A 110,607-nucleotide genomic window follows, 5' to 3' on the forward strand; every position below is an offset into this window, starting at 1 on the left:
TCATTTACTCGTGATTCATCCCTATTATATATAAATTATTTCCTTTACTTATGATACATCCCTTTATATATATATATATATATATATATATATATATATATGAAACATTTAACATGACGAAAGTGTCTTATTTTAAAACATTTGACTTTTAATTTTTTTTCGATCACCGAAAAAAATGAGAATAAAGTATCGTGTTCTAGCATTAAGAAACCCTTATCTCGAAGCACAAAGTAAACACAAAACCCTATACAAATAAATTATTTATCATAATAAAAAATAAAAATATTGATTTATTATCGAACACATTATCGACCTACTTTTTTACGAGAATGAATTAAAATAAGATACAAATTTGCTGGATATTAGGTGCATCAATGCTATATTTACCTCACATAAAACTCTAAAACTTGATGAAGTATTTATTTTTGATGATGAGCTATCATATCTAGTCCAACTCAAAATTTCAATGCAATCGATCAACATCTAAAGGAAATACTTGAAAGCACATAAAATGGTGGACGAATTGCCATCTTAAACCCAATCAGGAAGAGCTCCTAATTTCCTCTTAATCAACATATTAGATTAATCTAAACAAAGCTACATTTCAGTTTAGTAGCCTAATTTGACATGATTTCATTTGAGGGACAGTTTGGTCATTTCATTTAGTCTTGTCGTTGGAGGCGCCGCCAACACTCCGCACGCTTGCGTTCGCAAAGGGGCCTCATCGTGAAACGTGCCATAAATTTTCATTTATTTACCAAAGGTGCCATCTATGATGGACAGCCATTTCAGTTAGGCTTGCCTTTGGAGGCGCTGCTGACGCTCCTCCGCACCCAACGTTCGCAAAAGCGTCGGGTTGTGAAACATGCCATAATGTGTCGTTTATTTACAGAAGGTGCCATCTATGATAGGAAGCCAGCGGTGCACGCAGGGGTTTATTTGTTATTTTTCTGAAGGACAAGGGTTTTTAGTTTTCGATGCTCTTTTGAAAGGTTGGAGGTCAGAGCGTGCGTTGACTGGGTCCGGAAATTTGAATGTTTGGCGGAGCAAACCCTAATTCTTTGCTTGGAAGGGAGCGATTCGGACCCCCTGACGCTCCTCCATGGACGTTAAAAGGGAGGTTGGATCTTGGATTTTTGGATCGCAGCCACTTCTTTCCTCTTGTCATCGTTCTTGAAGAGGATTCAGCATCAGGTTCTGATCGGGTACTATGCCCCTGAACTGCTGAAGTGCTGTGTTTTTTCTGCTTCATCCTGATCTTTATGGACAAAGGTCTTTTTTTGACTTCAGAATTGTAGGATAGAACTCTGTTTCTTACGGTTTTAGATCGGGGGAGTTTAGCTTCTGGTGTTGTATATCCGTAGATCAGGGGTGGGGGGGGTGGGGGTTTCGATCATGTTTTCAGCTAGCGTAATGGTCAATCGGAGCTCGCTGGAGATATTTCTGGATGAGATCAGGCAGAGGGATGAGCGGCCTAAGGATCTGCCACCCGCTTTGCCTCTCCGGCCAACCTCCAGGGGACGCCTGCCCAGTTGGAGAAGGCCATTGCCCGTGCACCTTAATCTCGAAAGAGGTGCACCCAGAAGCTTGTTGAGCAACTCCGTGGAAGGCGAAGACGAGGAAGACGAACAGACACGAAAGAATGAGAGGGATGTGGAGCAACTGGCAGAATCGCCATGCCTCAAAACCCCAGACCTGGTGAGGTATGAAAAGAGAGTGCAGATCGATGATGGGTCAGATTCACCTGCTTTCTCCTTGCCGCCAGCAGTTGGTGGTGTCATCAAGTATTCCATGAATGAGGTAATAATCAATTTACTAATAGTTCTTAACTTGCATACTTGATTACAGTATTCTGTGCAAATTTTGCCTGGTGAGCCAACTTATAGTCAATTTACATCCTCGCAGGCAAATTTTCAAGCTCTTAAAATGATTTGAAAAGATTCAACTTGTGTTTTTTGTTTTTAAGATGCAGTTTGACTTATCCCTGCAATTCCAATCACATTGACCGAAAACTTTATATTGTTACATAAACTCTTCGGCTGCTATATAATTAAATATATAATGTGGTTTGTACTGAAGAAATTTTTGTTCCCTGAGGTTCTCACTGTGAAAGAAAAACTTATTTAGACATAGCTCCATGTAATTTGGAACATATGACCAAATATTTTATGTGTTTCGGAACTTTCCTTTCTTCATATTTATCGTCAGTGAACGTTTGTTTATCGCATTCTATCGAGCCAAATAGATTGTAGATTATTAGCGAGTGAACTTGGATGTAATGCACAGACAGGATGTATGCATACTTAATAAAACTTGACACAAATCACATAATCGAACATGGTATGTACTCCTATTAAATTAGTTTTAATTTTGTGCAGGAAATCTTGTCTGCAATTAGTCATTCTCTGAAAATTGACATTGAATTTTAAGACATCTTGTTCTTCTGATTAATTCTGGGTTCCTTTATCAGAGATCGAATTTTAAGACATCTTGTTCTTCTGATTAATTCTGGGTTCCTTTATCGGAGATCCTTTTTTCTTCTGGCATCTTTAGCTTTCGGCTTTACCTTTTACATTATTTTCACAGGTTTCCGGAATGGAAGACGATAGAAATCAGACTTCGCAGGGAATTATCTGGGTTCAAAAAAGCTTTCGTGGTTTCCGAGCTTGTTCTTACTATCAACAGCTGAAGAAAGGAGCAACCGTGTTGCAATCATGTACGTGCATAGTGACAGAAGAACTTCTGGGTTTTGTTTTCGAGGAGTCTTATGTATTTTTAAGCAGTCTCGTGTCACATTAGATAATCGAGTAATATGAAAATACTATATCTACACTTATCTCCTCTAAGATATTCAAATTAAAGTATTTGGTGTTTTTTTTTATAGTTAAATTGGATCTTAGAGCAATGTTCCTTTCTTTTGTGTTGAAAACAGACACCATTTTTGTGTCTTGAAAAAAGCTCCACTGACCTTAAATGTTTTATTGGATGCTTGTGTCGTCGACAGTCGTACGAGGTGAAAGCACAAGGCATAATTTTGAGGTCTTGAAGAAGAGATGGAGGGCAGCTATACTTATCCAACAGCATTTGAGGCGGTGTTTTGCTAGGACTGTTTTTAATAACCAGCGGAAGGACATTATATTTTTGCAGTCTGGTAATTTATTCATAGATTTCAAGTGCATTATTTGTTCGTTGGCATTTGCTCTGACGTTGTATTTTGACTCATCCGCAGTTATCCGTGGTCGGCTGGCGAGGAACCATTTTACTGCTTTAAAGAAAATTGAGGTGTTAAAGTCTGGTCATACTTATTTGAAGAAAAGGGAGGTGTCAATGGTCAGTCATGTTCAACTAATCAAAGGAGGGTCAGCAAGGGATTCTCCAGAACTTGTGAAGGTATTTGTTCCATTTTTATAGCTTGTCACTGATTTCTAACAATGAAACTGTGTGTTCAAATAACAACTTGGCTGGATGTTCATTGTTGTTTCAAAAATTTCATCCCATAAATATCAACCTGGGTGACTTGGTTTCGACATGGGAATCGGCCCTGGTTTCCTTTTCTATTAATATTTCTCTTTAGTAAGTATCTAGAAGTGTAACTAGTAATAATGCCTCATGTTTTATCGAGATCGATTAAGCGGTATATTTTGATAAAGATCCAGAAATAGTAACTCATATTGTGCTCCCTGTTAAAAACTTTCAAGGTGCTTTATATTTAAGGGTTTAATTGGATGGATTTGACTTGCAGGACACTGAGAGTGAGCATCCTCAGTTGGACCCCTCTGTTTTAGCTCAATTTCAGAGTCAGGTGTGTAAGGCAGAAGCAGCACTGAGAGACAAAGAAGAGGAGAATGCTGTTCTGAAACAGCAGCTTCGAGAGTATGAGATGAGGTGGTCAGAATACGAGTCGAAAATGAAATCTATGGAAAGGACTTGGCAGAAACAATTGATCTCTTTGCAGGTCACTTTCTTTCTTACTATATTATGAACTGTGATGAAGGAAGTAGATGTTGTGAAGGTTCTAATTCGAAACTTTCCTGGATATGTTTCATGTTTAGTTTAAGCTTCCTTGTTAGACATAGTTGCAGATCATGATAAGTGTTTCTTCTAGACATAGTTGAAGCCTTGCAATGGAAGTATAAAGTCAGTTACATACATCATAGCCTCTCAAACCTTGTGAGAAGATGTGATCTACGAATTTCTCATGTGAATAACCATCTTTAATTGTCAATAGAAACCATGTAAACATTTGTCTATATTGTTTAACACATCAAATGAAAAAGATCATGAGCAGTAATAATGATTGCTGTACTCTTTATGCAGATGAACTTTGCTGGTGCAAGAAAAAGCTTTATTCTTGAAGAAATGACAAACCGGCCTCGACAGCAGATAGCAGCACGAATTAATCACCACTATGAAGCTGAAGATAAGACGCCAGCAGTCACAGTAGCCAAACCCGTCAATGCTTCTACTGTCATGCCTGTGAGAGACAATGATAGCACTCGTAATGGGGCGATCCAACTCACGATAGAGTTTGGTCAGCACAGGCAAGTCTTCCACGATGATGCTGGGGCACTGGTTGAAGGGAAATCAGAGCAATTGGGTGCCAGCATGAACCGTCGTAAACTTAAAGCTCGTTTTGCTTCATGGAGAAAATGGTTGTGCATAGCCAGTGCAAGATGATGCAAATGAAGTATACCAAGCAACTCTTCTTGGCATAGCAAGTGCCAGGATGGTGGTTTGAGGAGAAACCTGAATGCTGCTTATCTTCGAGGAAACCTCTTCCTTATTTGTTTGTCTCGTCTCTAGAACATCATCATCATCATATGTGTATGTTGCATGTATATATGCCTTGCTTTTCTTGATGTTCTTAGTGTGAAGAGATTGCTCCTGTACCCAAAATGGTGAGGTCAAATTATCAGAGGGTTAGGTAAGTGGACTAGAGAGAGAGAGAGAGAGAGAGAGAGAGATGTATATATTGCGACATAAAATTTTATACCAGATAAAATTGTGTTGTTGTTTATCCAATATTGACGGGAGCCCAATGCATTGGCTTTGATTTGCTGGTCGATGCTGCGACTCGACTTATGAGACTTGTAATCTATATGATCAAGATTCCAGACACGAAAATTAACTGCACTGGTAATAATCTCATGAGAAATATCATGATGCAATTCCCTTCTCATCTTCAAGTTTTGGTGGCTGGTTTCCGCAATCCGCCTGCAAATGATCCCCATGTCAGGCAAATCCAGCACCTCCTTTCTCCATGCAAACTAGGTTCCTGTCCTAGCATTCCTTGTTGCAGACCAAACAAACTTTGTGGACAGCTAAGAACTAATGGCAAACCTTCAAGCATAATAAAAAAAATTCTTGAAAAGATACTGAAACGGAAAAAAAAAGGGCAAATCTTCTTCTGCAACATTAATTCAAACATACAAACTGAATGATAGAGTAAATAAAAAGAATAAACTCCTCTCTAGAGATCAAGCTTGACTAGATATCTAAAGATTACTAACACCAAAAAATTCACTATTAGTGAAAATTCCAACCAAAGTGATGGTACTTATATAGCATTCATTCAGTAGAAAAGAAAATCACACTTCTCAATGAAAAAAATCCATCATTATCTTTGAAATTTTCTCTTCTTTTTTTCCAATAATTCTAAAGAGACAAAGTGATATATTGCAAATAACAGCTGCTCCAATTTTGCACTTTAGCATGAAATTTCATCATGTGTAATCCCCTAGCTTATAAATCATTATATGATTTAGGAACTCTGCATTTTGTTTGAGTTAGGAGTCCATTGATAAAGAGTCTTGGAAAGCTTTAAGTCCAATCACAGAATCACACACTAAAATTTATCACATCAGAAAGAATGTGTAATGCATATGAAATGAAAAATAAGATTAATTTTGATTTTTTTATAACAAGCTCAGAAACCCAAGGGGCATATTAATGGATGAATATGAAACGAAAGGGATCTTAAAAATAGTATCGAGAAAGTTGATAGGGCCAACTTAATCCCACATCGGTTGAGGAGTGGGGGAGTAAAGGGCTCATAAGACAGCCGTGCCTCCCTTACCCTCAGAGTTGCCTTTCGGAAGGCTCCAATATCTCCGAAGGGACAAAACCGTGAGGGTTTCGATCACCCAAAGCAGACAATACCTGTCTACCACTGGGCTAGACGGGCAAACTCCTCCCGTTTAGAGGCGCCTTTTGGAGCTCTGTGGCTCCGAAAGGGCAAAACCGTGTGAGTTCGATCACACTCACCCAAAGCGGACAATCCCTCGCACCCCTATCAAAATTGACTTATATTTAAAAAAACAAGAAAAATATTCAGAAACATTGCTACTCAATCTCTAACCAAAGAGCCAATATATGTTGTCTTCTGGCCGAAAAAAAACCTGAATTCTAATATTTATGCATTTCCAAATTCAAGTTACCAATCCCTAGCAATAAAAAAATAAATTTCCTTCATCGATATGTATTCTTTGAGATCTTTTACCATCAGAGCCAACACCTGACTACCGAATTAAGCTCTTAGAGGGAATCATTGCTGAGTCCAACAACAAAAATTTAAGCTGAAATCAGACAATATACAAACACTTAACCCAAAATATGCCACCAACTTGCATATTCTGGATGTATATTCTTCAAGATCAGCTACCAAGTTATCAAACTAGCAAGGGATCTTAAATAACTACCATTGACGGTATTCAATTGACAAATCCAGGTCAAGTCGACTAAATCACTCCGCATCAAAACGTTCAAAGAGTCATCTTTATATAGGCATCTTCAATCACATAACGAAACGGGGATTTGGAAGAGACGAACACACCTCTCGATGTCCTTCTTCTGGGTAAGGAGGCACTCAAGGATACACTCATTGCACAAGAGGTGCCCCTTCTGGCAGAAAAGAGGGTGGATGAGGTGCTTGATGCAGAGGCAACAAGGGTCAAAGGGCCCGATGGAGTCCCTGCCGAGCCGCTCCCGCTGCGTGCCGTATCCGAGCTTGAGCTTCTCCTCGTGGGTGAAGAATGCAAGGTAATTGTTGTTCTTCGAGTGCCGCTGCGGCATCTCTGTTCCGTCCCCGCCTTGATCGAACAAAAATACGCAAAACCAAAACCTAATCCAAACCCTAGATCACGGTGGAGAAGTACCGACGCACTCCCGTAGCTTTCGAACTCAAGAAGAAATGGGAAGGGACGAGACAATAACGGCAACATATATATATATATAACGGAGTTCGTGTCGGTGTCGCATATATATAACGGTGTTGCTGCAAGGAGGTTGCCGCCTGTTGTCCCTCAAGTGGGTCCCAGGTGGGACCCGTTTCAGCCCTGCAGTGAGACCTCACAGGTAAAGTCGGTGGCAAATCGAAATGAGTGGGAAAGCATTGTTCATAGACACAGTTACGATTCTCGTTTCCCCTCTGGTTTGTCCCCCCCCAATTAATCAAGACGCGCGTTTCCCTTTCCGATAAGGATCGCTCGCCTCGAACGGACCGGTTCGATTCGAGAGGGTCGTCGCAAAACCCTAGCGCTATCGAGTCCCTTCTCTCGACAGGGTACATGGGGGTGCTATCCTGGTGGAAGGGGAAGGGTGCGTCTCCGTCGTCGGTGACGAAGGGCGACACTGGCAAGAAGCCAGAGGTTGCATCCGAGGAGGTACCGGGAATGAACGGGGCGGTGGACGTGCGGCGACCGGGAGACGTGACGGTGTTCGAGTTCGGCTCGGTGGCGGCGTCCGGCGACAGGATGACTCTCGCTGGCTACTGCCCCGTCTCCGACGAGCTCGAGCCGTGCCGGTGGGAGATCATCCCCGCTGTTGGGACGGACGCCCCTCAGTTCCGCATCGTCTTCTAGCTGAGCGATACTTCCAAGAAGCAATCTTCTCGAGTATTTATGGCTTTACTTGTGTAAGAAAGCTTCGAACTTTCAGTGATGCAGCCCTTTGCCATACCAGTAAGATGTTCCGATTCTCTTGGGCAGTTGGACATTGTAAATTTGTGGTTTTCTGCGCTTTAATTTTTCGTTTGGCTATGTTGGTACAGATTTCGTTTGTTTGTGTTCTTGATGCATCTCATGGTGTTAATACTCTTATTTGAATTTGCTGTAGCTTCTGTCTTTTGTGTCAGTGAAATTGAAATGTAGGTCCTATACCTTATCGGAATATTACTTCTTTGGTATTAGCCTAACCTCCTATGACATGAGCGTTGAACCTGATGGGACCAAAACCCAACCTCATCGAATAAATTAGATCAAGAGATTATAGTTCTGCAATTTTCCTACTTCTTTTTATTTAGCTATGGATCTTTCTTTTTTCCAAATCAAATGGATAACTTAGTTATCACTATTGGTTTATTCATGAACATATCTGCCAACAGTGACTTTGCCTAGTAAAAAAACAATCCCATCCTTAAGAGTTCCCATGTTTGATTTTTAGATATGGTTCACCAATAATCAGGCATAGCTGATTCCCATCAGGAGGTACTTCCAAAGAAGAAACTTTTCAATAGACAACATTGTTGTCCTAATAGGATGTTATGGTAAATCATGCAAAGTTACATTGGCTTGATGGCATTTGATAATTAGTTAAGTGAGTGTTGTTGGACATTAGAGTGAACATATCAAACTTTGTTAGTTTAATAAACTTGGTGAGTCTGTCAAGGTTTATCGGTTTGACAATTACTTTTGTAAACATAAATTTGGTATATCATCATAATGTTATCATTTTTCTAGAGAAGCAAGTAGTAGGTTGTCATTGGAGAACTAGCATTAAGATAGAGCAACTGGGTCCTGCGGTTCTGTTTGATTGAACATGATCTGTTGGTAAAATTACATTTTTGCTAAGTGTTTAGTAGGTGGATACTGCCATTTCCTTGTCTTCATCATGAATGTTAGGAAAAAACTATTGGTTCGCAAATTTTTCATCATGTAAAATTGGTGATTACCTTTGGAAGTTCTCTTTGGGTCACCAGAGACTTGAAGTGCTGCTGTAGCATGTGGGTGTTATAGTGGGTTTTGAAACGGATTCATAACTTGAAGTGCTGCTGCTGTAGCAAACTTCATAATTTCTTTTAGAATACATTAGTTTTCAGGACTGAACTTTGTCGTTCGCTTGCAGTTCAAATATTCTTTTTACAGGCTTGCTTCGGGTGCTTAAGTGCTATGTATAGTTAAAGAGTTGGTGCGAAAAGAAAATTGTGTCTTATAGTTCAATGGGAGAAATATTCTTCGAGGCTGTTCTGTAATACCCTCAAAAGTACGTTTTTTATCCTCATGTGTAGTAATGGTCCTCAAGTTGGAATCTTTAGAGTACAGGATAATCTTGTGGGCATTTTAATGAGTTTTGAAATGGACTCATACCTCGAAGTGCTGCTGCTGTAGCAAACCTTATAATATTTATTTTAGTAATCATGTACTGGTGAATATGAAAATATCATTTTTCAGGACTTATTTTTCTCTGCTTGCAGTACAAATATTTTTTTTTTGCAGGCTTTGTAGAAGAAACTTGTTTTTGTCTTATAGTCAGTCCAATGGGAGAAATATTCTTCAAGTTGTTTGTGTCCTCAAGTTGCAAATGCATCAGTCAGACTCTTTGAGGCCTTATATCCATATTAGACAGCAGAATGCACATGACATTAAGCAACACTGGATTACACTTCAGTCTGAGAGCTTATGATATGATTAAAATCTATGTTATAACACATGCAATGGACTAAATTGTGGCCTCAAATGGTTTTACTTTCTGTACTGCAAGATGGCATGGAAGTTCCTAGAAGCAAATATTGATCTACTTTACCATGGCATTTTGTAATGCACAAGATGTTTCAATCTATACAATCCTTGTTTCCTGTTGTTTAAGTTCTGTTTTCTTGTTTGCATGGTATATCCTTGTTTTCTCTTCATTTTGCTTTAGCTTATCCTTAAATGTGTTGATAATCTATATATCCCCTCCTATCACTCCAGAAAGTATCACATGTAGTCATAAGTGTCAACTTATCTCCTTCACAGCTTCAACATTGACTACCATTATCTCCAAAGCATCCTCAACTTTTCCTTCATACCTTTGCCATGGTATCCTATTATTTTTCTTTTATTTTTTGGCAACCCTCCTTATTGTGTGCAATCTTAGATTAACAACAAAAAATTGGATTCACTTGAAGGATAATACATATTTTTTTTCCAGTAGGTGTTTGTGTGTTTATCTGTGTATTTCTCATATCATGTAACCTTTACACAAGACATTTTTATGTTATGATATTAACTTGAAATTAATGTTGTTATTAGAATTCAAGATAAAACCAAATCAAAGGAAAGAACTCTTTTAGCAGAGTACCTCAAAGAGGAATTGAAGCCATTCTCTCAACCCAAATTACACCTCCCCTTCACTTCAATCAATGGCATTTGGGCCAAAACAACTCTTCTTCACAGGATTCCACACCCACTGCACGAGAAACCTCCTCCCCTTCACGCCATTCAAATTGTAGCTCTCCCCTTCCGAGCTCTTGAACACGCTCCCCACGTACCCTCCTCCTCCTCCTGATCCATAAACCCCGATGCAGAGGTCGGCGATCTCCGTTGGAGCCGCCGGGTCACTGCCCGCATACCATGCATTGATCAGCGGGTTGCTCGACATCTCCGCCAGCTCGTGCGCTATCACACTCACCATGCCATCGGCCCCGACGTCCCCGTTGGGCGCTCCCAACACCTGGATGCCACCGCCGCTGCCGTTGGCGTTGCTGGCCCCTCCCATGTAGTCCGGCAGCGCGAAGGGGTACGCGCACATCCCCGGGCACTGCGAGCCGCTGTGCCCGACCCATGCGTACGGCACCGTCACGCCGACGATCTCCGGGAAGGTGAAGTAGTGGAAGCCGCACACCTCCCTGCAGAAGTCCTCCACCCGGACGTCGGGCGAGGTCAGAACCAGGTAGAGCCCGCCGTGCGGGTCCAGCGGCAGCCGCTGCGGGTGCGCGGCGACGGCGGACCGGATAATGGACTGGATAGCCAGGCGGGACAGGGTGGCCCCGTGCGAGTAGGCCGAGTCGTGCACCTCGCCGGCCAGCACGAAGCTGCCGGTGACGTTGGAGCCGGTCTGGTCGGCGTAGAGGCGGACGGTGCGCCACCACTCGGCGATGGAAGGGGAAGGAGAAGGGGAGGAGAGGGAAAGCAGGAAGTCCCTGATGATGCCTTGCGGAGCCGCCTCCCAGTGGCCATACCATATGGTGTAGATGTTGGCGGGGGAGGCGAGGACAGGACCCATGTGGTATGCGACGTCCACCAGCTCCGAGGAGGCCGCCAAACGGTCAGGTCGGTGTGGGTGATGGCGCTGCCATGAGAAGGCCGCCGCAGCTACGACGCAAGAGAATGCGAGGAGGAGAAGACACAGCCTGCTCATCTTTTCCACCACCATATGGTCTGTGCAGGAGGCCATGTCTTTAACCGGTTTGAATCACCTTTGCCTCTACATTTTGAATCATGCTGCGAGGAACCCAATGATGACTACTCTCACTTTTGCCATCATCTCTCTAATATAAACACCATTTAAGGGTGTTAAGAACGAGGCTTTTGGATGTTTACGCCACCAATAAAGAAGAGGGCATTCTCTGCAGCAGTAATGCTATTATATCAGCAGCAATGGATGGTGTCTGCAAAAGCTTCGAAATCACTGCATCCTCTTTTGGGCTCTAAGGAAAGGTATTGTTATGGAGGAAAAAGAAGGTGGTCAAAGATACAGAGTCGAAGAGTCGAGGTCTGACCCTGCTGCTTAGTGCTTTGTGTGAGATCCAAAGTATGGTAAGTACTGCCCACTTGTTCTTCTTATGGTGCAGAAATCATGGAACACAGTGTCGGAGAGTTATGAGGAGGCAAAGAATTCAGGAGCAGGAATGCAAAGAGAACTGAGAATGATTAGCATTCATGGTGTGATTGTAAGCATGCAGTAGATACAGACTGGGCATAAAGATGAGTCCCAGTTGTATATGAGGCAATGGCTGCAAGATAAATGAAGTGAGAGTTCATATGTAGCATCCATCTTTCCCAGATGTCATTATCTTAGAGAGAGAGAGAGAGAGAGAGAGAGAGAGAGAGAGAGGAAAGATAAAAAATAATTAAAATCAATTTTATTTTGATTATAAGCAAATGAGTAAAGGTTTTGATTAGTAAATACAATTCAATAATAGATAGATAGAAAGTTTAGGGGGCATAATAGTAAATAAACTATGAAGACGAAATTAACGAAAACGAAACGAAACGAAACGAAAACAAGATGAAGAAAAGAAAACCAACTCGAATGAAAAATCTCCACGGCCATTGCGCAGCTTAAAAGTAAAAGAAGCGTTTCCTTCACCACCGCCGCCTCCATCGCCGTCGCCGCGCTTGGACCGGCCGTGGCGGGTGACGCGCCTCGCCTGGCCGCCCCACCGCTGGTCCGCCCCCACTGGCCGTGGCTTCCGGTGCAGCTTCGGCGCCTCCACCGACGGTGGCGGCGATTACGCCCGATTAAGAACGCGCCCTACGGGTCCCAGTATTTCTCGCCTGCCTTCCATGAAGACGGTCCGATCTCCTCCCCCGTTTATTCCCCCTCTCTGTTCCCTTGATTTTGAATCTTTGCCTTGGTCTGATCCGACGGCTTCCCCTTTCGTGATTTATCGTGCTATCTTACATGTGCTTCTTCTGCCGTGGTACGCTTGATCTCTTGGTTAGTTGTTCTTGAATGCGGATGATCGGGATGGGACACGAGGAAACTAAATGGGATATTATACTTTGTCGTGGGTTTTGCTAAATGGGTTTCAGTTAAATGGTTAAGTATGCATACTCAAATACTTTTTTAGGTATTATTTTATCGCATAGTTGGAATTTGATGTTGATCGGTTCGGTTTGTGTTTGGTAGTGTTCAAAAACCAATGGCCTTTGGCAATTTTTTTAGAGTCGCACAGTTTCAGATATATGAGTGTTAGATTGTGGCTAGAATAATGCGTTTAAATTTTGATGTTTCTTTGATGAACACAAACATTTAGCATGTAAAGATGAAGGGTGGTATTGTTTGTAATACTATTTCTTTATGCAACTCCAAGTGAAATAAATGGTGATGTTTATAATATTTGTAATAGGTATTGTTTGGTAGCTATTGTAGATAATTAGAAGTTGCTTACTAAGGAGTAGCAATAAGATATCTTATGACATTAAATGAAAAATCTTTAATCTTCCTTATTTTAGGCATTTTCCAGATCGGATTAGTCAAATAAAGCTTTGTTTAGGTAAGAATTTATGGTAGAATAATCCATGCATCTTTTATCTTTAGAACAAGACGCCTACTTGTAAAGCCGCTTGCCTATTAAAGGACATATCAACTCATTGTAAGCATGTTTCATGGTTCATCTTCAACAAAAGTTTCTATTCATGGGCAAGAGGGATGTGAGTTGGATTTTGTCCTCTTCTTTTTTTCAAAGACTAAATGGTGAAGACGAAATTCAAGCTTTAGGATCTTACGATGATTGTCAAAGTCTTCACTAGCTAAGTTAGCTAGCATCTTTTAAGTTGGATTATTAGTCTTGAGAAATAAAACTTTAAAAATAAAAAAAACCGGACTTACCAAGTAGTAAAGCCCTGTACAGCATTTGGGCCACCTGAAATTGCGCTGTCCATGTGCCAATTCATGCCGGGACCAATAAATACCAGTTCGATGCCATAGAAATAGAGATGAGTATTGTGGATATGATAGATGAGTATGTCAAAACCATCCTGTCCTCTTCATTCCTTTTCCATATTGAAAGCAACTATTGTTCTCGTTTAAATTCTTCATGTCCTCTTCCTACATATCATCTAGATACCCTACAATTATAGGTTTTTCAATCGTTGATATTTATTGAATAATTTCCTTAATTTTTTTCAAAATTCTCTTTTGTTTAATCAACCAGTCAAATTTGAGGTGCATAAGCACTAATAGCATTTAAAATCTCTTCTCCTAATTTAATTTTATAATTTTAATTATATTCTCAGCTCTACAATATTGTCCTTAAGATCCTTATGTACAACAACCTCACACCATTCTATGTAAAACTTTTTTTAGTATAATAAACTTAAAATATAGTATTATCAATTTCTTTACTTTTTTCCCTTCTGACTTAATTTTCTATAACAAATTGTGTTAATTTTTCTTCTAATCTTTTTCTCTATCACTTTTAACACTTTCCTTAGTAGTGTTGTGATTTTCCAAGTTGCTAAGCTAATTTTTAGAATTTGTACTAACTCATTGGTCCGGAACAATGTGAAAATCCTTTTCCTATTATTCACCACATCCAAACATGTGATGAGCCATTTACAGATAACCTCCTGATCCACCTTTTGCACTTTGAGACACTTGGGTGGTGGAGATGTTTCACATCACTTTAATGTGATGATCTAGTCCTATAATGAAAGTGGTTATGATCTATGTTCATGAGATCTTATGTAGTTTTGCACTTCTAACAGTGCATAAAGTAATCCTTCACCTTTTTTATCTAGGTTTGGATCAGCATCGGTGATGTTTCCTTTTACCACCATTAGTTAAATTTATCCTTACCTGAGTTATAGTGATGAAAATAATCTTTTAAGGCTGCATATGTTGACTCTCGCCAGATCTTGTATTGACTGGAGTCGTGCACTGGGTACAACTTTTTAATATATGTATTTATTTTGTACAGTAGTTAGACTGCAAGATCTAGTAAACTCAGTTCTTATAGTAATGCATTGCTGGTACTAGGAAATTTTGCCACTAAACTAGGTGAAGTTATGCAGTTGTTAAAATAAAAATGTTGGGACTGTTGACCTTTGATTTGTGTGGTATATTTTGCTGATATTTCCCCTGCACAACTACTTGCACATCATTGTTGCGTTTTGAGAAATTTGATTTTATTTAAGTCCTTTTGGTGCAAAATTCTAAGATATAAATCTCTATGCATTGTATTGCTACTTATCTTTGCTAGACAAGGTAATTTACATGAAGCAACTAGGTTCATAAGGACAAACCCAGTGTGAGGTTCTCACCAATGTGAGGGTCTACAAGTTTCAATGATTTATATCATGACTTGCTTCTCATTTGACTATGCAGATTTTTCACTTTTAGGTATCTTGAATGGGTCCCGTGGTAGGGAGTGTTCTTCCATCTCTTGGTCGTGTAAGGCTCGCTGATCTTGTAGCCTCTGAAGGTCTTCCTCCAGACTCTTACAAGATCTCTGTATCAACACTAACACAATCCTTTGCTCAGTATTCTGCTGCTATCATTGAGTTATCTCCTGGAGACAGTGCTCTTTTAAGATCTGGTCTGGAATCTGCGCGTTTGTTTTTTCATCAGCGTGCGTACCCTCCTGCTGATATGGTTCATACAAATGAAACCCGTGAGTGGTGCAAGACATCTGGATATTATGCGGACCCTCAACTGTGGCAAGAAACATATGATTACAGGCCTGGTCTTACTGCAGCAGAGCCTCATGGTTCAATGGAATTTCCTCCAGCTGGCTTGCCTGACATATTTGCAGTTCTTGGCAAGGCTGCCCGAGATGTATTGGATGCTATCAGCTTTTCTTTAAATTTGCGCAGCTTTTCATTTGCTGAAATACTTGATAACATGCCTTTGAGAAGTAGGGAGATATCCTCCTCAGTTCTTTCAGTATGCTGTCATTCAAGACCATCATTCCAAGGAGCACAAAACCACAATTTGACAGCACAGGAAGATGGACAGCTGGTCATGTTCCCAGATCATGAGCATCAAGTTGATAAGGCCTTAATTACTCTTGTCAAGTCAGATATGGCAGGATTGCATATAAAAGACTTCCATGGACGTTGGATCCTTGTTGATGGAGATCTTGGCCCTCAAGATGCAATTATTTATCCTGGACTTGCACTTTACCAGGCAACTGCGGGTTATGTGAGCCCTGCCATGCTTAGGGTAGAGATGGGCAATTTGCAAAGTAACATGTATGGAAGATGCTCTTTGGCTTTCAAGCTCATGCCTAGATCCATGGCAAGTCTTAGCTGTTCAGAGATGAGAGCAGCTGGTCATGGAGTTGAAGCACAATTCCAGATTCCTATACCGGTGGATGACTTTATGCAGAGGTCACACTCTACTGATCAATTCGCTAAACTTAATTATCCCAGCTACACGTTTCAACCTGGCCAAGATGGTAACTCATCATTCTAGTACTACTCTTTAACATTTTTTTGAAGAATATCTTTACTATGATTTATATTGTTGTGGCTTATACATAGCTTCATATATACATGTATTATCCGTACATTTCAGACACATAGGAAGATGCTCTAGAAAATGTTTGTGTTTAGCATGCACATCTGAATATCCGTTCGTGTGCCTGTGCATCTGTTCACACTGTCTTTTCTTTATATTCTGGCTTTTACAGATCTTTTTAACTTGTTGAATCTTATGATAGTGGTTGGCTGTGTGTTCTTCTAAATCTCACTTTGCCTGTTATGAGTATGTTTCCCTTTACTTGCTCTATCCGCTAGAATGATGTGGCAGTTCCATTTTCTTTTGTTGTCTGTTTCTGGAACTCATCAAAATGGAAAAGCACATTTTCACCTGAAGTATATAGTTGATTTTTTTTCCCTTTGATGATCTCTGAATGTTAGGGTGAATGTCATCTAAAGTTTGCTAAACCTGCATCGGGTTATCTATGGGTCACAACTATGGTCTACGGGTTATAGCAATCCACCATTTTAGATAATTATTGGTTACAATCTGTCAGCAATTGTTATTCAGCTATTAATCATGTATCAGTTGCCTGTTCTCACCGCTTAACTGTATGCCGACCACTGGCAATTGTTAACTTCTCATTATTTGATGGCCAGCAACAGCCGGTCGACAATGTGACTGTTTGCTGATAGCCTGTGAAACACTTGTAGACCCATATACAATTTTCCAACGACCTCTCTCTTGACAAAGAAAACACTGTAATTTGAATTTTCTTAACTTGTTGACTTTCAAAAGGTTCTAGTTGACCTGTAATGAAAAAAATGAATCAGGGAATGTATTATGAAGGGAAACCTCATATAAAGACAATTTGTTATTTGTTCTTTTCACTTTTCTAGACATCCTATCTACCAATGGGCTCTAATAGAGCCACCCTACCGTTTTTGGATGGACTACATGAACTTTTGTTATGATCTTTCTTGTTGCTTATGACTGAAATAAAAAATGTGGGAACCTTTATGAGATCAGGAAACTTGACCACACAAAGTGATGGGTCCTGAATCTTCTTTCATATATTCATATACATACATACATATTATGCTATATGGAACTCTGGAGCAGATGCAAGTGCTGCTCTGTATTTCAAGTAAATAGCTTGTAAGGTTGGGTAGGCTGCAACTTCAGGTTGGCTGAGGTTGAACACTAAACCGAATACTGAACCCCAACTTCTGATCCAACCCAAAAAGATCTCTAGTTATCCTGCTCTATGGCTCCCATTGCTTTCCAAGGTAGTGTGTAAGGGAGCTGATTCTAATGAGGTCCACAGTTAAAGCTTGGTTTTTTGAGTTCTTGGACTCTCTTGATTAGGAAAAAAGAAGTTCATTACACAAAGTGATAAGGAAGGAAATAAAATGCGTCGTTTGAGAAGGTGAACAGCCTGACAAAAAATAAGAAGAAAAGTTCAGGCTCTCCTTGGACTCTATGACGCAGAACTTCCTTCTAAGTCATTGCTATTTAGAAAATTTTTGAGTTTTGTGTAGTTTAAATTGATCAGAGTTCCTACTTTGAATAAAGCAATGTATAATGAAGGCTTTCATATTAAAGGTAAGATGGACGCCCTTTTGTGGCTGTCATAATTTAGGTGAGTTGTTTAGTGATATAAACTGAAGGTCATGTATGAAGTGTAGAATATGTATGTTTCTTCTGAACCCCTAGAGATTTAGGGTGCTATAATGATGCTTTAGGTAGTGTGAAGATAGATCTTTGGAACCTCTCGTAGTTATGGTTATTTCCGGCTTATTTTGTGGATTAAAACAATGCCAAATCTTCAACAAATGAAGCCTTAAAGATCATTGTTTTATATTCATCAGAGCAACAAATGGACCTCAAGATCTTGCAGAACTTCATAATAAAATTTAAAGGCTAAAGGCAAACTAAGGTACTGAGATCTTTTATAGCCTAAGTACGATGCACACGATATGAAGTGCCAAATCCCATATGTTTGTTATTTTTCTTTTTAATGAAAGAAAACTTCTCTTTTATTGGTCTTCCTTCTTTTTAGAATGAGTAGATCAGGATATAATCTATGCAGCAGCTAGCTGAAACATAGTGAGTATTTCTTGTGCTAACATTATTTTTTTACTTTTTTTAATCATTAAATTCATCCTATGTTGCCAATTTGTTATCTCACACACTTCGTTCTTTCTAATGGTGTTATATAATAATGCCTATGGGTAAACCGTAAAACTGAATGTAGCTGCCTGTTCTGCTTTTCTTTATTCGGTTGTCTTTTATGTTACGCTGTTATAACTTGGTTAAATTAGTTTCTATGCCGTAATTCACTTGCCTGGTCATTAAAATTAGATTTTTATGTAGCATCCATGAAACCTCATATAAAGAGTAAGAAGGACAAGACGAGGTGCAAGCCTTTGCCTCCTTCTAAGAAACTACGTCTGGAGGCTCAGAGGGTCCTCAAGGAGCGTGTTCAAGATATTGCTGAAAAGAAGGGCATAAAACTCAGGTTTTGTAATCTTAAGGAGTGTGAGGGCCACATGCTATCAATGGACAGCCCATGTGGGAATATAAGAATGGAGATTGGATGGCCTCCTGGTGTTCCATTTGTTCATCCACATGACCTTCCTAACAAGGCGAAGCTTGGCTTCCTCGAAGCTTATGAGCCTGGTTGGGCAGCTTCTCAGCAAGATATGGAGTTAAGTTTATTGAACCTGGACATGCCAGATATTGGTTAAATAACCTTGCACTCACAATTCTTTTTTTTAATCTCTACATGCACATTGATAGATTCCTAAATACATGCATATCAAGTTCCTTGAAAAGAGAATATCAAAGGCGATCTTACATTTGTTCTCTTAATTAGATTTTCTTGATAAGAAACTTTTTTTTTTGGCTAGTTTTTATGCTATCTACTATCTTGCTTAAGCAATGTAAATGATTGAATAACACAAACTAAAAGTTCCCGAGTTGGATCACATTTAGCTGGTCTTTGTTTAGAATTAGTACATGTTGTTGTAATTGAATAATTTATAATTTACTTGGTTCAAATGTCTGTTTCTCTAATTTAGCTGGTATTCTGAGCTGTTGTTTTTTGCAGGAGTCAGTCTTCATAACTTCTGATATTTAGGCATCCTTTATTGGCCTTGTGACTTCACAAACTCTGCCAAGAGTTCAACTCCTGCAGTCATTGGCCCAAATGTGCAATGACCTATCAGCATGTATGTCTCTCCAAATCCCTGAGATTAAAGTGTAGAGCTGATTTAATTTACCAACAACGACCTCGAATACAATGCATCAGTTGCGAAGAATATAAAGCTGGCATTCTTCTCTTTACATGATCGGTATTGTTGTATATTCCAACCTCTGGCTAACCCTGCCTGCATGAAACCATAGATCAGCTTTCCAGTCAAAGTCTATGCTCAGTTTAGAAGATGTGAAAGAGCAGACACAAAAGAGGTGAAAGAGCAGATCATGTCTTACTTTTGCAGATCTTTTATAGTGCAGTGCCGTGAAAAAAATAAGGTAAATGAGATTGAGCAGATACAGAAGGTGAAATTACCATACTTAGTACATTGTGGTGATGAAAATAAATCAGAGTGACAGGCTGCAAAATATCGCCTCCCAAATCATGGCAGCCCAATTCAGGCTTTTTAAAACAAAGCTCTGCTCCATTTGATCTATGCTTGCCATATCAAATTTGTAAGGCCTGATAATGATCTCCAGATGCTGGTGTCCTTCACTAATATCTACTATGATTATAATTGTATTTGAGTGTGATATTATGATTGTATCTTTGCACCTAGTTGATCAGGAGATTCAGGACTGTGAGTCACAAAAGTCTGTTGCAGTGATCCTCTTAAGACCCTGCACATGCAATGGGTTCTCCATTGATGTTGTGTACAAGGTCTTGCTTCAAAATGGATATTCTTGTTCCAAGCCTAAATCATTCAACACACAACTCCAAAATGTATATTTGTCTTTGAAATATTATTGGCATGCCTGAAGATGGTATTTGTGCTTTTCACAATATAAATTGTAAACAGAACAGAAATACCAAGTAGTTAGTTGTCATAATTATTCGAAAATGCAATATTTATGCTTTTGTGATGGCCCAAAAATATTGCATTAAGAAGTAAGATTTTTCTTAACGAAATAATAGAGTAAGACAACATTTAGTTGTAATCTAAACTCAATATATGTGTAAGTTTGATTTTTTTTTAATTCCCAGTAACATATGACTATTATTAGCCCTTATTTTAATTGTTATCTCACATAAATTTTCTAATATTTATTTTTTTATATGTGTTTTGTTATATTAGAGAAACTCCATTCTAAGACCTATCAAAACTTTTATGAGATTATATAAACTCACATTTTATGAGATTAGACCTATCAATTATAGACTTATTTTAATTGTTATCTCGCATAAATTTTTTAATATTTATTTCTTTATACGTGTTCTATTATATTAGATAAACTCGAATCTAAGACCTATTTATTTGAATCTCATAAATTTTTTTTTTTATTTTTGTAAGGAATAATTATTTTTCAAATAATAATCGGATAAAGTTTTAAATCTTAGTTTTCTTATAAATAAATCTCATAGACAATTCATCAAAGTAATATTTTGGCTATAAACTAAAGAGATTACTAATTGTCACCGCGGGGACCACATGTGAGAGGAGGGCTTCCTCACCATCTCCAATAAGAAGGCAGGTAAACGAAAGGGGTTAATTCCCAAAGGACCGGAAAATGATTATTTTGGTACGAAAGCACTGCCGTCACATGCCGTTGGATCATAACAAGTCCTCATCTTGGGCGACGTAGCTCGACGCGAACCCTCGTCTTCCTCTTCGTCCCTCTCGGGTGGCCGCACAACTCGACACCTTCGTCCCTTCTTTCCCTTCCTGCCGCCGTTCCGTTCCTCCCTCATCCTACCCATCCCCAATTCGTACCCGTAAGCAGTCGCCACGGATCAGAAACGACGAATTCGCTGATCTCTCACCCAGAACTCCACTCTGTCGCCAAAACGTAACGCGATCCCTCGTGGATCACACCCCGTGGACGATGCTCGATCTATTTCTTCTTGAATTTGTGATTTGATGCGTTTCCTTTTCTGTCGGTTGTTGTTTCTTCGTCTTATGATCGACTAGGGTTGATGTATTCATCAGTTTTGCTTGTGTTTTTTGTGATGATCGGTCACCAGAGACTGCGATCGTGCGCTTATCGAAGTAGCCCGAAGCAGTAAGGTTCTTTGGATTTGTGGGAATAGAGAAGGGAGATATGTCTAGTGGAGAAGTCAGGAAGGTCTCCCGACAGGACATACAGCTAGTAAGGAAGCTTTTATTCAATATCTTAGCCATTTGCATCTTTGGTCCTGGTTTATACGTGGCTTTTGGTCATGTAATTTTAGATACATCTATTTGTTTGCATATATCTGTTGACGGGTTGATATTATTCTTTTAAGAATTACTTAACTCGAAGAATAGATTTAGGTTTGTACTCCAATAATTGTTTAATTATGATGTTTCTTTAATTAAAAGATATCTGATTGTAGTTGATATAGTGCTTGACATAACGTGCTTTGAATTTTTATTTTTTTTTCTGATTTATGAACTTTTATGAAATCTAGGACAAAATCAGTTTATGTGCTTCAGTTCCATTAGGGTATCGTCAAATTTATAGATAACATTTTGGTTTTAATATCTTTATGCGTCTGATATATTTTGGTTTCAGTGGAATAAAGGAGCTTTTAATTACTTAGGTTTATCATATCGTAGCAGCAAGCTAAAATTAATACCACTTGACATTTGGAGCAAAACTACGTAGCTCTTGTTTCTTTAGTAGTAGCATAGGCTGTCTAAGAAACACGTTTTTGCTGTTATCAGATATGTTGTTTCTTTAGTAGTAGCATAGGCTGTCTAAGAAACACGCATTTGTTGTTATCAGATAGTGATTTGATTCCTTTAAGAATTTGTAAAATGTTGGATATGAGGCGTTAGGACTATCGCGGGCAGTACTTTTGTTTTGATGGTTCAACATTGTCATGTCTTCTAAAGGCATACAACTATGAAGATTGTAAAAAGCAAATGAGTGGACCATGAGTCTTGATTTGTATGTTGTAGCTTCGCTGGCATAGGTGTGTGTTGGTATTGCAACAGATAGAGCACTCCCTTGTTCTATGCTACACATTCTTTTGTCACACTACTTATTAAGGTGTTTTCACCTAAAGCTTTGTTTTTTGTGCATTAAAACTTTGTACTTGTTGATGTATGAAAGAATTGAATATTTACAAGAGTTAAGGAGTCATTTGGTTGGATAATAAGTGGCAGAAAGGATTTATCCTGCAATAACTTCCCAAACAACCTTTTTTTTTATAGTATTTATTCTGACTAGTTTTATAGACATTCTTGTTTGGTATAATAAATGTGTATAATAAAATAGCCTGCTCTACCAAACCAATAGAATTAGCTTTTCCCATCATTTGGACTGTTGCTTATCCTGTTAGAGATAATAAGGTAACTGTTCTTTTTTTAAAATATATTTTGAATCCAATCAAGAATAGGATAAATATAATTGCCCTGTTTGGAATATCTTTTTCTTTATATATATTCTTGAGCCACATGGGCCCTAAGAAGAACCTCAGTGTTTCATGTGCTATGTTATGCTACATGTGTCATGAGGCTTTCTTAACTGTTTTCATGCTTCACGCGCTGTGATTGTCCGCATGAAACAACATTTCGTACCATTTTGACAGAACGTCCAATGTCATGCTCCGTCTCTCCTAATGCCACGTGAATTAATGCACTTCTTCGTATTGGTATATTTGAAAATCTTGTAGGAAACTAAAAGTACATTCAAGCTGCCACCAATGTGAGATTCTGAATGAACTTTTATGCTTCAATGCTATATGTGACTTCTATTGATTTTTTCTGGATTCTAAGATTTGAAACTTTATTGACAAGTGCATGACTGTTTACTGTCTTGTAATTCTGTTTACCTTATTGGTTGTTTAAGTTTAAGTTTAAGTCTGCATTTCTGTTTGTAAGGTAACTTTATACAACTACTTATTATCAGAAGCACCAAAATTAATTATAAGATGATATAGAAACATATCTCTTGCTTATTTTTGCTGATTTTATTTAGCTTAGAATTATTTTCTGATATTGGACGATAATGATCTGTCCAATGATTTTCTTTAATTTCAGGTTCAGAATCTTATTGAACGGTGTCTGCAGTTGTATATGAACCAGAGAGAAGTTATCGACACTTTGTCATTCCAGGCAAAGATAGAGCCTAGTTTCACTCAACTTGGTAATTTCATAGTAAATCATCTTAGTCAAATGAGATTTATCATCTCCATGATTTTGCACTAAATCATTGAGATGTTTTCATGTGGCTTTTGGAGCAATGTACTTTGCAGTTTGTACTAAGTCATTATTTTCTGATTTAGATGTTTTTCATGTGGCTTTTAGAGAAATATACTTAGTCATGATAGCACTAGTTCTCCCCATGTTGAATATGCAAGTATACCATCAAAATTATTTGAGTGATTTACAAGATGCTGAACGTTTACCACTGTTTGGTGTGTTTTGGTCATTTTGTAAGTATTTTAATATCAGCTGTCACATATTTCAATTTAACTTAACCTAATTACACATCTGGTGATAAGGGCAAAATAAGGGATCTTTGAACTAAATGTATATATAGGGTGTTTGTGTTTGTAAGAGAGAATATGTGAAGTCAGTGATATTTTTAAGGTACATAAAATTGAGATAATAGGAGACATTGACCCTTCTCAAATCCTGCATTGGTGGGAGCCTCATGCACAAGATTTTTTTAAAATAAAGTTAAATAGGATGCGTGGTGCTTTTGGAGGCTACATACAATTAAAAGGGATAGCTTGGTTTATGAGGTTCCCACCAATGAGGACTCTGTGGAGAATCAGCCCTACCACTATTTCTGTGAGACAGTTTTGTCACTGAAACTAAACTGCCAGAATAAGATAGATTACAACTCAATTGTATCGATATAATATACCATTTGATTACCCTAAGATAGATTACAACTCAATTGTATCGATATAATATACCATTTAATTACCCTAATATTAACCTAAACTTCAGGTCAAAATTGGGCTGTGTTATGAAGACTCTTTCCTCAATTCAAGTATCTTTGGAGTTCAAAATACTAAGAATTGAGAAAACTATTTTGTTTAAGCAAGCTGCATTCTATATATTTTGACAATTTTGAGTTATTTCTAGATTCTTCCATTCTCTTAGAGTATTTGTTTTTGCTAGTCATAAACTAGGCCTCGTCACCTAGGTGATCAGAAGGTCCAGAACATCATAAGACAAGGTTCTTTTGTTGTTATGTATTTTGGCCTTTGATGATGTGGATGTGTGTAAATATATAACCAGTGATTGCAAAAGGCGCTCGGGCGCTCGCCTAGGCGCTCGGGCGAGGCGAGGCGAGGCCCGAGCGCCTCGCTAATGTCCCAGGCGGCGCGCTTCAAACAGGCGCCGCCTGGGCGCTCGCCCGAGCCCAGGCGCTGGGCGCTTCGGGCAAGCGCCTGGTTAAACCAAGGCGATCGAACCAGAATTTTAGGTCTGGTTCGGTCCTGGTTCGGTTATTAGTTGGTTCAATCGAACCAACTAAACCGATATAACCCCAACCCTAACCCTAACCCTAACCCAACACTAACCTGCTGCCGCTGCCGCTCTCGATCTCGATCCCGATTGCGATCTCGTCGCTCGCTGCCGCTGCTCCCGCTGCTCCCGCTGCTCCCGCTGCTCGCCGGTGTCGCTGCTCGCGCCTCCCGCGAGCCTTCCCGCTGCTCGTGCCTCCCGCGAGCCCTCTCGCTGCTCGCGCCTCCTGCGAGCCCTTCCGCTGCTCGCGCCTCCCGCGAGCCCTCTCGCCTCCTGTGAGCCCTCCCGCGAGCCTTCCCGCTGCTCGCGCCTTCCTCTCCCTTTCCCTTTCCCGCTGCCGCTGCCGCCGCTCGCCACTGCTGCTGCTGCTGCCGCTCGCCGCTGCTGCTGCCGCCGCTCGCCGCTGCTGCCGCCGCTGCTGTTGCCGCCGCTGCTGCCGCCGCTCGCCACTACTGCCGCCGCCGCTGCTGCTGCCGCTCGCCGCTGCTTCCTCCTTTCTTCATCAGGCTTAGTATACTCTTAATATTAAGTTTATTTGAATTTTAAAATGATTAATTTTCTGTTAATAGATTAATAATATATTATTTTAATTTTAATGTTATTAATTTTTATTTATTTGAAATTATTGTTCGGTTTCAACATAAATGGCAAGTGCAGAAAGCAACTCAATAGAGTCTCCAATGGTATCAAAAAAAGATCCTGCGTGGAAGTATAATTATTTGAAGGATCCGAAAGATCCTAATGCAGTGACTTGCATATTCTGCGATAAGACTACCATAGGTGGTATTTTTCGTGCAAAACAACATCTAGTAGGAAATTTCAAGAATGCAGCAGCTTGCAAAAAATGTCCACCTGAGGTAAAAGAAGAGTTGCTGAATTATATGAATGAAAAGAAGACACAAAAGAATGAATCTTATGGGAATTTACCAGAAGACAATGTTGAACATATCAGAGATGAAGAAGAAGATTATTCTACGAGTATTAACCCAAGTGAAAAAAGAGTATACGACAAAAAGGGAAAAGAAGTTATGAGTACTAAAAAAGGTAGAAAAGGACCGATGGATCTATATATGCTTCAAGGATCCCAGAAACAACAAGGGCAAGCAGGAGGCTCAAAATTGAGACAAACAAATATAAGTGATGCTTGTGATAAAGAAATAAGAGGAAGAACAATTCAGCATATTGCTCGCTTCTTCTATCAGGCTGGTCTTCCCCTTAGTACAACTCGTTTAGACAGTTTTAAGGATATGATTGAAGCTATTGGAAGATATGGTGCAGGATTAAAACCTCCAAGTTATTATGAGATGCGAGTTCCATTGCTGCAAAAAGAGTTGAATTATACAAATGACTTACTAAAAGGTCATAAAGAATCATGGGCAACACATGGTTGCTCTATTATGTCAGATGTTTGGACTGACAGGAGGCGCAGGAGTATAATTAATTTTATGGTTAATTGTTCTTTAGGGACTATGTTTGTGAAGTCAATAGATGCTTCATCTTTTGTAAAATCTGGAGACAAGATATATGATTTACTTGACAACTTCGTGGAAGAAATTGGAGAACAAAATATCGTTCAAACCATAACCGACAATGGAAGCAACTATGTTTTAGCTGGTAATATTCATCTTTTGATTTTGTTAATTATTTTATCTTCAATTAAGTGTGTTAAACTCTTAAGTCTTATCATTTTTGTTATCCTTTGTCTCAGGTAAATTGCTTGAATAAAAAAGACAACACTTGTATTGGACTCCATGTGCAGCACATTGTATTGATTTAATATTGGAAGATATTGGAAAGATCTTAGAAATCAAGAAAACCTTAGAAAGGGCAATTTTTGTTGTTGGATTTCTTTATAATCACATTGGGGCTTTGAATATGATGAGAGAATTTACAGGGAATAAAGAATTAGTGAGACATGGTGTTACCCGATTTGCTACTTCATTCTTGACATTACAGAGCGTGCATCGTCAAAAACATACTCTGAGAAATATGTTTACCTCTGAGAAATGGGTGACAAGCAAATGGGCAAAAGAAGCAAAAGGCAAGAGGGCTGCTGATATCATATTAATGCCATCCTTTTGGAATCATGTAGTTTATATATTAAAGGTAATGGGCCCTCTTGTTCGAGTCCTTCGATTGGTGGATAATGAAAATAAGCCTGCAATGGGATATATTTATGAGGCTATGGATAGAGCAAAGGAGACGATTAAAAGATCTTTTAATGAAAATGAAGAAAAATATGAGAAAATTTTTACAATCATTGACGAAAGATGGAATTGTCAACTTCATCGTCCCTTACATGCAGCAGGATATTATTTGAACCCTGAATTCTTTTATAAGATTAAATCTATTGGATTTGATGCAGAAGTTTTGGGTGGGTTATATCAGTGTGTTGCAAGATTAGTTCCCAGCATTGAGGTTCAAGATAAGATTATTCATGAATTATCTTTATATAAAAATGCTGAAGGTCTTTTTGGAATTCCAATTGCCGTTCGATCCAGGACAACTACCTCTCCAGGTATTAATAATTTGATATAATTAATTTCATATATATTATGTTACTATGTTATTGTTAATAATAACATAAATTTTGCAGCTGAATGGTGGAGTCTATTTGGAAATTCCACCCCGAACTTACAGAAATTTGCTGTCAAAGTACTTAGTTTGACATGTAGTGCTTCGGGTTGTGAGCGAAATTGGAGTGTCTTTGAGCATGTAAGTATTACTAAATATTTTTATTTTAATTAATTAATTTATTTAGATATATGTATTAATATATTTTTAAATTATATGACATGACATATTCACTCGAAGAGAAGAAATCGGTTAGAACATCAACGATTGCACGATCTTGTTTACATAAAGTATAATCAAGCTTTGAAGACTCGTCATGATTTGAAAAATAGATTTGATTCAATCTCATTGCAAGATATTGATGATTCAAATGAGTGGTTAGTAGGAGAAATGGGTGCTAACTTGCAAGATGCTGAAGACGAGCTTGTATTTGAAGATGATAGATTGACGTGGGGAGATGTGGCAAGAGCTTCAGGTGCTGGAGAATTACAAACATATACAAGACAGATGTCAAAGAGAAAAATGAGTGCAAAAGCATCAAGCTCGGCTCCTGCTATTGTTGAAGACATAGAGAATGAAACATATCTTGATGAAGAGGAAGGAATCGAAGAACAAGAGGAAGAAGACGAATTCAATGAAGATGATTTGTGTGAAAATGACGATAATATTGATTATGATGAATGACTTTGATGTAAAATGTTAATGTTTTGAATTTTGAAACTTTTTGTTAATGTGACATTGTGATTTTGTATCTTAGATTTTCTTAATTTAATAGCATATTTTTATTTAAAATTTTAAATAATTATATTATATATTTTTATATTTTAGCGCCTCGCTTCGCTCGGGCGAGCGCCTGGGCGAGCGCCTAGCGCCTCGGGCGTTTTTGGACCTTGGCGCCTTTTGGCGCCTAGCGCTTTTTAAATCACTGGATATAACAAAGGTGAGCCTCTGTGCCTTGATAAAGGTTATCCTTTGCAACTTGCATGACGAGTGACATAATAACTCTAATTACTTGTAGGATGAGAATATTTATATTAACCTTGTAATGGATTCAAATTTGCCCAAACCAGTACATGTTAAGCAGTATTTGCTGGTGTGGGCTTGAACTAGGGCTTACTGTTTGATCCAGTCTGGTAGGTTAGTTACAACTTGGTACTGGTTAGAAACCAGGCTTACTGTCCTATTTCTTACTGTTACAGGCCTGAATTGGGCAGTAAGCCACCACCCAGTTCAATGATTCAAAAGAGACTTATCAATGGGCATTCAACCCTCTTTCCCTTCCTTTCTCACTATCTCACATTCCCTCTCTCAATCCTTCTCAATTGTCACCTATAAAATCTCACCCAATTTATCTTCCAAACTTGCTCAAATTCTCAAGGGGAGGCTCAGGTTCTCAAAGGGAGTCTCAATTTCAATAAGAAGATGGCTCAATCATGATATTTTTGAAACCTTATCAAATTCTTTCTTACCTGCTTTCTTGTCTCTAACTTCTGGTGTTTCAGAATCAGTTGGCATTCTCTGGGCCAACCAATCTGGCTGATATTTTGTTAGGATGCTTCTTGTCTCTAACTTCTGGTGTTTCAGAATCAGTTCGCATTCTCTGGGCCAACCATTCTGGCTGATATTTTGTTAGGATAAACTAACTAATCTTTCAAACAAGTTTGAATTTCAGATGCTGAACGGGAAATCATGACTATGTGTGGGGATTAAATGTGGTTGTCTGGAAAAGAAATATGCTTAGTTAGATTGATATGGTAGTTTCTCTGAGTTCTAGTCCTATAGATTTCTTTTTTACTTAATACAAGCTGATTCTTAAGTGGTGAACATGGTAAAATGTTGCACTATAGTAGTACATCTCTATTCTTTCTATCCATGAGCTGATGGAATAAATTCTCATGACCTTGGAACTGGTACTTTTGTTTGATCTTTTTTTTTTTTACACTGCTAGATGTTAGCACATTTGATGTTTTTTCATACTCATAGATGCTAATGTCCTAATATATTTATGATTTAACATATATTCTTATAATTGAAACGAACTAGTTTATGAAGTGACCCTTACCATGTTTGAAAGTTATGCTAATGAATGACACTGCAAATACTCCTGAAATTTTCATACCTGTAATGCTATTGACAAGATTTTCAAAACTATCTCCAGGAAGCCTGTTGATTTGTTTCTAAGAGTCTTATCTATAATTAAATGTAACTAGTTTTCCACTGTTCTAATGATTGTCATCTTTTGTTGATTCGCAGTTTGGCAAAAACTTGAGGAGGAGAATCGAGAATTTTTTGAAGCATATCATGTTAGACTGATACTCAAGAACCAAATATTGATTTTCAACAAGCTCCTTGAGAAACAGGTTGAGCTGATGCAGAGAGCATGTCCTTCTGTAGTTGCTGCTGTACCCCATCCCAATGGCTCTAATTCTTCTTGTATGTCTATTTAAATTTTTTTTCTTGATTATTATTTGTTGCTTTTGTAAACTGTTGCCTGAAGCTTGCCTTTATATCACATGGCTTTCTATATGGTACATTGCTTTGTGTTTTAGTGCTTCCATTAAATTTCTCTACAATCACATCATGATATCTTTAAGCTGTTATCTTCCACACCAAGGTTCGCTGTTTTGGGTACCGGACCCATCTCGGCGATCTATCAGACTAGAGTATGTACCGGTCGGTACCAGTATGCCAACATATGGTATGCTGGTGCGTATCGGTATTTTGGGGAGGAAGAAAAATAGGGAGAAGAGGAAGGAGTGGTGGAGGAATAGAGGAGGAAGAAGGAAGAAGAGGAAGCGGTGGAGGGGGAAGAAGAAAGAAGAGGACGAGAAGTAGCGGCGGTAGTTCACCTGGGAAGCAGTGGCGAGGCAGCAACAGGGGAAGTGGCATTGTACGCGTAAAGAGCGCAAGCCCTATTTTTTCTAATGCTGAGTTGGATAGGGCTCCACCACTTTTCTGTTTTTTTTTATTATTTTAACTGGATCGCCTGAAATGCGGGTGGTCCATGTATCGGCCCATGCTCGGACCGGTATGTACTGTCCATACCATTTTGGATGGTACAACAGTCCTTGTTTCATATAATGGGAAAGCTCTATGCTGCTATTGAATATCATTGATCTATCATCTGGAGATTACATTTCTGAATACTTAATGTTAGATCATTGATGTTGCTAGATACAAAAGAAAACAAATATCAAATGTTAGTTAAAAGTTCATTAGTTTTTATCTTAACTGAGGTGCGCCTTCTTTCAGTTTCTGGAAATTCGTGAACATGTTGATGGAAAAATATGGAGACTTTTTTCTTTCACAAATTATCTGATATGGAATGAATCTTCTTCAATTCATCTTGGATTTATTGGGCTTTATGGTTTTTGTTTTAGTCTCTAAGTGGGAACTCGTCAATGTGTTCTATCTGTTAGTGCATTACACAGTTTGAGACATTGTTGACTACACCATTGATGGTTTTATGCCGGGGATACTACGAAGCCTTTGAATAACTTGCTTAGAAGACCACTGTTAGTTACATGGTGTCATTTTAGGCCTTAGTTGATATTACATTGGTTTGATCCAGTGTGCATCATTATGAGTTTATTTTCAAAAGCCTCATCTATTGAGGACCACATAATTGCTAAATCTTTGTGCAGTGAACAAGTTGTTTCTAACTGACTCGGATAATAGAACCGAAGTTGATGACTGTTAAGAAGAAACCAGGAACTAGAACTTTGTAGATGTTTTGCTTCCTCCTATTTGATTGACACTGTCTTTTCTTGTTATCTGAAATTATTTAAATTTTAATTATATCTAACAATTAGCAATTTGGAGTTGGTAGTAGCTGTCTGTAATGGATAGACAAAAGCAAGAAATTTGTATGAAATGAAACTTGCTTAGGAGAAGAAATGAAACCTAACAACATAGTTATGTTCCCCTCTAAACTGTACTCATACGGTGATCTCACACTAAGGCTAAAATTTTTTGTTTGAACTGTGAAGCTATTATTGTCACTTAGTTAACATTGAAGTTATGTGCATTTCATGCATATCTACTTTAATGCAAGTTAGATCCATGTGGATCCAACCTAGATCCACCTAAATAGGAATATATTCATGTAGATCTCTCCTAGATCCACCTCAGTCAGGCCTACAATGCATGGACCTGACCTGGTATACACCCATATGATCCAGTTTAGATCCATGCAGATTTATTAACATCTAAATTGTATTTTACACTACTCAAGTGATAGTTTATAATTGTGTCTAAATCAGTTTTGATAATGGTTGTGAGATAACGATGCTGAAGCAGCAATCAATGGAGTCGACATGGCTGCCCTATTGCTTATACAATTGCCATCTTTAGCTGTGTATCCCACATTAATCACAGTGGAGAACTAACTCAATTAGAGCAACACTTGGGCGGTGGATGTTTTGATGTAACCAGATGCATGAAGGTCCCTCGAGGATCCATGTGTTTTGTGGCAATGTCAGTGTTAATGTCGTTATTTCAGTTCATTCTTCCATTACATGATATCCTTGTGATAGTGGTGCTCATGGTCTAGGCAGACGTGCTAATATGAGGCAACATAGTAGCAGTGTTGCTCATGAGCTCGTTGGAAGTGCCTGTATGAGCTAGCAACCCTAAGCTGGGGCATTAGGAATTTCTTTAGCCATCATGGTAGGAGGCCAACACATAATGTTGTTGATTTTGAACTATGACATTTACTTATGTGAGCAAAATAAACCAGGATTGACAACACCAAAGAGAAGAGATAAAAGGAAGATAACTGCAAAAGTGGTTCATCCTCGACTGCTTCCCTCCAAATGGAACTTGGAATATTATCCATTCATGGTGTCCATTAGAAATATTTTCTTGGGATATGACTTTGAATTCCATATGAGATTAGTAAAAAAATATCTTAATGAGGAAACCTGTAGTTGGATCAAGTTATTTAAGTAGTAGGACTATACTATGACATCGTCGTGTGACAACCGGTCCCTACTAATGTGAGCACCATAAATTTGCATATTGATTATAATAGAAGAATATCTTCCACAAATTTGTTGATGTATTAGATCACTCTTACAATGTATGCTGATGAAGACCGTGATGGATAAGATTGGAGTCGCCTATATAGTCCAAATGGTGACTGACAACATTGTGAATTTCAAGAAGGTTAATGATACATAAGCTCATCTTTTTATTTTGGACTCGTGTGGTCCACACTATATACTGTTAATGTACAGTGGCGACATCCCATTGGTGGGGAGTACACTAACAAAGATACAAAACAATGTCCATTTCGTTTATAATGGATCTTAATGGTGCACCATTCAGTATTATTGAGTTTGACCAAGGATTAATAAGGGGCCATTTGATGCAGTGCTGGTTGGTACTACCTTTTAATATTATTTTTGGGTGATACCTGGTGGTAAGTTTTGACATACTGCCCAATATGCTAGTACCCAACCGGTCCAATAGATCACTGAAACTGATATTGGACCGAGATTTAATCATTGTATATAAATATTACTGAGTGCATGCATTGATGAAGGGATCACAAAGGTGGAACTCATAATTCAAGAAGATAAAACTGACTGCAATACTATTGGGCCAATATGTGAAATACTATACCACACTTTTTGAAATCCAACCCTATACCCTTTGTTGGGTTTAGTCTGCATAATTGTTAATACTTTTGAATGTGTCCTAGAATTGATTTGTCCAGTGATTCTTCTGTTTTAATCAGGACTTATCTTTTGGTTATTTATTGATTACCATTAAAGGTGAATTTGACATGATTTTAAATACTGGTCAGTGAGGTACATGTGACCTGAATCTTGTTGGTATTATTTATTATTATATTTCGGTCTGGTATACTAGTACTGATTATTGTAATTGATACTGGATCGAGATTTAAATCCTTCAAATTTGAACTAGTTGTGTTATGACATGTTCCTCTAAGAATATCTTGCTGGTTATAATTCTCTCAGTGCATCAAGCTCCATCCTGCTATATGCCTCAACATGCATCCACATCATCAAGGCTAGATAATATGCTTGGCAATGGAGGTTTTTCCTGTGCTTTTTTAAATGGTAGGCCATCAGGACAAGGAGGAAACTACCTTGGCGATGATTCCTCAATTCTTGCTGGGAGCATGAATGCCTCGACAAGCATGTTATCTGCACCTAGCTCCAACATGGGAAGAATTCCTGGGATCAGTCGGACAATAATCAAGTCAGAACATGATTATTCAAACAACTCTGAGTTTCCATTCAGTAATGATAGCAGTATCTTGGAAGCACACCAACCAACCGGAGATGCTTCAGCTGGATCCTTCAGTAGCTCGGAGTTGACTGGACAACCACTAAATGATGCTCTACTGGATATCGATACATCTTCACTTGGATTTAGTCAGATTACTCGAAATTTCAGTTTTTCAGATTTAACAGATGACTTCACTCACTGTGCTGGTATGTATTTTAAATGACTTGTAAGTAAAAGTTTTTTCCCCTTTATATGGTCTATTTAATCCATTCAATATCTTACCTTTGTTTTCTTTTGTTTAAAGATATATTGGAGAATTATGATAGGTCTCCATATCTTCCACCAGATTCAAATAACTTCTCAGACTCTCCGGCGAGGGAATTCAAAGGTAACTTCGCTGTATCTCTCTTGCCCGTTTCTTTTATTTTGTGCATCTTTCCACCTTGAGTTTCTTCTGTTTTTTCACCCCCATTCAGAGGAAGACATTAGGAAACTAGAATCCATATCCGAAGGAGTCAGTTATGAGGACTTTGGAAGCGACTCACTTGACATCTAAGGTCTGTTGCCGAGGTAACTTCCTACCTCGTGTAGAAACACCACCACAAAGAAGAAAACAAAGAAATTAACAATCACAACAACTAGCATCATCATCTTGTAGAAAATTTCCACTAACCTGTTATGTATAATCTTCCACAATGCTTAGTCAAACTTATTGTTATTTTCCTGTTTCCTGGTTTCCTGAGGTAGAAATTTCTTTAGGAAATTATTTATATATATCAAACTCATGCACAAGCTTAAGAAGACCAAATCCGTTTTGTAGAGTCAGATGCCATTTCTATTAGAGAAAACAGTAGAATAACTAGAAAACATTATTCTTGTTCTTATACGTTCTGCAAATTATGCTGTAGGTTGACCGCAGGAATCTGTACATATGGGATTGACGGGGTCTTTATTCTTCACATTTCAGTGGAGCATTCGATGTCTACTTAACGAGTGCTTCACAGTTGCTAATGCTTGCTGGCTATTCTAACGTTCTGTAATAATGTTTCTACGTAAACAGAAAAAACTGCTGTGTTCTCGTGTGTTGATCCTGATTTGTTTCATTTTGATTCGTAAGTCTGCTGCCACCGCAAGAACCACAAGAAATAAGAATCACGAGGGCTGTTTTGTTATCGAGCTTCAGATGCTGGGCTTCGCCCGCTGTTGATACGACCATATTTTGGCTCCTTATTCCATTATTTTCATAATCTGAAGCAAAAGAAGCTTTGCTTTGGCTTAGTGTGGACAATTCATAATTTAGGAGAATTGAGGGGTTTAGTTTGGTCAAGCCGGAATATTAGGGGATCGCTGGAGGAGAATTATTGAGGGATCACTTGTGAAAAGCTTGTTATAGATGTTAACGTGGCCAAAGTCTCGGACTGTGTGTCAGGAGATATAATAATAAGGTAGTTGGGCGGGTCACAGTTGTGGGTGCCAAATGAGAAGCGAAGCCTTTAGCGTAAAATATAATAATAATAATAATAATAATAATAATAATAATAATAATAATAATAATAATAATAATAATAATAACTTGATTTATTTTGTAAATTATTTAGAAGGGTTCCTAAAATTTTAAAAATTCAAAAGAAAAAATAAAACGTGAGTTAGAATAATTATATTATTTTTATATAGGATCCGAAAAATAATATTAAGCTTATGTCTTCAAGATTTATTTATTTATTTGTTTCCTTAAGACATTAAAAAAATCTTCTACAATAATATTCAAGTTGTGATAAATTCACCTTAAATGTGTAAAATAAAAAAAAATGATAATTTTTATTATATATAAGTTTTAAAAATTTAAAAAATATTTAATGGATTAAAAGTAGAAAAATAGTCATTTAGGTGTTTCTATAGGTTATTTTCAAGAAATCACATAAATTTAATTATTTTTTTAAGAAAAGGGAAATGGAAGTTACATTATTTTTTAATGGGGTTACACTATTTTTATATAGGACCCAAAAATAATATAACCTAATTAAAAAACAATGTAGCTTAGATTTAAAAAAAAACTTTGTTGTGTCCTTAAAATCTCAAAAAATGGTCTATAGTAATAGTCAAGTGTCTTTGCCCCAAAGTTATGGTAAATTCATCTTAAATCAGATAGAATAAAACATTATAATTTACACTTTAAATTACAAAAATATTTTAATAGCTTATAAATCGAAAAAAAATATTTAGACACTTGCTTGTTTTTTGTATGTCTTTTAAAAAAATTAAGAATTTTTAAAAGAGATGACATGTTTTTTGGATAAGATTATGTTGTTTTTGTATAGGATCCCAAGAATAATGTAACCTAATTCAAGTCTTCAAATTTTTTTTATATCTTAAAAACCTCAGAAAACTTTCCATAGCAATATTTGAGTAGTTTTCATCTCAAATTTATGGTAAATTTAATAAAATATAAAAATAATTTCACTCTTTTAAATGATTGAAATAAATAAAATATATCTATTTTGATGTCTTAGAAATACAAAAAATAATCATTTAGATATTTTTAAGTTATTTTCAAAGAAAATTTAAGAATTTCTACAAAAAAAGATCGATGTGAGTTATACTATTTTGGGTTTTGTATAAAAATAGTGTAACATATGTCTATTATTATCCAAAAAAAAAATACTAAAATGTGTATAAAATTAAAAATATATAATGAAATGCTAATTGACCATTTTTCTGTTTTCAGTAATTAAAAGACTTATTTGTGATTAATTCAACTCCTAAAATTTTATTTTTTAAAAAAATTAAGTTAAAGAGTACAAAGGTTATTATCGTATCATTATTTTTGTCCTAATTTGATTGTTTTTATAATATTTATATTTATAATTACGAAACCGTGAATAGGAGGGAAAAAAATAAAATTAAGGCTTTTCTAATTAAGCTGCGAAACGAATGGCAAATGTGGGGCCCATATGGACGGCTCATATATCGTCCGCCACGTCAATATCGAAGTAATGTACCCAGAGAACCTGCCACGTAAGTTGGAAATCCTCTTACGTCAGGCAGGCGTAAGTTACGCGAGCCGCACCATTGACAGACTGCCACCCGACCCGAACTCCGAAAGGGTTAGTGATGGCGTGGGTCCCGCAATTGCAGGCAGGGTCCACGAAAATGGACGGGTATGACTCCGTATTTGAATATTTGAATTTAAACGTAGTCTTGGAGAGGATCCACAACACGGTCGGCTGGTCTCAAATAACGCATCCGAGCCGCTCCTCTCTCTCTCTCTCTCTCTCTCTCTCTCTCCCCCGTCGACTAAACCAGGGCAAGATTCCATTTCTCCTTCAGCATCGCCGGGCCGGTGATAGATAGGAATCGGTAGGCGGGATCGCCTGAATCGCTCCTGTCGGCGGTTCGCCTGAATGGCCTTCCTTGCCTCCACCATACCCACCGAGGTCCGTGGACTCCCAACCCTAGCCTCGCCTTTTTTTCTTCTGTTTGTTGGAAGGCATTTGATTACGTAAAGATGCTGCTGGAGGTTGTTTGAACTCCGATGATAATGTTTCTTGGTGTCTTTATATCATGATTTATCGTATATTAATCGATCTAAATAAAAATAGCATGTTTTTGTTACGGTTGATTGGTATTTGAAATCTTTGCCCATGGTATTGATATCTGAAGATTCAGTCAAGAAGCACGGGTTTCATCCATCTAGAAGTTGTAAAAGTGATTCTATTAGCTAGAAGATGCATTAATTTGTACTTATAATCCAGAAAAGGATGTCCAATGTTCAATTAGTTGACTACAGTGGTAGTTTGATGATGATCATTGGTTATTGGAGATGGAAAGGACATGGTTCACATTTTGGTCTGAAAAAAAATAACACATGTGGTGCAGAGGTTATTAGCATACGGCTATTACTTGTTTCTTACCTAGTTATAACTTCATGGATTCGAAATGAATTTGGTGATTACTGCATATGAGTGAAGGCACTAACGGAAATCAACTTTGAAATACATTTCACTTATTTGTTCACCTATTTATTTCATTTGCTTGTCAAAATGGTTTTATTGAAATTTAATGCCTACATTAGTGAACTCTTTCATTGAAATAATTTTTAAATATAACCTTATATGATCCTGCTTAAGATTAAGGATAGGATGCTATTTTGCTGCATTTTATTCAACATTTTGAATATTATTTATTATTTAATTCCAAAAACACTAGATTTCTGTAATATGGTGATGCAATCCCGTGCCTAGAACTTTTTCTATTATTTCTCACTCTAAGATCAACCTCTCCATGATGAATGATTCTACTACTGTAAATGGTTCAGTGTTTATAGTTTGTTTAGAACAATCAAAAATTGCAATTTCTGTATATGGGTCTGGTACAAACTGCATACTAACTCATGGTGCAATGGCACGTGACACGGTCCAGTAAATTCCCATGCCTGATTTATACTATTAATTGTCATTCACATGGATTCTAATAAAATAGGATTTGGAAAAAAGAATTTACAAGTTATTTGAATACTAACTATGAGAATCAAATAAACGCTATTAAAACTAGCTAAATTGCCAATGAGTTTGTATACATTGAAACCGTTTGTTGTAAAAGCTTGTCTTTAATCTAAACTAATATGATTCAGTCTATGCTTAAGAAAACAATAGATTGCAATAAATGCAACTTAAATATTTAATTTACTTGTGCAATTGATATTGTCTTTGTGCCTACAGATGCTTGAAACATTACTCTACTCAAGCTCTTTACCAGCTTTTGTAGTTGAATATATAGTTATGTTGTTACTAATTCTTTTTTCTGAAACTCTTGTGACATATCAGATTAATTATTCTACTTTTGAGTAATATTTATCGAGTCACTAATTGTCTATTGTCTTGTCTTGAGCTCATAAATCAGATATATTCTGCAGGTTGGATTGCGGTTGCTGTTATGTCCGCTTACTTCTAACATTGTTACTAGAACAGCTTGGTGAGCTTTAATACTTCTTACTTCATTAAATGGAAAAAAGTAGGAACATTTTCTCTAAAAACTCCAGAATTCCTAAATAAAAAACTTCTTAGTATCAGTGTGACGACAACTATGCGTATCACAAACCTATAAACCATTGTGTTAAATTGACAACCACCACTGCATGGGCTATGAGGAAGTTTGATATCTTGGCCCTGTGCAATTTATTGTTGGACTGGTTTGAACATTGATGAATTTTGCTTTTCAAGCATCAATTTATCTTCATATATAATTTTCATCTTCTTTTGGTTTCTATGTAGGATATGTTCTGATTTTTTGTGATCTATTTTACTGTTTTTACATCTAGATGTTGGTGCTGATGTTAGCTATCTGTATGCTGCATTAGCATAGGAGTGGTTTTATGATAGGAAAGATTACTTTTTAGTGCTTAAATATTGAACATAGTTTGGTTACATGTTTTCCCTTTCGCCTCAGTGAATGAGCTCTGTATAATATTTCCTTTTTCTTTGGTTGTGCAGCTGCACAATAGGGATTGGTTTGCCTGTCTACTCTACTTTCAAGGCCATAGAGAATAAAAATAGGAATGAACAAGAAAAGTGGCTTCTCTATTGGGCAGGTTGGTAAATAGTTATATTATGTTTTGTTACTCTTGACACTTAATGTGTACATGTGTCCTCTTTTCTCTTAGTCCCTTTCTCATATAAGTTGTACATGTGTTTTTTTTGTTTTTTGTTTTTTGTTTTCACCTCCTTGTTGTTATTGTAAATAGATGATTCAGAGGCACAAAATTGAGGATTTTATCCAAGACTTGTTGTTCCAGCTTCAGATGGACACTATCTTGTCATGTTAATAGTTACATTATGTACTCGATCATGACTTGTTTTAAGGTGTGTTTATCAAACCCAAGGAACTGTCAGAAGCTGACACATATCCAATCTTCACTTATTCTTAACACGCCATCAAGAATTTTGATTATGGCCTGCCTAATCTTTTAAATGAAATAACTGTGAAGAAATATTTTTTTGGCAACACTTTTTTGTTGCCTACTTTAACTTTACCACAGATCGATAAGCAAATTATATGCTAAAAGGTCCTGTAGATGATTTTCTACAACAGTCTTTCAAAATTATTTCCTTGTCTGAATATTTGTTAGAACTTAGAAGTCAATTATAATTGCTCTATGAATTTTGACCCTGATGTCTGTCAAGTTGGATCAATATTTTATTGCTTTATTACTTTAAGCAATAAATGTACTGTCTGTCAAGTCAGATACTCTATTTGCTTTAGTGTCATTCTCATACAAAATATAGATCTTTGTGGACCTTAGTCGAATCCACATTATTTTAAGTTGGATCTAGCAGTTGCAAATTAGATCTAGACAGATCTAGTCTAGATTTACCTGGATCTTGGTTGGGTTGGCACAGAATTCGGCTGAATTCATGTGGATCTGCCTTAGATCCATCCAGATTTACGGAGGTTCCATGTAGATCCAAGAAACTCTAGTACACACAAATCCAACCTAAACTACAGATATCTGACCTACATTTTAGTTTATCCATGCTAGAAATGCATAAATCCAATTAGCCTAGATTCAAGTAGATCCATGGTAGAAATGTTTAAAACTAGCTTCAACTGAATAGGGAATGCAAGATTGGAGCATAAGAAATTGATAATCAATCATGTAGGTTCAATTTGAACCACAAGCGGCAAAATAGCTTCAAATGAACCAAATAAGCAAAATAACTAGTTCAAAAAAGCTTTGGAATTACTTTAATTTGAAGACAATTTCAAGAATCGTTGATATCTAATTTTGATTTGACCAAAAACCTTGAGGTTTAGCTGAGAACAAGAAAATTAGAGGAAACATGTGAGAAAATAAGAAAAGAGAGCTTCTGAAGGGTTGAAATTGGGTTCTGAAGATAAGATGAATTTGGGAACCGGGTAAGAATGGTCACCACCTAGGACATTGGGCTTACAGGTACACTTATTTGATGGTAAGACAGCTATGGTCGATGTACAGAGCATACCAAAGTTCTGACTTGTTTCATTTGATAGATATATATTTGGGTGTCGGACCAGTCTTCAAATCCTTTATCCCACTCTTCCATTTTTATGACCATCAATTCTATTTTAAAATAAATTGTCATTTGCTTTACTAGTTATGTAGATTGGTGGTAGCATAAGTAACAACAACAACAGAGAAACAGGAAGTAATGTTCCAACTTCCAAGTATTTGGGGTTGGCTATATGGATCTTTAGTCATCATTGAGCTTTATACAAGTTAAAATCCTTAGTTAAATTAAGAGTATTTAAATTTTTATTTATAGTTTTGGTAAAGTTCTTTATTATTTAGAGTAGTTCCAAGATAACTAGCATATTTGTTTTTAAACATGCAGTATACGGATCTTTTAGTCTGGTGGAAGTGCTCTCTGACAAATTTCTTTACTGGTATATTTCTTTTTATGAAATTTTTGTTTGAATATATTAATCCTTTTGAATGAAGGTTCCTTTTTTACATTCTCTAACTTAGGGTTTTGGTTTGTGGTTGATGCTTACAAGATGTTCAACATATTATTCCGTTCCAAGTTTGTTTTACTCCTTTCTATTTGATAGTTGGTGCAAATTTGAACACATTATTTTTCTTTGAAGACATGATAAAATTGAATGATACTAAGAAAATTGGTGTGCCACCTGCGAAAGGATAATACACAAACCGAGAAATGGTTTAAAGTTTTAACTTGTAGGAGTAAGGCTACATAAGTTGACCTTTCCTAGGCTCTGTATTGGCTAGAACCTGTGTGTACTAGGGTTACTCTTTTAGTTGGTGCAAATTTTACAGAACAAATGGATTCAATATCGAATCTATTTATGCCTTACTTAGCTTGTGAATCATCAGCATTTAAATTCTTTATTTCAGGTCTATATTTGACAAAAATCTTAGTAAGCAAGACTTATCAGATGAAATGTGTATTTAGGTCTACATTTGCTTTCTTTCTGCATACTCGTGCTATCTCACCTTAGCTCTCTTAGTAGCATCATCTTCCTCCCTACCTTTGAGCACTCTATTTGTTGCTTCAACTGCTATTGACCCGGTCTCTTGTTTCTTCAAATATTGGCCCACAAGATTTTCATTTTTCCAATACAGTTCCATCCATAGTTATCAGAATTGTTAGATACCAACCTATCTGACTGGTAAAACCGGGAACTCAGAATAAACTGCAGGCCTGGTTGGTTCTTGTGCAAACTGTTTGAAATGGTTACGTTGAGAAAAACTGGGGACGTTCATTAAAGACTAAATGTCCTGATCTCCATTCCCTACTCCCAATAGTATTGCCATGCCTTTTTTCTGATCATGCCATCATCCTTGAAAGGTCAGATTTCTTTGATGCCCCCACTACATCCCACTGGTTGACGAGGAATAGGAGAGGGTTGATGGTGCAGGAGAAGAGGTGGAAGATGGAAATAAAAAGGAAGAAAGAAAGATAAGGAAAGGAAAAAAAAAAGATAAGGAGAAGTATAAACAAAAAAAGATTGCAACAAGGTTAGATAAAATCAGAAAATATTATGTTTACTATTTGTTGTGTATCCATGTTATTTTTTATAATTTTACTAAACCATGCATTGAACAAATTGATCAAACAGTAATATACTGGACCAATTGGGTTTGATAAGCTACCGAACCCAGTATTGAACCAATATTTAAAACCTTGGTTATGATAACTATTTTCTCATCCATTAGGCAAGTTGGGCTGGGTTTACCAGTTGAGTTGCTGCTGTAAGTTTTGGTCGATGATTCTTGACCCTTCAATAGGTCATTTCTGGTCTGGTTGGTCGTGTGACCAAAGCCTAACCCAACTCATAATGTTGACAGCTGTTAGAGAAACTACTCAATAACCGTATATAAAATCGACCTTATAACACACCCCCTAATACTGGAAACAAGTGCGTAAATTGCAGGGATTGTTTATACCAAATAACCAAAGAAGTGTGTGTGGTCCAGTTAGTTTTCTTCATGTGAGCCTGTGAGGTAACTCAATGGCTGTATTAGAGGCCTTTATAATGTTCTTAGTTCTTAAACTATTATGTTTCATCTGCTTAGCTCTTTTCAGATTGGGAACCGGGTAATGTTTTTAGTCAGCTGCACTTAAAGGTTGATAATTAGCTGAAAATGTTGTTCTCTTTTGATGATATAACAGTTCTTTTAATGCAGCATAAAATTATGGCTGAATTCGAAATCATGTAAATTCTGTACATGATCAAATTTGGCTGAAGTTATGTGAAATGATTTATTCTTGCTGCTCTTATCTTGTATAAAATATCAAAAACAATCTAACTTATATTATCTATTGACTATGTGCTCTGTTTTTTCTTTTTTACTTTTTGCCATTAGTTCTGCTTTTAGGAATCTTACACTGAATTTGCTTGAAAGATGTTCAATATGTCAATCTGGTCATTTCATTTTCTGCAGGTGTCCGTTCTACTACCACATTAAGTTTGCCTTCCTTGTTTGGCTACAACTTCCGTCTGGTTATGTAAGCAAATCTGCACTAGTACATCTACAATATCCAAATTTTCTTGTCTACTGAAATAACCTCATTACATTCATGGCCTTGAAATAGAATTATTTTTTGAAACATGTTGTTGCTTTTAGTCGTTTAGAAAAATAACCATGCAGCATAAGAAATGGACATGACTTCTACATAGTAAAAGTCTGGGAACTGTGATATAGACTTGGGCGATGATTCCTTTTGGATGTAGAGCAATTTTGGTGTAATTAAGATCCTTGATCCCTAAGTCCCCTTCCAATTTTTTATGTAGAGAATTTTAAATGTATGATTTCCTTAATGGTTTATTGCTGGCTACCAAATTCAGCAACCATATGCCATCTGCATGTTTTGCCACTTTATTGAAAATAATCAATTTGATTTTCAAATTTTAGGACAGAAGGATGAATAACTATAAATTCTTGAGCATTAATTATTACTCCATGCATCAATGCCGCTTGACTTATTTAGTGCCTACAGTTATCTTTCTACATTTATCTAGTTGGAGTCTGACAACCATCGTTTCCTTTATTCTTACAGGGATCAAAATATTTATATGCAAAACACCTGCGACCATTCCTACTGAAACATCAAGCTAAAGTTGATCAACTTCTTAACTTCTTGTCCCATGAAATTGTATGTTTCTTTCCATGCAAAACACCTGCGACCATTCTTTTTCTTGACGCAAGTATTTTTGGAACTCTTTACCGAGTCATTCCTTTTGCTACATGGTTTGACGAGGGATCTGTTATTTTTAAGTAATGATGTGACCTATTTTTTACATGGGAATTGTTGATAAACAACCATGCAGAGTATCACAACAGTCATCTTTGTTGATATATGCTCAAAATCTTTTTCATAATTATAAGTGTACTAGGAACAGATATTTATTTAGAGCAGTTGATCTTGGATGCTTAAGGCTATCCTTTAAGGACAATGATGGGTTTGCTATATATTAAACTAGTCAGGAGATCGAATTCAGTGCCATTAATATGCTGCTCCTAAAGTATGCTTCTTGAATACTTTAAAGATGGTAATAAATCTATACTTTTCCTAAATTTCAGGAGAAGTTCGTTAGCAATCACCAAGGAGAAATCCAGTTAGTGAAGGCTGTGGTTCTGAGATGTGCAATGACAGGTAAAAACACCTTTCATCTTACAAAAGCAACATAAAATTAGTAGGTTCTGCACTTTGTTATTCTTTTGCACATGATATTGAACTATATGGAACATTTAAGTTGAGGGAAGCTCCTCCAAGGGTCTTTTCTGTCCAGGTTATTTAGCCTGTAACAGTTGGATGAAGAACAAGCTAACATAAAGAAACTCTCTTTAGACCTCTTCCATGTCTTTTGTTTTTTATCGATAAACATTCTTCCATAATCATTCCTAATGTGTCAAAGAGTTACAATTATTTATTTGAGAACAATGGCATTGTTTCTTATCTGACATGTCAAAGGAAATTTGGAAGCAGTGGGAATTATGTACTCTTCATGATTGACATTCTACCATTCATACCTTATGTTACTTCATGTTGGCAATTTTCTGCCGATTGGACCTATCATATGATGTAGTTGTCTTGAAATATCATTTATATGGTTGAAACGTTAATCTGTTTTCTCTCTATGCCAGCAAATCAGATGGTGAAGGAGATCACCAATCCAGGGCAACCGCATGGCCAAAGCACTATTGGAGGTCCAAACACGCAAATGAGTGTGCAATCCCAGGATTCAGGTTCTGACACTGATTCTGACACTGCAAACTGACTGCATTCCGATCAAATATTTTTCCGTGGATATCATCATCTAGTTAAGCCCAGAATCAATGCTATAGTTTCAACCTGTTCATACTTTCAGTTACGCAGAATGTAAATCTGTAGGTTTATTAGTGACAAGTATGTGCTCAATTTATAGCATGGACCTTTCTATGTGATAGGTTTGGACAACCATGCCTCTGAGTGCCCTTTTTTTCTGTTCCAACTTCAGGTGTCTGAAGGTCCAATAATTAATAGCTTAGTTTTTGATATAAGAAAATGGTATTTGGTTATTCTCAACTGGAAATACTTGTATGTAGTTTTTTTTTCTTATTTCAAGTGTTGGCATATTAGATCTAATTCGAGTCCATGCGCATGTGCTACAGCAATTTTACCGGAACTTAATGCTTGCAAGTGATCTACTTGGCGCAACCCAAAAATTAAAAATAAATTACAGTGTTCTCTTCAGGAAGGATTCTTCCTAAGGTTGCAGAGTTCCTAGAAGAAAACAAAAAATAAACACTGAACAAGTACTTAAAAGGTGTTCTATCGGAATTCCTTGACATGATAGCCTATAAAAAATGTGCTTGTGTTCCCCGAGCTTTCTATTAGAAAGAATAAATTTTAGTGCCTCAATCACATATTTCACTGTGTGTTTTGTGGTTCATTTGCAATATTGATCTGCTTGATCTTTGAATGACTAGATTCTCCAGTTCTTTTTTTTCAAGGAAAATATCAACTTTCAATTACATAACTGGGACCGAAAATTACTAGATTCTCCTCATGAGATTGGAAAGAACAAAAAAAAAAAACTTGCTTGATTGGTAAGGTTGCGACGGACAATGCTCAAAAGGTAAAACAACCACAGATTTAGCCAGTTTAAATATATCTTTACAGATATTTTGCAGGTGCTAAAGAGTAGGCCTTGATCTATATATTACAAATCAACACAGCCTAGAGAATCAGATTTGACTATGATGAGAGGCTTTGGTAAGTGCATCCAAATAGCCCACCACTCTAACTAGATTATTCAGTTATTGCATGGTTTATGTGCTAGAAATTTAACTTATTCAGTTATTTGATTGTTTATGTGCTAGAAATTTAGATTATTCAGTTATTGGATAGCTTATGTGCTTGAAATTTTAGAAGACTAGCCTCAGTCAGTACATTGTTCCTTTACAATTTGAAGACTATATGCATATATTGACCATCCTGCAATCAATCTCTAAACCTATATGTTTTCCCATGCGGATCAAGTCATCAAACCCAGATACAAATCAACAATTATGTTCTCCTGCTACCCATATTTATCCCTGCAGAGTTTTAATGAAGCTGGGTAAAGTTTTCTGGAACTTCAACTGTGTCTAAAAATTCGCCATTAATCCCTTGAGATTTTACATTGAAAACTAGGAAATAATACCTGGTAGGTAACTATTGTTGATGCATGCATTAAACCTCATGGTTGATTCAATCTCGATAGATATGAACATTAGCGTGGATTTTTGGTAGCAAATTAGAGGAGCACAAGTGCCAATATCACAAATCCTTAATCTGCCCTGCCCCAAGTAGCAACATCAGATGTTTGCCAACGCCATTATTAAGTTGATATATGGAATCCTCTTTGGCCTTCCCATTATCGAACAATTTTTAGTCTCCAGGAAAACAAATATCCGTACATGATTTCAAGAATCCATATAGTATTGAAACGCAGATCTTGGGTGCTATATTATTGGATATAAGCTAAGATTTTGATCAGTCCATTATTATAGGAGGAGAAGGAGAAGCTTTAAAAGAAATAACAGTGTTGTTGATGCTAATCAACTATTTATTGTTCCTTTTGGGGATTAGAATTCGTTTTTTCCTATTATTTCTTGTAACCGAAAGAAAATAATTGGTTCCACATACGTTTTGAAGAAACCGATGGAAGTCTTCATATATCACTCCCAATAAATGTCAGCTTATCCTTTGAATCACATCATTTTGAAGTTCAAAATCATCTCAGATCATCCGTTTCTCTTTTTGGGCTTTTCTCGTGGGTGTAGTAGTGATGATCCAAGTCAACTCAACTCGACTTGGGTGCTTACACCGATCGAGTCAACTCGAATGACCCAAAACCCATCACTCACGTTTGGTCAAACCAAGGAGAGTGTGGGCCCCCTCCCCCCAGCTAGCTCATTCCTCATCGCCAGTACGGTTGACTTCATCCTCGGAGTCAAACCGTACATCCATACAACGAGCGGCTTCCATTCCGCGCTTCGAACCTTCCTTGTCTGTATGTCATTGATTGGATTTTGAGGAATCGTTCGGTGTGAACGTCTTTAAACTTCCAAATTTTACAGTGGATCAGATCTCCTCATAACGTCGCCACGTCACCGTCTTCTTCCTCTCCGACCCCCGCAATCTCCATTCCGAATCGCGACAGAATCACATCTCACTCATAGATTTGTTCATATCCATTTATTTCTTTCTCGTTACTATAAATCCACGGCCTCCTCCTCCTATAAGACCGTGACTGCAATCGCAGGTACTGTCGAAGGCCTTCCCTGAGCGCAGACATGTGCGGCGGAGGTAGCTGTCGTTCTCGCTCGCGACAGAAGACATCTCCTCCCCCTACCCCGATCGAACCCTTCGGCATCATCCGACGAGCTCTGGGCAATGCTATCGTCTCCGGAGACGACGGCGAGCTTGGCTTTGCGTCGACCTTGAAGGTGACGGAGAAGAAGAAGAGGGAGTACCCCGTCGACCCCTTCCTTCCCGACCTCCGAATCGACGACGGCATCTACAGTACCGACGAGTTCCGCATGTTCTGCTTCAAGGTGTTGCCGTGCACGCGGGCGTACGTCCACGACTGGACGGCGTGCCCCTTCGTTCATCCCGGCGAGACTGCGAGGCGTCGGGATCCGATCAAGTACCGGTACGCTGCCTGGTTCCCCTGCCCCGCCTTCCGCCGAGGCGGGTGCACCAGGGGCGACTTGTGCCGGTTCGCCCACGGCGTCTTCGAGCGCTGGCTTCACCCCACGCAGTACCGCACGGTGATGTGCAGGGACGGCGGCCGCTGCGCTCGCCGCGTCTGCTTCTTCGCCCACACATCCGAACAGCTTCGCGCAGCGCCGGTGCTGCTGCGTCTCCCTGGACTCCATGATTTCTATGCCACCGGAATTCACATCCCTTTTGGTGAATCTTCCGCGCAACTGATAGACCAAACCCACCTTGTCCCCCCCTTCGCCGCGGACATATCTTCGCCCACAAGGTACGACTCCGATCGACTCAGTCCGCGGCCGCCGCAGCAGCAGCAACATCACAGCTTGTACCCGAGCATCGACGCCAACGTATCCAAGTTCCCTTCTTCCCTACAGGGCTCGGCACTCCCGATCACGCCACCAGATGTGAGCTTCCGCCTCGGTGCTCGAGACCACCAATCGCCTTCGCCAATCTTTTCCTGGTCCAGCAAGTGGGCAGCTCCATGCGAGGTGGACGAAGACGAAGTGCTCGGAGGGTTGTTGGGTCGGTCGCCGTGGGCCGAGGAGCCCGATGTTTCCTGGGTGCAGTCACTGGTCGGCCCGCCGGAGGTGTAGGTGAGAAATGAGACGAGGAGTAGCTCGGCCGTCATGGATACGGATGAGTGCATGACTTCATGCATCTGCGAGGCGTGGCTGCAGGAATGCATGCAGATTGAGCCTCCGCCTCCCCCGAAGCATTAGTAATCCGCACATCCTCTGGTAGACTTTACGGAAGAATGATTGGCCGTAACACTTTCGTTAATACATTTCAGAGTATTTTTGCTAAGCCCTCCATGTATTCTTTCCCCATAATGTAGCAAGATAATGCCTTTCATGAAATATATATTTTTTTGTGGCTTGAGAAATTAACACCAAATATTATATATATATATATATATATATATATATTTTTTTTTTTACGTGACTTATTTTTAAGATTACTTTTAAGAAAAAAAAATTAAAATGCGGATATTTTCCCCAAAAAACATGCATAATAGAATCATCGCTATCCGCGTTATGGTAGTGAGCGGCCCTCGTTGTGAATGAGCGGGTAAGGCAAACGACCGCATTAGCCATGCGGCCATTCCTCGCGCGCCCCACCGCGCCCCCCGACATCGCCGACTCCACCCTCGCCCTCCTCCCCCGATGCCGCACCCACGGCGATGCCCGTCAGCTCCACGCCCGCCTCGTCACCACCGGCCTTCTCCTCTGCCACCCATCCCTCCTCCTTCGCCGCCTCTTCGCCTCCCCCCACCCTCCCCTCCGCAGCCTCGCCCGCCGCATCTTCTTCTCTCTCCCCGCCGCCGACGACCGGCCTTTCCTCTGGAACGCCTTCATCGGCGCTTCCCGCGACGGAGGCGGTGGACCCCGGGACGCCGTCCTGGCCTTCGCGCTCATGCTCTTCGACGGCGTCGCCGCAGACAAGTTCGCCTTGTCGCTGGCACTCAACGCCTGCTCCCGCATACCGGCCCTCCGAGAGGGCTCGCAGATCCACGCCCTCCTCCTCAAAAGCGACCTCGCCTCCAACCTCTACCTCCAGAACGGCTTGATCGCGCTCTACTCCAAATGCGGGTTGCCTGAGATTGCGCGACGATTGTTCGACAGGATTACCGAAAGGGACGCGATCTCTTGGAATTCGATGATAGATGGGTACCTCAAGGATGGGAACGTGGTAGCAGCCCAAAAGCTCTTCGATGAAATGGATAATGGCAAAAAGAATACGGTGACTTGGAATACGATGCTTGGTGGCTACGCAGCATCCATCGACATGATTGATGTTGCTCGTGAATTATTCGATTCAATGCCCGAAAGAGACTTGGTTTCTTGGAATCTGATGATCGACGGCTACATCAAGTGCGGGAGGTTGGTCGACGCAGAGGACTTGTTCGAGCGAATGCCTGTGAGGGATGTCATATCTTGGGCTACTATGATTGATGGTTATACAGGAATCGGGCGCATCGACTTGGCCAAACAATTCTTCGAGCTGATGCCAGAGAAGGATGTAATCACTTGGAACATCATGATGGATGGCTATGTCAAGAACGGACGTCACCTCGAAGCCTTGAATCTCTTCACTGAGATGCAAGCGAAAGGCAACCCTGCTCCCGATATAACCACTCTAGCAACAGCTCTCACGGCGATTGCGGAATTGGGCCGTGTTGATGATGGGATAAGCATTCATGATTATATTGAGAGGACCAAATTGGCTTTAGATGGTCAGCTGGGCGTGGCGCTGGTCGACATGTACTCAAAATGTGGTCGATTGGAGGATGCCTTGAAGGTGTTCGAGACTTCAGGAACAAGTGTGGATCACTGGAATGCCATGATCGGTGGTTTGGCCATTCATGGGCGTGGCAATTTGGCTCTTCAACTCTTCTGGGAGATGAAAAGATGCTCATTGAAGCCGGACGACATTACGTTCATCGGAGTTCTGAACGCTTGTAGCCACGCAGGTTTGGTGAAGGAGGGCTTGATGTGCTTTGAGATCATGAGAAGAGACTATGCCTTGGAGCCAAAGGTGCAGCACTACGCATGCATGATCGACATCCTTGGCCGAGCAGGGCAGTTGGAAGAGGCTTTGAATCTGATTCGAAGTATGCCGATCGAGCCAAACGATGTGGTTTGGAGATCATTGCTTAGTGCTTGTAGGAACCACAGGAATGTTGGCATGGGCCAAAAGCTACTGAAAGGTTTAACCCAAGGGGGGGCTTGGGATTCTAGTACATGTGTTCTGCTCTCTAATCTCTATGCTGGTGTAGGGATGTGGGGAGATGTGAGGAAGGTGAGGACGATGATGAGGGAGAAGGACCTTAAAAAGGTTCCTGGATGCAGCTGGATCGAACTCGATGGTATCGTCCACGAGTTCGTCGTAGGGGATTACTCGTGCCCTCAAGCCAAAGAAGCAAGTTCTTCATCGGACTTGTTTTGTGCATCCAACTTGTATAGTTCAACAACTTCACTGGAATATACACGTTCATGAAGTTTATTTGTGTTAGTTCTATCCTCAATGTTGGTCAACAGGATTCTGAAGTATCTCTTAGCCTAGTGCTGGAGATTGTGGTGACTGCTGCTGTTCATCAAAGGCTCCCGATCGGGTACAGCCTAAGCATAGATCATCAAACCTTGAAATCCAGTTCGACCGACATCTGACCCGAATCCGTAAATTTCGGACTTGAACCCACAAACATTAATTGTCGGATTCGTACAAGATGGATCCGACCCGATAATCCCACAGCCTTTGTTGAGGCTTCGATTAGACTACTCCTTGCAACCGAATCGACTCGGCTCTGCCCTGCTTTAGGGTTTTGAGATCGGTCCGACGCCCATGGAGACGCCGCAGAAAAGGAGACCCCGAGATGGGGTGGACGAAGAAGATGCAGAGGCGATCAAGAAGCGGCGGCTCTCAGACGGAGAAGGCGAAGAAGACGACGGAAGCGGCTCTCTCCCAGGCCTCGCTGTCTATAAGGACGAGGATGACGAAGATGAGGAGGCGATGATCCGGAGAGAGCGGGGGAGTGACGGTTCTAATGGTATTGGTGAGGTCGGGAGTGGCCGCGGCGAGGCGGTAGAGAATGGCGGTCATAGAGTTGGAGGAGTAGGAGATGAGGAAGTGCAGGAGGTAGAGGATGAGGCCGCCGATCGACCTCCTGCTCCCGTGAGGCAGCAGCGGCAAGTGGAGCGCCGGAGGGACTGTCCCTATCTTGATACCGTTAATCGTCAGGTGATGTTTCTGTTTGCCTTTTCCATTTTTATTCGGTGCATAGAATTATACAGGTGTTAGATTAATTCCATGTTATACAGTATATCTTTTTTGGCGCTCTATCAATAAGGTTATATGCACGAAAAAAAATGGGAAAAAAATGTAATTTCCAATTACAGTATCTTGTGGCATTCTCTTTGTCCGCCCATTGCTTCCTTCCCGCTAGATAACTTATCTTGGCTTGGCCAGTGTGAGGGATAGAGGTGAGAAATGAGATCCTTGTTTCCATGAGGAATGTTGTTAGATTTTGAGAAAAGGAGGTCATCTTGTTTATGTCTGAATGGCTAATGCGACATAGCTGAGACAGATCAAGTTTAAGAAAGAGACAAGACAATATCTACATACAAAAAACAATGTAGTAAGGCACTCACAGTTTATCCTTGACATCTGAAGCAACTGGTAAGAGGGGTAGACTGTAGACACATATAAGAATGTAAACAAGAACATGAAATTGTTGAGAAAAAAAAAAATCAAGGGAGAGAATGATAAAATAACAAGGACCACAGCGAATAACATCCGTGGGTTTATGTCTTTGGCCTCTTTGTGATATGAAAATTACAGTAGTGACGCGGTCCTAGCCTCGATACTTCCATCTCTTCAACAACTTTGTTGGACCAGGAGGATGAAACCCACTTTACTGAATGTAATACTCCGACACCATGGTCGAATATTGAACCCATGAATCAAGGGAAAGGGTAATTTTTGAATTTGATGGCAATTTGATTAATTACTTTTTTCCTCTCTTAGGATCAAGGATATTTGCATCATATCATTTATATTAAGTGCACTTAAATCTTAATAATATTTATTTTACACTTAATGCAGGTTTTGGACTTTGACTTTGAGAGGTTCTGTTCTATATCTCTCTCAAACTTAAACGTTTATGCATGCTTGGTTTGTGGAAAGTACTACCAAGGAAGAGGTCTGAATTCTCATGCATATACACATAGCCTTGAAGCAGGTCACCATGTATACATCAATCTTCAAACTGAAAAAGTTTATTGCCTTCCTGATGGATATGAAATAGATGATCCATCATTGGATGACATCCGACATGTTCTAAACCCAAGGTGCGTGTGGTATTATCTACAGTTCTTTCTTTTTTCTTCTGGATGTTGCAATATTATGTATGATCAAACCATTCTTGTTGCTCAGCAGTTTACCTGACTAAGAGTAAGATGCACCTATTGCAAGGTAGAAGCATAGAGGAATATGATGGATCTAGATTTGATTTGATTCTTAAAAACACAGTTACCAACATTAACATTTTTTTCCTTTTTCTTTATATTCCACAAGGTCTTGGATCTCTTTTCCTTTTTTGTAATTTTTTTTCTTTGAGGTTTGTTATAATTGGGCTGTAGATTACAGATAATTAATTTGCACGAATTTTATTAACAGATGGAGAGTTGTGGAATTAGAGGGAGCTTTTGCTTGTAAAATAGAGTTGCATATCTTCATACCATTTAGCATAATGATTCTCTGCATCTTCATATCGTATAAAATGTAGTTGCATATCATCTTTTACTGATTTTTCCTCTGGGGTCTTAAGTTCATATATAAAATTGTGATCCACTAAAGAACAATTTGTATTGAAGATATATATATATATATATATATATATATATATATATATATATACACACACACACACACAAAGTCATAAGTCCCAACTATTTGGGGTCGGATACATGGATTTTTTGTCGCCATTGAGATCGATAAAAAGTCATATCTTTAGTTAGATTCATTGTACTTAATCTTTGTTTATAATTTCTATTAAAGTTTTTTTAGGTCTTTCTCTATCTCTCCTCGTATTACTAATATTAATTATTTCATCTCTTCATACTATCGCATTTGAAAGTCTCCTTAGCACATGCTCATACCATCTTAAATGATTTGTTCTCATTTTATCATTTATCGAATCGATACAAAGTTGTACATAAATAAAAATATTTCTTTTGTCATCTTTCCTAGTGACTCCAAACATCTATCTCAACATTCTTATCTCGGCAACATAAATTTTTTGTATATGTTTTTTCTTAATCTATAACACTCAAATTCATAAAACATTATTAGTCTCACAATTGTCTTATAAAATTTTTCTTTTAATCTTTAAGGTATCCGATGTTCACATAGGACTTTTGACGCTCCTTACCATTTTAACCATCCTGTGTTTACTCTATGAATAATATCTTCATCGATCTATTCATCTTGTTGAATATTTGATCCAAGATACCTAAGGCTTTTGCTTAATGGCATTTCTTGTCCTCCAATTTAACTATATTCTCTTGTCTATTTCTAGAATACTAAAATTATATTTTATATATTCAGTTTTAGTCCTACTTAATCTAAAACCTTTAGTTTCCAAGGCTTGCCTTCATATCTCATGTTTATTATTAATTTCACTTAGTTTCTCATTAACTAAAATGATATCATCAATAAATAACATACACCGGAAAGGTCTATCATGTAAGTGATTGGTAAGTTCATCCATTGTCAATGTGAAAAGGTAGGTATTTAATGTGGATCCTTGATGTAATCCTATGCTAATAGGAAACTCACTAGACACACTTCCTATTGTTCTAACACTCAGTGATTGCAAAAGGCGCTCGGGCGCTCGCCTAGGCGCTCGGGCGAGGCGAGGCGAGGCCCGAGCGCCTCGCTAATGTCCCAGGCGGCGCGCTTCAAACAGGCGCCGCCTGGGCGCTCGCCCGAGCCCAGGCGCTAGGCGCTTCGGGCGAGCGCCTGGGTAAACCAAGGCGACCGAACCAGAATTTTAGGTCTGGTTCGGTCCTGGTTCGGTTATTAGTTGGTTCAATCGAACCAACTAAACCGATATAACCCCAACCCTAACCCTAACCCTAACCCAACACTAACCTGCTGCCGCTGCCGCTCTCGATCCCGATCCCGATCCCGATCGCGATCTCGTCGCTCGCTGCCGCTGCTCGCCAGTGTCACTGCTCGCGCCTCCCGCGAGCCTTCCCGCAGTTCGCGCCTCCCGCGAGCCCTCTCGCTGCTCGCGCCTCCTGTGAGCCCTCTCGCTGCTCGCGCCTCCCGCGAGCCCTCTCGCCTCCTGCGAGCCGTCCCGCGAGCCTTCCCGCTGCTCGCGCCTCCCTCGAGGCCTCCCACTGCTCGCGCCTTCCTCTCCCTTTCCCTTTCCCGCTGCCGCTGCCGCCGCTCGCCGCTGCTGTTGTTGCTGCCGCTCGCCGCCGCTGCTGCCGTCGCCGCTCCCACTCGCTGCTGCTTCCTCGTTTCTCCATCAGGCTCAGTAAAATAATTAAGTTTATTTGAATTTTAAAATAATTAATTTTCTGTTAATAGATTAATAATATATTATTTTGATTTTAATGTTATTAATTTTTATTTATTTGAAATTATTGTTAGGTTTCAACATAAATGGCAAGTGCAGAAAGCAACTCAATAGAGTCTCCAGTGGTATCAAAAAAAGATCCTGCATGGAAGTATAATTATTTGAAGGATCCGAAAGATCCTAATGCAGTGACTTGCATATTCTGTGATAAGACTACCAGAGGTGGTATTTTTCGTGCAAAACAACATCTAGTAGGAAATTTCAAGAATGCAGCAGCTTGCAAAAAATGTCCACATGAGGTAAAAGAAGAGTTGCTGAATTATATGAATGAAAAGAAGACACAAAAGAATGAATCTTATGGGAATTTACCAGAAGACAATGTTGAACATATCAGAGATGAAGAAGAAGATTATTCTGCGAGTATTAACCCAAGTGAAAAAAGAGTATACGACAAAAAGGGAAAAGAAGTTATGAGTACTAAGAAAGGTAGAAAAGGACCGATGGATCTATATATGCTTCAAGGATCCCAGAAACAACAAGGGCAAGCAGGAGGCTCAAAATTGAGACAAACAAATATAAGTGATGCTTGTGATAAAGAAATAAGAGGAAGAACAATTCAGCACATTGCTCGCTTCTTTTATCAGGCTGGTCTTCCCCTTAGTACAACTCGTTTAGACAGTTTTAAGGATATGATTGAAGCTATTGGAAGATATGGTGCAGGATTAAAACCTCCAAGTTATTATGAGATGCGAGTTTCATTGCTGCAAAAAGAGTTGAATTATACAAATGACTTACTAAAGGGTCATAAAGAATCATGGGCAACACATGGTTGCTCTATTATGTCAGATGTTTGGACTGACAGGAGGCGCAGGAGTATAATTAATTTTATGGTTAATTGTTCTTTAGGGACTATGTTTGTGAAGTCAATAGATGCTTCATCTTTTGTAAAATCTGGAGACAAGATATATGATTTACTTGACAACTTCGTGGAAGAAATTGGAGAACAAAATATCGTTCAAATCATAACCGACAATGGAAGCAACTATGTTTTAGCTGGTAATATTCATCTTTTGATTTTGTTAATTATTTTATCTTTAATTAAGTGTGTTAAACTCTTAAGTCTTATCATTTTTGTTATCCTTTGTCTCAGGTAAATTGCTTGAATCAAAAAGACAACACTTGTATTGGACTCCATGTGCAGCACATTGTATTGATTTAATGTTGGAAGATATTGGAAAGATCTTAGAAATCAAGAAAACCTTAGAAAGGGCAATTTTTGTTGTTGGGTTTCTTTATAATCACATTGGGGCTTTGAATATGATGAGAGAATTTACAGGGAATAAAGAATTAGTGAGACATGGTGTTACCCGATTTGCTACTTCATTCTTGACATTACAGAGCGTGCATCGTCAAAAACATACTCTGAGAAATATGTTTACCTCTGAGAAATGGGTGACAAGCAAATGGGCAAAAGAAGCAAAAGGCAAGAGGGCAAGAGGGCTGCTGATATCATCTTAATGTCATCCTTTTGGAATCATGTAGTTTATATATTAAAGGTAATGGGCCCTCTTGTTCGAGTCCTTCGGTTGGTGGATAATGAAAATAAGCCTGCAATGGGATATATTTATGAGGCTATGGATAGAGCAAAGGAGACGATTAAAAGATCTTTTAATGAAAATGAAGAAAAATATGAGAAAATTTTTACAATCATTGACGAAAGATGGAATTGTCAACTTCATCGTCCCTTACATGCAGCAGGATATTATTTGAACCCTGAATTCTTTTATAAGATTAAATCTGTTAGATTTGATGCAGAAGTTTTGAGTGGGTTATATCAGTGTGTTGCAAGATTAGTTCCCAGCATTGAGGTTCAAGATAAGATTATTCATGAATTATCTTTATATAAAAATGCTGAAGGTCTTTTTGGAATTCCAATTGCCGTTCGATCCAGGACAACTACCTCTCCAGGTATTAATAATTTGATATAATTAATTTCATATATATTATGGTACTATGTTATTGCTAATAATAACATAAATTTTGCAGCTGAATGGTGGAGTCTATTTGGAAATTCCATCCCGAACTTACAGAAATTTGCTGTCAAAGTACTTAGTTTGACATGTAGTGCTTCGGGTTGTGAGCGAAACTGGAGTGTCTTTGAGCATGTAAGTATTACTAAATATTTTTATTTTAATTAATTTATTTATTTAGATATATGTATTAATATATTTTTAAATTATATGACATGACAGATTCACTCGAAGAGAAGAAATCGGTTAGAACATCAACGATTGCACGATCTTGTTTACATAAAGTATAATCAAGCTTTGAAGACTCGTCATGATTTGAAAAATAGATTTGATTCAATCTCATTGCAAGATATTGATGATTCAAATGAGTGGTTAGTAGGAGAAATGAGTGCTAACTTGCAAGATGCTGAAGACGAGCTTGTATTTGAAGATGATAGATTGACGTGGGGAGATGTGGCAAGAGCTTCAGGTGCTGGAGAATTACAAACATATACAAGACAGATGTCAAAGAGAAAAATGAGTGCAAAAGCATCAAGCTCGGCTCCTGCTATTGTTGAAGACATAGAGAATGAAACATATCTTGATGAAGAGGAAGGAATCGAAGAACAAGAGGAAGAAGACGAATTCAATGAAGATGATTTGTGTGAAAATGACGATAATATTGATTATGATGAATGACTTTGATGTAAAATTTTAATGTTTTGAATTTTGAAACTTTTTGTTAATGTGACATTGTGATTTTGTATGATGTATCTTAGATTTTCTTAATTTAATAGCATATTTTTATTTAAAATTTTAAATAATTATATTTATTAATTATATTATATATTTTAGCGCCTCGCTTCGCTCGGGCGAGCGCCTGGGCGAGCGCCTAGCGCCTCGGGCGTTTTTGGACCTTGGCGCCTTTTGGCGCTTAGCGCTTTTTAAATCACTGCTAACACTACTAGTTACATTATCATACATATCTTTAATAACATCAATATAATTAGTTGAAACATCTTTCTTTTCTAAAACCCATCATAATAAATCTTTAGGAACCCTATCATAGGTTTTCTCTAAGTCAATAAAAATCATGTGTAAACCTTTCTTTTTCATTAATTGTTTTAATAAATAAATAGCTACTATGGTTGATCTTCTAGGCATAAAACTAAATTGAATTTCAGAGATATTTTTTTCAAGTCTTATCCTACTTTTGATAACTCTTTCCTAAGGTCTTATATTAAGGTTCATGATTTTAATTCATATATATATATATATATATATATATATATATATATATATACATATATATATACATATATATACATATATATATACATATATATACATATACGTATATATATATACATATATAAGCATGATTTGCCATTAAAGGGGTTGAGACACATACTATACCACAGTGTTGATCCTACCTGTAATGTAGGTAATCTAATAAAGAATTAGCACAAGCCCAGTTTTTAACAGATTTTGAAGCATGAGGTTTCAGAAGAATTAACAAACTTTATGTGTATGAAGGGGATGAAGAATGGAAGAGTATGCATTGTAGTCTAAATATGAGAAATAAAATAACCTAATTTTGAGGTACAAATCGTGGAATAAAAAAGTGCAATAAGAGATATATAGTAAAGAAACAGATCCTTTTGGTCTTTGTACATAAAAGAAACTGGTTAATTGTTTCTATTTGGATGATGGGAAAAACTTCAGTCTGATGAATTTCAGTGGAATATATGTCACGAGAATAAATTTCCTTGTTTCTGATTTGGTAGAACCTGTGACCAATATTTCTTTTTTATTTGATGATAACAAATTGACTAAATTGTACAAAACATATCTCCATAGAATATAGCTTTTGGTATATTGAGGATATACAGTTATAACTTGCTGTCACCATGTCATGGTTTCCGTCTTATTTCACAATATTATATATTGGGAACTTTAAATCATTATTTCTCTTCTGTTCTTTTTCACATTTTGTTATGTCTCTTCCACTCGTCTGTTTAATTACTTTTATGCAAGTTTTCCACTCAAGTCAATCCTTGTTTATGTTTGATGTATTTTTCTTCAAGTGTACATGTTCATTATAAGGTTAGTTTCTCCTTTCACGTGGTAATTTGCTTCCTTGTTTTTTTGTGTTCTCCTAACCTACAACTGGAACATTCTTATTGGTAAAAATATTAACCTATTTGTCTTCTCAAAATTATGATGTTCACATTTATAAGTACTGTAGTTATAACACAAACATTAATTGATTCCATTGATTTTCTTTTAGTGCTTTATTTTCTTCTTATCATGATCTTTTTTGGCGTTGATTTTGTTAACTGATTTGATTTATGTTGTTACCTCTAAATACTGGGCAGTCTTTTTGCTGTTCCAAGAGCCATGGGAATTTATTTTACTTAGACCAACTTTGTGCAGTTTTTTCATTCAGGTTTTCGAAAGGACAAGTTCTGCACCTTGATGAAAACAGGCAATGGTCAAGAGCTCTGGATGGGTCGAACTATCTGCCTGGAATGGTATGTTCTACTTCCATACACTTACAGCATCTACAATACCATGCTGTGTTGATAAAATGTTTATCCAAAGTTTGTTCCTGTACTAGCTACCTTCCAGTTGAATTGGATAAACAAAATCTATGGGAGAGTCTGTTGGTAGGTATATTTCTTGTCTGTAATTCTGTACAAGGGCTGCAAATTTTTGAGGATCCCAGGCGTACTGATCGATCATCACTGTGTATAAACAATAGACATTGTTGAACCCATGTTTACATTGAAAACTAGAGTAGCTCTGTGGAAATGTCTGACTACTGACCTATTTTTTTGCTGCACATGGTGCAAATGTAACCAAAGCTTTACATACTGTAATTAAGGCTTATTTCCATTAAGATGAGTGTCATTATATCAGTTCGTGTGCTGTTACAATTATATCAAGCTATTGAAGCATTTTCAGAATTAGTATAATTAGCTATAAGCATAAAAATTAGGCACTCATCAATTTGTGTCATGTTCTTAGGTGGGTCTCAACAATATTAAGGAGACCGATTTTGTGAATGTCACAATTCAGTCCTTAATGAGAGTGACTCCTCTGAGGAACTTTTTTTTAATCCCTGAGAACTATCAACATAGTAAATCTCCACTTGTTCATCGATTTGGAGAACTTACACGAAAAATTTGGCATGCAAGGAACTTCAAGGGACAGGTTAGCTCCTTAAGAAGACATCTTTTTCTTTATGTTGCTATTTGATTGGAGGTAGTGCTTCTCATTGGTTTTTATTTTTCAGGTTAGCCCCCATGAGTTTTTACAAGCAGTTATGAAAGTCAGTAATAAGCGTTTCCAAATAGGTGTTCAATCAGATCCTGTTGAATTTATGTCCTGGTTGTTGAACACGTTGCATGCACAACTAAGAATTTCAAAGAAAAAGGATCGAAGCATTATTTATGACTGCTTTCAGGTTCCTTCCCGGTTGCACCCCCAAATTGTTTATCTTTCTTTACCCTTTTTCATCATGTTGATTACTTTACATTGCAGGGTGAATTGGAGGTTGTAAAAGAGATACAGACGAAACTTCTTATCGAGAAGAAAGATAATGATGAGGAGCAGTACAATGTAACTGTTGCAGAGGGTGGATCATCAATTGATAATGTTGTGAGGGAAGCATCTAGAGTACCATTCCTAATGCTTGGTCTTGATTTGCCACCACCACCTCTTTTTAAGGATGCAATGGAGAAAAACATTATACCTCAGGTGCGTATTATAGATGTCTCAGCTTAATTTTAATTGAATCTTATATGAAAATGTTCATGTTTTAATTGCAACTATCTAGTGAAACACAAAATTTTCTAAACTTTACAGAGTTTCGTTCATTCTTGTGAGTGTCAAAGTGCATACATTGTAAACTCTTGTGTATCTTATCTTAGGTGAGAATAATATCATTTAATCATCAGGTGAGCAGCACCTTAGTTCTCTCTTTCTTCTTCCAACTGTACATCTTGATGGTTGGTGGCCTTAGGCTTTGGCCACATGTTGGGTGCTGCCAGAGATTGAGTTTAGTAAATAGTTCATTTCGAAGTAGTCTCCAGCATTTTCTGAAATGATATTGTAGGTGGAACTAAAATTGGTAGGAACTCTACCAAAGGATATGAAGTATGTGCACTTCAATACTTGTCATAGACTTCTTAAAATGTGTTGAGTAGTTCAGAACGTATTGATACTCTTTTATTATCTACCAATAAGTGTTATTATGTGTATCTATGTTACATGTTGGCAATATATATGTGATTTAGTCTTTTGACTTGCTCCTTTATGTTAGATGTTGACATTTGAACAAAGGTTTAAAACACAGTTCGGTATTGATTTTGGTGATCTATTGGACCAGTATGGTACCAGTGTATCGGGTGGTATAACTACCCGTACTGCCCGGTGTCATGTGGTCCCATATTGGCTTTTGTTCGGACCGTTAAGTATCGATTGGTGTGCACCGTGCAGATCTGTGTGTATAACCTTGATTTGAACTACATTTGTGAAAGTTTACTATTTATTTGAATGTTTGTTATACTTTGTATATGTACATGATTATTATGGATAGTCTATATTGTACAAAATATATATTTTCAGTAAAACCCGTAATATAGAAAAGAATGTATAAATTGCCATTGTTCATGCTGTGTTATATCCTACTTGCAAGAATTGCATTGTCTATATTCTACAGAGCATATATTTACAATAACATGTAGTAATGAAGAAAACCATAACATGTATAAATTGCCTTTGTTCATGCCATGTCTTATCCTACTTTTAAAAGATATTTCATGTCAGCGTATCTATAGTATGTATGTTGCACGATTCTGTCCCATGCTTTATAAACTTAAATTGATAGATAATGCATAAGTGTGCATTTTCTTGGAGTCATACTCTAAAACTTTTGCTTATGTATGATTGGCGAGTCCCCTTATCTTCGACTTACTAGAATAGTTTATGCCGGTTCTAATTCATTTTAAAGAACGTTGTAGTGTATAAATTATAAAAGAAAGTTAAAGAGAGATGCAAAGAAAGATGTAGAGCTCAAATCTTCTGAATTATATGGAGGCATTAGCTGTGTATAGCTGGATTATATGGAGCCAAAAAATGATTAAGGATTGCAAAAGAGTGTTAAGCTGAATTTCAGTTGTGCTTCTGGATTTTCTGTTCATTGGCAAAAGAACAATGGGCTCTAAAGGATGCTTTTGTATAGTTGACTTGATTTTGATTTCATGTTTTAAATTACATTTTGTGGCATTTCAATTGAGTAGCATATTGAGATTATTGTTTCCTTTTAATATTAAATTAAGAATATCATACAAGAAATTCTTGCTCTTTCTGACGAAAAACCTTGAACCTGGTCACCTGGGACCATGGCATGGCCTGGAGATATTTTAGAGTGGCGATTACCCTTAATTTCTGGTGTATGTTTTAAAGCTTAGGTTTACCCTTTCACGATCTGCAAGTTTACACTGCATATTTTTTGTTATAGGGTTAAGATTTGCCTTAATCATATGGGGATTTTATAGTGCTTTCTCATACTTGTTCTATATTTGATAACAGGACATGTGGAAAACAGCCAATGAATCTTTCTGGCATTAAAGTTTCTACAATTTTATGATGCCTATAGTTAACCATGAACTTGGTGCTGAAGTTCCTACACTGATGGAAACACTAATCTGATATATTTTTTTGTAGGTTCCCCTCTTCAACATATTGAAGAAGTTTGATGGTGAGACTATCACAGAGGTTGTGAGGCCTTGTATAGCAAGGATGAGATATCGTGTCATCAGACTGCCCAAGTATCTAATTCTTCATATGCGTCGATTTACAAAAAATAATTTCTTCATCGAAAAGAACCCGACACTAGGTATATTATAAATTCTTTTTCAATATATGAGGTGTTTTTAGTTCTTACCACCAATGTTGTTATTGACCGTGGAGAATTTTCTTCTTTCAGTCAACTTTCCTGTGAAGAATCTTGAATTGAAGGATTACATTCCATTGCCCCCACCAAAGGAGAACAAGAAGTTGCGGTCAAAATACGATATCATAGGGAACATAGTTCATGATGGCAAGCCCGGAGAGGGAAGTTATAGAGTTTTCGTGCAGCGAAAATCAGAAGAGCTCTGGTATTGTGCGATCAAAGTAAATTTCATCGGTGCTATTGTTTGGTATTTCTGAAGGCCTTGCTGAGCATCATTTTTCCCTTCAGGTATGAAATGCAGGACCTCCACGTCACCGAAACTCTTCCTCAAATGGTTGCTCTCTCTGAAGCCTACATGCAAATATATGAGCAGCAAGAGTGACTTTCGGATGGCTTCTTTCTTGCTCACAAGGTTACTAATGTATATGACAAGCGCCAAAAACTGCGCGACCATTGCAGAGGGTAACCGGGCTGCCCATTTTTTCGCAGCACAATTCTGGCTGAAACTTATTTCGAGTCTTCTTTGGTTGGGACTTCATGTTAACAGGCTTATGTTGATCATGTATGGCTCCTGAGACTCGAGTACGGCTGTTGCCCGGTCTTGGCACTTTTTCCAGGTGTGTTCACCGTGTCGTGTCATACCCGTTCGGCCATGTTCCATCCACTTGGGCTCTGACGTCCTTGCCTCTGGTTTTTCTATGTGAGAGTTTATAGTGGGTGATGAGGGTAATAATAATGATGGGACGCAAATTGACGTTGTTTGCTCCTAGGTGACGTCTCTTGTATCATGTGAATCGAGGAGACATGGGTCATTTGTCTCGGTCTGACCTGACAACGTTGGGCCGAGGTAGATCAGAACGTCGATTAAGGCACGTTGTCATCCTACAAGAGTTCGGTCCTTTACTCAACCCCAATGTCCAACTGATTTTTGGTGGAGGGGTCAGGTCGAGCTCTCCTGACCCGACCTGTATGCAAGGACGAAGACGAAGCGTCACTCCATCGCGCACCCAGGCGAGGAGTTTCCTCCTGGAGGAAACGCCTGTCCCATCGAGATCGGATCAACGTACTCGGTTACCTTAGCACTCTCATGGGTAATCCCGAGAGCTCCGAGGTCGTGCCTTAAAGTTGATGGAGTCCACCGTGACAGCAATGGGTAGGGAGATTATTGCATATTTTATCTTTAGTCTCTCCTAAGTTTCCCCCCTCTTTAGTCTTTTTCTATGTAACAGTCGAATACCTCACCAAAGAGGAAGAAGGTGGAGAAACGAAACTGGTTGGTTGGGCATTGCAATCATGGCCGCCATTGAGAGGACGAGCGGCGTCGATCTGGTGGCGACCGGGAGCCCCTCCACTGGCGGCGGCCGTGGCCGAGCACAGGAGCCCTGTAGCCCCAAGGATCTGGCCTCCGCCTACGACGCCGCCGGGCTCCCCGTACTCTGCTAGTACCCCGACGGCTCGGTCGATTTCCACTTGGAGCCTCTGCTGGATCGGGGGCTAGCCAGGGACAGGGCTACGGCCGTGTCGGCATTGGCGGCGCAGAGGCCCAACGGCGTCGTCTCTGGAAGCGAAAGGTTTAAGCGAGAGATGATGGATTTAGAGGAGTTGCTCTCGAGGCTGAACCCGATGGCGGAGGAGTTCGTACTCCCGTCTCTCTCGGGACAAGGGAATTGGTGCGGCGCGGCCGGCGGCGGTGACGGAGGGTTTTATGCCAATGGTTTTGGGTGAGCAACCAAGTGCGGAATGGTGGGATGCGTGTAAGGTGTTTGGATGGGATCTTTTTGTTACGTTTCCGTGTCTTTTCTCTGTGCTAATTCGTAACATATTTCCGATCTTCATGTTTTGGTGCTTTTCTTCAGAAGAAGAATGGATATGGTGATGGAAAGCTGCGTCGGATAAATAGCCGGACTAGCTTGGCACAGCGAGACGAAGTGATTAGACGAACTGTGTACGTCTCAGACATCGATCATCAATCAGGTAGTTAGGCTAATCCAGAATTTATCAGTGCTATATGTCCTTTAATTTGATGATTTGAACATATCTCGGGAGCATATTTACATATGGCTTTGGATTGAGCTTTGGTCAATGATCATATCATGTCTTTTTCCTTTTGTTAATTCCTTTTTCTCCCTTATGTGTTGATGGCCTTTGGACATCCTCGCTCCGGAAACAGCATGTAGACTCAGGATAAATGCTCATTGACCATCTCTTGTGGTATTCTTTAAATGATTGATTCCTTACACATCTCAATCTACATCACTCTTATGCTATTTTTGGGTTAAACTAGACTTTTATCTTGATCTTATTGGCAGACAAGGTTTTGAAACTTTATGATGTAGGATGGGTTTTAATTATTTATTTGTGAATAGAAGAAAAGCGGGAAAAGTAAGATTATAACGTAAAGGTAATAAGAAGAAATGGATAATAGGATGGGTTTTAATTATTTATTTGGGAATAGAGCTAAAGAGGGGAAAGGAAAATAATAACGAAAAGATAATAAGAAGAAATGGATAATTCCTCGACTCAAGGACATAGTTTTGCACATCCACATGTCTCACCCTAGTTTACGAGACGATCCTGAATTATGTTCGCAAAATTTCTAGCCTAGTCTGTGAGACAGTACCAGATCAAATTTTGCCAAGTTTTGACAATTACATTTTTCAAACATTTCTATTCCATATTGAACTTGTTTTGGGAAGGACCTATTCTCATTTAAGTTGCCAAATTCTCAGTGTTGAACTTAGACCTGCATCTAATATATATGATTTGTATCTCACTCAGTCCTGTATGTCCTTGATCATCCGAGAGAACAAGTAAAATTATGGCATCACCAGTTCATTGATCTGAGGCAATAACTGGTTTTGAAAAGGTGACAGATGTTCCATGTTTTCTTTTGCCATTTGCCAGCCTTGTGTAATCATGCTTTCATAAAATTTATGTTTGCAGTGTACTGAGAAACTCTGAAACATGTCTCATATTCGATATTATTTTTAATGCTATGGGAAGAGAACTTTAAATGATTTGTTGCAATACAACACAATTTAACGTTTCTAAACTTTCAGAACGGAGTCTGTGATGTATGTTTCTGCTTTTTATTTAGGTCACTGAAGAACAGCTTGCAACACATTTCATCAACTGCGGGCAGGTGAGATACTTGTATACTCTTCATGTCTCATCAAAGAGCATAACACTTCTAAATAAAGTATTGATGCAGGTCGTTGACTGTCGCATGTGTGATGTGTTCAAGGACTGTCTACTGTACAAATATTGACAAGAAGGTTGATGATAGTATTCATTGTTCAATTTAATCATTTTTACGTCAGAACAAATTGCTTATTTCTTCATACTTGGGTCATCACATCTTTTGTTTGATACAGGTTTCTCAAGCAGATCTTAAACTCTTCTTCGAATCTATTTGTGGAGAGGTTGGTTCCACTTGCATTGTTATGTGATTCCATAACTTTTGCATGAACTAAGTTATATATATTTCGTATGTTGATTTAAAAATATAAAATAAAAGATAATGGGGTCTTTCTTGTGGATTGATATATGATATCATATGCTGATTTAAGAATGTAAACTAAAATAAATTAATGGTGTGCGGTGAATGTTGCAGGTTTACCGCTTAAGAGTGCTTGGCGATTGTCAACATTCCACGAGGATTGCTTTTGTGGAGTTTGTGATGGTTAGCATCTATGGCTTGATAAACTCATGCTGAATTATATAATGTTTTCTTAAAATTTACTTTCACTTAGATACTTGTTTCGAGTTATCTGACCATGAGTTTGATATCAAATGGAATGTAAGGCTCTGATTTGTGTTATTCATTTTCCTTAAGTTTTGTTTATGTATATGATAAATCATTATTTTGTCAATTTAACTTCCGAGTCTGATACCAAAATTCATTTGAGCTTGTAATTTCAGGCTGAGAGTGCAATCGCTGCTCTGAACTGTAGCGGTGTGGTCTTAGGATCCATGCCGTTAAGGTATACTTCATTAGATGTATTTGTTCATTCATTTTCTAGACAGTCTATGTCGTTTAATTTTTTTGAAGACAGCCTTTTATCTAGCCCGTTCTAATCTTAGGATAAAGCCCTTAAAAGACTCCCCGTGCGCCCGGGTTCACCTCAGTGTCCCATGTGGTTTAATCTTCGAGAGCTCCAGGAGGTGGCTGACAGCAGTGTATATCCACGCATACAGATATTTAAGGTTCCTCTTTTGGCTTTTAACTTAATTCTCTCTAGCATTTATCCCTTGCATTTCGAGAAAAAAATTAGGCTAATCCATCTTTGTCTTTTGAATATATAGGTTTCTGGAACATTGGGGCTTTGATATTTATCCACGATCAGGCACCAAGACCTTCAGAGTGTTTCTACGAAACAAAATATTCGGCCTGCCGAGGTCTTTCTTAGTTTCAGATTGTATCTTATCAGAAGGGTGAGAGGTGTTTTTGTTATTTAGTAGATTTCCATTACACTAAACTATTAGCTACTGCATCCAGGACTCTCACGAGCAGTTATTTGAACTACGCCACTTTTCTGGAATCCCATGTGTGATTGAACTTGGTATGTGTTTCGATCATTGGCTTCACAGGTTTGATAGATCGTTCATGTATCAATACTTTGTGATGAATTAATTGCATGTTGACATAATTAGGGAATCAAGAGAATAATGTTAGGATCTATTTCTTTTCATCTATCTATGAAATATTATTCTAGCTTTTGATAAACCCTAGAAGATTGATCACCTCGAAGTGATCAAGGTGATCGATCCCCTCAAAATGATTATTCTGATTTTTTTCTCTTCTTGTATGATAAAACCCTAGGGTCTTATCATATGGTATTAGAGTAGCGATCCTTGGTGTTCTCGTTGCAATTTCTCACAACACTTTTGTCGCAGCTATCATCATCATCATAAAAAAAACAAAAGAGAGAGAAGAAGTCTAACAGTCGCCCCATCTCGCTCGAGCGAGAAAGGGCTATCGTCGCCGCTCCTAATCCTCGATGTCTCGTTGTTCCTCATCCCCTTCCGGCAACGTGCCTCTCAGCCCTCAACATTCGCCTCATCCCACTTGAGCGAGAAAGGGCTACCGTTGTTGCTCCTAATCCTCGACATCTCACCCACGCAACGACAGAAATAGGGCAAACCCCCTCTTGCCTCCTCACACCTTTTGTTGCAATCGTCAATCGCCATTGTTTTCTCCTCTCTTGTTAACCAGTCGTGCGATCGTCGTGACTTCCCAATCGATCCCTTCCTCACTTGGCGTCCATTGCTAACCAACCGCATAATCGCAACAACTACCTAATCAACCCCTTCTTCTTCCCTCCCTTCGTTGTCGTTGTTGCGCTTTCTCTACAACTCATCTTCGTCTCCTCTGCTCTTGCTACAAACATCATTGCACATAGGCTATGATTTTCGCACGGATCCTCAGCGCTCTCACAACCTTCTTCTTTCCCGCCAGCCAACGCTCGTCCCAATCGCATGGTCGCCAGCGTCTCGTCCCACCGCAACCGCGCGATCACCTCCCAACGACCACAGCAAGCCCTCGACGACGTTGCTCCTAGTTGCACTACCATCGTTGCCTCCTAGCCTCTCGATGCACAAGGCTTCATCGACATCCTTGCAACAATCCTTCACTCCCACATCACTGCCACCGACTGGCATCATAGTAGTAGCACCAAATAGGACAGTGCTGATGCCCTTGACCCGACACTAGAAACAAGAGTTGGGGATTACAGATCTGGAATCCTACACAATGGATATTGACAACTCAGTAAAAGCCCAACTAGAAGCCTTGGAAACTAGGATTGAAAACTAGTTGCAGGAAACCCTTAATGAATTCAAAAGGAGCCTATTGGAGAGCTTCAACAAATTTCAGCAAAATGAAAATTCAAGTCTTACGCTGAACCGATCTGGAGACACAAGAAAAAGGAACCCTCGTGGGCAGAATAGTATGATTGATGGGAAAAATGAACATAATATGGGGATCCGACCAGTTGGATCTCTAGGGCAGAAATAATTTTTTATTTTCACAAAACTCTAGAAGAATCCAAGGTGGAAATAACTTCAATCCAACTAGATGGAGATGCAATACAATAGTACGAAACCTTCACAGGGTCCCCTCGTGAGAGCAATTTAAGAGAGGGCTTCTCGTCCGCGTTGGACCATCTGAATATGAGAATGTTGATGGACAGCTCGCTAAAATTCGTTAGATTTCTACAGTGCTAGAACATCAGAACAGATTTGAACGATTGTCAAATCAAGCTAAAGACTAGTCCGAATGATAACTTATGGGAACATTTATGGAAGGACTTAATCCAAATATCCAATGTGAAGCCAAAGCTCGCCAACCCCGCACTATGACAACTGTAATCTTATTTGCACATTTGTATGAGGAAAAATTCAGCAGGGAGAATCGTCGAAATAGAATTGACGACAAACAGATGATCAACAAGCCACCCGGCCCATCTATTCCTAATCGAAACACTAACACCCGAAGACTAACCCGAGAAGAACTCGAGGAAAGATCAGCGAAAAGTTTGTGTTGGCACTATTGTGAAAAATGGAGTATGGAGCACCGATGTAAACAAGGGTAACTTTTGATGATTGAACCAATTGGAATGGAACCAGAAGGTGACAATGTGGACTCCGATCATGAAGATATGGATTCTGATGAAGATGTTGAACCTATCATGCATATAGTGTATGTATTAGTCGGCTACTCTAACCCGTAAACTATGAAAGTTTGAGGATCTTTGAAACATCAACATGTTACAATTTTAATTAATATTGGTAGCACTAATAATTTTTGGACAATAAGATTGCTAACCGATTGGTCTACCACATTGAAGACTGACAAATTCAAAGTAAAGGTCGCTGATGGACGGATTTTAACTTATGATAGCAAGTGTTTGAAGATAAAATTGATTATATAAGACCAAGAGTTGCTTGTGGATTTCTTTTTGCTACTCTTGAAAGACTTCGAAGTGGTGCTTAGAATTGAATGGCTATCAACCCTGGGTAATGTTTATTGAATTTTTTTTAAACTAATCATGATTTTTTTTATTAATGGAAAACAATTGATACTAAAAGGAAGACATGAAAGTAGGGTCACGACTACCTCTAGCCATCGAATGGATAGGGTTTTTCAGAAGACTGACTTATTGCTTACACTATCAAGAAGTGGAGACCGTACTTACTTGATCAACGAGTTATGATGCGTCGTAAATATCCTATGACTGAAGTACTGAAAGAGAAGCTCCAAAACTGATTTGGAGGAGGAATTGTTAGGATCCTAGCTTTGAATAATATTTTATTGTGTTTGTCTAATTAGTCGGATAAGAATTTATTTGAGATTTATTTATTTATTTATTAGGAGTGAAACTCTATAAATATGGATGTATTTGTTTCTTTTCATCTATCTATAAAATATTAGTCTAGCTTTTGACAAACCCCATGAGGCCGATTCCTCCAAAGTAAACATCCCTTTTCTTTTTCTGCTTCTATGATAAAACCCTATAACCATAAGATTGATCAATCGAATGACTTAGCTATGTGATGAGGTAACTCCCACTACGATGATAGCAAATATAAAACATTAATTGAATGATTGCGAAGAATGATTGCGAAGAAACAAGCATTTCAAACCAACTAGCCCTTTCACCTAATACCACCTAATTGGAGAAGCCATGCTTGGTTATTACGAAAACAATTATGTTCATCATGAACATGAAACCCAAATGGCATCCTTGTCAATCTGTCTACACTAGTAATTCGGTTCTTCTGAAGTAAAGTGTTATGTGGAGTCGTGAATAAAATAATGAATTCGGATTGACATGCACATGTTACCTGGAAAGGCCGTGTCCTCTTTCATCAAAGTAGGCGAACAAACTGTAGAAATATGAGAGCAGCAGTATTCCTTCCTGCTGTACGTAGCAGAAACAGTTCCTGTATTCTGTAAATCACCAGACCATAACAACAACAATAACAAACGAAATCACGAGCACTTTGAGCTTACAAAGAAGATAATATTAGTTTCTTTTTATTACCTTTCTCTACTTCCTGGTAGAGAGACAATGGTTCGTTATAAACCATCTTTATATGTACACAGTTTTTTTTTTTTTGTTGGGGGGTAAGAGGGGGGTGGGTACCTACTGCAAACATAGACATTAAACCAATTCTGAAGTCCCACCAGATGGAGTATGACCAAGTCTCCACATAAAAACATGCATTCACCCAAATACTTATAATGACAATCTCCAAATGGTCTGCAAATGCCACCATCGTGTCCGATTTTTCATGTGATGTGTTAACCTATAGTTCAAGTACTTGCAAGCATGTCATCCAACTAGCAGTATTTAAATCAACTCTATAAACAAAACCTCTTGCTTGCTAGTCAGGCCCAGTTCACTCAGAGATAGTTCACTTTCTCCTTCAGTAAAGGCACGGCGAGGATATGGCCTCACCTGTCAAATTTAAAGTAGTGTAGTGAGAGGCAATAATGCTGATACTGAACTCAAGGCGAATAAAGAAAGATCCATGTATACATGAAATCACATGATGCATACATAATAACCAGATAAAAATAGCTTCTGATAGATAACAAAACATATACATTTTTCAGCATTATGGATTCATTGCAATGGAATAAAATTTTCAAGGCTACATAGAGCAGACATTGTTGTCATTAAAAATCGGATCAATATGTTACTGTAAGTGCAATAGTTGAATATTGAAAATCAAGCATCATATATCAGAGCTGTAAAGGCCAAAGTAGTACTACAACTGTAAGACGAGAAACAGCCATCTAGGAAAAAAAATATCAAGATTTTAGGGCTCGATAACCCCAGCCTCACTTCCAAAAAAATCAAGTTTGATTGTGCAGGTACAGGTTATCATATCAGAAACAATGGAGAGGAAATAGTGGCGTGCTATTCATCTATTCAGACAAGTAAATAGTCTGCCGCTTTCTAATTTCCAAATCTCGCTTCTCCAAGTCCACTTTTACCGACAAATCAGAATAAAGGCTCGGGTTGGCGTCTAATTTTGGATTTACTATTCATACAAGTAAATAGTCTGCCACACCTGATTTCCATATCCAACCCCACCCCCAACCCTGCTTCTTCTTTTTAGTTTCCATATCTTGGTACTTACTATTCATACAAGTAAATAGTCTGCTCCCTTAGGAAACTTGAACCTTCTTGTGTCATGTTAATGTCTTCACTCGTACTTTGAGAATCCTCACCATCCAATCTCATCTTTCAAATTCCTCACTTCAAAATCCACCACCTTTTCAATCAAAGAACATTCAAAGTTTCTTTCTAAATTTAGTTATTGTTCAAGATGTTTCTAATATTTCACAATCTACAGTTCCAATGAGTAAAGGACAGTATGCTATTCCGTCAACTCATCTGGACAATTATTATGAATATGCCTTGGAGTTTGTATGCAGACAAATAGATGCAAAATTAGATAAAATGTAAAGTTCTAACTTCTAACTACAGTTCAACAACCAACAACCATCCTTCTCTATGATGCTTTTGTCATGCAGCATTAAAGCATCAACTTCTATTTAATAGAGATCAAAGTCAAAAATCAACATTCAGATGGTAGAGAACTAATTGTATTCTTCGCAGCCAAATGGTCAGGAGATAAACATCAACTACTCAAACACTATCTTATCCAGAATACACCATGAAAAACAAACACGTATACAAAAAAATGCCCCAAAATTATTCCATTAGGCCTGAGAAGAACATGAGTACAGCCGATTGTCAAAAAGTAAATCACCTCCAGAACTATGAACCTGGAGGTATGAACCCAGGTATGCATCTTGGTTAACTCACCTGTCCAAGGAAAGTGCTGGCTCTAGCACAAGTTACAACACACATGAAACAGAATTAATGAACAAGATCCTTAGAGGCTTCATTTGAATGAAGCAAAAAAACCAGTCGATTCTTCAGTGTGCTCTTTGTATCTGCCTTATGATTAACTTACATCATCAAAGACGTATGAAGTACCAGCATAGACCTAACTTTAACAGACATACAAGAATATTCTCCAAAATCATATCTTATGTCCTCTTCCTTAAGTTTCTACTTCTGTTTTTCATTAGTCAGTCTTTCAAACAAAAACCAAAAAATATCATGACACACTTAAGTGTTGATAATTAAACACTAAACTATCATAAGTGTCAACTTAGAAAAACACTTCAGTCCCATTTCATTCTTGACCTAGATATAACAATAGAATTCCTAGAATAACTAGACCGAACCATAAAAAGCAAGGGATCATTTTGGTGACAAGAAATTTGGCAGTTTTGATCAAGGTTCTCAATTTCAGTTCGTACCGATGTATCGAGCCCTGCTTGGTACAATACGTACCGAGGCATACCGACGATATGCCAAGGCATACCGACAGTACGCTCAAAAATTCTGAAAAACCTCCAAAAACACCTGGAGGTAACGGTACAAACATACCGAGGCGTACCAACCGGTATGCCTTGGTAACGATCGAAATCTGAAACCAAACTGATCGATACACCTCGGTACTGGTCGATACGCCTCGATAATGGTCGAATTTCGGTATAGACCCCGTATTGCCCAGTACGAGGTCAAAACACTGGTACCGCCTGATAGAGGGTAGTCCGTGTACCGATATCCTCTCGAACCGATATGTGCCGCCCGTACCGGGTGGTAGACATTGAAATTGAGACCCCTGGTTTTGATCAACGAATACAATCTTGGATACCATAGCCGTACTGGTTCAGCTTGTGGTTTTGACCAAGGAATGCAATTTTGGGAATCACAAACATGGTTGTCCATGGTCCCCATATGGGTTGGTCCATGACGGTGTACCGACATAGTATGTCTGCATACATCGTGACGCCATTTTGCTAGAAGAAGACGAGGTGACAATGGGTTTGGAGTCACTCATAAGCCTCTAAAAGGCCCCGTTATTGGCTTTCAAATACAAAACAAAAGAATCATCTGTCGCTTAAAGGAAAAACTGACTAGACAAGTCTTGTAAGTGATGAGACAAAGAGAGAGAGAGAAGCAAGGAAGGAAAAAACAGGGAAAATAAAAATAAATAAATAATTGCCAGCTGAAAAAAAATAGAAATATGATAATAGTACCAGGCGGTATACAGAGAAAAAAAGCGAGGGGAGTAACAAAAGAAAAAGGAGGGGGAAAGAGAGGAGAGACCATTGAAAAAAGGAAACAAATGAAAAAAGAAGCTGTCAACTACCAAGCAGTATTATCCATTAAATCCAGACCTACAACACATTGGTTTTGACTCTGTTGACATAGGTTTTCATCACATGAAATCGTTTGATTATACATCCACATTATTTTCTTGTTCCGTGTAATAAACCACTTGCTTCCAGTTACATGGGCCAAGCAGATATAGATTCACATAGTCCTAAAATGTTCTTTAATTAGAAAACTTCACATTTATACATGCCTTTCAGCATTAATGCCCATGACAGCAGTTATAAAATTTTCATTTTAATTGAATATTCCACCCACTTTATACTAATACATACATTGTGCTAAACATGCAGAATTTCATCTGTTAAGAAACTTCTAGCATTTAAGTCCAATTCATTTTGAGAAAGTAGAAGGATCCTATATCCATATACATATGACAGCACATCAGTCACATGTAAATAAGAGTTGCATAATACCATGGCACCTAAGATTCTACATTGCACTTATGCGAGTTCCAAATAGATTGATTTACCCAAAACAAGACCAAACATGCCAATCAAAGATTGAGAACATATAGAGTACTTAAAACCTGAAAGGCACTGCATTTATAAATAGACCAACAAATCAAAAGATCAAAAGGAAGTATTACCAATCTGTAGGAGGCAGGCTTAACCACCTTTCCAATGTCAATGTAATAAAAAAGAAACTGCAACAAATGGCAGCAGTGTGACTAACAAAGTAACAAAAAAAACATATAAATAAACAAATGTTGCTAGAAAATTGCCAAATGCATGATCAATCCAAATGGTCAACCTGAAGCTTGTCAGATTTCAAAAAGCGACGTCCACGCCGACTACCATTAGGCATTCGCACAAGAAGGGTCACAGCATTTTCATCATCTGAAGAAGGCTCTTGTGGCAAGGATGCTTGTTTTGCAGCAAGCATCCTCTCAAGTTCCTGCAAGAACCATGTCAAGCCAACCAGTAAACAAAAAAGTATTGTCCTAAGAAGGGTATGTTCTATGTTAGTTATAACTATACATTCAGGATTCAGCACACCAAAAGGACAGACTACTAGACTACTCATAGGTTAATACAGCAAGAGGATAAATGCCAAATTGTCAATCAACTTTCAATCTGAAAAAAAAAAAAATAGACACCAGATTCCAGAAAACAAAAGACACCCAGATAAATATTGAAATTTTGCAACTCATTGGCTATGAATCACAGTATCTGCTTCCAGATACATAAACATATGCACCACTCTCAACTAATCTTACAAGTTATTATTAATAATGGCTTTCTAGTGTTCCTGATCATATAACTCCTCCCTCATACATATGGCTTGGAAAAGTTGTGTACAAAGCAAGGATTGCAATAACGTACTGTACTTACTGTTCGGTACGGGTGGTACATATCGGTCCACCAATAGATTGGCACGCGGTCTGCCCGCTACCGGGCGGTATCAAGCATTTGGACCCGTATTGGGCGATACAGGGTTGTACTGAGCGGTAACTGTCGAAATTAACCATTACCAAATGGTAACAGTGTTCCAACGATCAATTTGAACGTTGGAGGCCTCCTCAAGGGTTTTTAAATCCTTTTCTTCTCCCTATTTCAATCTATTTCACTTTCAAACTCTCTCAAACTCATTTTTCTCGTATTCTCTCTCTTATTCTCACATATTCACTCTCCTAAACTCAAATTTAGGAGATTAATTTAGGAGGATTAAAAAGAAAAACTTTTTAACAAGAGGTATGTATTCTCTTTCTAGATTTTATTGATTCATGATATGATTAAGCCTATTATGATAATCGATCATACTTCTCCGAGCAATAGTATGATAGGAGCAGCAGATCAGTTGCGAAAGTCAAAATTCTGACATTCACCAATATATACCTCAGGAGCCACCTCAGACACATGTGATTTATGACGATCAACCTATAATTGTCACCACATTGATGCACCAATGACATACGGTATATCAATACACTATATCATGCGATTAATTTCAGGATTGGGTCCGACAAACATATCATATTAATATACAGATACATAGGATCGAAGACCCCGATCCACCACTTGTGAATGCCCGTCGTTCGTTTTGGTGATAGAATCAGGTATATCTACACATGTTTTTACTTAATTCATTTAAATCTTAAAGTTTAAGTTGTATACAAAATAATCTAATAATTCAAATAAGTTTTTTGTAGATAATTCAACATTAACATAAGGACAATTCGAAACAGATCGAAATTGCGAACCTTGCATAAGGCTACTCCTCAAAGCCCGAAAAAGATATGTGATACTATTATTACCTAATTTACATTAGTTTTGTTAAAACTATACTAAATGTATATTTATGTCTAACTTAAAAATCCTATTCTAACTTTTTTTTCTATTTTTCAAGTATTTTCGGAGGGTTTTATGCCTATTTTAGGCGTACCGCTCAATATGTCGTACCGTACCGTACCGAGCAAATCTCGATACACCGGTACAGTATGAGATTAAGAACATTGATACAAAGATGTTATAAATAGGATCATGTAACTACCACTCTATAGTTTAATTGAATAGCCTAAAATAATACAACAAAAGGGGAGCAAATTAAGCATATATAAATAATTTAATCAATATATAAATAAATGGAAATCACATTGTGAAGCACATGGAATATTGACATTTATTATTAATCCAATAAAAATGCAAGACCCTTTATACATATATGGGTAAATTAAAAAAACCTAGGACTATGAGGGTGCATACAGTACCTACAGAACAAATACAAAATATAGAACAAACAATTCAGTTTGTCCTTGCTATAACTATATCCAGATTTAGAGGCCATATGATATTCAAATTTTTTGAGCCTACAGATCTATCATAACAATGAGGCACTAAATAATTCAGACAGGAGAGTCATCTCCCTCAATGGAAGTTCCCTGAATAAAAATTCTAGATCCTTTCCCGTTACCATTATCAGCAATGAATTACCTCTTCCTCAAGCTGTTTCCTATGGTTTTCCTCCTCTTCGTGTTTCTGCTTTTGAAGAGCAGCTTCCCTAGCAGCAGCCTCTTCTAAACGACGATGTTCAGCCTCCTGCTGGGCCTTCAATTCTTTTTCTCTATCGGCTTGCAGTGCCGCAAGATACTCATCGTCCTGCAATTCATGAACATTTAACATAATTTGACTGGATGGCAATCAGCTAATAATAACAAGACATATAAAACCTGTTGCTCTCTCAACAAGCGCTGTGCGGTAAGTGTAGGGGATGGCGGACGAGGTATTTGACGGTGTGGGTATCCAAAACGATAAGCTGTTTGATCAGGAACATTGCCAAACATTGCAGCCTCAAGCATGAGAGCTTCGTCATGCTCTTCAGAAGACATACCACCCCACTAATCCACAAAAAAATGTTTCAAATTACTACTTCCTCAATTCAATTCATTCATGAATAGAATAATAAGTATCTTCCATAACTTGTATACCTCATCTCTCTCAAACGCATCTCCATTATGCTGAGGATGTCTATCAATAATATCATGCTGTGAGGGACTAGAAGCACTATAGCTCACTAGTCCAGCATCTGCTGATTCTGTGTCTACAGGAGCTACATGGTTGGAATGGTGTCTCACTAGAGGGTGCTCCTCTACATCTTCAGTTTCTTCTGAGACAAATGGATTTTTTTCATCTGAATTCACTTGACTTGAAGTTCCAGTTTCAGCTAAAGCAAATCCAGGCCTCCAGTAAGAAAAAGGCACATTTTAGTAACAATAGCAATCATATAAGCATTTCACAAGTAATTATTTTAAGAATGAAGATATGTAATGAAATAGAACCAGAATAGCCTTGTAGTGACCAAAATATTCCAGAACAGATTGCATATGTGCAACACCATGAAACATCCAGGAAATGTGGTTTTCTATACATATAGGTATCGAATAGTGTCCTAATGGACCATTTTGACAAGTACTGTTGCACATCGATGTGGAATGCTACATGCAATTATTGATACAACCAAGGTTCGCAATACCGTACCGTACCGGTATTTCGACCTGGGCTCGGTACCGGTACGGTACGGTATACCGAGCGGTACACCTGAGTGTACCGAGTACTGTAGTACTGCTACAGTGCTACAGTGCTACAGTATCTTGGACCGGTAACCGCCGTTCCGCGTACCGAAAACCTGTCGGACCGGTACATACCGCCCGTACCGGGCGGTACAGCTCGGTACAGCAAACCCTGGATACAACTTACAATCTTTACAGAAACAAATGGAATGAGGAAGACAAACTTAATGTCACCAAAATAAAATAAAAAAACAGCAATACCGCATGGGTTTGGTGGAATCAACAAGGTCAGATATGAAATGATACTACATTGAATAGGAAGCCATAGCTCGGACCATCAAACATACCTGTAGACTGTGCCTTGCAACAACCATACAAGTCATGTGCCAAAAAAAATACATGCGCACACTCATACCCAGTACCAAATCTAGCATCAAGGTGAGGACAGCCAAATTTGAGCATGCACAAGGTATCAATAATATGTTTGTCACTCAATCCGGTCACAAGTTGGTTCAAAATGAATCCTTGATATACAACTAAATAAAAAAAGGGGGGAAACAGTGAATACGAAACTAATTCCAAAAGCTCTCCATAATTTTTTAATAAAAACCTCTGAACAAACTCATGTACCTGCTATTGATAAAATGTCCACTGAACCATATAAAGACAACAATTAAATGCTGAGTATTTGAAAAAAATACTATTAATAATTGCATTTGCTCAGAAAAATGCAGCATCATAAATTTCAGGAATATTTGATGGAATATCAAGTTTTTCTTTTCCTAGATAACAATCAGTTAGCATATCTATCAAAGGTAATTCTTAGCCACTAAAAAAAGAAAGGGTGGGGCGACGGTTTTCTTAGATCATAGATTGTGCAAGTTAGTGGACTTCAACGTAAAACCTTATTAGTTTAAAACAAATATTTATAGAAAGTCTAAATAATAAAACAAGTAGCCCACCAATCCAAGTGGTCCACTAGCCCAAGAACTTATGAAGCTAACTTAGTCACATATTTAAGGGTTAAGGTCCATTTTAGCCCCTGTGGTTTTAGCCATGGACCTCTTAAGCTCTTATGATTTACTAGTATCTAAAATAACCCCTATATTTTCAAAAACGTAGTATATAAGCTCCTTCCGTCAAGTCTGAGTTAACAGATGTTAGAGTCTACTTATGTGACATGCTAGCTCATAATAAATCATTAATATAATAACATGTGTAATTTAAGTTCTAAAAAAAATAAAACTAAGACCTTCATCAATAATGACAAGAGGCATCGTCGTGGAAGCGACCACCAGCAGCAACACTGAGTCGCTGCTACCTAGCAAAACATCGTACACACACAACCTCTCTCGCGCTGACGACGAGCTCAGGAGCTTCCGGCCCTATCTCAGGTGGATGTGCATCGACTAGTCCGATGCTGAGCATGCAGTAGTCTCCTGGTCCCTCTTCTTCCTTCTAGGCATTTTCATCTCCATTGTCTCCCTCTTCGTCCTCTCCTACGCCGCTACCCGTCGTGCCTACGACATGGTGGTCTAGCTCTCCCTCACCTCCGCCTCCGGCTTCTCCTACCCCTGCCTGTCCAGCTTCGTCCGCCGCTTCCTCTTCCTCGACAAGCTGGTCGAGGAGAGCGAACGGATGCGAGAGGGCTACATAGACCAGCTAAACCGCACCTTCCTCCTGCTCTCCGTCTTCTTAATGTTGCGCTTCGCGGGGGAGGTGGCTTACAAGGTATGGTGGTACTCGTTGGGATCGGAGCAAGTATCATTCGCGATGGCAAGCAGTGATGTGGTGGCAAGCGCCCTGGAGTTAGCGAGTTGGATCTACCCATACCTTCTAAGCCACCTCCGCTGCGAAGAGGCAGAGGTAAGAGAGGCCGGAGGCAGAGGTGAGAGAGAGCTAGACCACCACATCGTTAGGCATGGCGGGTGAGAGCATAGGAGAGGGCGAAGTGGCAGACGATGGAGACAAAGACGCCCAAGAGGAGGAAGAGGGACCAAGAGACCACTACGTGCCTAGCGTCGGACTGGTCGACACACATTCACCTAAGGCAGGACCGGAAGCTCCTGAGCTTGTCATAAGTGCGAGAGAGGCTACGTGCATATGACGCCTTGCTAGGCAGTAGCAACTCGGTTCTACTACTAGTTATCGCTTCCACAACGATGCCTTCTCCGGCCATTGATGGAGGTCTCAGTTTTTTTTTAACTTAAATTACACGTGTCATTATATTAGTGGTTTATTATTAGCCAACATGCCACGTAAGCAAACTCTAACGTTTGTTAACTCAAACTTGGCGGGAGAGACTTATATACTACGTTTTTAAAAATGTATGGGTTATTTTAGACATAAGTAAACCATAAGGTCTTAAGAGGTCCATGGCCAAAACCATAAAAGCTAAAATGGATCTTAACCCCATATTTAAATATTTAATCACGTTTGTCTCTTTGAATAAGTTAGTATATACCAAGCCACATGTTAAAATCCACCAATTTCTTAGGTCCTTACAAGAAACCATTGGAGTATCACAATCTCCCTGGCCTAAAAGAATGATAAATTAGTCAAGGGACAAGATACAATCTAGATGCATCTCTATGATTCCCAATTTAAGCTATTCCGACGCACACAATTTATCATGATCCAAATAACTTACTAGCAATGTCATCTATGTCTAGCAAGCCTCACCAAAAAGAGCCCAAATGCTTCCACTCAAGCTATCATATAAAAGGCCAGCCCTTCATTTCCTAATGTACAACTACACTAAAGGAATACCAAGGCTACACCTACACAAATCGATGATCCCATTTCATATATACCACTTAAATGGGACATTAGTTCTACCACGCTGACAATACCATCAGAATAAGTAGAAAAAACTATTTATGACATCTTTTATCAATCGTAAGGCCTTTGTCCATCAATCACTGAATTTCATTAGCAACCAATCTTTGAACTCAATCTAAGAGACCAAGTTGACACATTTTCTTTTCATTTACAGACTGATCAATAAGTGGATATGCAATCCCATGCCATGACCGCATGAGAACTCAACCCTAAACGTAAAGATGCTGAAAATGTGGGCATCACATAGAGAGAGAAGCTGAAGCCTAAACACGGGCAACCATCCCTCAAGCTCTATCAGTCTTTCTCACCCGTCCTCATGGCGCCATCATGCTTTATTTGGCACAACATAGTAATCCATAACTATTAGAGAATATACCTTGTTGGCATAAGGACAATTTAAAATATACCATGAACACCATTTGATAAGAGACATTATATATAGTAAAATTTTTGTAATTGATTTCCTATGGCATAGTATGAAAATTCACATTAATCCAACAACAAAATTATTTAAAGAACAATGTAACACTTAGTGAATATTTCTGCCACATGATGCATGTCAATCATAAACTTGGAAGTATGATGCATAAAATCAATCCCATCAACAAACAAAAAAATTAATGTACCATGTAATATATATATATATATATATATATATATATATATATATATATATATATATATATAATTGAATCGTTAGCAAGGAATATGAAGTAAATGGATCTGGCCCAACCTTTGAATTTGATTTTTATTCAATTTTCAGGAATAAGAATCAATAATATGAAGCACATTGTTTGGCAAAGACAAGAAACTACTGTCATACAGATAAGCGGATATCTAAGAAAGAAGTGATGTTAATGGTGATCAACACTTGGTTAGAAAAATGATAGTTTTAATGCATAGAAGAAAAGCTGCCTCTTTCTGAACAAAAACTAACATTTGTATCATATCATGATCATTAGGTACTGAAGTTCTCAGAAAGCATTTTCTGTTAACAACAATTCTTTTGTCTCAAATATTACTTAATCACATTAAAGCGTCAAGCATATATTATATCCTTTAAACAACAAGATTGCTAGTTGCCAATATATCAGCACAACTTGCTTCTTTGAAAAGAGCAGATATTCATACAAAGGGTAAGTTGCCAGATGTAAACTAGACAAAACAGCATCGTCAATTTATTTACATCCAGACATCTAATCCTCAATCAGGTATTTAAAGAAACAGAATGTTTTTCATAGGTAGTGAATAAGGGCAAATAATACAATATCATAGCAAATCCAACAGTTACAACATGGTAAAGTAGCTCCAGATCCTGTTTCTTGCTTTATAGACCTCTGTAAGATGTCAATATAAAAGATCAGACATCACCTTACCATTAGCTGTTATTGTTTGGTACTCAAAACTCAAAAGCATAATACACAATCTCAACTACAATATAACTGTTTACTAATTATATAGCAAATGTGCAGAAGCTAATTGAATAGACCAAGATATAATGGGCCCTAATCATATGGCTTGAAAAGCTTCAGCCTAACATTACTAATAATAAGCCCAAATCTTATATACTTGTTGACCCATCAACAGCACTAAATGTGTGAATATTAAGCATCAGAAAAAGGTCCAGAAAAATGAACATTCATGCATCATTACATCTATTGATTTCCCAAAACTAGTAGGATAAAAGTATAAAGTTGATATTTGCTTATTTGCAACCTGAGTGATCAGGATTTGCAGACTGACCCTCCGTAGACACCGCATTGGCAAAACCTCCTGAATTAGACCATCTAACAGAAATGCCCAACAAGCAGGTGTTGCACTCAAGGTATTAGAAAACATGATTTTGTTCACACAGCAGTTTGTAAAAAGTTGGGAACCAAATCGGATTAATTGGTTTGACAAATATGGATCAAAGAACTAGATTGAGGGGAAAAATATATAAACCACTAAAACCCATAAAGATAAAGTTAAAAGTCATAAAAATTATATGAACCCTTTTACCTTTTATCAAGGAGGTTTTTCCAAAAAAAGTATAAAAATTGTTGAACGATAACTAATTCTATTTATTCTTTTATTGGTCTAATGAGAACTCATTTTCCTGTTTAACAGTTCTACAATACACTTAACTAGCTCATTATAAAACTTTGAAAACTGATGCAAGTTGTGTTACTCAATTAATTGCCCCTTGATCTATTTAGTTTTCTCCATCTGTGAGGCATCCAAGATGTTTGCATGACAAGATGTCAATTATGATGGAAGAGACAAAAGAAGAGATCAGCAAAGAGCTTTGATAAAGGGAAAATGGAGAGGGTGCTCCAAGACATCACAGTAGATGCAAGGGTTAACTCGCTCTCTCTCTCTCTCTCTCTCTCTCTCTCTCTAAAGTCCACTGTCCTTCTCAGTTCTTGGATTTCTTTTTTACCAGATCAGAAGAATGTTGATCTTTTTGAAATGTCCAGTCCACATCTTCTGATCTTGTAATGTAACAACAACTCAGCATGGGTATGGCAAAATATAAGATCACACAAACAAGAAACTTCAACGAAATGAAGCAGTGGTGTTCATTCAATACAAACTTTCTTCCTGAAAATAATAGGATTGAGCAAAGGATCTAAAAAAAACAGTGAAACTAACTCCTGATATCAAAGTAGAATAAAAGATCCACACCTTCCATTGAGTGAAGAAACTTGTCCTGCACTTTCCACTTCCACGAAAGATGGACTCTCTCCAATATATACACCCTGTTTATGTAGTGCTCTTTCTTGTTCTGCGGTCTACATTGGAAGAACATCAAAACAGTGCAAAAATAACCACTTAAAATTATAGTAGGCATACATAACAGATACCTTCAAGGACAATGAAACTGCTAGTGCAAGATCGGTAGCACCTGGTGCATGCGACTTCTGGTGACCATGCATGTCCTACAATGACATAAGGGTGAATATAGTTATTAAGAAGGATTGGTTTTAAACTTAAAGCTGAAAGGATCATCAAACTGTTTATTTACAGATTGCACAGTTTCTCGCTTAGAAGCTTCAATAGCAGCTCTGACCATTTCCTCCTCTATATCATTGTTATAATCAGACATATCGACCAATGGAGAAACGGTTGGTCCAGGATGTGGACCAAAAGAGTTATCACTGGATGCCTTCGCACCATGATCAGCATGAGCAGATTGGATGTCCTCATCATCTTCGTCATCAATTATGACAGTGTCATGAATCTCTGGACAATGTGCAGTTTCATTTCCAGAGACATTCTCGATTCTAGGTCCTATGCCAGAAGCTCCAGGTTCTCCATCGTCATCCTTGACTTCAATGGGCACTTCCCTTACCTCCCTTGGGTGTGAAACACGTGGTCCATGTGAAGGAAAACCAGAAGCAGCTCCACCATCAGAAAGATCCCCAAAAGGGCCAAATTTAGAATCAAGTAAAGAAAACGGGTTCACATCTTGAGCAGCAGATGATAATGGAATCACGGGCCTTAGAGGTTCGTTGTCAAGAGTGTCATCTATGTTCATAAAATCTTCATGAGGGGCTGATCTCTGATTTGCACTGGATATTAAGTCAGTGATTAGAAGGAATAACAGAATGAAAAACTTAAGCAAGTTTGACATCTTGTAAAATGTAGATCACATACTTAACCCTATCTACTTCACTAAAGTGAGCGTTAATAGCTTCATTCAGATCCCCACCATGCTCCTGAATTATCATTAATGAAAAGAAAATGATTATGCAAGGAAATTTCCAGTAGAAAATTGTAAAATTGTAAATTTATCAAAATAGTTTGTTCAAAGAAAAACAAAGCACCACAGGCAAACACATATAGTGGGGCAATTATGATCATAACAAAAACAACGATAGTATTGAAGAGGCAATAAACTTGGACACCCATTAAGAATGTCATGCACTTACTTTATCACTTATCAGGACCATATGTCACATACCTTGTGCTATCAACAAAAGATACCAAAGATCAACTTACAGGTTTAAAATGACACTCTAAGACCTAACATGTTTTAGAAGTGAACATATCATGGTTTTCAGACCTTTATATATTGCAATAGGGCAAGATGATGACCTTGCACAAGGTCCCATCACACTCATCGGGAACAAAATAATGTGCTATATAAGAATTTTGTTATAATAAATGATCCATTAAATCCAATGGAAAAATAATAAGTACTTCTGAAGCAGCAAAAGGCTAACATGCGTATGACTGCATATCCTCCGATGAGAAGTAACTATGACCTGATATGGTAATTTTTATAAATGACTAACTGAACTTCTGCATGAAGTGCCAAATAAATAAGCAGAATAACTTTGATAATCATTAGACTAAAGTATTGAAAACAATGGTTCTAATTGCATATCATCAAGAGTGCTATGCAACTTCATATGTCCCCATATTGATAAGACTGGAGATACAGGATTAGAAACATATTTGAGACCTACTAAAGAAATGAACTCATTAAAGAAGCCATCTCATCATATATCCATAACACATTCCCATTACGGTCACTTACTCTAGAAACACATCTCGTCACCACAAATGATGGTCCATGATTGAATTTAAAGAAAACAACAACATAACCTAAACCATCAGATCACTCGAATAACAGCAACTGAGCCACAATCTCGGATCACAATTCACCTAAAAGCAAAAGAAAGAGGTAAAAAAGAAACTAATTCTGAATCTCATCCAGATAGGGGATCGTACCTCGAGCTTCTGCAGAGCGACGGCCTCGGGGGCGCCGGTGATGCTCACGAAGGTCTCGATCGCGTCCCGCGAAGGCCTCGCCATTTCTCACTCTTCGCCTGGGGCTTTCTCTCCCGCTACGATGCAATCGAGAGAGGAAGGACCAGGTGGAAGCGATCTGAAACCGAGGAGGGGAAGTGATTGAAGCGGCGAGCGGAAAGTAGAGAGACGTGGGAGGGCCTCTCCAAGGACTGGCCAGAGATGAAACGGTGGTAGAGAGCGAGGGCGATACGAAGGTTTCTTGATTAGAGGGAGATGGAGAGATGCCGTGCTAAAGTGTGTTTCCGATGTGGCCCCGAGAAAAGGGAGCGTGAGAACCGGAGACCGGATCCGTCCGATGGGCATCAAGATTCGTGTAACAAGGGGTCGTCACCGGACGTCGTGCGAAAGAGCGTTGTTGGTGGGGCCACGAGAAAAGGGCCGTGGACCCGTCCGATGGGCATCGATATTCGTGCAACAGGTGGCGGTCGTCGCGGGTCGTGCCAAACAGCGTAACTGGTGCGACCACGATGTAAGGGCCTTGAACCCCGTCCGATGGGCATCAATAGTCGTGCAACGGGGCGTGGTCGGTGGATGCCGTGGGAAGGCCTTGAGGACCAGCGACGGGGCCCGTGTGATGGGCGTCAATATTCGTGCAACAGGGGTGGTCGGCGGATACCGTGGAAAGGGTGTGGGGCGCCCAGATAAAAGCGCCGCGAGGGCCAACGGACGGACCCGTCCGATGACCATCAATATTCGTGCAACACGTGATGGCCAGCGGTGCTTGGTGTGGTGGGCACGTAAACGGGAGCAAGGCAAGTCAGTGATGTACGAAACAGCACCGCCACCGGATAAACGCGTGCCGCGTGCATCCAGCCATCCGCCACAGGATTGTTCTAGAGAGAAATATCCATACAGAAAATAAAAATTAAAAATTTCGGATAAATCACTCCTAAATAATAAATTTTCCAAATCAAAAAATTATTTTATCTTATAATTCACTTCTCGCTAATAAATTATGAACTTTACCATTCGTTCACTCTTCCACTAAAGTCTAAACATTCTTATGGTTATCGGAAAGTTTGATATATGTGTCAAGTTAAAGATGGATTACATGTGTCGGATTATGTTAGGATGGATATGCATTTTTGAATTTTAGAAATTACTATTTTTATAGTACAAAAAATCCAAATGTGGAAAGACTTCTACGTAGAGAAAATAAATCTAAAAATAAGTATTTGATTATTCTATAAAGAATGGTTTTCTAATATAATATAGTATGACTTTGACATGAAATTTCCTAAAAAAAGGGGATATTCAGAAAATATAGTAGTCAAGCTAATAAATTGCTACTTATATGACAGATGGAGTCGATTCTTATCAAAAAAAGAGAGCCATTAACATTTATTTATTATATAATTGGCGAATCACAAAAAAAAAAAGATTCTTTGTGATATATAGAAGTCAACTTTTCTTTTCAGTAATAGAAAGGTGCAGAAAAATCTATCTTAAATAAAAGAAAGAAAATATTATAGTTCATGACATGCAACTTTTGGTATTATTGGAAACGTAGGGTTTTATACGCCATTATTAATACCTTGCCTGCATACTTTGGGCCCACATGGGGCCTCTACTTCCTCCAATGACAAGGCAGGTGGAAACGTGGTCTTGACGATGTACTAAAGTATTGCCTCCTCCTTAAACCGTACCGTTACTTCATGGCTTTGACGACTTACAGTCTCTAAGATGTTTTGTCTTGTTTTAGCTTCGATGATTGGACAAGATGGGTGGAGCCCCAAGGGGATCAAAATATACCCAATCATGAGACAGGTAAACCGTTGAGTAATGAAAGGGAAGTAGTAGAATTTCTGTTTCGGAAATGAGAGGTGAAGTAGTCGGACTCAAAAGCTTCTTGTATGTCCGAAGATAGAAGGTAGGGGAGATAGCGGGAGAAGAGGCGATGGCCGTTGCTGCTCCGCAGGTTACTGTCCCCTTCCTCTCGCCTCCTCCTCCCTCTTCCTCGTCCTCGTCCGTGGCATACGGTTCCACCTCCATCCTTCTCTCCCGCTCCAGGGCCTCCTCTGCCCTTCGCCTCCGGCGAACTGGTCCTGCCGCCACCCGATTCCGATGCGCCGCCGGGCAGACCGGATTCTTCACCCGGTTAGGTCGCCTTATCAAGGAAAAGGCCAAGAGCGACGTGGAGAAGGTCTTCTCCGGATTTTCCAAGACCCGGGAGAATCTCGCCGTCGTGGATGAGCTCCTCCTCTACTGGAACCTTGCCGACACCGATCGAGTCCTCGACGAGCTAGAAGAGGTGGAATTCTTGATGCTCGCTCTAACCGAAGAGTGGATATCTGTGGATTAGAGCTCAATTTCTTTCGAATTTTCTTGTAGGCGTTGCTGGTATCCGATTTTGGGCCCAGGATTTCTTTCAAGATCGTGGACTGCCTTCGAGAAGATATATTGGCGGGAAAGCTGAAGTCTGGGAGTGAGATAAAGGTGGTTGCTTTCTTGATATAATCTCTCTCTCTCTCTCTCTCTCTCTCTCTCTCTCTCTCTCTCTCTCTCTCTGGGCTTGGGTTTTGTTCCTTCATCGTTTCCATGTATTAATGCTTAAGGGCGCTACATAGGAGGCTTTGAAAAGGAGTGTGCTTCAGCTGTTGACAAGCAAAGGCAATAAGTCGGATCTCCAACTAGGATTTAGGTTTGCATCTACATATTATTGTTCATGAATTCGTGCCTAATTGTCCATTGTTCTTATTGGGTTGAATTCAAGTTGCCGAAGAATTTATCTTTCTTTGCTACCAGGAAACCTGCAGTGATTATGGTTGTTGGTGTTAATGGTGGTGGAAAGACAACCTCTCTAGGTAATCATCACAGAGATGCTTCTTCCATTTTTGTCAATTCTTGTGCTAGAATGACTACATAAACTGGAAACAATTATGGATAGCCTTTTTTTGTGGTTTGTGATAAGTTCACTAAATATTGCATTTTTTATTCTTTAAGTAGGATTTCGTCATCATAATTAGTGACTGTTAGGATGCTGCTAATGTAGATGCTAATTTTCTTAATTTTCTCTGGACATGAAGCTCTTGACTATCAGGATCTCCTTGTCATGGTTACCACTCTATGTGCTTGAAAATTGATGTATTTTGCACTCTAAATCAAATCTTAGACCAAAAGTTCTCAAATGAATTACCTAATGCTCACTGCATGTAGCTCCTATCCTACTGAAATATATTGTTTGATCATTCATTTGAAACCACAGAAAGAATATTTTGTAAGTCTCTCCCTTCCTGGACTTTTAAGACACTTACCACCTTCTGGTCCACTAATAACACAAATGCTTGTTGCAATTTTTTCTATTCATTTAAAGCATTAACTTTAGTGGCTTCAGAAAATTGTTTAAGTAGACATGAATTAGATTATGCATCCGGTACTATCTAAGAATGTGTTCAACTTTGTCATGGAGCTCTTGAGCTCCATGCATAGTAAGATCTTCATGGTATTTATCAGCAAAAGCTTGTTGCTGATGGATATCCAATGATGAATTAGTATATTTTACTCATACATGCATTCTTATAATTAAATTGGTTAGCTACTTAGTAAGATCTTCATGGTATTTATCAGCAAAAGCTTGTTGCTGATGGATATCCAATGATGAATTAGTATATTTTACTCATACATGCATTCTTATAATCCAATGAGAATGGATTAGCTACTTAGTTGTAGTAATAGCTGATTACCAAGTCATTACACGCAGCTCTATCCGATATAGGTACTCTGCCGATGATACCTTTGAACCATGGATAGAAAAGAAACGGGTATGTTGGGCTTCTCTGGTTGCACCAGAATTTTCATCTTCTTTACCCTTATGTTGCTCTTCCTACTATCTTGTGTTTCTTTGATTCTCTTTCAGATCAGTTCCTATGAGGGCTGGAAACTGTTTGTTTATTTCTTCAAATATTAGTCACTAAATTCAATTACCATCATCCAAGAACTATGTGGAATCATAATTGTTCTAGCCACATTCCCTGAAACTCATGCCAAATTAAATTATTCTCCCTTAATTTAATGAAGATTCTCAGAGAGTTTTCTTGATCTTTTCTTAAGTACCCTTAAAGTATATATTTCTCTCTGTTTCTATCTCACTCAGATAATGCACAAATGCAGACCTTTACAACAATCTAGTGATTCCTGCTGGAAGCTTATGTTTGCTTTTTTCTGTAATTTTATGTTTTTGGATTTTGCTTTTTTATTATAATAACTTTTGATGGAAATTTGGCATTTTTGCTTTCAATAGTTCTATTGTTTTGCGATCAAGATGGGAAAAAAGGTTCCACATCCTTCTCGTTACCAGTAAAATTCAACTATATTAATCTAAAAGACATGTTATGTGGTTAGAGGTATCTACAAGACAGTGCTTTCTATTTAATTCCAAAAAATTGCAAATATTGGTAATCACAAATCTTTGAGTGTGATTTGCAGAAATTGGTGTTAGGTTCATTTTCTTGATACATGCATGCAGATATTGATCGTGCTTACTTGGTGAATCTTATAACAAATAGTTCTCTTTTCAGTTTGTAATTCTGATAAACATGTTCTTTATATAATATAGATCCAGCTTCCACTTCTGCATCCACAAATGTATCAGCCAAATTATGAATTCAAGACCAATATTATATGTGTGTCTATCTTTTTATAGGTATCCTTTTTTCTGACTCATAGGAGTTCTCTATATTGGACCTTGTTAATTCTGGCAACCACTGCGAATTATAGCAAACTTGCCAAATTTCAGTGCTATTTTAACACTAGCATGCTAAGCTTTAATATGTTGCCTGTTAAATTTGTGATGAACTTTCTTTGCTCCTTTTCATTTCATTTGGTCATATAAACTTTTGAAGTTTATGTTCCATTTTCAGTTAATTTCACTATGATTTCACAGGAAAACTTGCTTGCAGATTGAAAAATGAAGGGGTAAAGGTGAGGCTATATTCTAGTAATATGATTTATTTGATTCTTTGGACAATGATAATTAGTTTTCAAGTTCTTTCTGAATGAAAGTTAAGATGCTTCATGTCACCATACTTTTCCCTCGTGGAAATGCACTCATTATTATGGCAACAACAAAGAAATATATTTATCAATACCTACATTGTCCTATGAATCAATTCTCACTGTCTGTTTCTTGTTGTTCCTAATCGATCATAGCATATGTGGAGTTGGTTAACTCTCTTTATTAGTACATTTAATGCTTTTCTCAGTGTGTCTCAACCATCTTAACAGCTTCTACATATCTTTTCACCATTAGGTGCTGCTTTTTCTTAACAGTCATCTCATTGTTTCATTATTGCTGTGGCACCACTGGCCAATCACAACACTGATATCTTGGTTACATTATTTTTTTACTTGTCCAACATGCATTTCTTTCCGCTTCGTCAATAAATGATGATTTTTAGTACATAACTAGATACTACAAATATGCTTAATATATCATGTAAGTTCACCAAAATGTGTAAATAATTCATATTTAATGGTCCTGTGATGCAACCTATTTCAGTAAAGAGTCACTTCCCATTGTCTTGCTCCCATTTTAATTTTTCACTTTAAATTTTTCTTAGAATTCATCTCTTTTTGGTCCACTTCCTTTCTCAGATATATTACTTTTTGTGGTTTTATTTTTGGCTGCATACCAGCCTTGCTAACACCTTGCAAATCACAGGGATTTCTGATGTTATTTAAATCCGTTATTACATTAATTAGAACCTAAATACTTCATTTATGCTTCTAGATCCATAGTCATTTGGAATAATATTATATGTTTTTTTTTTGGAGATTTAGATCCTTCATCTTCAAAACATTACATCTCAATTGGTTAGTGGTAGTTCCTATGCCCATTCCACTCTAATTATTCATGTATCCTCTACCTTGCCCAATTTTCATTAGAAATATGTGGCTCCACCATCTAATCTGATTTTATACTTCTTGATATGAACCCTTTCATCTTCTTCTTCTATTCATCTGCTTTCTTCTAAACCTACTCTGGCATGACTCATAATAGATGAATTTGCATTTGATTTTGTTTTGCCTGCTATATGTATTAAGAGGGACAAGGGAAGAAAACAATTGCGCCATCTCATTACAGGTAATATGAAGGATCTGGACATCTCTAAACATGTGTACATTGGTAGGTATTATAACTGTGTTCCCTTACTCTAATATTATTATCTGTTCATCGTCTGAGCATCAGAGAATCAGTATGCGTATTATCTTAGTCTGCGAAAATATTTCAGCTTGCCTTTTTGAAAGCTAGTTTTGCATACTTGTACCTTCTGTGAAGATCACTTTTCTTATGGTTCACATATCACAATATTTGCATGAAAAAAGGGATTACTTTCTTTTTTTATTAATAGAGCAGAAACATTAACTAGATCATTTTTTGTTTAATTATTGGTTATATCCATTTGTTTCAGGTTTTATTGGCAGCAGGTGATACATTTAGAGCAGCAGCTAGTGAACAGCTGGAAGTATGGGCTGAGAGAACAGGTTCTGAAATAGTTGTGGCGGAGGGTGACAAAGTCAAGGCTGCATCAGGTATGAGTAGTAACTTCCAAACTTGGTATCTTATTTTACATGTTTATTTTCTGATCTTTTGCTGACAATAACAAATATAGGTGATTGTTTGCCACATTAAATTTGCTTTTTGGACAGTCCTTTCACAGGCTGTGAGAAAAGGAAAAGAGCAAGGCTATGATGTTGTCCTTTGTGATACATCTGGGCGTAAGTATATTATTTTTTTCTTAACATATCGTATTAATTCCAGTTTTTTCTCTGTCTGACACTATGAAAGTGTATCAGGTCTGCACACAAACTACAGCCTGATGGAAGAGTTGGTTGCCTGCAAGAAAGCTGTTGCCAAAGTCATTCCACGTGCACCTAATGTATAACCACAGTTCATGACTTTTCTGCTTTTCATCTTGATATGCCAACTTTTTCTTGTGGTCGGTCTTAATGCATAGACAAGTTATGTTTCTCTGCAAAGGCATAACATTTTCTGTCACAGCTTCTTATTTGATGCCTTTAGGAGTGCAATTTTCTTGTTCTTTCAAAGAATTTATTGCAGACCTTAATTTGTTCCCACTGTTTTAGCCCACACTTCTTTAAGAATGCGTGTTGTTCATGTTCTTTTGATAAATTGATTGATGACTAAATAAGCTACATAGAGTATTTAAAATTTTGAAAGGCTAAGAGATGTAAAAGCCTAGTGATCTGAGAATAAGTATGTAGCTTATGACAGTTCAAGGATAGGTTGGACAAAGAGAATGCTAAAATGAATAAGTTCATTGGATAGGTTGAGAAACACGGAGGTAAAAGCTGGACAGATCGATCACACAAACATTCATGAATACACAAATATGCATATATAAGTAGGGACCTTCCTGGACACTCAGGATGATAACCAGTTGCCTTAATAAAATGTTTTAGGATGTGCCAAGTAAATGCAGCAAAATATCATCCAGCTTTATATAATCGAGATCAATCTAGAATCATATACTTTTGCAATATATGGTGGATATATCAGTTACCTCCTCTCTAGGACTAGGTTTAACTCAGACCTTTCTGTGAGTTTGGATGTAAGAGCATGTGAACATCAGGATGGATCTATACTTCTCGACCCTTGAGAAAACACTTCATATCATACTCCATACAATAGGAGTGGTGTCTCCAGCTTTACCAAATTTTCCTGTCGCTTTCTTGGTTTATCTTATGTTCATAACATTCAACCTACCGTTACTAAACCAATGAACACATGAAATTTTAGAGGTCTTTTAATTGATTAACTATTCAAGATTTTCTTTTTCCAACTTTAACAGGAGATTTTGCTTGTTCTTGATGGAACAACGGGCTTGAATATGCTACCACAGGCGAGAGAATTTAATGAAGTAATTTTCTGATCCTGATACATGTCACTTTGTTGTGCAAATATTTTTTCACTTCTATTGTTATATAAATATCTTATCTAATTTCTGCATCATTCGAGATATTTTCATGACATTGTGATTGCACATGGATGGTAATTCTGTTACATATGTAGCCATGTTAGCATATGTGGATTGTATTTCTTGTCTCTCTCTTTTCATCTGTTAATAGCCAGAAAATTTTCCTGTAGGGTCTGTATTTCTTATATCTCCTTTTCCATCTGTCACTAATTTTTCTTCCATATTAGACCGGTGAGATTACAGATATTATATTATGCAACTGATGTTTCATTCTGTAAATGTATACTCTTTAGCACTGAATTCCAGGCATCAGGATATATGTTTTGGCATTTGAAACTACTACTTTGGCTATTAGGATGACCTGGGATCAGTATATCATTAAAAGAATGCTGACCATAATTGGCATTTAGGGTTTCAAATATATGGTCGAGCCAACACATACTTACTGACATCAGTTCGATCAAGGACCAGTAGCAGTCAATATTCATTTTTTTATTATTTTTGCAGTGATACCTGGTTGTACAAATGGTATGCCACCTAATATTTCTGTACTATACCAGTTCAACATGGTGTTGAAACTAATATTGGACCAGGATTTTGAATCTTGATTGGAATAATTCTAGTTGGTATTGGAAAAGAATAAAAGAACACTCAATCCACGGTAAATATTTCAATTTTACTAAAGCCAAATGAGAAACATCATAGATTACATGAAGCCACATGTCATATGCATTTATATCATATGATCGTAAAGAGAAACGGTGAATTAAGCCACGGAGATCCAACTTTTGAGAATATATGTGCTATCCAATTGAAGCTCAGTTATAACTTGGTTTTGTGGAAGATCCCTGACAAGTTCCAGCGAAAAACTCGTCAGTATCACCTTAACCAAGTTTTCCTTGTTTGGGAGGTTTTTCCTTTCCCTTGTAATTCGGGTGACTGCTTGAACTGCTTTAGTTTGCCCCTACTAAGTATATCCTGAAATCTTGCAGCTTTTTCTTGCTCTCTGGTGAATTCTTATTTCACACTGTGAAATTCTATTTGGCATTTCCTTGTAAGCCTGTATATTAAAATTTGCAGATCATTTTATTTGTTTGACATATATCTCCATGGATTTTTTTAGTGAAAGCTCTTTCCTGCAATGCATACATAAGGCAGTACGATCTCCCATAGTTTTGGCCATTTTTAATATTTTATATATATATATATATATGTGAGTAATCTCTAGAAACTATTTGCCATAAAACATTCTTCTCAAAAAAATTACAGGTTGTTGGAATCACTGGATTAATTCTGACAAAGCTGGATGGCTCTGCTCGCGGTGGATGTGTGGTATGATTCCAGTTTCTTCGATTATCGGCTTGTATTAACTTCTTCACAAAGGCAATAGCTGTACTCAGAATTTGTTAACAAAGTCTTCGTTTGGTGATATAGCTGCTTGATATTGATTCTATTGCAGGTCAGCGTGGTAGATGAGCTCGGTATTCCTGTTAAATTTGTTGGTGTTGGTGAAGGAGTAGATGACCTCCAACCATTCGATGCCGAAGCCTTTGTGAATGCCATTTTCTCTTGATTAAGCAGGCTCAATCAAGCTTATGACGAAGCCTTGTACGGTTGCTTAAGGATTGCGCAGAGTTTGGCTGTGCAGTCTTGGCTGTGCTTTACTGTCAGATGGTTCAGTTTTGTGCAACTTCGACGGCTTGGAGAGCTGAAGACCTCCATATATCATATCTCAAAGGTTGTTCAGAGAAGCAGTCCATATCTGGACACTCTTTGGAAACTTTGTAATGAAATCATATATCTGTGCCAGAGACAGATTAGTGCTCTTTTATGTGATCTTGATGGAAACAAGACCTGCAGCATTGTCAACTGTACTATCTTTTTTAGTTCATTCTCTGCTCTTAAGAGTTTTGACACAGTTAAATACTTCTGTTTCCTTTATTCTCTCCTTCTTGGCATTCAATTCTATTAATGATTAGAAATATCATTTGATTGCGCCTTTCGATTTGCGATTGGTGTATTAAAGATTGGGTTGATCGACAACTTAATATATGTAAGTTTATCGGCTGAGTTGAAGTTCAATCTCGTTAGCCTGACTTAGATTTATTTTGTGGAAGATAAAAATACGAATAATCGATTGAGGAGCAATTTTGTTGGCTTATCAATAAAATAAATTTAATTAGTATAGAATAATTGATGGAGAAGTAATTTAGTTGACCTATCAATAAAATAATTTTAATTAGTTTAAAGATTCCTGTTGTCACATCAACCTCTACTTTTAAAAAAATCAGATCATTGAAGATTATAAATCTTGATTAAATATCTTAAATATTCATAAGTTTATCAAAAATATTATATATATGTATAATCTTGTTCGAATGAAAGATGATATTATATATTTAACTTGATGTGATTGTATTTTTTATTTTTATATTTGAGCTTATAAAAATAAATTAAAACATTATGATGCATCAATCATAAATGAATCAATAACTCAATGAGTGAGTGATATGATTTCAATTCTATCGTCGTGCGACGTAATGCGCGAGATATTCGATCTTAAGAGTTTTTATATTTTTTATATATCTTTTGATAAAATTTATTTATTTTTATTTCTACTAATCTACGATAAGAAAAATTCAATTATTAAATAAATTACCATCGAATAAGGCATCGCCTTTATCACATCAAAAACCGAAAGAAAAGGATGTGCATGAAGCATACAATAATCCCATAAGGGTTAGAATCACATATAACGAATCAAACACCGAAAGCATATGGATCCACATGATCTTAAGACCATTATCGACAGTACCGAGAACAGCTTCGACGAGCAACAGCAGATTCCGATGCAGCAAAGCATCAAGCTTCAGAGAAAGGACACGGAGATGCGAACCGTGAAGCAACCCACTGGCGACGGAGGTCGACCCCATGCTTTCTTATTTTGGCTTACCTCACTGCTCATAATTCACGGTGGGAATAAAGAAACGATCAGTTCTGAGTCATCTCCCCTCTACTTTAATGAGCTTGTGGCGATGAAACCTGTGCACTACTTGTTCTTATCGAGGATGTCCCAAGCAACCTGTTCTTGATTGCAACAAGTGAATCTGTGATGCGACAGCAGCATCAGATTGACTTGGCTTCCACCATCAATCTGCACACCGTATGTCGACATGCTCTCCTTGTTTTTTTGGGTGCCAAGGAATCTTCAACAGTGCACGGCAAGCATCATCTCATCGCCATGGAGAACAGATAAATTAGATGCTTACCGCTTTTGTCGATTCTTGTAAGTAATAGACCTCAGAAAGTTCACAAAATTATATATATATATATATATATATATATATATATATATATATATATGATCGGATATATATATATGATCCGATCATCATAAAATATGATCGGATATTACTCGAATATTTGACATAGTTTATAGTTTGAATAGTAAAATAAAAATATTAAAAAATATTAAAATTTTATCAAAATCAAAAGAATAGAAGGTTGATTTTGTCCAATATACACCATACAAAACAAGGAGTATCGAACCGTTTTATATAATCATTTAGATTTATTATATATCATATTATCATAACATTAATTAAAAAGAATCCCTGAAATGTAAATCAGAGGTTACTCTTGAGAACAGATAAAAAAAAGGATGAATTCGATGCACAAGACTCGATATAAAATCTTTATGATATAAAATTAAACATCAATAATAAAAATGATAAAAAAGATGAACTGTTAATTATATTTAGAAAGATCAATATATATTTAGAAAAATTATTTTTGAGACTTAAACCTAATCATCACGAGAAGGATTAAAAGAAACCAAATTAAGTGACTGTTAAAATGGCTAAATAGCATTAGGAAGTTTCCTCACTCACAAATCCAAGTGGATTTCTGAAGAAACAGAAACAGAAAAATGTAATCAAGTGGCAGGGCCTCCTCAGTCACCCAATGCCAATCCCTTATGATACCCCCTTTCCTAAGTTGCATCTGAGGTACAGTGGATTTGCTCATCATCAGCATCCTATAAATCATTTTATTTGTGTGGGGCTTTGGATGGATGATGTGATGTCATGTGCCCTCCTTTTATTCCCCGACACATACTGGCCCACCCAACCAGGTGTGATGCTGCTTGAGAGGGACTTGATCAGCTGAGTCAGACACCATCGGACGACAAGTCTCCTTATCCTTGTGTGCTGTGGTCCTCAAGTTTTTGGTTCTTCCTTGGTGACTTCTCTTCTCTGTTGACCACAAGGCTCAGTTGCTGAGTCGGAAGGTGCACATCAGCAAATTAATGTTTGTGGCATGGCATGTAGAGGCTTTATCTGCTTGTGTTGGTCCGACCTTGACATTTTAATGCACCTGCTGCAGGCACTGTGAGCACCGACTACGCTCATGTGGCCATGCATTCCGGCTGTAGAGAACCTGCTTGATGGAATGATTGACCCACTCGACGAGTATGGCAGAAGAACAAACGGATCACCTCGGAGTACAGGCACACAAAGAGTAGTAGTTAAGATTCCACCGTGCACAGGAGCAAATGCTGACGACTACTCTTAATCGGTCCCCATCGTATCGAGTTATCTGGTGGCCTCGCTGCCGGATGCATGTCGCTTGCTACATCACCATTGCGCAAGTGGCTTGCTTGAGAGTACTTTTAATCGACAAGGATTCGGCAGTGGAGTGTCTTGCGGATGATAAATTGTGACATGTATATTTGTGATCAGGAGCTTTTGTCACTTAGTGAACAAAAGCACTGGATGGGGAATCAGCACGGTTACGTGTGCGAGCCGATGTCAGGAACCTTGGTGGATTGGGTGGATTGAGTAGGATGATAAGGTGGCTGCACCTCTTGAACGTCTTAGCGAGTGTCGGACCGACGAGGTCGGTTGGGACCTCGTGAGTGGATGTGGGTCGCGTTCTTCCGTCCCCGGGATGGTTGACAATTTGTCTTCACGATGCAGGCGTGTCCTCGAGAAGGGGTGCTAATCGGCATAGGTCGGGATCCGGGCCGACGGGCTGCTCTCCTTCTACGCACCGGATGGCGGTTCCCGGGTGGAGACGCTCACTGCTCGGGGGTGGCCACTTCCTTGCAAAAATGGCCTTCGTCGGGTGTTTCCCGACTTTGGCCCCTCCGATGAGCAAGTTAGTGAAGTTTTTATATTTTCCTCCCTTTTTTTCTCCCCCCAGTCGAGTGCCGGACAAGAGTTTTTTATACCATCGTGCGAGGATCGATTCCGCATTGATTCGACGTGACCGCTGACTTTCGTTGGGGTGGAGCGACTTCTCTGATGAATTAGCGTCTTTGGGGGTGCCTGAGCGGCATCAGACGGCACCGCCCCGAGCTCTCGGGGTAGTCATGTCGCACAGTGTATCGGTACGGGACCCGACGTGGCGTCCACCCCGGGGTTCTGATGACGTATGGCGTTGGATTCGTGGCTGGTGGCGTGTGACGTCAATGGTGATTCATCATGTGTCAAAATATGTCTTTATCACCTAGATGAGGGATAAGGCCTCTGGGGGAGGGCATGACTCGGTTCATGATCTGTGGTGACAGGTAGGAGGTCCCTTTCAAGCCATTGCAGCTGCGAAGATGATCGTTCCTCGAATCGCTGTCACTCCATCGGAGAAAAGAACTCTTCTGCTTGCCATGATCCTTGGTTTGAGGAGTTGTTGCAGACAAGGGAAAGGAGCAAATGTCACAGTCTGATGCTTCATGACAACGATAATGTTGATATGGTTATCAGAGTAAACAACACGGAGCAGTAGCACAGCCAATGCAGCTGAATCGTAGGGATATGCCTCGAAGATACTTCCTTAGTCAGATTGGTCTTTCAGCATTGCAGTGAATGCTAGTGGAATGAGCTGAGTACATAGACAGGGCAATAATTCCACGTAAAACTGAACCACGCAGTTGACGCCAGCCATGATTCGACGGCCGCCACCTCGTCCCCCTTCCCTCCTGACCTGCACCCGCTTCCTTCTTACCCTTCGTGGCGGCGGGCGCTCCGCTTAATTTACTTTGGTTTGCCCCCAACAGTAATTACGCATTTGTTTATGGTGTGTTGGTTTCGTCTGCTGGCTTTCCTCTCTCTATATATACACCCTCGGACCTTCACCCCAACGCAACTCTCGTCTCTCAAACCGGCTCTATATATACGCATCTGTTCATGGCATCCGCGGTTGACGGCGGGTGGCTCGTGTCGCTTCAGGTGGCCGCTAAATGTGGTGGGCTCTCCGCCGACCCCGCCCGCCTCCTCTCTCTCGCTGTTGCCGTAGCGATCTGCTGCCTCGCCACTCTCCTGCTCCACTGGGCCTCCCCGGGTGGCTCCGCCTGGGGGAGGTACTGGTGGAACAGGCGGCGGCCCTGGGGCCTCGGCCACGCCATCCCGGGGCCCCGGGGCCTCCCCGTCCTCGGGAGCATGCGCCTCATGTCCGGCCTTGCCCACCGGAAGCTCGCAGCAATGGCTGACGTCATCCCCGGCTCTCGGCGGCTCATGGCGCTCAGCCTTGGTGACACACGGGTGGTCGTCACCTGCGACCCAGAGGTGGCCAGGGACATTCTCAACAGCCCCGATTTCGCCGACCGGCCGGCCAACGAATCGGCCTACGGGCTCATGTTTCACCGCTCCATAGGTTTCGCCCCCTACGGCGCCTACTGGCGCGCTCTGCGGAGAATCGCGGCCACCCACCTCTTCTCACCCAAGCAGACATCCGCCTTCGCGCGCCACCGCGCCGACATCGCCGGCCAGATGGTTAGGGCCCTGAACGGCCTCGTCTCTCGGCCCGTCCAAGTCCGAAGGATTCTGAAGCAAGCCTCTCTCAACCACGTCATGTGGTTCGTCTTCGGGAGGCAGTACGAGCTCGAGCAGGACACCGAGGAGATGAGGGAGCTGAGAAGCTTAGTGGAAGAAGGCTACGAGCTCCTGGGCCAGCTCAATTGGTCGGACCACCTACCGATGCTCACCGGTCTGGACCTGCAGCGCGTTCGGTCTCGCTGCTCCGGGCTCGTCCGCCGGGTCGACCGGTTCGTCACCCGCATCATCGAGGAGCACCGAGTCGCGCGCGCGCGCGACTCGGACGCCGCTCCCGCTCCCCGAGACTTCGTGGACGTTCTGCTGTCCCTGCAGGGTCCCGATAAGTTATCTGACACCGACATGGTCGCCGTTCTCTGGGTTTGCTTACCTCTCCCAAAGGAATTTATGGTTATATGATTAGAATTATTAATCGAGAAATTATAATAATAGAATTAACGACGTGGAAAAAATTATGTAGGAGATGATATTCCGGGGTGCCGACACCGTGGCGGTGCTGATAGAGTGGGTACTCGCGCGGCTGGTGATGCACGGGGAGGTGCAGGCGAGAGCGCAGGCGGAGCTGGACGCGGTGGTGGGCGAGGACCGGGATGTGACGAGAACCGACGAGGCGGGGCTGACGGTGGCGCATCTACCGTACCTGCAGGGGGTGATAAAGGAGACGCTGAGAATGCATCCTCCAGGCCCGCTGCTGGCGTGGGCCCGCATGGCCACGTCGGACGCGCTCGTCGGCGGGGCCCTCGTGCCTGCGGGGACGACGGCGATGGTGAACATGTGGGCCATCGCGCGCGACCCGGCGGTTTGGCCGGACCCGCTCCGGTTCGATCCCGGCCGGTTTACGGACCAGGCGGCCGAGTTCCCGGTGATGGGGACGGACTTGCGACTGGCGCCGTTCGGGGCCGGGCGGCGGAGCTGCCCCGGGAAGGGGCTAGCCATGGCCACGGTGGAGCTCTGGGTGGCGGCGCTGGCGCACGAGTTCGAGTGGCTGCCTCCGGGCGACGGCGCGGCGACGAGGGAGCTCGACCTCTCGGAAGTGCTGCGACTCTCCTGCGAGATGGCGGTGCCGCTGACGGTAAGGCTGCGACCGCGACGGGGGTTGGCTTGATGGGAGGTGGTGCGCCGCCCTCAATGTATATACTATGGTTAACGATGATTGCAGTGGCTTCTATCTTTTAGTTTTACTTGTGTATGATATTTATGTGTAATTATGAAAGATAATATATACATAAATTCCCCTAATGTCAATATTTTTGCATGTATTCTTTCCAAACCTAAAGCTTAGATACGGTGTGCGCGCGCACGCGTGAATATATCCTCAATATTGATATATCAAAAGAAAATGTATGAAACACACACACACACACACACATATATTGCAGCTCGTTTCCTTGATTGAGTAGAGCAGATGAGCAAGCAAGCTGCAACATGAAAAAGAGGTACAAACCTGTGTATATGATCAGTACAAATTCCACATAGCAGTCACTCCATTCCTGGAAGAACTTTCTCACCTCAACCATGAAATCAGCAAGAAAGTTTCTCCAAGAACACAAGAAATGTTCAAACACTAATCTAGATATGTTGAGCCATATCCTGACAGTTCAGTAGATGCTGGTTCCATTTTACTAAGCAGAATAGTTTTACTTCAGTACCATTTTGACACATTGTTGCAGTCATTCATCAGCTTCCTTGTCTTCAAGAAACCCTTAAACTCAATTAACCACCAGCTTAATTGTACAAACCATCATAAACAACATGACATTATGCAATTTTTATTGGTAATCATCTTTTTACTATGCACAACTCTTATCTTAAAAACTTTTATGTTCCTAAGACACCCTCTATAAATGGACATTAACATTCTCCAGACGTATCACTTGATTTCAATAAACTCTTCAATTTCTTTCATACAATCTTTTGGCTCACAATTATCCAACAAGCCTTTTCAATTTCTTTCATACAATTCATTTTTCTCTCTAAGGTTCCCATATCAGCTCACAAGGATAATTGACCAACGAATGAAATGAATTATAATAAATGATGATAATTGAAAGATTATGAGATAAAAATATAATTAATAATTAAGAGACAGTATTTAATAAAATTAAATTTTATTATTTTTTAAATGATTGTATGAGTAAGAAAGTTGTCAAGCCTGAAAAACTGCATCACTGATGGAAATATTTTCTAAAATGAGACCCCCATTATCAAAAGAAATCTATATTTCTGAAATTATAGAGGTGACAAGCATTTTTTGGGAAAACCGATGGAGAATCTTGGCTGGTATCATTTCTCATTCACTAATAATATAATGATGTAGAGAGAATTCATCAAGATTCAGATGCATAATTACCTCAGTGATCCAAATGGAACATGACTTTGGATTAGATGAGGAGAGTTGACAAGAGCAAACAATCTTGATCGTGGAGTCAGATCTGAAGCAGTGAAGACACCCTTTCAGTTTGAAAGGCTTGACATGGCTACAGCCAAATCGTATATCAGAATACTTCAGCAATTTTGCTAGCAAGAACACGATCACGCCTCTCCACGTATCCATAGGGGAACCATCCAGCCTTGCCCTTGCATTCGCCCTCTGCCCATCCATTATTGGATACCTGCAGGTGAAGATAAACACTTCTGATCAGTCAAAATAAGACAAGCACACTTAATATTCACTCGAATGCTTTTTCTCCTTTTCTTTATTTTACACAGAAAAACACCTAACATGGTACAATTAACAAAGAAGTTAAGATAATTGCCTTCGACATATAATTGGCATCTGCATTTGATCTCCTAAAACACTAATACCATATCATAATTTGAACCATAAATTTTGCATTTACATGTTGTCTCAGAGCAAACAAATTTCATTAGAAAAAAAGTAAGGTGCCTAATAATCCATACACATAGTTATGACCTGGAGAACTCCCATCTCCAGCATCAAGTGCAATAAGCATCATGTAAATTGAACTGACATGTTTTGACAGTATCTTACATTTAAAAGTAAGCATGTGGATACACATATATGGATGAAAAGAAATGAGGAACCAAAACCTGCTCATTTGAGTATATTCAAAGATACTGGTTGTTTACTACTGCTTTGATCACATATAATTTATCTACAAGTCCTGAACAGACATTAATCTGATATGAACTTCCGTTGGCCAAAATGTCTCTGAAAGTCCAGACACTTGCAAAGCTTTGATTTAGCAATGTGAGCAGAGTGCTGACTACTAGAAAAAAAGGCTGGGAAAACATAATGCTTAATGCTAATCTGGAAATCATATCATTTTTCAATCACCATTATGAAATACAAGTTCATCCAACACTACAATCTATCAATAAATAGAAACTCTTCTATAAACCTTTTTTCTACATCCTGGATCAACATTAATTTGTTTTCCACTTTCATTGGATAGCATTCCCGACAAGAAAAGGCAGATATGAATGCACAAGATTCGACGAGTACCTTTCGCACAACAACAAAGTCTCCAACTGACAAGTCCAGTTCAGCATCTGACTCAGCCTGATATGAATGCACAACCTTCACAAATCACACAGTTTTAGTGAATATGGTTAACAAGTCATATATAGAACAATACCAATAACCACAGCATGATAGTAGAAACTAACAAAGAGATAGATTACCTCCCCCAGAAAGTATCCCATAGAATCAGTTAATCCATCAAAAGTGTGGGAAGGATATACTCCATCGGCTTCTTCATATGATTGAGGTGGAGGTACAGATTCATCCAAGACTGAGCTTGGAGATGCTTCAATTCTTTGCCGTTTAGAAACCATCTGCAATCAGGACAAAAGGGCATAGTAGAACCATCATGGAAATTAACAGTAAAAGATCATAATTACAAGTTCACAAGTTTCATCAATACACCAAAAAATTGTCTATTAAGCAAAATTGTGTGACACTTGCCTCTCCTGCAAGCTGGTCAAGGATTTGAAGGCTTTTCAGATGGTAACTGCGCTCAGATTCAATCTTCAACTCAAATGGAAAATTCAAATTACGTTACATTTTAGGCTACAACAAGATATCAAAACACGAGAATCACGTTGCCAAAGATGTACCATTGCAATTAGTCGCTGCAAAGTCAATCTTTGTTGTTGAGCTTCAACAGCAGCCATTGCTGCTATAGCTTCTTTACCTAACACTGTCATGTTTGATTTCAGTTCTTGCAACTTTGTTTCAGCAGCTTCTAACTTCAAACTATTGTCGACATAACCAGGAGCTTCCCTTAGTTTAATTTGGCACTTTGAAACTTCAATAGTCTATAAATATAAGCATCATATATTATTGAAAGAAAGTAAAATATCATTAGTAGAAGGCTATAAGAAGTATCATAGGAAAACACAAACATTTTAGTTGCATAAAAGCATGAATTCATGAATATAGAAAAGCATAACACACGCGGGATTGGCAACTAGAAAAGCTTCATTTGTTTCAAATGTACCTGAACTTCAGCTTCTTGTCTCATTTTCTCATAGCGCTGAGCAAGATGTCGAGCATCTTCTAATTGGGCTCCCACTACCATTGCTCGTAATGGCTCCACAACCTGAAAATTGAGGAACTTACAGCAAAGTGACCCCGTCTAAAAGGTAAACTATACAATATGCACAACAGGAAATTAGAAGTGGCCACGATTACTGGACACTAGATATTCATTCAAGTAATAAGAGATCATTAGAAGTGTCTAGATATGAGTGGCAAGTTCCCCAGTAGATCCATAGGAAATAGCAAGATCGAGTGTTTTTGCACCAGAACTACCAAGACAGCATAGTGACTTACCTCCTAAGGAATAAAAAAAATTTATCATCATGCTTATAGATTGGAACTCTTGGTTCTGATACAGTCCAACTTATATCTCAAAAAAAAAAAGGCTAAAGTGATGAATGAGATAATTAATTATACCAGGCTACTAAGCGATTTCAATAAATTTTCACGTTCTTTTTCCATATGGGAACGAGCCTGACTAAAAATTAATGCAGCTTTTGATAATGTATGGTCACTGGTGCAGCTGTTCTCAACACCATATTTTCTGCTGTCATCGGATAATTTAGTACCTGCAGGATATTACAATATGTAAAGGACAAAATCAGCAAGAAGGAAAAATCACCAACAACTCCAAAGATATACCAATCTCAACTTGTTTTGACCCAGTCACAATAAAGCCTTCCACACCACGAACAATATCCCTTTGGAAATGCTGAAAGAAACATTCAGTATTCGTAAGATAAATAACAGAGACTGGAAAACAAAATGTTAGATGTCGACAGACCTTGCTTGATCGTGTTGATATGTATAGCTGCTCTATTCTCCGATATTGCTGAAGTTCTGCCTCATCAGTAATCACATTATCAGAGATTCCATAACCACCACCTCCAAATTGCTTCAGAACCGCCTGCATTTCGATGGGAATAATCATAATTGTTATGAAAGAAAATCATTTGTTTTACATATTTTACAAATGAAATACACATCAACATATACTCAAGTAGGAAAAAATATTTCAAACTAGACAAATGTAAAGAAGTTGGAAATCTTTAGCATAGTTTTACATGCATCTTCTTTAACATAATCTTCCATCTTCAACAATAAAAGACTATTTCTTCATAAAAACCAAAGCCCATAGCAATTAGGTTTATCATTTTCAACTAATACTTTTCCTGATGTAAAAATTCGAAGCTTCCTAGTATGCAAAGGGATTTATATTCGAAAACGATATTGGTTGCCTGCCAGCAAAAAAAAATCACCAATTTCAGAATTATGGAACATCAACTATCTTTCTCTAGTGTCATTATAGTATATCCCCTATGTCAATCCCTTTGCATCCACCTCCGTACCTCTTCTAGAAATTCCCATTGTCATTTCACATGGCCCAAATTTGTGAATGCGTTAATATCCAACATCTTTGTATGTTAGGGATATTGAAGAATGAAACTAATTATTAGGATAATACCATATACAACATTATCTATGATTAGCTGAACCAAAATGTCCCATATGGAAACAAGGTGTCCATGTTCACTAGATCACTAGATTGCTAAAAAGAAAAGGTAAAATCATACCCAAATAAGATCAAGACCAGATTCAAGATCAGCATTCCACCTAGCAAACTCCTAGCACTGATTTTCTCAGCAGTATCTATGACAAATAGGGCGACCGTGGAAATGTTACATGATCCCTAAACCTAAATCAAAATGTGGTCTTGCAAAACCTACCAATCACATCGAAAATTCTTTTCAGATAATAGCAGAAATGGCCATGCAAAACAAAATCGATCAATGCTACCCATTCCGATGCTCAGGTGGCGTCTTGCACAAGAAGCAGACAAAACCCTAGAAATGATGTTGCTCATCCGCCTACGCCGCCGCTTAATACCACTGCTCCAGCAGGCAGACACTACGATCAAGCCCTAGCGAGTCCAGAATCTACAAAGTAGCAACCACAAAAAGGGGAACCAGGAAGAGAACCACTGGACGACTAATCAGCCGCCGGAATGTTAGAGAACAGAAAGATCTTGACATACGGCGGTTGACAAGGACCAAGAATCGGTGGAGGGGGGAGCGGAATGGGGAGGCGGAGAGTTAGGAAGACCTGCTGCTGCCTGGCGACCTGCTCCCTCAGCTTGGTGGCTTGCTTCCTTATGGCATCCATTCGCGAGCGGGACGAGTCGCCGACGCGCGCGCGCGAAGAGAGAGAAAGAGACGGGGAGAGGGTTTTGAACGGTGTCGGAACGAGTCGGATGGGGGCGATCGAGTTCTTCTACTGGCATCGCATTTGGGCCATCGTCTTCATGCGATGGGCTCGAACCTGTGGCTTCCAATCCGAACCCAACTCGATCGACGCCATATCACAGTCCTAAAAATGACTCCTATTTTCAGAATATCAAAAATGCCCCTAACCACCTTTTTTTTTATTTTCTTATGAATCGATCAATTAAAAAATAATATATTATATTTTCATTTTATTTTATTTTTTTATTTTTTTAATTCTAAAAGTTGTTTTACACATTATTGTGAAAATTATAATCAACTGCTATTATTCTACCCTCATCGCCTGTAAAGGGTGACGGTCGGTTCACAGTGTTCGGCATGCTCGACTTCCCTCCGCACCACCACATTTACAGAACCATAACTTCGACTACGACAGCCTCCCCGACATCCCAAGCTGCAGGTGGACTTCAGATCCGAAGCTAATCCATGGTCGCATCGGAGAAAGCGACGCCAGGCAGCGCAAGAACAAGAGGGAGGAAAACGCGAGCTGAAGAAAGCCGATGGAGATGACCACATCAGATTCACTGGATCTCTTTGTTCTCCTGTACTCCTCCGCCGTTTTGTCTCCACTCGAAGACAATCATGAGTCGTGTGCCGCCGTTTCCATTTCCTTCTGTCTGTGTCTTTGCCGCCCATTAATGCGGTAGCAGTTCTGCTGGATCGGTATTAAAGCAGTCACCTCTGCACGTTGCTCTTTCTCTCCGTCGTCCCCAATGGCTGGCCTCGATCCCCAAGCCCCTGTTTACGTTCCAGCTTCACACGATATCACTCCATTTGGAAGCTACTATTACTCCTCTTCGCGAACTTGCTATGTTGTGTTCAACCAATCTATGCAGGTCACTCCATATTTCGAGCTTTGTCCCTACCCACCACCACCACCTCCTCCTCCTCCTCCTCCGCATGGACTTGTTTACAGCACTTATTGTGCTTGCTGGAAAGGGTTTTCCTGGAGTGAGATCCATTCGATCCCTCTCCAGCTGCCTGTAGCTGATGATAGGATTCCTTCGACTCATCTAAGCAAGGAGGAGGAAGAGGAGAGCCTCGAGCCTGACACCAAGGTGAACGAAGAGGTGCAGTGTGAGGCTGCTGCCGAAGCTCGGAAGGGTAGTTTCAAAAGGTTTGGATGCGGTGGTTCCTTTGGTTGGAGAAGGAAGGCTTCCGTGCCGAGGGCCAGGAGCCGGAGGAAGGAATCTGAGCTCACGGGAGATGAGAATGTTGCAGTTGAGGTTGATGGTGGAAAGACCACAGTCATGATCAAGAACTTGCCCAACAAATTCACGTACGTCAACTCTGCGATCCCAGTGCCAGGTTTTACTTCCAGTAGCTTCTTACCTCTCTTTCTTTGCGTAGCAAGGAGAAGCTGTTAGGTATACTAGACCAGCACTGCTATGAAGAGAACCAGAAGATAATGGAAGAAGGAAATGAGAAGTCACTGGAGCTGGGAAAGGGAGATATCTCATCAACCACTTTGTCCAAGTTCGATTTCTTGTACCTGCCTATAGATTTCAAGTGAGTTTGCTGCTTTCCTTTGGCTTTGATTGTCTTGGTCGATTGCTTGATTTCTTTGTGGAAATGGAATTAGTACGGGCAACAACATGGGCTATGCGTTCGTCAACTTCACCAGTGCAGTCGCTGCGTGGAGGCTGTACAGCTCCCTCCAAAACTACGACTGGAAGCCGCACGGATCTCGCAAGATCTGTGTGGTCACGTACGCCAGAATCCAGGTGAGTTCAATCTTCCATCTATCTAATTCTTAGACCTCCCTCCGTAGCAAACGCAACATTCCTTCTTTTGGGCACAGGGTTTGCCGGCACTGCAGAAACACTTCAAGAACTCAACCTTCGTGTGCCACAGCGATGACTTCCTCCCTGTGCGCTTCATCCCAGCTCGCAGTGGGTACTGTCGGACGGAGCAGCAGCACATTGGCAAGCGACTTCCTGTTTCCAAACCCTGATGGTAAGTACTAACAGAGAAGGCAAGAGGACACAATGACTAGGGTTTTGTGTGTGTTTCCTGGATAACAAAAGCCAGGGTTTCTGAATGTCTATCTATCCATCTATACTAGCATTGAAGGATGGAACGGCAGATAGATGGATCGGAAGTAGACATCTATGGTTCTGTGAAATCATGTAGTTTGCCGTGTAGCCTTGATGTTTATGCGTATGTATGGTATGAATGAAATGGTTCTTGAGCATCCATGTCATATGCACGATTGAGTGGTGGCGGCAGGGGAGGATCGAGGAGGGAAAGGCTTGGAACAGGAGGACGTACCCCTTAAGCCGCCCCACCACTGTTCAGGAGTGCGCGAGTGCTTCCTTCTGCTGCAAGGATTGTCTGCTGTTGCATGATTGACGTGCGATTCGACCCGACTAAAACGTGCCTCAGCTACAGTGGGTGTGCGGAGAAAGAGCAGTCCTACTACTCTAGTCTACGTAAAGCAGCAATTCACGGCATGGCCTGCCTGTTGTTTGTTGTCTTCTTCTTGATGGGCTCCTCTTCGCTCTGCTTCTCGTCTTTCTTCGTGGCCACAGCAACCCACTCTACCTTGAACTTTTGCTTCCGCGCCGAGTGCTGTGGCCGCATCTGATCCCGTTGTCTTTGGCTTCCACGTTAAGGAATGCCTGTAATCCCCCAAACTCGGAAGCTTTTTGTTATATTGGTACCTGACTGCATGAACAGGACCAGCTCGACCATTCTCTGTGCTCCTCGCTGCACGTCCCCATGACCCTGTATTCCATCCGTCGTCGTGTCTTCGAAGGTCGGAGATTATATTCTGGTGCTGCAGCCGACGATTCTTGTGGAAATTACTTCCCCACGAGACATTTCGATCGCCGGTATCACCCGGTCGATTCCCAGGGCCGTGGGAGCTCTGGAGATCGTTGGTTATTTGGGGAGGGGCAGTCTCCAGAGGCTCCCATGGGCCCGGAGGCAAACCTCGGGGTATCGGCACCCTAACGCGGACGACGGCACCCTTAGCCGGCGGCGGCAGGGATGAGGGAGGAAGGATGAGTGAGTGCGGGAGGAAGCGGAAGCCGGAAGGGCGATCGGCCGAGGCTGGCGGCACGGCCCGAGGGGCGAGTCGAAGGAGCTGGAGAAGGAATGGCTCGTCAAAGGCGGCGCCCGAAGCGCCGTCGCCCGCTCTGCCGGGCGCCATCGGCTGAG

At 39.1% G+C, this 110,607-nt stretch overlaps 18 protein-coding genes across 28 annotated transcripts; 14 read left to right on the forward strand and 4 right to left on the reverse strand.

The window, feature by feature from the left end:
- The first annotated feature begins 1,367 nt into the window (after positions 1 to 1,367).
- Positions 1,368 to 5,022, forward strand: LOC103970592 (myosin-2). The gene is made up of 6 exons (XM_009384421.3): positions 1,368 to 1,800; positions 2,587 to 2,716; positions 3,005 to 3,151; positions 3,230 to 3,390; positions 3,743 to 3,955; positions 4,318 to 5,022. The coding sequence occupies exons 1-6, from the start codon at positions 1,396 to 1,398 to the stop codon at positions 4,675 to 4,677; spliced, it is 1,416 nt and encodes a 471-aa protein (XP_009382696.1). The 5' UTR covers positions 1,368 to 1,395; the 3' UTR covers positions 4,678 to 5,022.
- On the reverse strand, positions 4,746 to 7,180 carry LOC103970591 (E3 ubiquitin-protein ligase CSU1-like). The gene is made up of 3 exons (XM_009384419.3): positions 6,833 to 7,180; positions 4,994 to 5,214; positions 4,746 to 4,884 (listed from the first exon to the last, which is right to left on the reverse strand). The coding sequence occupies exons 1-3, from the start codon at positions 7,069 to 7,071 to the stop codon at positions 4,865 to 4,867; spliced, it is 480 nt and encodes a 159-aa protein (XP_009382694.1). The 5' UTR covers positions 7,072 to 7,180; the 3' UTR covers positions 4,746 to 4,864.
- A 299-nt stretch (positions 7,181 to 7,479) lies between these two features.
- On the forward strand, positions 7,480 to 8,046 carry LOC135653365 (uncharacterized). The gene has a single exon (XM_065175273.1). The coding sequence runs from the start codon at positions 7,566 to 7,568 to the stop codon at positions 7,857 to 7,859; it is 294 nt and encodes a 97-aa protein (XP_065031345.1). The 5' UTR covers positions 7,480 to 7,565; the 3' UTR covers positions 7,860 to 8,046.
- A 2,259-nt stretch (positions 8,047 to 10,305) lies between these two features.
- On the reverse strand, positions 10,306 to 11,930 carry LOC135652542 (protein EXORDIUM-like 7). Its single transcript, XM_065173538.1, has one exon. It carries the CDS (start codon positions 11,428 to 11,430, stop codon positions 10,390 to 10,392), a length of 1,041 nt encoding a protein of 346 aa, XP_065029610.1. The 5' UTR covers positions 11,431 to 11,930; the 3' UTR covers positions 10,306 to 10,389.
- Positions 11,931 to 12,306: 376 nt separating this feature from the next.
- Positions 12,307 to 19,530, forward strand: LOC135653296 (uncharacterized). Of its 4 annotated transcripts, none has more exons than XM_065175124.1 (4): positions 12,307 to 12,551; positions 15,088 to 16,159; positions 18,559 to 18,892; positions 19,295 to 19,530. In XM_065175124.1, exons 2-4 carry the CDS (start codon positions 15,112 to 15,114, stop codon positions 19,308 to 19,310), a joined length of 1,398 nt encoding a protein of 465 aa, XP_065031196.1. In that variant the 5' UTR covers positions 12,307 to 12,551; positions 15,088 to 15,111; the 3' UTR covers positions 19,311 to 19,530. The 4 variants fall into 4 exon arrangements, with proteins under 4 accessions (XP_065031196.1, XP_065031198.1, XP_065031194.1 ...); XM_065175126.1 differs by having other exon boundaries at positions 15,103 to 16,159; XM_065175122.1 differs by lacking the exon at positions 19,295 to 19,530 and having other exon boundaries at positions 12,413 to 12,551; positions 18,559 to 19,077.
- A 1,466-nt stretch (positions 19,531 to 20,996) lies between these two features.
- On the forward strand, positions 20,997 to 34,859 carry LOC135653309 (uncharacterized). Of its 4 annotated transcripts, none has more exons than XM_065175152.1 (8): positions 20,997 to 21,291; positions 21,404 to 21,528; positions 23,406 to 23,511; positions 29,673 to 29,852; positions 33,404 to 33,883; positions 33,982 to 34,065; positions 34,154 to 34,247; positions 34,586 to 34,859. In XM_065175152.1, the coding sequence occupies exons 2-7, from the start codon at positions 21,481 to 21,483 to the stop codon at positions 34,231 to 34,233; spliced, it is 978 nt and encodes a 325-aa protein (XP_065031224.1). In that variant the 5' UTR covers positions 20,997 to 21,291; positions 21,404 to 21,480; the 3' UTR covers positions 34,234 to 34,247; positions 34,586 to 34,859. The 4 variants fall into 4 exon arrangements, with proteins under 4 accessions (XP_065031224.1, XP_065031223.1, XP_065031222.1 ...); XM_065175151.1 differs by having other exon boundaries at positions 20,997 to 21,228; XM_065175150.1 differs by having other exon boundaries at positions 20,997 to 21,528; positions 34,154 to 34,234.
- Positions 25,482 to 28,139, forward strand: LOC135652896 (uncharacterized). Its single transcript, XM_065174215.1, has 3 exons — positions 25,482 to 26,459; positions 26,554 to 27,363; positions 27,442 to 28,139. The coding sequence occupies exons 2-3, from the start codon at positions 26,721 to 26,723 to the stop codon at positions 27,591 to 27,593; spliced, it is 795 nt and encodes a 264-aa protein (XP_065030287.1). The 5' UTR covers positions 25,482 to 26,459; positions 26,554 to 26,720; the 3' UTR covers positions 27,594 to 28,139.
- A 2,074-nt stretch (positions 34,860 to 36,933) lies between the features above and the next one.
- On the forward strand, positions 36,934 to 45,301 carry LOC135652564 (HVA22-like protein k). 2 transcript variants are annotated; one of them, XM_065173579.1, is made up of 8 exons: positions 36,934 to 37,111; positions 38,590 to 38,648; positions 39,167 to 39,264; positions 41,045 to 41,096; positions 43,117 to 43,180; positions 43,733 to 43,828; positions 44,257 to 44,329; positions 44,821 to 45,301. In XM_065173579.1, the coding sequence occupies exons 1-8, from the start codon at positions 37,079 to 37,081 to the stop codon at positions 44,952 to 44,954; spliced, it is 609 nt and encodes a 202-aa protein (XP_065029651.1). In that variant the 5' UTR covers positions 36,934 to 37,078; the 3' UTR covers positions 44,955 to 45,301. The 2 variants fall into 2 exon arrangements, with proteins under 2 accessions (XP_065029651.1, XP_065029652.1); XM_065173580.1 differs by lacking the exon at positions 43,733 to 43,828 and having other exon boundaries at positions 36,945 to 37,111; positions 44,821 to 45,134.
- A 2,195-nt stretch (positions 45,302 to 47,496) lies between these two features.
- LOC135652334 (zinc finger CCCH domain-containing protein 30-like) lies at positions 47,497 to 48,516 on the forward strand. Its single transcript, XM_065173178.1, has one exon. It carries the CDS (start codon positions 47,497 to 47,499, stop codon positions 48,514 to 48,516), a length of 1,020 nt encoding a protein of 339 aa, XP_065029250.1.
- A 449-nt stretch (positions 48,517 to 48,965) lies between these two features.
- Positions 48,966 to 50,935, forward strand: LOC135652929 (pentatricopeptide repeat-containing protein At2g45350, chloroplastic-like). Its single transcript, XM_065174275.1, has one exon. It carries the CDS (start codon positions 49,016 to 49,018, stop codon positions 50,918 to 50,920), a length of 1,905 nt encoding a protein of 634 aa, XP_065030347.1. The 5' UTR covers positions 48,966 to 49,015; the 3' UTR covers positions 50,921 to 50,935.
- Positions 50,936 to 50,990: 55 nt separating this feature from the next.
- On the forward strand, positions 50,991 to 63,594 carry LOC135652930 (uncharacterized). Of its 2 annotated transcripts, XM_065174276.1 has the most exons (9): positions 50,991 to 51,661; positions 52,526 to 52,770; positions 59,466 to 59,550; positions 60,047 to 60,232; positions 60,315 to 60,485; positions 60,563 to 60,778; positions 62,750 to 62,921; positions 63,012 to 63,183; positions 63,267 to 63,594. In XM_065174276.1, the coding sequence occupies exons 1-9, from the start codon at positions 51,266 to 51,268 to the stop codon at positions 63,358 to 63,360; spliced, it is 1,737 nt and encodes a 578-aa protein (XP_065030348.1). In that variant the 5' UTR covers positions 50,991 to 51,265; the 3' UTR covers positions 63,361 to 63,594. The 2 variants fall into 2 exon arrangements, with proteins under 2 accessions (XP_065030348.1, XP_065030349.1); XM_065174277.1 differs by lacking the exon at positions 50,991 to 51,661 and having other exon boundaries at positions 52,632 to 52,770; positions 59,453 to 59,550.
- Positions 52,778 to 57,769, forward strand: LOC135652931 (uncharacterized). 2 transcript variants are annotated; one of them, XR_010502263.1, is made up of 4 exons: positions 52,778 to 56,063; positions 56,158 to 56,975; positions 57,054 to 57,172; positions 57,260 to 57,769. XR_010502263.1 is itself a non-coding variant. In XM_065174278.1 (3 exons), exons 1-3 carry the CDS (start codon positions 56,456 to 56,458, stop codon positions 57,713 to 57,715), a joined length of 1,095 nt encoding a protein of 364 aa, XP_065030350.1. In that variant the 5' UTR covers positions 52,778 to 56,455; the 3' UTR covers positions 57,716 to 57,769. The 2 variants fall into 2 exon arrangements, 1 of the variants encoding a protein (XP_065030350.1); XM_065174278.1 differs by having other exon boundaries at positions 52,778 to 56,975.
- Positions 63,549 to 67,519, forward strand: LOC103970600 (polyadenylate-binding protein-interacting protein 11-like). Its single transcript, XM_065174280.1, has 10 exons — positions 63,549 to 64,131; positions 64,208 to 64,737; positions 64,835 to 64,952; positions 66,076 to 66,120; positions 66,190 to 66,253; positions 66,353 to 66,400; positions 66,592 to 66,660; positions 66,900 to 66,961; positions 67,062 to 67,184; positions 67,284 to 67,519. Exons 5-10 carry the CDS (start codon positions 66,212 to 66,214, stop codon positions 67,414 to 67,416), a joined length of 477 nt encoding a protein of 158 aa, XP_065030352.1. The 5' UTR covers positions 63,549 to 64,131; positions 64,208 to 64,737; positions 64,835 to 64,952; positions 66,076 to 66,120; positions 66,190 to 66,211; the 3' UTR covers positions 67,417 to 67,519.
- A 3,469-nt stretch (positions 67,520 to 70,988) lies between these two features.
- On the reverse strand, positions 70,989 to 86,122 carry LOC103970601 (plant UBX domain-containing protein 8). 2 transcript variants are annotated; one of them, XM_009384438.3, is made up of 11 exons: positions 85,815 to 86,122; positions 84,735 to 84,796; positions 84,103 to 84,649; positions 83,942 to 84,016; positions 83,763 to 83,869; positions 77,673 to 77,925; positions 77,415 to 77,582; positions 77,179 to 77,343; positions 74,999 to 75,142; positions 74,835 to 74,891; positions 70,989 to 71,440 (listed from the first exon to the last, which is right to left on the reverse strand). In XM_009384438.3, the coding sequence occupies exons 1-11, from the start codon at positions 85,896 to 85,898 to the stop codon at positions 71,333 to 71,335; spliced, it is 1,770 nt and encodes a 589-aa protein (XP_009382713.2). In that variant the 5' UTR covers positions 85,899 to 86,122; the 3' UTR covers positions 70,989 to 71,332. The 2 variants fall into 2 exon arrangements, with proteins under 2 accessions (XP_009382713.2, XP_065031135.1); XM_065175063.1 differs by lacking the exon at positions 84,735 to 84,796 and having other exon boundaries at positions 71,178 to 71,440; positions 85,815 to 85,941.
- A 1,628-nt stretch (positions 86,123 to 87,750) lies between these two features.
- LOC135653279 (cell division protein FtsY homolog, chloroplastic-like) lies at positions 87,751 to 95,773 on the forward strand. Its single transcript, XM_065175082.1, has 11 exons — positions 87,751 to 88,146; positions 88,227 to 88,331; positions 88,463 to 88,536; positions 88,641 to 88,699; positions 90,778 to 90,815; positions 92,306 to 92,426; positions 92,544 to 92,612; positions 92,691 to 92,773; positions 93,707 to 93,775; positions 95,102 to 95,164; positions 95,292 to 95,773. The coding sequence occupies exons 1-11, from the start codon at positions 87,793 to 87,795 to the stop codon at positions 95,403 to 95,405; spliced, it is 1,149 nt and encodes a 382-aa protein (XP_065031154.1). The 5' UTR covers positions 87,751 to 87,792; the 3' UTR covers positions 95,406 to 95,773.
- A 3,987-nt stretch (positions 95,774 to 99,760) lies between these two features.
- Positions 99,761 to 101,898, forward strand: LOC103970603 (cytochrome P450 78A9). Its single transcript, XM_009384441.3, has 2 exons — positions 99,761 to 101,019; positions 101,120 to 101,898. Exons 1-2 carry the CDS (start codon positions 100,015 to 100,017, stop codon positions 101,762 to 101,764), a joined length of 1,650 nt encoding a protein of 549 aa, XP_009382716.2. The 5' UTR covers positions 99,761 to 100,014; the 3' UTR covers positions 101,765 to 101,898.
- Positions 101,899 to 102,923: 1,025 nt separating this feature from the next.
- On the reverse strand, positions 102,924 to 107,471 carry LOC103970605 (SH3 domain-containing protein 2). The gene is made up of 10 exons (XM_009384442.3): positions 107,267 to 107,471; positions 105,948 to 106,070; positions 105,806 to 105,875; positions 105,581 to 105,732; positions 105,123 to 105,224; positions 104,740 to 104,940; positions 104,588 to 104,650; positions 104,305 to 104,457; positions 104,126 to 104,200; positions 102,924 to 103,271 (listed from the first exon to the last, which is right to left on the reverse strand). Exons 1-10 carry the CDS (start codon positions 107,324 to 107,326, stop codon positions 103,155 to 103,157), a joined length of 1,116 nt encoding a protein of 371 aa, XP_009382717.2. The 5' UTR covers positions 107,327 to 107,471; the 3' UTR covers positions 102,924 to 103,154.
- A 549-nt stretch (positions 107,472 to 108,020) lies between these two features.
- LOC135652335 (uncharacterized) lies at positions 108,021 to 108,958 on the forward strand. Its single transcript, XM_065173179.1, has 2 exons — positions 108,021 to 108,724; positions 108,796 to 108,958. Exons 1-2 carry the CDS (start codon positions 108,159 to 108,161, stop codon positions 108,956 to 108,958), a joined length of 729 nt encoding a protein of 242 aa, XP_065029251.1. The 5' UTR covers positions 108,021 to 108,158.
- The last annotated feature ends 1,649 nt before the right edge of the window (positions 108,959 to 110,607 follow it).

This window comes from Musa acuminata, chromosome BXJ3-11 (genome assembly GCF_036884655.1).
Source record: "Musa acuminata AAA Group cultivar baxijiao chromosome BXJ3-11, Cavendish_Baxijiao_AAA, whole genome shotgun sequence".
Classification (NCBI taxonomy): domain Eukaryota; kingdom Viridiplantae; phylum Streptophyta; class Magnoliopsida; order Zingiberales; family Musaceae; genus Musa; species Musa acuminata.

Excerpts from the sequence above, each read along its gene's own strand:
- LOC103970592 (XM_009384421.3), top strand. The coding sequence starts at position 1,396 with ATGTTTTCAGCTAGCGTAATGGTCAATCGGAGCTCGCTGGAGATATTT. Across the intron at positions 1,801-2,586 it reads TCAAGTATTCCATGAATGAG|GTTTCCGGAATGGAAGACGA; the intron begins GTAATAATCAAT and ends TTATTTTCACAG. Across the intron at positions 3,956-4,317 it reads AACAATTGATCTCTTTGCAG|ATGAACTTTGCTGGTGCAAG; the intron begins GTCACTTTCTTT and ends CTCTTTATGCAG.
- LOC103970591 (XM_009384419.3), bottom strand. The coding sequence starts at position 7,071 with ATGCCGCAGCGGCACTCGAAGAACAACAATTACCTTGCATTCTTCACC. Across the intron at positions 5,215-6,832 it reads CAGAAGAAGGACATCGAGAG|GCGGATTGCGGAAACCAGCC; the intron begins GTGTGTTCGTCT and ends GATCATTTGCAG. Across the intron at positions 4,885-4,993 it reads CAACAACACAATTTTATCTG|GAGCAATCTCTTCACACTAA; the intron begins GTATAAAATTTT and ends TTTTGGGTACAG.
- LOC135653365 (XM_065175273.1), top strand. The coding sequence starts at position 7,566 with ATGGGGGTGCTATCCTGGTGGAAGGGGAAGGGTGCGTCTCCGTCGTCG.
- LOC135652542 (XM_065173538.1), bottom strand. The coding sequence starts at position 11,430 with ATGGCCTCCTGCACAGACCATATGGTGGTGGAAAAGATGAGCAGGCTG.
- LOC135653296 (XM_065175122.1), top strand. The coding sequence starts at position 15,112 with ATGGGTCCCGTGGTAGGGAGTGTTCTTCCATCTCTTGGTCGTGTAAGG. Across the intron at positions 16,160-18,558 it reads GTTTCAACCTGGCCAAGATG|CATCCATGAAACCTCATATA; the intron begins GTAACTCATCAT and ends ATTTTTATGTAG.
- LOC135653309 (XM_065175150.1), top strand. The coding sequence starts at position 21,481 with ATGTCTAGTGGAGAAGTCAGGAAGGTCTCCCGACAGGACATACAGCTA. Across the intron at positions 23,512-29,672 it reads GCCTAGTTTCACTCAACTTG|TTTGGCAAAAACTTGAGGAG; the intron begins GTAATTTCATAG and ends GTTGATTCGCAG. Across the intron at positions 34,066-34,153 it reads TCCGGCGAGGGAATTCAAAG|AGGAAGACATTAGGAAACTA; the intron begins GTAACTTCGCTG and ends ACCCCCATTCAG.
- LOC135652896 (XM_065174215.1), top strand. The coding sequence starts at position 26,721 with ATGATGAGAGAATTTACAGGGAATAAAGAATTAGTGAGACATGGTGTT. Across the intron at positions 27,364-27,441 it reads CAGGACAACTACCTCTCCAG|CTGAATGGTGGAGTCTATTT; the intron begins GTATTAATAATT and ends TAAATTTTGCAG.
- LOC135652564 (XM_065173579.1), top strand. The coding sequence starts at position 37,079 with ATGGCCTTCCTTGCCTCCACCATACCCACCGAG. Across the intron at positions 37,112-38,589 it reads CCTCCACCATACCCACCGAG|GTTGGATTGCGGTTGCTGTT; the intron begins GTCCGTGGACTC and ends TATATTCTGCAG. Across the intron at positions 43,829-44,256 it reads ACTTCTTGTCCCATGAAATT|GAGAAGTTCGTTAGCAATCA; the intron begins GTATGTTTCTTT and ends CCTAAATTTCAG.
- LOC135652334 (XM_065173178.1), top strand. The coding sequence starts at position 47,497 with ATGTGCGGCGGAGGTAGCTGTCGTTCTCGCTCGCGACAGAAGACATCT.
- LOC135652929 (XM_065174275.1), top strand. The coding sequence starts at position 49,016 with ATGCGGCCATTCCTCGCGCGCCCCACCGCGCCCCCCGACATCGCCGAC.
- LOC135652930 (XM_065174276.1), top strand. The coding sequence starts at position 51,266 with ATGGAGACGCCGCAGAAAAGGAGACCCCGAGATGGGGTGGACGAAGAA. Across the intron at positions 59,551-60,046 it reads CGAACTATCTGCCTGGAATG|GTGGGTCTCAACAATATTAA; the intron begins GTATGTTCTACT and ends TCATGTTCTTAG. Across the intron at positions 62,922-63,011 it reads CGAAAAGAACCCGACACTAG|TCAACTTTCCTGTGAAGAAT; the intron begins GTATATTATAAA and ends TTCTTCTTTCAG.
- LOC135652931 (XM_065174278.1), top strand. The coding sequence starts at position 56,456 with ATGGGTGACAAGCAAATGGGCAAAAGAAGCAAAAGGCAAGAGGGCAAG. Across the intron at positions 56,976-57,053 it reads CAGGACAACTACCTCTCCAG|CTGAATGGTGGAGTCTATTT; the intron begins GTATTAATAATT and ends TAAATTTTGCAG. Across the intron at positions 57,173-57,259 it reads ACTGGAGTGTCTTTGAGCAT|ATTCACTCGAAGAGAAGAAA; the intron begins GTAAGTATTACT and ends ATGACATGACAG.
- LOC103970600 (XM_065174280.1), top strand. The coding sequence starts at position 66,212 with ATGTGTTCAAGGACTGTCTACTGTACAAATATTGACAAGAAG. Across the intron at positions 66,254-66,352 it reads GTACAAATATTGACAAGAAG|GTTTCTCAAGCAGATCTTAA; the intron begins GTTGATGATAGT and ends TGTTTGATACAG. Across the intron at positions 66,962-67,061 it reads TTAGGATCCATGCCGTTAAG|GATAAAGCCCTTAAAAGACT; the intron begins GTATACTTCATT and ends TTCTAATCTTAG.
- LOC103970601 (XM_009384438.3), bottom strand. The coding sequence starts at position 85,898 with ATGGCGAGGCCTTCGCGGGACGCGATCGAGACCTTCGTGAGCATCACC. Across the intron at positions 84,797-85,814 it reads TCGCTCTGCAGAAGCTCGAG|GAGCATGGTGGGGATCTGAA; the intron begins GTACGATCCCCT and ends ATGATAATTCAG. Across the intron at positions 75,143-77,178 it reads GGAAACAGCTTGAGGAAGAG|GAACTTGAGAGGATGCTTGC; the intron begins GTAATTCATTGC and ends TGGTTCTTGCAG.
- LOC135653279 (XM_065175082.1), top strand. The coding sequence starts at position 87,793 with ATGGCCGTTGCTGCTCCGCAGGTTACTGTCCCCTTCCTCTCGCCTCCT. Across the intron at positions 92,774-93,706 it reads TCATTCCACGTGCACCTAAT|GAGATTTTGCTTGTTCTTGA; the intron begins GTATAACCACAG and ends CAACTTTAACAG. Across the intron at positions 93,776-95,101 it reads AGGCGAGAGAATTTAATGAA|GTTGTTGGAATCACTGGATT; the intron begins GTAATTTTCTGA and ends AAAAAATTACAG.
- LOC103970603 (XM_009384441.3), top strand. The coding sequence starts at position 100,015 with ATGGCATCCGCGGTTGACGGCGGGTGGCTCGTGTCGCTTCAGGTGGCC. Across the intron at positions 101,020-101,119 it reads ACATGGTCGCCGTTCTCTGG|GAGATGATATTCCGGGGTGC; the intron begins GTTTGCTTACCT and ends AAAATTATGTAG.
- LOC103970605 (XM_009384442.3), bottom strand. The coding sequence starts at position 107,326 with ATGGATGCCATAAGGAAGCAAGCCACCAAGCTGAGGGAGCAGGTCGCC. Across the intron at positions 105,733-105,805 it reads GTCAAAACAAGTTGAGATTG|GTACTAAATTATCCGATGAC; the intron begins GTATATCTTTGG and ends AATATCCTGCAG. Across the intron at positions 104,458-104,587 it reads TTGACCAGCTTGCAGGAGAG|ATGGTTTCTAAACGGCAAAG; the intron begins GCAAGTGTCACA and ends TCCTGATTGCAG.
- LOC135652335 (XM_065173179.1), top strand. The coding sequence starts at position 108,159 with ATGGCTGGCCTCGATCCCCAAGCCCCTGTTTACGTTCCAGCTTCACAC. Across the intron at positions 108,725-108,795 it reads AACTTGCCCAACAAATTCAC|CAAGGAGAAGCTGTTAGGTA; the intron begins GTACGTCAACTC and ends TTCTTTGCGTAG.